The sequence below is a fragment of the Phycodurus eques genome, chromosome 8 (assembly GCF_024500275.1).
Source record: "Phycodurus eques isolate BA_2022a chromosome 8, UOR_Pequ_1.1, whole genome shotgun sequence".
In the NCBI taxonomy this organism is placed as follows: Eukaryota; Metazoa; Chordata; class Actinopteri; order Syngnathiformes; family Syngnathidae; genus Phycodurus; species Phycodurus eques.
The window spans coordinates 23,672,058-23,816,236 of record NC_084532.1 but is presented as its reverse complement, the minus strand read 5'-3'; the positions used below and the strand labels follow the sequence as shown (position 1 = coordinate 23,816,236).

The 144,179-nt window shown below is 40.2% G+C and overlaps 3 protein-coding genes across 7 annotated transcripts; 2 read left to right on the top strand and 1 right to left on the bottom strand.

Moving 5' to 3' along the window:
* Positions 1–13,391: 13,391 nt before the first annotated feature.
* LOC133405968 (guanine nucleotide-binding protein subunit alpha-11-like) lies at positions 13,392–28,701 on the bottom strand. 3 transcript variants are annotated; one of them, XM_061683086.1, is made up of 9 exons: positions 28,643–28,696; positions 28,487–28,561; positions 26,619–26,782; positions 20,940–21,124; positions 19,542–19,696; positions 18,696–18,824; positions 17,015–17,144; positions 16,332–16,485; positions 13,392–14,051 (listed from the first exon to the last, which is right to left on the bottom strand). In XM_061683086.1, exons 3-9 carry the CDS (start codon positions 26,767–26,769, stop codon positions 13,846–13,848), a joined length of 1,110 nt encoding a protein of 369 aa, XP_061539070.1. In that variant the 5' UTR covers positions 26,770–26,782; positions 28,487–28,561; positions 28,643–28,696; the 3' UTR covers positions 13,392–13,845. The 3 variants fall into 3 exon arrangements, with proteins under 3 accessions (XP_061539070.1, XP_061539071.1, XP_061539069.1); XM_061683087.1 differs by having other exon boundaries at positions 26,619–26,826; positions 28,487–28,701; XM_061683085.1 differs by having other exon boundaries at positions 28,487–28,701.
* A 9,773-nt stretch (positions 28,702–38,474) lies between these two features.
* On the top strand, positions 38,475–82,758 carry LOC133406857 (guanine nucleotide-binding protein subunit alpha-11). Of its 2 annotated transcripts, none has more exons than XM_061684877.1 (7): positions 38,475–39,574; positions 59,325–59,509; positions 62,408–62,562; positions 65,584–65,712; positions 70,524–70,653; positions 73,576–73,729; positions 76,388–82,758. In XM_061684877.1, exons 1-7 carry the CDS (start codon positions 39,439–39,441, stop codon positions 76,576–76,578), a joined length of 1,080 nt encoding a protein of 359 aa, XP_061540861.1. In that variant the 5' UTR covers positions 38,475–39,438; the 3' UTR covers positions 76,579–82,758. The 2 variants fall into 2 exon arrangements, with proteins under 2 accessions (XP_061540861.1, XP_061540862.1); XM_061684878.1 differs by lacking the exon at positions 65,584–65,712 and adding an exon at positions 65,001–65,129.
* A 2,076-nt stretch (positions 82,759–84,834) lies between these two features.
* On the top strand, positions 84,835–130,008 carry tle5 (TLE family member 5, transcriptional modulator). Of its 2 annotated transcripts, none has more exons than XM_061684215.1 (7): positions 84,835–85,534; positions 105,930–106,018; positions 111,344–111,407; positions 120,622–120,666; positions 125,183–125,245; positions 125,701–125,775; positions 127,300–130,008. In XM_061684215.1, the coding sequence occupies exons 1-7, from the start codon at positions 85,508–85,510 to the stop codon at positions 127,522–127,524; spliced, it is 588 nt and encodes a 195-aa protein (XP_061540199.1). In that variant the 5' UTR covers positions 84,835–85,507; the 3' UTR covers positions 127,525–130,008. The 2 variants fall into 2 exon arrangements, with proteins under 2 accessions (XP_061540199.1, XP_061540198.1); XM_061684214.1 differs by having other exon boundaries at positions 127,297–130,008.
* Positions 130,009–144,179: the final 14,171 nt, after the last annotated feature.

Here is a 144,179-nt window from a genome sequence, read left to right as displayed (position 1 = left end):
TCTCCAAGTCCACAAAACACATGTAGACTGGTTGGGCGAACTCCCACGTTACCCTTTCGGGCTGTGCCCGGCCGGGCCCCATGGGTGCAGGCCCGCCCACCAGGCGCTCTCCTTCGAGCCCCACCTCCAGGCCTGGCTCCAGAGGCCCCGCTGACGTGCGTCCGGGCAAGGGAAACCTAGATCCATTAATAGTTTTCATCATAGGGCTCTTTTAGCCGTGCTGTGTCTGGTCCCTCACCTAGGACCTGCTTGCGATGGGTGACCCTACCAGGGGCGTGAAACCCCAGACAACTTAGCTCCTAGGATCATTGGGACACACAAACCCCTCCACCACGATAAGGTGACGGCTTCCAGGAGGGGATATATATAAATAGAAAAAGGTCACACTCATCCGCCTCAGTGCAATCAAGCATCCATTATTTTGTCACCATATGCAAATAAGCCACTCGCACCCATGCACTCGGGTTACAGCCCCTCAGTCCGCCACACACACACGCACACGCACACACACACACACACACATGCATATTCGTGTAAAAGTTGCACTTACAGTCTGATATTCATCTATTTGCGTGATTATATCCTCAGCATTCTGTCTGTGATGTACCACCAAGTGGAGAACCACTGATTAGCTAATCACATGTTGTCACTTTCCCTTCGAACCAATAATCTGCTAATTTATATATATATATATATATATATATATATATAAATTTAAAAAAATAAAAAATATATATATATATCCATCCATCCATTTTCTGAGCCGCTTCTCCTCACTAGGGTCGCGGGCGTGCTGGAGCCTATCCCAGCTGTCATCGGGCAGGAGGCGGGATACACCCTGAACTGCAGTCACACCTACGGGCAATTTTAGAGTCTCCAATTCATGCAGGTTTTTGGGATGTGGGAGGAAACTGGAGTGCCCAGAGAAAACCCACGCAGGCACGGGGAGAACATGCAAACTCCACACAGGCGCGGCCGGGGATTGAATATATATATATATATATATATATATATATATATATATATATATATATATATTAACTAATTATCAGAAAACGTATAATAAAGCGTGTTGAAGAATCATACAAGTTGCAGTTTGTAAGTGGATAACGCTCTAAAAAAAAAAAAAATCGGTTCATAGTCCCTGTATAAATTCCTTCTTTACATTATCAGTGAAAAAATTAAAAAATCCGAATGTAACTAATTATTTTGTCATTTACTTTTTCATCTCACATTAAAAAATGAAATAAAGATGCCAGATTTTTTCATACTTAAATTTTAGGCTCGAATCAGAAATACAAAATGGGAAAATGGGCCAGAGGACTAAATTTGATTTCAATATTGAAGTGATTAGGTCTACATCTCCCGGTAAGGAGCATTAGATGTAAACTTTCCAGGGTAATCTTGATCCTTGAACGCTGAACTCGTGTAAAAGGGGGGCCTTTTGATTGTTGTTGATGGTGTACTGGGCCCAACACGTCCATGACAGCTGGAAGAAAGAAAATGCTGAGGGTGCCCTGATGAAAAACTGAGAAGATGGACAAGCAAGAAGAAACAAAACGTTGAAGAAAAGAAGTCCAGATAAAAGCGGAGAGCCAAGAAGAGAAATAATTGCAGTGAAAATGGTGCAGCTGTACCGCCGAGGCCCAATTAGAGCGCCATTATAAAATTGCCATAACGACTCATCATTTAACACGCCGTACCGCTGCTCACACCGGTGATTTCGCACGCGTCCGCCATGCCATTAATCCATAACGCCTTTCCCGCTTCTCTCTGCCGTCAGACAAAAGGGAAAAGAACAAAGACTGCGTGGGTGAAACCTATTTCGCAGGAAGCGGCGGCGAAGGTGAGGAACATTGGAAAGACCAAAAAAAACCCCCCAAAAAAAGACACTGATAAATGTCATTTATCTCATGAGATTAATTTAAGATTAACTGAGATAACATGAGACATTCTGAACTTCCTGATTGTGCATTATACAATACATCCATTGAAAAATAGAATCGAGAGCCATGTTGCTATTTGTAAAAATCTGCGAGGTAACTGTCGCACTACCAGAAAAGCAAAGAATTGGCTGTAACACAAGTTGTTGGCAAAGCACTACATGAAGCTCCGCAAGGCACTTCAACCTAGTTCCTTGGTGCCAAGATGTCACAACACTTTTATTACTTGGGCCTGAGCACAAAAAAGAAGATTCATCTTTCTTGAACTGAACACGTGCATGTACACGAAATTTTCCCTCTGCAATTGAACCCCTCACAGGTAAATACACAGGTAAATTGTAACTTCTGCAATCTAGTGGAAGAGCATTACATTGTTTTACCCGCCACTCTGCGTTGCTGGTGTAGATAGATGAACAAAGATATTATATTTGTAGTAAATAAATCCAAATGTTCTCGACCAGTTAGTGACATTGTAGAATTTGCCGCAGCATACTTTATAATCTCTCACACTACAGCGGTCGGGAATTACTGATTTGGGGTATTTAGGGTTTTAATTGTTGTTGTATGAAATTGTAAAAAAAAAAAAAAAAAAAAAAATTACAACTATTATTCGCTATTTTCTTATTATTTGCATCGGGTCTTGGTCCCTAACCCTCACTAACTGCAAGTGTTTACTCTAGGACCATATGCATATAAACAGGTTCCTTCTAATCAATTAGTAATGTACAACTTCATGTTAGTCCTCACGTAATCAATTAAAGCCATAAAAAGCAATATCAACTGACTAAAAAAGTGGTGGGACTCAATTAATACAATTACACAATAGGCCATGCCTTTCATTTGAAATAGATTTTAGATATCGATGCTGTCCCGCAGGTTTCGGTCGCGTGCTATCAGACTTGTCGACCGTCAAAACAAATCAAGAAGAAAAAGAAATTCCCTCCATCCGTGGGCGAGGGACGCTAAGGCTAAAAACAACCCTAACAACAAAGCGACGTGCTTCTCCAGCTGCGTATCCATCGTGAACGCCGGCGTCTGTGCCCGCTGTGACATGTTTTGCAATAAGCTCGAATGGTCTTTCATTCGCCATCAGTTTTGGGGCTCATCACCACAGCGTAATAATCAGAACGATTGAAGTTTGCACGTGGCTCTCTGCTCCTCGCAGGTGGTGAAATGTTTTGTGCTCGAAAACATAAGTGAGCGCACGGACGCCATCTGGGACGACCGTCATTGTCATAATGTCCTTCTGGAAGGAAACATTCAGACTGAGTCCTTCCAGCAAACATTGAGGCTGAATGAGCATGTGCACACTGGGGCTGGCTTCAATCATAGACTAAATTATAGATAAGGTCTTTTGCAATTGCCCTTCTATTTATTTATTCTCATCAAACGCTTTTCTGATAACTTGAGGGATTCTTTTGTAGGTGCAATTTCATACTTTGATTTATGTTGGCGTGCAAATAACTCTGTCCATGGATGAGCACTGGTGTACCGAAGGAAAAATGTCAAAATAACCTCATTCTCAAAAGGACCCAAAAGATAAAAACATTATCGACATATTTTTCAACATATGTTATTGCCATGGTGAAATTGTCTCGGATCATTTTATTTGGCTAATTCATTAGGAATTATGTTTGCGTACACAGCTCGTCATGGTTGTCTGCGGTGGTTTATGCGAGTTAAAGCGCAGGGGGGGGGGAAATGAGGGGAAAAAACAAACAAAAAGCTCAACAGTGTTTGAATAATGTCATTGTCATTTGCATTTTCTGTAGGATAAGAGGTGGACTGGGGGATGACTAAAATCGGACTAATTAGTGTAAATAGAAGCTAACCACTAATTTCATGTAAAGTTTCACTAAAACACTAACAAATGTCAATGTGTATAATACATAGTACATAGTAAAAAAAAGAAAAACCTACTCAATGGAGGTCAAGATATGCTTAGCAATATAATGTATGCATATGCTTCGTATGATGCTGCTCAAAAGAAAAAGCAAAACAAATGAATCCTACAATACTGGCAGCGCTCAGCTCTTGTGAGGTGTTTCGCATTATGGCGGACCCCCGCATATTCGTGGTTGAGCTCAAATCAAAGCAACTTTATTTATATAGAAGTGATCTCAGGCAGGCACTTTACACGCGGAGCAGGTCAAGAACTACACTCTTCATACACTCAAGAAAACTAACTAAACCGCACTTTAGCAAGCATTTGGCAAGGGAAGCAAGGAAAAACTCCCTCCAAGTGTGAAAACCTTGAACAGAACCCAGACTCTGTGGGGCAACAGTCTGTCTCAGCCGACTGGGTTGAGATGGAGAGACAGAGTCCAATGGACATGGGGTAGAGAAAAAGAAAAAACAAAGAACAATGGGCACAACAACAGCTGCATCAAAAACAGTATTAGTCCCATTATGACAGCAACAGTGAGATCATTTAGTCAGACCAGAGCCTTGGCTAATAGAAAAACTGTTCTTTTCCACCATCTGGTATCTGTAGGCATTTACAAACCATTTTGAGTGAGTGTCAATTACTTCTTCACTATTCACTGCACTAGTAATAGTCTACTACTGCAATTGTATGTCTTTCATCACACAGGGAGCAGCAGCCTGGCTCTTAAGAGTTGAAGTGCTTCTGATGGTGAAAATCAAGCAATTTCCAGCTTCATCAGCTAAAAGCAAAATGACAATGGCTTAATTGGGCTAATTACCTCTAATGAATATGATGGCATACAGTGTGTATGGAAGTGCCGCAATGAAAAGGCGGAGTAATGACGGTGAACATTACCCAGCTATTTAACGAGCGGAAATAACACTCGCACTGCCTGAACGTCTTTGGAGATAAAATGGCACCGCTATCCTACAGCGCCACAAGTGTTTATTTACATCGGAGCAGCTGACTTGGCGACGCGGTGACATTCGTCGCCACGTTGTAATTGTCAGCGACAGACGGGCAAAGCCGTCGCCGGAGGATAATTGTGTCAGAGAGGCAACGTTATCTGCGTTTCCTTCGTGCTTGGATGAATGCTGTAATTACTTTTACCACAAGCCCGTGCGCCACTCAGACGTGGAGAGCTTTCGCTTCTCAACAGCTTTGCCTTTTCAGTCACACGCACACTCAAAAGTCAAAGAAAAATTGTCTGTACAGTGGAAGCTCTGGAGTCAAGCGCAATATGCTCAGCTGCTGTCATTTCGAAACAAGTAGCAAAAAAAATGTAAAGAGAGATTAACCTCAACCGTGACTCATTGTGCAAACCATGCGATCACTTCACCGATTTGCGCCAACGCCACACCCGACCGAAGGTAGCCGGATTTAAAAACAAATAAATAAAACAAATCGCATAGCAATCATCACAAGGCCGACGCCTTTTTGTTTTTTCATCTGAAGTGTTGATTTGGATGTCGCGAGAGGATTGTTCTGTCAGCCTGCAGACAGCACGCACTTACGCTGCTGTGGTGTTGAATGAAAAAAGACGGATTCTACCTTATCTTTTTCTCTTTTAAGTGAGCTGCCAAGAGGGATTTAAAAAAAATAAATCCAAAGCTGATAGTCCAATCTAAGTTTCATATCTCCCCACCCGTCCAGAGCGCAGTTCCTCTGTGTGTTTGCTTGGATGTTTAATTTGGACTTCAGTGGTCACTGGGCGATAATTGCATACGCAACATGGAGCTCGCTGAGTGTCTGGCCAGATGGAAAAATAACTTCTTTCAACTTTGTGTTGGAGGACTTGAATGGCGAGTGTGTGTGTGTGTGTGTGTGTATCTTCAAGTGTGTATTTGTAGCTCTAAAGCAGCCATGCCAGCTCAAAGCCCGGGTCCACATGCTACCTGTCACGTTGAACTTTTTTTTTTTTAACTCGCTCCTCTGCCTTCTCTCTGCGACATGCAGGCACTCGCTCACGGTCGACAACGAGGCACTCTAAAAGGGCCACGCCAGCCCCAAACCCCCGCTAGCTGTCAAGCTGGAATTTTCCGGACTGTTCTGCAGTTCTCTGCGTAATGTGTGTGTACTTACCTCCTCCTTTCACATTTCTTGACTGATACTGACTATTCCAACTCCAAGTCTCACATTCCAACAATTCACTTAATTCCACAGCATTTCAGTTCAAACTTGGCTCGTCAGAATTCACGCACAATTCATACAGAAATGGTCATCTTGAGCTGGTTTGTTTTAAGAGATATGCTCTTTCAAAAAAACAATGTCTGACCCCAGTGTGAGGCTCATGGACCCCAGTTTGACAACCACTGCTTTAAAGAGAATGCAACACGAGTTGCATTATGCACGTCCGGCAGTAAGTGTACGTTGTTGCAAATGTTCTCTTCGCTCCTTTGTGCTTGTGGTAAACACGGTTGCTGGCAAGCTGAACTCTCACAAAAGAGGACGAGCGGCGCTGGCGTCGTTGCTTAATGACCTGTCTGCGAGGCCCCAATTTTTTAGAGACACGAGAAAGCGACACCGCCGCGACAGGGGACGCCGGCTCCCGCAATTCATCTTCATTTTAATTGGGAACATTTTGTGTTGCTCGCTCTCTCCCACGTTAATAAACCAAAGGCCCTGGAGCCATTTTTCAAAAACTCATTAATGCACAAGACGCAGTGTGAGGCTCACAGGTGTTAAGCCAGCAGGAAGAATACCACACCATATAGTTGAGATGAATGACTTCCGCTTTATCTTTTTATTCATCACCTGTAGGTTCTTGGCTTCCTATATCTGTATTTTTATTCATACCAGTCTTGTGTATTAATTACAAACTTAATTGGCCATCACACTTGGTGCACCTGCATAATCATGAAACATCTCAAAATAATAATTAAAATCCCTATGGGGAAGGGGATTTTAGTTGTATAATACAAAACAATATAATTTATAGATTTCATTTTTTTTCACCGTAACGAATATATTTGGTAGATATAATACTACAAAGCAAAACTTCTTTTGAATAATATCATTTTCTCTTGGTGTTTGCCAGTGTTTATTATAATAAATATAAAAAGAAAACAAAATTGCCACAGCAAATACATACTGGAATTTTGCACAAATTGGCTTGGCCCTATCAAAAAAGGCCACTATCTACTCTGGAAGAACATTAGAGGGATTGAAAAACTCTTATCAGCGACAGCCGTAGCAATGAAATGGGCAGCCCAATAGTCTGTTTTTTTTTTTAAAAGCGGTCCGGCTTACCTTCTTCCCGCACGTCAACTCGGCTTACTGCATGTGCCAGAGATCACGCAAGCTGGCCTTTAACAGAAGCCCGGCGTTTATCAGAGGAGCCGCAGCACGGGTATTCGACGGCCAAGTCGTCGAGAGAGTCCCTCAAACCATGCACCTCATTATCAGCAAAGGGGCAGACTCCCACCCACTGTCCACCCTTATCGTCTGGCCACAGTACACCTTATTTGCTGTCATTTTACATTACGTAATGTGTGATGCCCGGTCAGCTCTTTCTTTCCATAACTCACTGAACCGCTGAGGGATTACAATTTAAAACTTGAAGGCACCAATCCCAGGTGTATGCCACCCTGCGGTGGGAGGGAACAAAGTACAAATACGGTGGTGCCTTGAGATACGAGTTTAATTTGATCCGTGAACATGGCCATTACTCACACCACTCGTATCTCAAATCATCTTGGCCCACTGAAATGAATGGAAATGCAATTAATCCGTTCCAGCCTCCTTAAAAAACAACAACAAAAATATTTCGTGCCGGCCCCCAAAAATATATATATTTTTTTATATACTGGCAGTATCAGGTCACTTTCATTACTATAATTACATGTGCTAAATCTAGTTAAATGCTAGTTTACGACAGGACACCTTATGAAACACTGTTTGGAAATCTGCTTTTCAATTGATGGACATACACTATTTATAAAATAAAAAATAAAAAAAATAAAAAGCCAGCCAGCCAGGTGCAGTTGAGAGACTGTTAAAAAAAAAACATTGCCTGATAACGAGTTTGTCTTCATTTGTTTTTCGTGTAGTTGTTGTACTGCATATACTACATTTCCAACAGTGTTGTCGATCACTCAATTCAAAAGGTGACCTTATAATCAACTGAATTCTTCTTTAATAGAGTTGGAGACTAGCCAAAATGTTTTTAATATTCCTTTCCTCTGAGATAAAATACTCATATTATATTCATGCTTTTATAAAAGGTACGTGCTTTTCTGACAATAAACCAGACAAATGGTCCTTTTCAAGGTTGAAAATTTCACATTTCAGAAGGGTATACTTTCCAAAATTCAGTCATAGCCTCAGCCCACCCAAAGTAGTCAACTTCGACTCGCCCCTGAACTACAGTATATAAAAGTCTTCGTCGTCTTTATCTAGATTGTGGATTTTCACCTATCACAACCGAATCTGGAAGATGGCTATACAAGCAGGAATATTGTCATGTGTAACCACAACTAACGAACGTATGTTTTGTGGCGTTGTTGAACTGGTGAATTTGTGTGTCTCAAAACAACACGTCACACGGGTGTAAGAGATTGCGGTCAAAGCAGTTTTAACTGCATCTTGATATTCAGGTTTGTTTTAAAAACATTCACGGCGTTAAAGGTGATGATGGGTTGCAGGTCATGCACAATGGTAGACACATACCGTAAAAAGTGATACACAATGAACTGACCCTTGAGGGACACCATAGGTCATTGCCATTCGATGACACACACTTCCACCTATCACAGGCACTCCTTATAATTTTTTTAATGCACTTTGCAGATGTCTTTACAGCAAAACACTACTTACTAAGTGTAACATAACCAGAGAGGCCTCTGACAGTGAGGTCCTGTTTTCATCTGTGTGGTTTTCTATTCGTTTTTATTTTGTGTGTGGAACAAATCTAAAAAGGGAACGTAAAGATAACGCAGCATGCAGATCCAGTTTGTGCATTCAGCCAATCAGCAATTGAAATTGAACAAAGTAAATCACCCTCCAAATGTTCATTTATTTCTCTATGAAATCTCATCTGTCATTTTGTAATTTGGTTTTATGTGTGTCTGTTTTGGCACCGGTGAAAGCACACACAGTTAAGGGAAGCACATTGCTTTCTCGTTGTGGTGGAAAAGTCTTCTTGATTTGTTTTGACAGTATGCAAAATGTCCCTACCTACGTAACTGTCTTATAAACCTTGGCCTTCATCCTAGCAGAGACTTTTCTGTCACATAACACACCTGACACCTTCCTCCACCCGTTCAAACCTGCTTGAACCCATTTCTTCACTTCCTTACCACACTCACCATTGCGCTGGACTGTTGACCCCAAGTATTTATCCATCACCACTGCAAACAGGAAGGGGCTCAGGGCTGATCCCTGACGCAGTCCCACCTCCACCTTAAAATTCCTCTGTCACACCAACAGCACGCCTCACCACTGTTCTGCTGCCCCAATACATGCCCTATATTATACTAACATACTTCTCTGCCAATCCAGACTTCTGCATGCAGTACCAACACTATATCAAGGGTCGCGGGCGGGCTGGAGCCGATCCCAGCTATCTTCAGGCGAGAGGCGGGGTACACCCTGAACCGGTTTCTATAAGTCTTGAACTGACACTCTTAGAACACAGGAGTCAAACTCAAGGAGCGAGGTCCAGATTCAGCCCGCCACATCATTTTATGCGGCCCACAAAAGCAAGTTGTTTCAACTTCCATGATTCTTGCTAAAATCTCTACTAAAATTTCAAACTGCTATATGTAATAATGTTGAGATATTGCAATATTTTTTTTCTTACTGAACCCCCTTTATAGTAACTTGAACAATAGTTGAACAAACTATTATCTTTGACTTCTGATTTCAAAACGACTTATCCATTACGTTGTTGTGTATGTATAATACTATTATGAGGGGATTAAACATATTTATGATTTCACAGTCATAACGGCCCTCTGAGGGAAACCGTAACTACAATGTGGCCCGTGACAACAATGAATTTTGAAAATATTTTTTGTGGATCAAAATCTTTAAATTGAAAAACACAAAAAGTACTTAGTACAAAGCCTAAAGAGCGACTTACAGTGCAGCAAACATTAACTTCATGTGTTTGTGACTTTTTAATATTAAATCCCCACCTTCTTTCACCGAAGTCTGCCCACAAACAAGAGACTCCTCCCAATGCTCCACTGCACCATCACAGTTGATGTGCAAAAAAATATGGTTGGATAAAATGATAACATCATCAAAGAGCATAATACCTAAAAAGCAATTGTGAGGTGACTAAAACACTTATAAAACATACAATTAATAAACAATATAGACAGAATTGTGAAGCTAATGAGGAGCTCACACATTAAACATTCTCCTTCTCACAAATAATCTCATATATAGTACATACAATAATTCGGAGTGCACTCTTCATTCTTCTTTGAACTATACAGTGGAACCTCGATTTAACAGACCCCAATTTAACAGACTTCGCATTTAACAGACAGAAAATAGTCCAGTTGGAACTTAAAATCACCCCACCCATGCAAAGCCAGGTAGGTTTGGATGAATTTTAAAACTTTTCAAATATTTTAAAGCTTTTTTTCTATTGATTTACAATAATTTTACACTGTGCTGGGTGTTTTTAGGCCACAATAAAAAGTATAAAATGATCATTTTGTACCGTACTAGCGCTTTTGGGCCACAAAAAAAAAAGTGCTTCAATTTAACGGACAGTCGGATTTAACGGACAATCCCCCCCCCCCCCCCACCCCACCCCATTAGTCCATTAAATTGAGGTTCCTCTGTACTCACTTTAAAAATCATGCATCACCAGCATTGTCATTTTAGTGAAGACTGGACTTAGGGTTTTTATGTATTACCAATAATGGTAGTTAATTATTGTTTTCCTTTATGTGGCAGATTTTTTATATACAGCACCATAAAAAGTATTGGCCCCCTTCTTAAATTCTTATACATTTGCATATTTTCCCAATTTTATTGTTTAAGATCATCAAACTAATGTAAATATTAGACTAAAATAAACCCAAGTGAACTAAATGCTGTTTTTAAATGGTGATTTCATTTATTACGGACAAAAAAAAAAAATATTCAAAGTTGCCTGGCCCTGTGTGAAAAAGTAATTACCCCCCTAGTTATTAATTATTAATTAATTATGGCTAATCACAATTTTTGGTTCATTTCCAATGATCACACCCGAGCCTGATTATCTCCAGACCTGTTCAATCAAGAAATCACTTAAACAAAATATTTCCCGACAAAGTCAAGTAGGGAAAAAGATTTTAAAAAGCTGCAACAAAATGACACTATCCAAAGAAATTCCAGAACAGTCAAGAAATAAAGTAATTGACATCGATCAGTCTGGAAAGAGTTATAAAAAGCCATTTCTCAAGTTTTACGATTGCAGCGAGCCATAGGGAGAGCCATTATCCTCACATGGAGAAAACATGGAACAGTGGTGAACCTTCCCAGGAGTGACCGACCTACAACGATTACCCCAAGAAAACAGAACTGACTCATCCAGGGGGGCACAAAGGAACTCAGGATAACTTCTAAAGAACTGCAGGCCTCCCTTGCCTCAGTTAAGGTCAGTGTTCATGACACAACAATAAGGAAGAGACTGGGCAAAAATGGCATCCACGACAGAGTTCCAAGGCGTAAACATAAAGGCTTGTCTTTTGAAAACAAAAACAAAACCAAAAAAAACATCTAAATGATTCCCAAGACTTTTGGAGGAATATTATATGGACTGATGAGATGAGTGTTGAGTTTTTTGGTAGGTGTGAATTCACGTGACAGCTGGCGTAAATGTACAGCATTTCAGAAAAAGAACATCATACGAGCAGTCAAAAATGGTGGCGGTAGTGTGATTGTCTTGGGTTGCTCTGCTCCTTCAGGACCTGGACAACTTGCTGTGTTTGAAGGAACCATGAATTCTGTTTTAACAGAAAATCCTGAAAAAGAATGTTCAGCCATCAGTTTGTGACCTCGAGCTGAAGCACACTTGGTTTCTGCTGCAGGATGATGATCCAAAACACAACAGCAAGTCAACTTTTTTCCCCCAACCTATCCTGTTCAGCTGCATGGCCTTGCAGAATGGTGGATCTGTATGCCTTTTGTGCTGGAACAGTTTTGCTGTGCAACAGGGGAGTTTGAAATACTCCCTCTGCTCATTTTTAATTTCTTTATTATTCTGATGTTTATTGAAAATGCAGCCGGACAGAAAACGGTTTTAGTAGACAGACAGCGGGATAGAGTGGACAAGGGGTGAGAACCATAGCAGAACAATAGTTAGTCTAGATATTTGAGCACAAGTAACGTTACAACAGTCAAAGGGCAGAAAAGGTTCAGGACAGGATGTGGGAAATTAGCAAGGCAGTGCTACTGACGAGTTGTGCAGTGGGATGCTTTTATAGTGTCTAAACACCTGTAAGAACCCATGAGTTGATATGTTAGTATAACCTGTGTTGTTATTCGTGGTCACAGCACAAGCAATTCAACCCTCTTGTGTGTCTATTGAACTTATTCTTGAATGAACACCATGTCACGTGCATGTTAGAAAAACTCAGCAAAAATATAAGAATTTAAGAAGGGGGCCAATACTTTTTCACAGCACTGTATTTACCAGAGCAGGCTACGATATATAGTTAGAAAATAATGTCTTAGTGAACCAGCATGTGGCTCATTGCTTATGGATAGTTTTGAATGCCCTGTATGTTTGGTAAGCATAAGTGGGACAGAAGCCATTTCCTGCAATAAATAGGAGAGATTGTACTGAGCAAACGAGGTACAATGAACCCCCACCTTTTTAGGCTCACTATTAACAAATTCACTTTTTTATTTTTTATTTTTCAGAAGAAACTATCCTCCACTCTTTGCTGAAAAACTCAATTTATTCTTGTATTTTGGGGCTCTTTCGGTAATGCCCTAAGATGACACAAGATAGCGCCAAAGCCCTGGCTAATAGGAAAGTCGTAATTGATGTCAAGGACATGAAATGATACATCTCGACGGAGACTTGAATTTTTGTGTGTCGGGGAGGAGCTCACTTTAGCCTGGGTTATTAGTGGAAGTTACCCAAAGTCTTCACCACGTGCATGTACACGCACAGTTCCCGTGTATGTTTTCCAAAATCAAAACATCCGTAAGCAATTTATTTTTTAAGTGTAATGTCGTAAGAGGATTTTGAAATGATTAATGTCATGGGATCGTAGTTTGTGGTATATTTACAGTTTAAATTTTTCGCATTCCCCCCCCCACTATTTACGGCAGGGCTCGGTCCCTTTCCCCCGTCTTCATACTAACAAGGCAACTACTGACACACTCATACCTAAACATTGAACCGCTTCTTGATCACAAACACAATTTAGTGACTTGGAATCGAGTGTTAAAAAATAACCATGGGCAATGAGCCACATGCTGCTTCACCATAACCTCATTATCTGATCTCATGGAGCAGCCTTTTCTGGTCAGTTTCCACTTCTAAAAAAAAACTGTTGAGTCCATGACCGTTTATATGCCCGGAACTGATTCTTTATTTTCAATTATTTCCGATGGTACTGATTGTGTTGTTCGAATAACACGAATTTGCATCTGCTGCTTCGTAAACCTTTTAACACCGAAAAGCTCTGATTCCTGGGTGTGAACTTTCATAGCAAATGTTGATGTACAGTAGAAAAGGACAATGTCACCACGTATGCCAGAGCGATTTTGGTACTTAAATGGTACAGTATATCAATAAACAAGGAGTATAGTAGTTGTGCACCCTATTTAAAACGTTGTGCAAAGCGTTAAGCATCAAGTTAGTTTCGTAGGATTTCGTACAATAATTACAATTTGGGCTACCTGAAAGAACTTTCTAATGAAAACAACCCCAATCCTTCATGTGCTCAATGAAAAGCTGGCCTTCATTACCACCGTACATCTTCATCTTATGAACAATCGTCCATCGGGCTGTTTTCAAGTTCAGAAGATGCCATACTCCCGCAGAGACGAGAGCAGCACCGTGTCCTTAATGTCGCTGAACACCTTGCGGATGTTGTCCGTGTCTGTGGCGCAGGTGTGGTGCGGGTAGAGGCTCCTCCCCCCCTCCCTGTTTTCCGGGTTGTTGGTCTGCTCCTGGTACAGCTTTTGGATGTATTTTTTGGCATCCTCCGCGTCCTGTCTCCTACCTGGATGGAAGAGGACAGAGTGGGGAATGTTAGTCAGAAACACATGGAGATTGCTAAGCAGAAAAAAACAGGGAGGAAAAAAGGAAAATTGTATACATTTTGATGTAGGAGGAGGAGGAGATTAAATACTACATACATTACTTCATAAAATAATACAGGACTTTCAGGGGAAATTTCCAGATGAACCTAAAATTCAAAGGAAATCGAAAATCTGCGAGTACAGTGGTGCCTTCAGATACCAGCGACTTGACTTACGGGGTTGTTTTTGTTTTTTAGAACTGAGTCGTCGTTTGACCGATTTTGCGCTTTGTTTTCCGATACGATCGCTGTATGGTGCCGATGACTCAACTCACTTCACAACAAGCAGCCGATTGGCAGATACAATTAGTGACCAATTCTTCAAAAAAGAGGCTTCAATCTATTTATTGCCGATCCTAGTTGAAGCTCACTGTCAAACAAAAAGAATAACACCTTGTGTGCCTAAAACAACCACGTAGCGTACCCTTTCAGTCCGCTAGCTTAATGCTAATGCTAAATAGCATCTCTGTTGCAGCGCTTTAACCCTTTAAGCAACATATTTAACACAAATGGTGCAGCAACACATGTAGACAGATCATATAAAAGTACTCACTGTCATATATTTTTTATCCACTGCGAAGAATGACTAATATTAATGCCGGACTGATGAGCTGAGAGTGGAGTTGAGATGTCTCAATCAACAGTATATCCATCTGTCTTATACTGCCCCCAGGTGGCCAAGGCCGGCACACCAGAAAAAGTAGCACAATAGCTATTCAATTGATGCAGAGTGGCAAAAACGGTTTAATTATTTTAATGCTATTTAATTATGTCATTGCTTTATGTTTTCATAAAGTACAATATTACGGAGTGCTATTTTTCCTCAGTCATAATAATTAAAAAAAATACTAATAATAATACTAATCAATATTTTTTTTAGGAAAGTACATCAACAGTTTGTCTTCTTTTTAGGAAATGAACAATGAAGACAAGTGCAACAGCAACAGTGCGAACGTATGATGCTATGAAAACACTAATAATGGCATTTGTTTTTACTTTGGCTCCATCTCGCGATCCCTTGGATATTAAGCCACATCCTGCATCACTATCTCTAAAAACCAAATTATTATCTGCAGAGATGATTTCATCCCATCTAAAATCATATTTGTACAAAAATAACAAAGAATCGATCGTTGTGTGTGTTCATTGTACGGAGGACTGCCGCATCCCCAACCTGCACACACACGGGATTTGAGGGGAAGGCGATCTATCTGTCTGTGGTTGCCATGGGCTACAGGAGGACAGGGGGCATGTTGCTGGAGGTGGAAGATGGGGAGTGTCAAGGAGTGCTCTGCATGCAGCCTTTCACACCAGCAGCAAAGGCCAAATGTGAAAAAATATGTACTTATGTATGTAATACAAAAAAATTAATAAATAAAGTACCTGCCGGTAAGTGAGTCATTTGAAGGCGAACTTTAGAATGGACAAAATAGCCCTTAATTATGGTTCCTGTTGGTGATGAAGAAAAGGAATTTGGAGTGGGTGGGAACGGCAGAAGTCACTTTGCAAATGATTTTGTGACTGAGTGCATGAGTCGCACAAAGAGGAGAAAGAAAAGAAAACACTGGATGAGAGTGAATCAACATGACAACCAACTAACTACCATTCAGCTCACTCATACATCCTCTTATATGTACATTACACATATAATAGTATCTTAAAAAATCACTTGCAGACGCTCCTCTCTCATTTTTGGCCCAACAGTGCGTCCGTCTGCAATAAATGTCTGTGCGGCGGACAGTGGCCAAATGTTTCCAGGCGGCTCAAATATGCTTTTATTAATACTTTTTATTGACATTTTTGCGTCGACCAATTTTTGTGGTCGACTTAGCCGAGTTGGACGATTTTTTTCTTTCACAGTCTGCAGTAGCATTAGTCCGCGTGGAAAAATAATTATTGCTAATTGCAGAAATTAGGGGGGAAAAAAAACCCCACATTATAAAATGAGTTACGTACGATTTTAAAATCTGCGAGACCGCACAAAGTGAACCGCGATATGACGAGGGATGACTGTATGACTGTACTGCAATTTTTCTGACATTCTTGTTTGGTGGTGTGCTGTGAGCTTTTTCTAATTTAAAATAAAATATGTGTCTTGGCTCCAAAAAAAAAAAAAAAAAAAAAAAAAAAAGGTTAGGAAACACTGCAGAAGAAAGGGGAGGGTTTTCAAGCTCATTGCCAACCTGGGCAAACAACGCTTACCCATGAAACCGGGGAAGTATTTCTTCAGGTCCGAGGATAGGATTTTGTCGGCCAGGATGTCAGTTTTGTTGAGGAAGAGTATGATGGAGGTCCTGTGGAACCACGGCGAATGGATGGTGGTGTAGAACAAAGCCAGGCTCTCCTGCATGCGGTTCTGAGACACGCACAAACACGTTTTGACAACAATAAAACTACCCTAAATGTCATTCTTTCACCCTGAAATGTTATGACTTTTCCTGAAGTGAATACACAAAACATGGTATTTTCAAATTTGCCATTCTTCTGTAACTGTGCTTCGTTTGTGTACACTGAGACTGTACAAATTTGACCAGTGTCTACCACAATGGATTTTCGATTTACCAGTACATGAATGTGCAGTACATTTTAAACATAGAAAACAGAAGTGATACAATGAACTAAACAAGAACCTGCAATGGAGCAAATGCTTTCCCTTCATTCCTTAAGAATTAATCGATTTGGCTATTAATACATTTTGAAACGTTGTGTAGTAAATAATTTGATAAAGACAATTATTATGAGGATATTCTCGATGCGTGCATAGAAAATGAACAACAGTATGTAAAGGTTAAAATGGTGCAATAAACGCCTTGGTGTCAGGTATGGAGGGAGTTTTTCTTGTGTGAGAGTGCCACTTTGTGGCACATTGGCAAAGTGGCACTTACAATGGTGTCCCTCTCCTCCAGGACCAGGTCGTACTCGCTGAGGGAGGCCAGGAAGATGAGCGAGGTGACGTTCTCGAAGCAGTGGATCCATTTCCGACGCTCTGACTTCTGACCGCCCACGTCCACGATCCTGTTCGAGAAGCGCCGATGAACAAGAGGAAGAGGGGAAAAAGTGAGGAAAAGCTTACTCGATAACAATTGACAATCCAAACTGAATTGAAGAGCAAAGCAGATTACAGGGCACTTTTTAAAAAATACCATATTAACGACTGTTTGATTGATTTTCATTTGTCTCAAACAAGCACAAGCATAATAATTAAAAAAAACAAAACAAAAAAAAACCTGTGATAAAGTACAAGTTCGAGAAGGGGCTGAAGGAAGCAAAGCTTGTTAGGTTAAGTTTAACTTTAAGATTAAATTCAGCCACCCCTTACATTGTAATGATTTAAATATCCATAACAACATCCATAATCCATTAATCCATGTTTTCCATCCATCCATCCATCCATTTTACTTTAAAATAAAATGAAGCCACCGGCACGGTGGACGACTGGTTAGCACATCTGCCTCACAGTTCTGCGGACCGGGGTTCAAATCCCGGCCCCGCCTGTGTGGAGTTTGCATGTTCTCCCCGTGCCTGGGTGGGTTTTCTCCGGGTACTCCAGCTTCCTCCCACATCCCCAAAACATGCGTGGTAGGTTGATTGAAGACTCTAAATTGCCCAAAGGTGTGAATGTGAGTGCGAATGGTTGTTTGTTTCTATGTGCCCTGCGATTGGCTGGCGACCGGTTCAGGGTGTACCCCGCCTCTCGCCCGGTGATAGCTGGGATAGGCTCCAGCAGCCCTAGTGTGGATAAGCAGAGAAGAAAATGGATGGATGGATAAAATGAAGCCCTTATAAAAAGCATACTAACTAAAATAATTTCAAACTAGCTGTCCAATTTGTAGTTTTTGGTAGTTGTTATTAGTTTTTTGAAGCTGTTTGTTTGTAGTTTGTACATTTAAATTGTTTTAAGTTGCACATTTTTATGTTCTCATCTCGTTTTTTTCTCCACAATTTCACAGTACAAAAAGAGATGATGAGATGATATATTATCATCTTCTTATCGTATTATTATGATATATATATATATCATATTTTTCAGAGTTGAATAACTAGTCGGCTGTTTAAGAGTACAATTGATGAACAATGTCTATGCTGTCTTTCAGATTAATTCTGTGTTAATTCTGCTGTTATAACCCTCGAAGGAAAAGATATTTGCACACAAACGGTGGAGTAACATGTAGGCAGACAATATAGCAGTACTCACAGGCATATATTCTTTATTCTTTTAAAATGACTAATTTAAAATGACGCAGCCTACTGACTCAGTTGTGAAACTCTTCTTTGTGTGTGTCTCTATGTCTGTGCCTTTATGTACAAGGTGCGAATATTTGAAGGAGCACCACCATGTCCATTGAATTGTAGCAAGAGAAATGTGGCAAAAACTGCTTAATTCTTTACATTCCATTTAATTATGTCATGACTGTATGTTTTTATAAAATACAATATTATAGAGTGATATTTGTCTCTATTGAAAAACACATTTCCATTTATTTCAATGGGAAAAGATGAATTAAACCCTTAGGGTACCACTGTAATAGGATTGTTGGTAATGGGAGAATTGCGACTGTGAGTCACCTGAGCGTGATTTTATTGATGGTAAAGGAATAGTCATGGATGCCCGTGGTGGGGAATCGGACTCTCAGCACGTCCTGTTCTGTGGGGATGTAGTCTGGCTCTGCGATGCGATCCAGTTGGCTCATGTAGCTGAAAGCACACAGACACAGAAAATCTTTTTTCAAAATGTGTCAGTTAGAAGTCATGAAACTGCAGCTAGCGATATGGCCGCCCACCTGTGTGGAAAACAAACAAGCGATGGAAGATAGGTGATGAATTAGCCGTGATTAAAAAGACGAGACGGGAGATGAGCCACTATGTACAGATGAGGCCTTTATGGCCACTGTTGAGGCAAACACACACACACACACACTACTTGGCAAACAGAGGAACACGGGAGGCAAACAGTGACTTTGTGTTTGATTGACTTTTCCATTAGGAAAACCCCAAAGCCACTTCATCTTTCCGTGTTATATGATTTTATTTTCATTGAATGAAAAAAAATGTAAGCAGTGAAATGAGTCAGAAGGAACTACTTCCCTCGACTGGCTGGATTCCAAAAATATTGACTAACAGGAACTATGAAAATGCTTCAGTAAAAAAATTAATCAAGATTTTCAGGAATTTCTCCTCAAGTGTTTATTTTTTCCCAAATGGCATATAAGGAGAGAATATACAGGTGCATCCCCAGACAATTACAATATGGTCAATAATTTCATTTATTTCAGTAGGTCAATTGAAATAGTAACTCATATAGATCTAAAGCCTCTTTAAAACTACTTTTTATAAGGCAAGTTTTGATGTAAACATTACCTGTCCGGTAAAAAACGCCCAGATACAAAGTGGGATAGAAAACATTGCACCCACTACTCGGTGGAGTCCAGCAGCTGGTACTCGCGTCGTCGGCTGTAGCAGACCTGCATGCCGGAATCGGCCCAGAGGCGGCGGATGGCGTCCACGTGGTCTCGCTCCAACTTGGTGATGTGCGCCGTGTTGATGTTCTCGATCTTACTGGCGTAGAACTGCGGGACAGTGTGAATGAGAAGCGCGGTGGTGGGAAGTAACCAAGTACAAATGCGCGTACTTACATAAATTGATTATGATTCAGTTACTGGTTTGGTCCATAACATGTCAGAAAATAGCTATAAATGTTGATCATTGTTCTCCAATGTCTTATTTTGATTAAACACAAAGATAACGAATCTGATTTCATGGAGGACTATAGAAATCTGAGAATAATTACAGATGAGAGGCTGAAATTCTGAGGGTTTAAACAATTTTAAGTTAATGTCAAATCATTAATTGTACCTTCAAACTCAAAACACTCATATTTCAAATCATCTTTCCCCCATGGCATTAATTTGTTCAAGCCTCCCTCGAAAAAAAAGAAAAAAAAGAAAAAAATGTATCTTGGCTTTTAATAGGATAAATCTATAAAATAGAATATTGTACTTTATAAAAACATACAGCAATGACATATTTGAATAGAATGTGAATAAATTAAATGTTTTTTGCCTGCATTTTTTGCTTCAATTCAATAACATTGTGCTTGTCCTTCTGGTCAGCATGCCTTGGTCACATGGGGGCAGTATAACACAATACATGGTGACACCTAACAGCTCAGTAAGCCACAGTATTATTAGTCATGCTTCGCCGAGGATAAAGAATATATGCCTGTGAGGATTGTTATATATCCATCTGTATGTGTTGCTCCACTGTTTGTGTTCAAATAGCCGTTGCTTAGAGGGTTATAACACCGCAACGCCAACGCTATTTGTTAGCCCGTCTATGGCGTTTCCCATTATGCATTAGCATTAAGCTAGCGGACTTTAAGGCAAAGTTATGTGGTTGTTTTAAATACACAACGTGTGATTCTCCTTGTTTATTTAACAGCTAACGTCAACTGGGAGTTGGCAATACGCAGCTTGAAACCTAGATTTGCACAATTGCTCATCATCTGCCAAACCGCTGCTTGTTGTGAAGTGAAATTTCAATACATTTACGAGTGCTTTTTGACTTCTCTGCCAATGTGCAAGAGTTGAGTCCGAACTTCTGCTTTTACCAATCGTTTTTACGCAAGTATCTGTACTTAGAGTGTGAATACTTTTGCCACCGCTGCAGAAGTGCAACTGGTTGTGCTCATAATGGACCTTGTTTATGTCTATTTAGAGACCAGAGGGGGCCCGGGTGGGCGGTACTTGCTTGTGAGCGGTCCAACGAGCCCGCATGCATACAGCAAGTGTTTGTATATGTTTGCGAGCGCACCTCGTTCTCTGGGTTTGAGTAGGGAATCTTGAGCGTGGTCATGGCTCCTGTCATGGCCTTGATGGCCGTGAAGATGTTCTGGAAGATGCATTTAGTGAATTCTTTCCTGTCCTCCTCCGAGAAGCCCCGTCCGTGGATGATCCTCATCTGGCGGATGAAGGTTGTTTTTCCACTCTCGCCAGTTCCTGAGGAAGCAAGTGGCACAAATGATACCAATATGTACTAATATAGATTGTAGGCTACTCCACAAGCATGAAGGAACTCAGAAATACTTGAAGGCGGGAGTGTGTGCTTAATCTCATTTTAGGTCTTGGATGAAAAGAAGATGGATTCTACAAAGAGGTATTAGGGTCATAATGAAAAGAAAAAATAAATAATCAGATTGCAAGAATAATGGAGTAATTTTGATGGTACAATGTCATATTTTACAAAATAAATACAAAAAAATAAATGATATTTTCAAGAACAATTGTAGTATTCCTATAAGGGTATGACCTTTCTTTTAACCTTCTTACTTTATCAGGATAAACATTATACTATTTCTGTAATATTAAGACTATTTGGCTCAAAACTTTTTTGATCAGAAATACAAATGTATTATTACAATTTTGTAGGTCAGAAAACAGCACTTTTTTTCCTCGTAATATTAAAACTTTTTTATTTGAAAAAAAACAAAACAAACAAAAAAGGACGGCATTCTTGTAAGATTCCGACAATTTTTCTCTCCCCCTAATACTTCTTTGTTGGATTCTCTGTGTAACACCTCTTTGATTAATCTGAAAAAGATAACGATAGGATAATCAAAGAAACTTGAACTGAAGGCTGGAGCCAGCAGTCTCATAATCCCTGTGAATATTGAAACGTGATGTTCCATCATAACCGGGTTTGTCAAAGTTCCAGAAAACACCATGTAGTGTGAAATGACACTGAAGAGTTGTTTACAAAGAACTTTTAACAAAAAATTTTCTCTGGACATTTGAGCGGGAGATTGGAGACATATGCGGCATTCGCAACCAACACTGAGCCGAATTATCCCTTTTTTTTTTTTTTTTTTTTACCAATATCCAGAACAATCAGTGTTATGCCCGTAACCAGTCAACGTTTAGTAATTTCTGTAACAAAATACGGGTGTTCTTTAACATTTGACAGCTCTGCAAAAGAGAGGGAAAAAAGCAAAACTCGTTTTGAGTAATGTCATTGCCATCTGATTTTACTATGAGCAAAGTGAAAAAAAAATTGGTTAAAATTGGATTATTGATTATTGTAAAACAAGGGGGGGAAAAAGGCCAGCTCTCCCAGCCCAACTTAAAACATTGCCTGTACAGTTAATACAAGTTTTATGATGGTGACAGTTGGACCATGTAACAGAATAATTAAGTAGTCTGAAGTTGTTAAGTGGAGATGCCCACTTGTTTTGTGATTTGAACAGTAAAGCTAATTAATCATTAAAGGTTCTAATCAACTTGGCAGTTAATTCCATAATGGTGTTCAGGAGCAGGCCAGTCGAATGCACTGAAGGTGAGCTGGACTGTCAAGACAAAATACTGTGCACAACATAAACTGAGTAAAGAGAGAAATTTATGGCCAGGCAAAGATGCGGCTGGTAACATGAGCCTTATCTGCAGCCTCATTGCCTTGCTCTAAACCCATTAAACCAGCTGGAAAGGAAGGGTGTAAGTTTGGGGACTCTCCTCTCCGGTCAGGTGATTTTTGTTTCCCCAGCGATCACAATCGGAATCATTCTTGACATACTTGCATGTGGACACATGCTTGGCATACTTCCCTCTCCTGTTAGGCCACCAAACAGGCCAGGCTACACATCGTAACACATCCATCCGTCCATTTTCTGAGCCGCTTTTCCTCACTTGGGTCGCGGGCGTGCTGGAGCCTATCCCAGCTGTCATCAGGGAGGAGGCGGGGTACACCCTGAACTGGTTGCCAGCCAATCGCAGGGCACATAGAAACAAACAACCATTCGCACTCACAGTCATGCCTACGGGCAATTTAGAGTCTCCAATTCATGCATGTTTTTGGGATGTGGGAGGAAACCGGAGTGCCCCGAGAAAACCCACGCAGACACGGTGAGAACATGAAAACTCCACACAAGCGGGGCCGGGGATTGAACCCGGGTCCTCAGAACTGTGAGGCTGACGCTCTAACCAGTCGCCCACCGTGCCGCCACATCGTAACACATGGGTGTCAAACTTGTGTTCATCACAGGGCACATGGTAGATATTGTTACCCTAAGCAGGGCTAGTTAGAAATGGGGAAACCATAAATGTATGATTGCAGAGGGTGTAATGGTAGGCCAACAATCACTGTTCAGTCCCTACCTTGGTTTTAAGGTCACATTTCAGTTGACACTGGGGCACAAGGGACATTATGCAAAACAAACTGCTTTTATCTTGTGCAAACAGGAACATATTTAATTATATTTGAAATAGCTTCAATACTTTTAAGAAAGTGCAACATCATCACTTTGTCTTCTTTTTAGTAAATCAACGATGCAGACGAGCGCAACATAGCATAACAGTTGAATACTGCAAAGTCTTTGGCTATAAAAACACTAATATGGCTAATTGCGGAGGACATGGATTAACCTCTGCGGTTAATCGTAAAAAAATATGAGCAATGGCTGCTCCCGCTAAGAAGGTTTATAATTGCCTATGCGCAGGGGTGTCAAACCCATTTCTGTCACAGGCCACATTGTAGTTAGGACTTCCCTTGGAGCGCCGTTATGACTGTGAACCCTAACACAGTGGACCCTCACATACTCCCGGTTCGGCAGCCGCGGATTCACCTATTCACAGATTTTTTTTTTTTTTACCATTCCCCCCCCCCCCTTTTTTTTCCATTTCATTAAAAAAAAAATCTAATTTATTTTTCAATATTGTTTTTTTATTAATTTTTCATTTTGTTTTTTTCTTTTTTGTGGGGAACCAATTCCGATAACGACTGCTTGCGGTTAATCTCCGCTTACTCGACAGTTTTTTTGTGTTAAAAAAGGTTTTTTTTTTCCTCTCAGTGCACTTCTAATGGGTGTCAATTCTACACAGATTTTCGCTATTCATGGCCTGGCACGATCCTCCGTGAATAGCGGGGGTCCACTACAAATGAATTATCACCTCATATAATTATACATACACAACAAATTGAGGGATAACTACTCTTGAAACCAGAAGCCTCTAAAAACATGTTTTTTAACGATTATAAAATTTATTTTAAAATGCAGATTGGTAAGAAAAAATACTCTACTACTATATTTCTATGTCATTAAAAGTATAGAAAATTTGTAATTTTTATATTTTCACAGGAAACATGAAGTTGACGCACATGATTTGCTTTCGCGGGCCACATAAAATCATGTGGTGGGACGGATCTGGCCCCCGGGCCACGGGTTTGACACCTGTTGGCTATAGGAATAGTTTAAACCGTAAATATTCCACAAACTATTATCCCAAACACATTAAACTCTATTAGGGCAACTAGCGCTGTCACTCTTAAATATTTTTAGAATAGTATAATTCCACAATTATTGCAAAATATTTTTTTTCCATCATCCATCCATTCATTTTCTGTACCACTTATCCTCACTCGGGTCGCGGGCATGCTGGAGCCTATTCCAGCTATCTTCGGGGGCGAGAGGCGGGGTACACCCTGAACTGGTCGCCAGCCAATCGCAAGGCACATATAAACAAACAACAGTTCACACTCACATTCACCAATGACTGTTTATTACCCAATTATTATTATGTATTGTTTTGTATTGTTTAATAATTAAGCCAGGCCAAATAAACAATTAATGTCACACAAGAGGGAGTGTTGTACTCACTGGTTTTTGAAACTGAGAGCTACTGTACTTCTACTAATTCATGCAAAGTGCTACTCGTACGATATACACTTCCAAGGCTACTTTAAGTTCAACTACATGCCAAAGGTCATTCATACTACGGCTGCAAATAACAATTATTTTCATAATAGATTAAACAGATTTTTTCCCATAAATTGATGATGATTCATTTACTGTTTTGAATTTTTTTGTTTTGTTTTCCAAAGTAAAAGCAGATTCTTGCAAATCATGGAGGACTACAGATATCTGAGAATATTTACTTTTGAGAGGCCGAAATCAGAGGATCAGCTCCTCCCTGACATACAACAATCGTCTCTCAGTTGAGCTACAGTGGTGTTTTGAGATACGAGTGCCCCGACTTACTTGCTTGACTTTGAGATATGAGTCGTCGTTTGGATCGAATATTTTGACTTAAGATAGAAGCAAAAATCTGAGATATAAGCGCGCTCCAGACCCCCACCACAGCGGCCGGAATGGAATTTCTATTCATTTCAATGGGGAAAGATGATTTCAGATATGAAGTGCGTTGAAATACGAGCATGGACACGGAACATTAAACTCATACCACCAAAGGGCACCACGTAAAAAGGCGAATAGTTTTCCAGGTTCCACAGCAAAAAAACTAAACAAAAAACTGAACCGATACGTGTACGATTATTCTAATGTTATTTCTATTTGCTTTGGCTCCAAGTGACGAGTCCAGGAGAGGCTGTTTAAATTGTAATGGAGGTGGCATGTGTACTGTGCTCAGGGTTTACCCCGCATCTCCCCTAAAGCGGGGATAGCCTCCAACTCACCTGCAACCTTAATAACGACAAGCGCTGTAGAAAATGGATGGATGACAGGATAGATGTATTCTTAGTTTTTGTTTTTTAATATAGATTGCTAGCCATGACCTCTGCTAACCAGAAGCTGAGGTGCACTGTATTTGATTACTTACTAGGCAATTTTACTTCTTGTCCCTTACCCAATATATTCCACGTGAGAACCCTTATAATAAAATAATATTAAGAGTTTAAACTAAAAATACCACAAACTATAATCCCACAACACTTTAATATAATTTGAAACTCATATTAAGGCATTACCCTGAAAAGTAAATGGCTTACAGACGATTTGATTTTGAAATAAATGCATGGTGGGTTGAAGACTCACTGGAAGTGTGCGTATACATGCACATGCAGGGAAGACGCTGTAATTTACACTAACAACCCAGGCTAAACCTAGCTGCTACCCAACATAAAATGCTTTTTCTCTCAGTCAAGATGTATTTTGCAAAGGTTGAATATAGGCAACTGAAACTGTTCTTGTTTGCTGAAGACGTTTCACCTTTAATCTAAAAGGCCTCTTCAGTAATCAAATTTAAATTGAGAAGTCTCCCTATTTATGCCTCGGTGGGTGTGTTCCTTCGCGGTGGTCAACAATAGCTGTAAGATGCCAGCTGTATTACTACAACATATTTCCTTTGCACCAATGTACTACTTTCCTCGAAGACAGGGCTTTGGCGCCATTTTGTGGAATCTTGCGGCATTTCGGAAAGCACGACAAATGTGAATAAGTGGGTTTTTCAGTTAATAGCTGGGAATAGGTTCCACAGGGGGAAAACAAACATGAATAGGGGAATTTATGAATATTGAAGTGCAAATATGCAGGGCATTACTGTACATAATCAACCCTGTATTTGGTTATTATAATTTCCATGCCTAGTTTTGAACAGAAGTCACGGACCAATAAAGACCAATAAGGTTTTTGTGGGCCGCATAAACTGATGTGGAACGCCATAGTTTCACACCTGTGACCTAACAGAAAAGGTGGTTGGCATCACTCACCCAACAAGAGGATTTTGACCTGCCGCTGCTCCTTCCGCTTCTGAACCTTGAGTTGGCGCTTGATCTCCTTGTCCACGGTGATGGACCTCTGCTCCTCCTCTGAGAGGCAGCACATGCAGGTGCGCCGCCAAAGGTCCCAGTAGCCCGCCATGGCCCAAACACACCTGACGTCAAACCACCCACATCTCAGCGTTAGCCACGCAATTCTCTGCAGTGAAACACCATTAACTTCTCATTTGTAAACATTTTCCCACATAGGAATGAATGTAAATTCTATAAAACCTTTATCGACTGTACAGTAATTCCCCCATAATTCCACTAAAGCCCTGTCTAAATAGAAATTGGTGTCAAGGTAGTATGTCGAAGTCATACAGCTAGACTGAATATGTTTTTATGTCAGGGAAGAGCTAAGATTAGCTTGTGTTGTTAGTGGAAGTGTACATGTAGACAAAATCAAATCATCTGTAAGCCATTTATTTTGAAGGTAACGTAATTATGAATTATATTTTAGTGTTTTGGGATCATAGTTGTTGGTATACTTATGGTTTCAACTATTAACATAAGAAATTTTAAAACATGTTTGGGGGGGGGGGGCGTCTACTACACGTGGCTGGGCTTCGCCCCTATTTATCCTTTTGCAATTACTGTACAGGCAATATGTTAAGTCATGTTCCTAACTGTAATGTAAGCGAAAAGAGTCATTGACCATTGTATAATAAAACTCAAATGAAGTCAAACCCTTCACCCTCGGAAGACATCTGACTTTTTTTTTTTTTTTTGAATTATTTGGTCATTTTACATACTACTGAGCCATGATGCTTTCAATTACAAGAGTCTGTTCTCAGTTGAAATGTCACTTCCGCTCCAAGATCGAATGAGTGTGATAAGAGTGACTTTATTTTAGACACGCTACACTATCACTGTGATCTTTGAATGAAGGTTAATATAACTGCATCAAGACTACTAGATCACCCCAAAATAATTGACCGCACTGTTAAAGGAGCATGGACGTAAACAACATTGTACATTGCAGTACATTCAATATAAACAAGAACATTGTATGTTACTTGATAACTGGTTATAATATATAAGATATTTTAAATGGTATTTTTTCACTGGGGCGTTTTGTGAAGACCAGTATTTGTTTGGGGGGGGCTGGCAATCGGTTTTAGGAGTGTAGGACAATAAATGTTCGCTATTAACACATACTACCCAATATTTGGAGGGGGCGTGTTTGACAATTTTTTTAGGGGTGCTGAATCATTCCAAACTGAACAGGATAAGTGTTGGAGAAAATGGATGCATTGATAGATGAAGGCACTTTTGAAATTTTTTTACTCAAGGAGTTGAATCACTACTTCTACTTTTATTAGTCTATTTTTCACCGTATCTGTACTTCTACTCAAGTTCCTAGTGTGAGTACTTTTGCTACCTCTTGTACTGTACTTTACTGACAGTAAAAATTCTTTTTTACCTTTTACATTCAGAATATGGACTTTTATACTCTTACTGACTTAAAGAAGTGAATCAGTACTTCTACTTTTACCACTTTTTTTGCACAAATATCTGTACTTCTACTTACTTACACAGTGTGAGTACTTTTGCCACTTCTGGTATTGCATATAATTGACAATTTAAAAAAAATAATAATCATTTTTAATTTTTGCACTTGAGTACATTTTTTCCCCCCCCCTTTTATACATTGACTTACGTAAGTGAGTCGAAGCGGTGCTTTTATTTGACCAGTCTTTTTATTTTATCTGTACCTGCATATCTTCGTTATTCGGGTAAACGGAGTAACTTTGTTGTGAGTTGAAGTTAGAGTTCAAGCGTCATCAGAATGACCGAAATAAAAAACACTCCAGTACCTTAAAGTGAGCTCAGTCCGTCACAGCGTCTCGTTCACGTAGTCCATGTCCCGTCAGATGCCCGGTCCGGTGCACCTGCGGCCAAAGTGCAGCTGGAGCGGCCTAACTGTATCATTCACATTAACAAGTCCGACCTTTATTTTGTCACGAACCAACCTGCTGCTCGGGTAAGTCCCCGTCGCACCTCGCCTACGCAGGAATGTTCCGTGTCCACGCTCCGCGGTTGGAATGCGCTCTGGGCGACCGCGGCGTTCTTGCGCCGCGACCGCAGCGGCGCCGGAAGAAGCCTTCAAAATAGTATCAGTATCAGCCTTCAAAATAGTATCAGTATCTTTGAAAGTCCACCGAGAAAGCAAAAGTATTGACACACTTGGAAGAAAATGGAATCATGTAAAGGTAGAAGTACTGATTCGACCCCTGTATTGAAGTAAAAAAAAAAAAAAAAAAAGTAACAATCTTCTTACAAATTTCACACATCCTGAAATTCCCATTTAAAGATTTCACACTGAATAACTCACAGTTTGTGAGTAAATTATAAAGGGATTATCATTCTTTTGGTATATGTACTTTTCTGAGTGGTGTGCTGTAAGATTTTTATCATGTAAAAATATTACTGTAATGTGCCAAGGCCAGAGGTGGCAAAAGTACTCACATTCTGTACCGAAGAAGTACAGGTAATTGTGTTTAAAAGAAAAAAAAAAAAGAAACTGATAAAAAAAAAAGTACAGACTGAAATGTTTAAGTACCAAAGTAAAACGTGAAAATGAATTTTTACTGTCAAGACTCGTTTTGATATCTGGGGCATAACTGACAAAACCTACAGATTTTTTTAAAATGAAGAGAGTAAAACTTAAAAGTTGTCAGAAAAAAAAAATCATGTAAAATGACCTGAAAACAATACTTAGAAGTACAGTAATGATTTGTACTTTTTTTTTTTTTTTTTTTTTTTTTTTTTCCCTGGTTGACAGTATGTAAACAAAGAATGATTTAAGGGGCCCTTTTTGTTACCACGTCAATGTTTTCCTGTTGACGTACGACATGGTTGAAAGTAATTAATTTTTTGGTAGTTTCCATGGATGGCCAAGATTTTCAACACTACTGCGCCAAGACATATGCATGGCACCAATCTAAAATGTCACAGAAAATTTATATACTGAGATAAATCTTTGATCTGGCATACCTGTGTGAAGTTTGAGCGTTCTCCCCGTGCTCGCGTGGGTTTTCTCCAGGTGCTCCTGCTTCCTCCCATATTCCACATCCCGCATGCATATTAGATGACCCGAACGAGGACAAGGGCTAAAGAAAGCAAATGGATATTATATTTGAGGTTGACACTTTGAATAAAAATGAGCGGATCCTCCAGCATCATCAAATGCTTTAATAGTGACTCTTTCAATTTCAGTGATCTCGCAACAGTTTACAATTTTGCACAGGAAGGTTTCTTTTTTTTTGTAAAACAGTAAAATGGAAAATCCTAGTCTTTATCAAGTCTGCTTCACAGTGGAGAGGTACTGGGTTTGAATCTCTGTAGCGATGTCATGTTCTCCCCATGCTTGAGTACATGAGTCGACTTCCTTCCACAGTCCATAAACATGGATGTTAGGGTCATTGAAGACTAAATTGTCCATGGGTGTGAATGTGAGTGTCAATGTTTGTTTGTCTCTCTGCAATTGGCTGGCAAACAGTCCAGAATGTACACCGCCCAAAATCAGTTGGGATAGGCTCACTTGCAACTCCTTTGCACTATAGGAAATGGATGGATGCGCTGCATAGTCATTAGCCAGTGGTGACAGTAACTCTATAGAACAGCTTTGAAGACAAAATGTTCATTTCTAAATTGACATTAAACCCAATGATGAAATAAAGATAACACACAAGCTAGTTCTGTTTAATTTAAGCAACTATTACATAATCCTATCCTTATTAGCTTATCATTAGGGCGGCAGGGGAGCTGGAGTCTACTCCATCTGACTTTCGCCAGCCAATCATATGTATCACATACTGTATAGACAAGCAAGCATTCACACTCACACTTATCGTATGCCTATGAAAAATGTCGTCTTCAGTTAAACTGACATGCATGTTTTTAGAATGTGAGAGGAAGTGGTTTTTTTCTTCTTCTTTTTTTAAGCACATACACAACAAAATATATTATTTTGAAAGTCATAAACCCGAAATGTGTCACCTGTCTTTCTGTCATCATTTTGGATATAGTTTCGGCTGACAGGAACTCTAGAATCTTCTCTGTCTCCAATTACGAAGTAAAGTATGAGGAAAAACTAAATGTGAACAGTTAACATGTTTATTACAAATAAAATCATTTTATGCTCTAAACCTTGCTTGAATCAGCATTATTTTGGGACAAGAATATAATAAGAGCAATGACTGACTGACTGACTAAAACTGAGGGTTGGGGCCCCAAATGGCCCGCCAGAAGTGAGAGTAGAATGTAATTGACCATTAAGCAGGCACGGAGATTCGTGACCAAAGCTTTTCCATTCTTTGTAATATAGTAATATATTACTCTCTGACTACTGCATATTGGAATTCATCTATCATGGTCCTGCTTTATCGTGGAATTTTTGTGTGTGCAAATGCATTTACAATGTATTAAGGAAGTGTATTTTAAAAAGTTTCAAAGTGATTACAGTGTGTGGGAGGAGTATTTTAAGGTTTCAACTATAAAACCATTTTTAAAATTTCATTACGGTCATATTTTCTCTTTTATACATGTTATGCTTTTGGTGCATGTTCAAATATCTTTACAGTATGAAAAGTAAAACTAAATTAGTTTGTTTTTAATAAGTTTAAATGTGATTTTAAAAACTATGCCGTCACTCTATGTGACTGTTCGTTCATATTATATTGTAACATACAGTAGACTGCAATGTTTTGGTAATATATGATTATTTTAGCAATTTGGTTCTTGAGCTGAAACACCTTGGGAAATCCTCTGAACTCAAGTAAACGCCCTTGTAGAAATCATGATGAAATCTGTGAGTCTGCATATATCGTGAGTCATCTGGCGCAGTTTATTGAGAGCAATCCAGAGCAGGCATTTTGTCACTCCTCCCTCCTCGCAATGCTGGTCTGCTTATTTAGATGTCAATCTTTTGTCTTCTTTGTGCCTGCAGGACCGGTCTGTCCGGGCCTTTGTAGCCTCACTTATACGGAGAACAACTGAGCTCCCGGTTACCATGGAAATCAAGTGAGGTAAACGTGTAAGTTTGGGGATCAAGCGTGTCCAACTAACACACAATGAATTGAATTTCATCTCGAAATTGTGACAGAATTATCAAGATCTATGGAATCCGTTCTGCCACACAACTCTTCTTTGCAATAATACAACAGATGATTATATTCCTTAATATAAATACCATTAATGTATAATACAAAGTACAGATTACTGAATACGAGGGTGCGGCTCCCGTGGAACAGAGAAAATAAAGTAATGAGCAAAAAAAGAAAGGAAAATGAAGTAGGGAATTACAACACAGAGAGAGGGCGTGGGCTCCACCATAAGAGGAAATGATCTGCATCATTCTCCCAGCATGCTTTGGGGTGGAAGGTGTCTTGTGTTCCACCTGCAATGCGAATGACTCGACAGTGATCCAGGAGGCTTTCCTTCCTTATCGTTTTCCGATGAATCTTTACCGCCGTCCCACAGCGGCCGGAAGTAGTAAGCGTGTTTAAAAGAAGAGACTTTGTCCCCTTATTGGCTGGCTGCTGTGGGAAACAGGCCAAGATTAATGATTAAACTGAATGAGCTCATAAAATAAAACATCAGAATATCTGCTCAAACTCGTTCATTTCAAGAGCTCAACCATTCAACTTGACATAGCTGAAGTTTAGTTTAGTTTAGTCGGGTTCAGAAATATTTGGGGAGTGAGAACGGATTTTAATGGATTTTTGCCTTTATACATCACCACATTGGAGTTAAAAGAAAAATATGATGGAAACTATTTTATTTGTACACAAAGAGATCAGTCTCTGGAGTGCCTACCCACCTATCAAGAGTAAAATTATTCAACCAAGTAGATCATATGTTGTCTCCTTATTTCTGAAAATCCGCCCCTAAAACCAGCCAATACATCATGGCGAGAAATGTGATGTAGAAATACACTAATCGCAAAAGGTTTGCAATATTGGGCTTTTGTTTCCTTCCAAGATGAACATTGTATGTACTGTAACGTTTACAGGTGAACTTATTTTTACTCTCTCTCAACATGAATGCACATGCCCAGGTTCCATCTGTTCAATTATTTAGTACTTTATGCCCAACTTGCTGTTCTCGAACTCGAGGTTGAATGGCTAAATTCACAACAGGTGTTTGATCCATGAAGATTTCTAAGGATGTCCATTTTATACCTTTCCGTGACTCTTCCAGTCTTTCTGTATCTGCCATCAGACAACGTCTGAAGCCTTGCAATGGTGAGTGTTGATTAATTAAATACAGTGGGTACAAAAATTATTCAGACCCCCTTAAATGTTTCACTCTTTGTTATATTGGAGCCATTTGCTAAAATCGTTTAAGCTAATTTTTTATTACATTAATGTACACACAGCACCCTATATTGATAGGAAAAAAAACGTAATTGTTGAAATCTATGCAGGTTTATTAAAAAAGAAAAACTGAAATATCACACAGCCAAAAGTATTCAGACCCTTTGCTCAGTATTTAGTCGAAGCACACTTTTGAGCTAATACAGCCATGAGTATTTTGGGGAATGATGCAACAAGTTTTTCACACCTGGATTTGGCGATCATCTGCCATTCCTCTCCAGTTCGGTCAGGATGGATGATGAACGTTGGTGGGCAGCCATTTTCAGGTCTTTCCAGAGATGCTCAATCCGGTTTATGTCAGGGCTCTGGCTGGGCCATTCAAAAACAGTCACAGAGTTGTTCTGAAGCCACTCCTTCGGTATTTTAGCTGTGTGCTTAGGGTCATTATCTTTTTTTTAATGTGAACCTTCGGCCCAGTCTGCGGTTCTGACCACTCTGGAGAAGATTTTCGTCCAGGATATCACTGTACCTGTCCGCATTCATCTTTCCTTCGATTGAAAACAGTCGTCCTGTCCCTGCAGCTAAAAAACACCCCCACAACACGATGCTGCCACCACCGTGCTTCACTGTTAGGACTGTATTGGACAGGTGATGACCAGTGCCCGGTTTTCTCCACACATGCCACTTAGAATTAAGGCCAACATTTTCTATCTTGGTCTCATCTGACCAGAGAATCTTATTTCTCACCATCTTGGAGTCCTTCAGTTGTTGTTGTTTTTTTTTTAGCAAACTCCATGGGGGTTTCATGTGTCTTGCACTGAGGAGAGGCTTCCGTCGGGCCACTCTGCCATAAAGCCCCGACTGGTGGAGGGCTGCAGTGATGCTTGACTTTCTACAACTTTCTCCCAGCTCAGCCATAGTGATCTTTGGGCTCTTCTTTGCCTGTCTCACCAAGGCTCTTTTCCCCCCAATTGCTCAGTTTGGCCGGACGGCCAGCTCTAGGAAGGGTTCTGGTCAAGCAATATCACATGTCAGACGCGGCTTATAGGCACTGCAATGCAAAAATTGGTCTTAAAAGTGAAAGGAAAAATGTCACGAAAGGAGGAATTTTAGGCCCTGTCGCGTTTAAATTCTATATTTATCTTTGCAGTGTCCTCAGGAGGCAAGAAGGGAACTGCCACAGTTAAGCTGATGACACGCAGCTGTACATCTCTATGTAGGGCAGTATGTCCAACGGATGCTCCTTTTTACTGTATTTTGGACGTCCAATCCTGGATGGGAGAGAACTTTCTCCAGTTTAACCAGGACAAAAATAAAGTTTTAGTCATCAGTCTTAGGCCCAATGGGAGAACGTAAATTGCATGTGCTGTCTTTAAATCATTTTTCCCAGGTGAAAAACCTGGGCGGCAGTTAATACTCTGAGCTCACTTTTATTCCACACATTAGAAATAAACGAAAATGGGTTTTTAATCAATAATCAATAATCAAGGCTACTGCCCCCGCGACACGACCTCAGATAAGCGGAAGAAAATGGATGGATGGATGGTTTTTAATCACTTAAAGGTGAAGTATGTGGTTTTCAAACTGCTGGCCAGAGTTGAATGTACTCATACTAATGCCACACAAAAACAAATTTCATGTTTCTATTGAATATAACATTAACAGTCCCAGGGTAGGGAGAAAGAAAATAAGCAAACCCTGGATTTAATAACTGGTTGACCCTCGTTTGGCAGCAATAACCTCAACCAATCATTTCCTGTTGCCGCAGATCAGACGTGCACAATGATCAGGGAGAATTCTGGACCATTACTCTTTACAAAACTGTTGCAGTTCAGCAAGATTCCTGGGATGTCTGGTGTGAATAGCTCTCTTGAGGTCATGCCACACCATCTCAATTGGGTTGAGGTCAGGGCTTTATATAGAAATGTGTATAAAGCCGGAAAGGGTTACAAAAGTATCTCAAAGTCTTGGTGTTCAAGAGCCCACGGTTAGACAAATTATCTATAAATGGAGAAAGTTCAGCACGGTTGCTTGGAGTGGCCGTCCTGTAAAGGTGACTGCACAAGCACAGTGCAGAAAGCTCAATGAAGTTAAAAAATAAATTAATTAATTAAAAAGGCTGAAGACTTACAGAAATGACTGCCACATGCCAACATCTCTGCTGACCAATCCACCATACGTAAAACATTAACCAAAAATGGGGTTCATGGAAGACCACCAAAGAGAAATCCTTTGCTGTCTAAAAAAAGATTGCTGTGCATTTGATGTTTGCTAAAGGGCACTTGGAAGACCACCAAAGAGAAAGCCTTTGTTGTCTAAAAAAACATTGCTGCGCATTTGATGTTTGCTAAAGGGCACTTGGATGTTCCACAGCACTACTGGCAAAATATCCTGTTGACAAATTCAACCAAATTGTAATTATTGGTAGGAGCACACAACATCGTGTGGAGAAAAAATGGTATTGGACGCCAACATCAAAACCTATCCCAACTCTGAAACATCTGGAAGGAGCATCATGGTATGGGTGTGCTTGTTACCTCAGGGCCTGGACAGCCTGCTATCTCCAATGGAATTCACAAGTTTATCCAAATATTTTGCAAAAGAACTTGAGGCTATCTGTCCAACAGTTGAAGCTCAAAGGAGGATGGGTGTTGCAGCAGGACAATGATCCGCAACACAGAAGCAAATTAATAACCGAATGGCTTCAGAAGAACAAAATACACGTTCTGGAGTGGCCCAGTCAAACTCCTGACCTCAACCCAATTAAGATGCTGTGGTATAACCTCTAAAGGGATAGTTTATTTATTTATTTATGTTGGTATTAGTATTCTTTTTCGTCCCACTGTATCTATGCAAGTGACACATAGTTACAGGCAGAAACAATTACATACTTTTCCAGTAGATGGCAGAACATAGAGTTAACCTGTGTATATACCTGTTGTCACAGAATAATATCTTTCTGGTCAACTAAGCAGGGCCAAGAGTAAGTACATGTTTTAAGTTAAATAAATTGAAAGGAAATCTTCATTATTTAAGTCTATGTACTTATTGTGCCATTTTTCTTTGGTGGTATAGCGTGAGATTTTTCCAATGTAAAATATGTGCCTTGGTTCAATAAAGATTGGGAAGCACATGAGTACACATTCAGTATGTGTTTCTCCCTCTATATCATATTCAATACTGCTGACTTGAAGCTAAGTGATGTTAAATTGATATCATGACTTATTTAGTGTACGGTACTTAGGAGTGACTGGGGGAAGAAAATGCCTTGAAGGCGAAACCAGTGTGCCATATCATGGTGGGTGTGTCTGATCGTCCCAATTGCAATTAGATCTAATGTCCACAAGGTGTCACTTGACTCAACGATAGAATTTGTCTATCTGTCTTTCTGCCTGTCCAAATCACAGCTTCCTTCACAGGATTATAATTGTTGCAAATCTCCAGAGTTTTGGTCAAAGTCCGCCTGTCTGTCTGTCTGTCTCTCTCTCTCTTCTCTCTCTCTCACACTGTATTAACATGTCAATATTTATGCATCCTAAACAAGCGCCAGAAATGACTTTTACTAACTATACATTGCTTTTTTAAAAAAATATATATTTTGACCGGTTCAGTGTATTTTTGAGGTTGTCGTTAAAGCTTAACCCAAAACCTGTTCCACTGTACTAAACTTGCATGACTGTCAGTTTATTCAGTATTCGTGTCATCTGTTCTCTAACCTTCTACATTAGAATAGCAAACATGACACATTTTTGTATTTATTTATTGTAATGTCACATTTACTGGAAAGGTGAGACACTTTTCCACAGTCTTGTCATTTGTCACTAAAATAAAGAAAAGTTTCTTCAAATATTGACAGTAGCTGTCATGTTACCTGTGGAACCAGGTGTTCTTTTTGGGTTGCAGAAGCTCGAGCCACTGACACACATCTAAAGTTGAACACAACCAAAACTCGTTCCGAGTTGTTCTAATGTCTATCCCCCCCAACCCCACCCCCTGGAAGAAAAATGTAAAATTATTAATTTTATTTCAGAATCACACTGTCAGCATCATCATTATCTCTGCTGGCCTAACCACCATCATAAACACTGACCTACATTTACAGCCTAAATTCCTGTATTTGGGGAGTTCAAACACAAAAGCAGACAAACGACATTTAGACCAAAATAGCGCTACGCTTATTAGCAGACAGTCGAACACAGCATTGTTTGGTGGTGTATTTCCTAACCCTGCAAAAGCAAACAACTTCTTTGTAATACTCATCAAAAGTAAATATTTATTTCAAAAACCGACAAGTGCCATACTTTTACTGCGGGTCGCGTCATCTCCTCTAAAGCCAATCAGGGGCCCATACGTATTTACGCCATCAGCAGGGGCGTCGAACAGGGGGGAAATACGGTACAACTGTCCTGGGGCCCTGAGCATTTTAGGGGCTGACCTTTTTATTCACAAAACATTTCACATTTCTCTTAACTGAAGCAAGTAAAAGCAAAGTTAACCACTCTATAATACAATTACATGAAACCAAAATAAAGTAAAACTACTCCCCCTTTGAAGACACATTCTATACGGTGATAGATTTAACCCAGCATAATGTATGTACATCATGGCAGCTGCTTGGTAAAACTAATTTACAGCAACATATGTGGAAAAAAAAAAAAAAAAAAAAAAACTTTGGAGGACTTTGGAGTTTCCACTGCATTTCTGCACTAATTCTACTAGCAATTCTCCATATGTCTTTTAAGATGACAGATAATGCATCCATTAATCTATTGGGTGTGAGCCTATTCCATCTGACTTGGGGCAAGAGGCCGGGTACAACCTGGACTGGACGTCAGCCATTTGCAGGGCACATACAACTATAGAGAACCATTGAAGGTCAATTTAGAGTCTTCAATTAACCTTTAATGCATAACTGCACAACTGTGAGGCAGGTGTGCTAACCACTGGGTTCGCCATGCCATTTTCACAATTTAAAGCAGTTGCAAGGTGTTTTAACAACATCTGTGGCATGTTTCGTCAAAATATCTCATGGATCAAGACTTACAGATTTTTTTTTTTTACAGCATTTTTGTAGCCATGGTGAAATTGGAATGTGGGAGGAAGCCAGAATACCCGGAGAAACCCCAATTAAGTACGTGAGGACAAGCAAACTCCACAGTGGAACCCTAACCTCACAACTGTGAGGCAGATGTGCTAACTCTGTGCTATAGCAATTTCAATTAGTACAATGTTGTCAGGCTCAAGTGTAATCATCCAGACGAGGTAGCTAAATGTGAGCACAGTGTAGCCGGGAGGCAGACACGCCTCCAACGAGGAAGGAAGTAAGGAAAGGCAGGAAGGACGGGAGGAAGGCGTCCTCTCACACAACCTTGCAACGTCGTGAATCTCCAAGCCCCGCCTTTCCACGCCCGCATACACTCGGCTCCATTCGCGCGGCGGCCTGTCAATCAATTAAATGGCTCGTGACATCACGGGCAGCGGAGTGGATGACGAGGAGGGGCGCTATTCCAACCAGGAAAAAAAAAAAAAGAAAAAACACCACCAGGAACGATGAATTGCCCAATTTGAGTGTCAGTATTCAACACTTTGAGGGATCTTTGCCCCCACCCTGGAGAAAACGTTTGGACAAAGTGCGCTTCCTAGTGATGAAGTTCCTCCCGTCATTTCGTGCTTTTTTTTCCGCTGCAATTCCAGGGATGGCTAGTCAAGCTAACGTAGCTCGCTAACTGGTTAGCTCGTCCATTTAGCCATTCCCACTCCCCCATAACTTAACCCGTTGTATTATTATTATTATTATTATTTTTAAAGCGGTGATGTTATCTTCTTCAATGTGCAAGTCGAATGTTTGACGCTGGGAGCTCGTCGACGTGTGCTTGCGGTAGATGGACGGGCTGACGGGAGGCGTTTGCTACCACTGCGCGGGCGTAAAGTGTCGGCGTCGGGGCGGCTAGGCTCGCGGGTGGGCTTCGACAAATGTGGCAGGGTCAGCCAGCAGTGTCCCGCTGTCTCCGGGACACGAGTGATTAATAAAAAAAAAAGGCTTTTGTGTGTGTGTGTGTGTGTGTGTGTGTGTGTAGTTAAGCTTTCACGACTGAGCAACGGCGCGGGGAATGATTAAAAAGGTGTTGGCACACTGGGAATCAGATTTTTTTTAACCCCTCCACGTTAGCTAGCCTGTTGTATTTTCTTTTTCTTCTACCAAAGAAAATGGTCTTTTCCATCTTCTAAAACGTCGCCTTTTTACCACTTATCTTCGGGCAAGTCTTTTTTTCGTGTAAACCGCTAATTTGCATACGAGTTTTAAGCTGTCAAATATTTGTCACCGGCAACGAGCAAAGAAAGTAGCGTGATCCCATTCGGCTGAACGGGATTCCATTGACTTGAGCTCGGAAAACCTTTTCCGAGTCCCCCTTCGTCCGTCAGACAGGGTTTTTCTGGCTCATGCGGTGATGACTCTTGACTCCATGATGGCCTGTTGCCTGAGTGAAGAGGCGAAGGAGTCAAAACGGATTAACTCTGAGATCGAGAAGCAACTGCGGCGGGACAAACGGGACGCCAGGAGGGAGCTAAAGCTGCTTCTGCTGGGTAAGCATATTAATCATCCTACACCGAGTAGACCGAGGTTCCAATATGGTAATTTTTCATGCCGTGTTATTTCAGTGCAACTTGTGGTATGCAAAACATTGCACCCACTTTTCGCATTCACATGCTTTTGACTGACTTGTTAATATGCAAATTCGTGGTACGTTGTGGTGACACTCCTAACTGGAACTCTTAACAGCTGCTTGACCCCACTATTATAGTCAACTTGTTGATACAGTTTAATAAGAAGACATTTTATGTTCTCTCCCGGGTTTTCTAGTCATGCCAATTTGAGTGAACTGTTTTCCAGAGTGCTACGTGTACAGTAATGTGTCCTCTTTGTAAGCAGCTTCACAATTCTTGCAACCATTAGGCTTTTTTTGGGTGGGTTTCTGCCTGAATTTCTTTGAGATGGTGCATTGTCATGCTTAAAGCTGATTTTGCTCATGAAGGCATGGTTCTTCTTTTGGTACCATGGAAGAAAGTGGTCAGTCATGAAGAGAGCTTGTTGGGCCCTTAAGGGTCCCCGAAGGTGTGAAAATGACCTGAAAAGTATGTGGAATGACTGACTGACCACTTTTTGGAAATTGTTTTGCTAATGTGTTTCTGTTCCTAATATTTTCAAAGCTTTTATGCTGTATTATTACTAATAGACAAACTGACTCTCTGTAGTCTCCTTGGTATTTAAAAGTCCCATATTTCACCAAACCGACTTTCTAGTGTTTCGAATGTAATATTGTCTCTATGGTGCCTCAGTAAACACGTTAAATATCAATTATGCATTGCTGAGTTCCAGATGTTTTTCTGTCGAGAGGCCTGAAATCAGGTGATTCGAATTTCTCGAGTTTATCTACGTCACTAGCAAAGATCTCCTCCTTCCCTTTCCACTCGAGCCAGCACTGTCAACATAACAAACACGTGTGCTCTCACAAGTCATTCTTATACACTGAGGCAACCAGGAAAGTTCTGGCGTTAAACTTCGCACGTATGTCCCAGTATTGCTTAATTCCCTTACATACTGGCCAAATATGGAAAAGCGGGTACGAAAGTGGGTCAAACAGAAGTAGCTGTCAGAGGGGCCTTTTCTGGACACTCGTATTTTTTAAATGAAATTTCTTTTAATTTCGAAAAATAAATCCCTTTTAATTTAGTCTTGAAAAGGCTGGATGGGATTTTCTCGTTGGCTGCAATAGAAAGGTCCTCAATAAGGTGACCCCCAGTAAATGTGACATGCACACATTCTGTTTTTATGTTCTAAATGTGTTGACAAATCTGGCAAATTGAGGGAAGCACAAGTAGCCCTCTGACTCTTGAGCCTCTTAATCCAGTTATCATCGTGGATTAAAACTCCAGCGCTGGTGACACTTTGTTCACAATGAAAACTTGGCATTCTACTATTCATGTGTAATACCAATAAGCATTTGAATTGCCTGTAGCTATACTCATTAAAACATTCAATCCAAAATCCATTTATAGCGGTAAAATCTGCATGGGCTGGCGAGATAGGAAAAAGTATAAAACTATCCGTCAAGTGTCATCCTGTTTTCTTTGAAATGTAAACGCATCAATATGGTGCAGGCACTAATAAAACGAGGCACACTTTATAGACCTCAATTATCTGTCATGGTGTCTCGTAAAAGTTGCAGGAACAAAAGAGAGGTTTGCAAATTGCAAACGTGGTCATGCAGAGGATGCAACAAGCCTCTTACACAGAGAGCCTGCAAAATTGCCACATCAGCGATTAGAAGATTTGACATTTTCCTTATAATCCAGCAAAATGGGATATTGCCACAATCAGATCATTTGGTCTGCGCCAGTGTCTGGTGTGATGTAAAATTATTTACAATTTTACAAATGACAATTTTCCACCGAATAACAGAGGCAAATGTCCAGAAATTACAGGCTTAGTAGGACCCCAGCGTGACTATACGGTTTGTCAATTGGTGATCATCAAAGTTGTCTTTCTTTGTGTCCAACATTGGTTACCTTCTTTTTACATTTGTATGAAAAGTAAGAATGTTGAAAAAAAAAAAAAATTTGCACAACCCAATATGCTGCAAATTAGGTCTTCACCATTCTTCATTTAATTAATGTTGTTTTTTTGCCACTAACTGAAGTGGTTAACTGTATGAGTGTCAATAATGTTGAGAGGAATTGGCTCTGTGTGGGAAGGGATTTACTTTCAAATAATGAATATTTACACACAAACGCTGTAGGAACACAGACAGGTAGTATAACTATGCTCACAGGCATATATTCTTAATCTACGGCAAACGAGTCATATTCATAACATTTTATTCCAACTTTCTTCTACTTTTTATCTTCCTGTGTATCTCCATGCATGCACCAAGGCCAAGGCGTGCACAGCAGGATCAGCACGTAATTATTTGTTGTTTTTTTTACTGCTATTTTAATAGATTATTTTACTTGTTACTAATTTATTTTTTGGTTGTTCTTTAAAGTCGTATTTAAAGTTGAGTTTTAGTAGTTGAATAAATATGTTTATTTATGAGCAATGCAGTCAATACAACAATGATCTGACTAAACCTGTGTATGTAAATGGTAATTAATCTGCAGCGCTTACCTCCATATGGCTCGCGGCTTCCTTCCTTCTGCAACAAAGCATCGCAGTGATCGATTTTAACCAAACAAGATTACTCAAATGTGTCTAAACACAGTTTTCATTCGTTATTGTCTAAAAAAACAAACACACAAAAAACCATCCAGACTTTCAGTATAGGCGACAATTACACCACACGGCTTTCAAGACATTCTGAGCGTTCAAGAGCGTTTATAAATATGTTCTCAAGCTGTTGTTACCATTTTGAATTGGTTAATATTGAAAGCGGACGCCTTGCTCATTTTGGATTTTACAACGTCATTGGAAAGCAAGAACTTGACAAGACATGGTGTGTGTGTAAGGTATGTGACTCAAAAATCAAGTACCTTGGAAATCACACCAATCTGAAAAGCCACGTTAGCTGTTTCCACCCAGAAAAGATAACTCTACTGTTACTGCAACAGCGGACCTGGTCCCAAAAAACAACAGTTGAAACGCTTTCAACTTTCAAAACCTGTGTATGTAAATGGTAAATTGAAACGCTTTTCAACTTTCAAACCTGTGTATGTAAATGGTAATTAATCTGCAGCGCTTAATTTTGCTACCTAGTTCAGAGAAGGTGAAGAGAATTACCCAATCTGTGGCCGCTTTCATAGCAAACGATTTCCAACCCCAATTCCAATGAAGTTAGGATGTTGTGTTAATCTCAAATAAAAACAGAATACAATGATTTGCAAATCATGTTCAACCTATATTTAATTGAATGCACTACAAAGACAAGATATTTAATGTTCACACTGATAAACTTGATTGTTTTTAACAAATAATCATTAACTTAGAATTTTATGGCTGCAACACGTTCCAAAAACGTTGGGACAGGTGGCAAAAAAGACTGAGAAAGTTGAGGAATGCTCATCAAACACGTTTGGAACATCCCACAGGTGAACAGGCCAATTGGGAACAGGTGTGTGCCATGATTGGGTATAAAAGGAGCTTCCCTGAATTGCTCAGTAATTCACAAGCAAAGATTGGGCGAGGTTCACCTCTTTGTGAACAAGTGCGTGAGAAAATAGTCGAACAGTTTAAGGACAATGTTCCTCAACGTACAATTGCAAGAAATTTAGGGATTTCATAATCTACGGTCCATAATATCATCAAAAGGTTCAGAGAATCTAAAGAAATCACTGCATATAAGCGGCAAGGCCGAAAACCAACATTGAAGGCCCGTGACCTTTGATCCCACTGCATCAAAAACCGACATCAATGTGTAAAGGATATCACCACATGGGCTCAGGAACACTTCAGAAAACCAATGTCAGTAAATACAGTTCGGCGCTACATCCGTAAGTGCAACTTGAAACTCTACTATGCAAAGCCAAAGCCATTTATCAACAACACCCAGAAACGCCGCCGGCTTCTCTGGGCCCTGAGACATTTTTGTATTTGTTGTTATAAATACTACTGTTATATTTCAGACTCAATTCATTTTGCCACATCCAAAAAGTGTTTTTTCTTCGAGCAGAAGAAAGTTGCTAGAGAGAGTTGTTTATTTCTTTTTGACAGGAGAGAACATTTTCATAAATACAGGGATGCTAGAGCTATTTTTTTTTGGTTTACAGTGTAAAGGTGTTAATGTTGGAATTGATTTCGAAAGCATTTCTGAATAATCAAGGGAGTTGAAATTTATTTGACTGCTTGCCTTGCCTTTGTTGATGCAAAAGTAGATTTTCCAATTACAGAAGAATTCAGGAATTCGAATCGGTTCAAATCAGAGACAGGATAATCATCGAATTGTGAGACCAGTTAAGATGCACAGCTCTATTGCCCTCGTCAATTAAAAGGCAAAGTGTCAATTTTAACATTTAAATATTACATGGTATACTCGTACACACACTGAGCATATGCATCATTCATCAGTCATGCACATCATGTGGCTCAAACAGGTTGGTATATCTAGGTTAATGAGTGTTTGTTTTTTGGCAACACCCAAGGATGTTGCATGAATGGAGCCAACCTATGCCCTTTATGGTCTGAAGTCTTCCATTAAGCCTAGGCGATATGCTATATTTATTTGTTGACCTGCTATATTAGCAGTTGCTGACGTCAATTTAAGACTTAGTTGAGCAGTGCACTTGTTTCAGAGGGTAAAATGACACGCAAAATAGGTGTGTCCCGAGCCGATATTTGAATTTGGTCTGATATCAGCAAAAAGATTAGTATTGGATTATATCAGACTGGATCTAAAATCTCCAATATAAGCACGCTTATACAAGCAGTCCATTCCAGGCACACCAGTTCTTTTATCCAGCAACGCCCGGACCATGTCCATGGCATGCAGAGCCCACGTGATAACAACAGCAGGTTGCTAAGGTGCTTACAAAGTAGCAAGAGGAGTGAATGTTGGTTGCTTAATGTCATTTATTGATGCTCCAGTTGAAGTTCACTGTAAAACTAAACACCCGTAACAAAAGAATGAACCTATGTTCAAATACATCAAAAACTTTGTTTCTGTTTCTTCACAAAAATCGCCAGCTCAAAGCCAACACCAGCTCAAAGCTAGCAAGCAATGAAAAATACAATTGATGAGCGAATGAAAATTAGCATCGAACTTGTGGTACATATATCGCTTGTCTCAAACTAATGCCTATTGGTTAAAAACAAACACTTTATAAATGTACAAACAGGCAATACTCCCAGGCATATATTCCTCAAACTCTGTGAAAAATGTTATTTTAACAATATTCGATTGTGACTTTCTTCTACTTTCTTTGTTACTAATGGTGTGTATCTAATTGCGTGCACCACACTGCCCCTCACAGGTGAAGACGCACATAGCAGGAACCGCGCCGTAGCCCAACAAGGCACACACAAAAGGGGGCAGTACACCTCACTACCTTATTTCTATCTGCCACAATAAAACTATACCACAGATGCATAAAGAAGTTCTAGTGTATTGCCACACGCGGAGAAAGCAAATGCTGTTCCCACCATTGACTGAGGGTAAAAAATAAAATAAAATAACTGAAGTGAACTTGAATTATTTTGCACTTTAAAAGTATCATTTGGATTTGTTGGATTCATTAATCTATTCAATAGTAAAATATGCTTTAAGTTAAACAGTGGTTATGTTGCAATTAAAATTTGTTTTAGGTTTTATTGAAGTTATTTTTCAGGATTTTCTAATTAAATATTTCATCAAATTGTAGTGTATTCTTATGTTTAATGTTAAACTTTATGTAACCCATTGATTAATAATAAATGGGTTAGTTTTTCCTCATACCTATTCTCTGTATCAGCCTATACTCAAGGGTGCAATATCGGGATGTTGTATCGAGACATTCCTACCGAACGCATTTGTGAGGGTTTGGTTTCATGTTTGGGTTAGTCAGTGGCGGTGCCACCTGCACTATTTGCATTCCCAAAGGTTTGAGCCTAGTTGGTGAAAAATGTCCTTTCGCAGCATGGTAATAAGGTATGTGTTCGTAGTTGTGCACTATTTGTCTGCCAGTTCTGTTGGTTGAGCAAACTCATATTGACACACCCTGACTTTCAGCAGATATGTGCCAGACTGAGACCGCTAGCCTTTCTGGATATTGCTTTTTACTGTGTATATCCAGTGGATATAAAAAGTATACAAAATCATGTTCAAATGTAGTTACACAAGTGTGCACATCCTTTTTTAACTAGGATGTGGCGGTGTTCAGAATTCACCAATCACATTAATCACCATGTTTTAATGGTTTTGGTCAACTCCATACTTGTCAATATTTAAAGGGCCTCTGATCAACTCCAAATAAATTCCAGCTGTTCAAGTGGGCATTTCCAGACTTAATTTTTTTTGTAGCAGAAGCCCGACTGATATGACAACACTGACTGATATTTTGAACTGTTCATAATTCCTTCCATCATGTCTAAGTCCCCAGTACCAGCTAATGGAAAAACAGGCCCAAATTCGTTGTTCTTTTGCTGATGTGCCAAACATACCTTTTGGAATTGTTGCCAAAAAGTTCAACCTTGGTTTTATCGGATCATAACAAATCTCCCAAACCAACTTAAGTTTTTGGTCCATAATTCAGGCCCACAACACTCGCTCTGTAGTGTTGTGGGCCAACATTATGTTCAGGGGAGAATCTACGCATGTTCAGACAAGTTAGTTTTATCATGAATCCTCCCACCCAAAAAGAAAAAAAAACAAGGACCAATGCCCGAAAAGACAAAATGTCTGCCATTTTGGTTTTAAGCTGCCATTGTAGGGCCATTTGTATGTGATCAAGTTCTCATCCTGTAGTGATTCATAGATGACTGCTAAGGCCGAACTGTATAGCTGCAACAATCCCACTTCTAAAGCTTCAATTTCATTAAAACAATTCCTCTGCTTTTTTTTTAACATCATCAGCTACATATCTACAAAAACATTGTTTAAAAAGAAAATGCATAAATAAATAAACCCTCCTTGGAGCAATCTGCAGATGTAACTTCTGACAATGGAAATGATAAAAAAAATGTCAGTATCAAACTCAGTTAACTAAATATGTGGCTTCACCCTTGCTTAGAAAGAGGGTGTGAGTGAACAAATTAATTTCCCATGTTACTGTTACAAAGAACAAGAGAGAAGCTTTTCCACCCCCCCAAATCTCTTCCCACCATGTAAGCCAGTTAAGACAGCAGAGAAAAAAATCTTAAGGGACAAATACAATAAGAAAAAAATGAAGAGTAACTACACAACAACAGTGGCCATCATAAATTAGAGTGGAACAAGAAAGAGAGATTAAGGACTGTGAGAATATACCAACAAAAAATGCACAACTACTTGACTGCAATCTTTGCATAACTCGTCATGTCATAAGAGGGAGTGTATATTGTTTTTGGGGATATCCACGTGGCACACCCCTCCTTATTTTTTGTCCATCAATGTGAGGTCATGCTGGCTTGCTCATACATGGGTTGGAAGTCCAGAATTGTCCTTTAGGGAGTAAAAAGCAGCCATTCCCATTAGGCACAGATCAACTGATCTATGTACTTTATGTGGAACTCATGGGCAGCATTGACTTTTACTACCAACCGTGGAAAAGTATAAATAGAGCTGTACTGAGCAGTGTATGTACCTACACAAGCCCCTCTTACACTGGCTGTAAAAGAGGTGGGACATTGCTAGTGTGTAAGTGAATTCCGGAACTGGGGTGTTCCATTTAACACCCCACATTCACTTCTCCCATACTGTTGTGTTGAACGCAGTCAGACACACACGTCACACCAGACTCTGATGTTTTTATGTATACAATTATCGGATTGCGGGATGCTGAATCTCTGTTAGAAAGTGCACAGAGCTGCAGCAAGATCCCGCTTGGCTGGTGTCTGTGTAAAAGACGATGTCAGTTAAAAGCCCTCCGTTACGGCTCTGACGTGGCAATTTTGGCCGATCTCTGTGTAAAAGAGGCTACAGAGCGTGAGAAATGCGAGAGCACAGCACAGGATGCAGTTTTCACAAAAATTCCCTGCATACTTTGTCTTCTTGAAAACTTACAATTAAATTATCCCATTTTGGCAGCAGTTTAATCCAAATGCCAGTCATATTTTCAAACGGACAGTTTCTCCATCTCTCAAACAAGTGCTCAACTTCAATGATGTGTAGCTTATAAGGTAACAAGTACAAGGTACAGTTGTAACATGAATTCCAACATGTCATTAGCCATGTCCCGAGCTATAACTTTAGGTTTGGATGAACGACACATACATACAGTGGATATAAAAAAATAAATAAAAATAGTCCACACACCCCTGTTCAAATGCCAGGTTTTTGTTATGAAAAAAAAAAAAAAAAAAATGACATCAGGATTTTTGGGGCCCATCACCGATCAGATCACAAGATGGAGCAATGTATCTATTTAAATGACTTGTTCATTTACTTAAATGCTCAAAAATATTATATTTCCAATCAATATCTTTGTTCATCTATTTATACCAGTGAGGCATAGTGAGAGACAGAACAAATAAATGCTCTTGTATTAATTACTGTATGTACTTCCTGCCATTTAATAGATCAACTTTTTGTGTCATTTTTGTTTGTCGGTATGCCGTGAGATTTTTCAATTGTAAAATATGTGCCTTGGCTCCATAAAAGTTGGAAATCACTGCTCTCGTCAGGTCATGTATGTATGTATTACAACATGACAGAAATAATGGGTGCTAACTTACTGTAATTAAATTTCTTGTAATTAAATTACTTCACCCACGCCGTATCTTTAGAGCATGATTCGACAGAACGGCAGCATGTTTACGCACAATCGTTAGTGCTAGTACTAGCTTGCTAGGCTACATAACGTTTTGTTATGTAGCCTAGCAAATGCTCGGCGAATTATGACAAAATCTATCAGCCGATCAGCATAAAATGCTAATTATCGGCCGATAACGATCAGGCCGATAAGATCGGTGTAAAGTCTACTGTAAATGACAACAACAAAAAATGCGGTAGTACAAGTATGCACTCCTTATCAGTGGGATGTGGCCATGTTAAGAAGTAACCAATTTTAAATGGAAGTCATCACACACCTGCCACCATTTTAAGTGCCTCTAATTAACCCTGAATAAATTACAGCTGTTCTAAGGAGGGTTTTCCTGACCTTTTTGAACCCGGGTCCTCAGAACTGTCCTCAGAACTGTGAGGAAGATGTGCTAACCAGTCCCCACTGTGCCGCCTTAGAGGTTACATAGTAAGTATAAAATGTACGATGGATAGACACCATCCTGCAGAATTGAATTCACTATTGAAATGATTATGTCTACGACTGGTCATAATTTATAATAATAATAATACTGTAGTAGTAATAATAATCATACATTTAATTTGAAGTAGTGATGCACCGAAAATAAAATTCTTGGCCGAAACCGAAAACAAAATGCGGAAGCCAGCGCTGAAAACCGAAACACTGAAAGAAAGTACTATGCCATTTATTAGTAAAATTGCATTTATGGCTATGACTGCAGAGCTCCCAACTTACTGTATACTGTAGAAATTCACTTCCAGAACTATTTGTATAAATTTTAAAAATATTTTTTAATTAATCTCAAGGACATTATCGTGGAACAGTTATTGCAGTATATTATGTAAACGGTTAGAAAAGTATGCATACTGTTCAATCGCACAACATAATCATAACTCTATAATCCATCCATCCATCCATTTTCTACCGCTTATCCGAGGTCGGGTTGCGGGGGCAATAGCTTTAGCAGGGACGCCCAGGCTTCCTTCTCACCAGCCACTCCATCCAGCTCTTCCGGGGGGATCCCGAGGCGTTCCCAGGCCAGCCGAAGGATTTAGTCTCTCCAGCGTGTCCTGGGTCGTCCCCGGGGTCTCCTCCCGTTGGGACGTGCCCGGAACACCTCACCAGGGAGACGTCCGGGTGGCATCCATATCAGATGCCCCAACCACCTCATCTGGCTCCTCTCGATGTGAAGGAGCAGCGGCTCTACTCTGAGATCCTCCCGGATGACCGAGCTTCTCACCCTATCTCTAAGGGACAGCCCGGACACCCTGCGGAGGAAACTCATTTCGGCCGCTTGTATCCGGGATTTTGTTCTTTCGGTCACGACCCACAGCTCGTGACCACAGGGGAGGGTAGGAACGTAGAACGACCGGTAAATCCTGTTTCATTCTTCCCTCACTCGTGAACAAGACCCCAAGATACTTGAACTCCTCCACTTGGGGCAGGATCTCGTCCCCGACCTGGAGAAGGCACGCCACCCTTTTCCGACTGAGGACCATGGTCTCAGATTTGGACTCTATAATCATAATCATTAATAAATGATGGCTTCAAATTCTTATTCGCTGCCATGGAGGCGATGATTAGTAATTTAACTGCTTTGAAACGTACAAAGCGAATGTTCTCATTGTGCATTGTGTTTAACCACACTAGCTGGAGCTCGGAGGTAGCTGGTGCAATGCAACAAGCATTCCCTATTACAAACAGCGGAAAACAATGTGGATGCACCTATTTTTGAAAACCTTTTTTTTTTTGATAATATAGTGAACACGACCGTGTGCTGGCTGTTTTTTGTTCGCGTCAATGCACATTTGGGCCATTTTTGGCTGAAAATTTTCAGTGGTCGAAAATTCAGTGCGTCACTAATTTATATGCGCCTTTCTGAGCATTCAACGTCACCTTAAAAAGCAAATAAAAACAAGGAAGCAGCAACACCAGAACAAATCGATCCATTAATTTTCTTCCGCTTATCCGGGGTTTCCGAGCAAAATGAAACCTACACTAAGAATAAATGATGGATAACAAAAATAAAATGTACGCATGAATTTCAAATTTACCAATTACTGAATAAATATGCTATTACAACATGCAATCACAAAGTGCAGCTCAGTGGAAGCAAATACAGGTTATACAGAAAAGACAAAAACATTAGGCTCCATCCACCCACTTTTCATTTGAAAATCCCTGTCAATATAGTGAATTGTCAAGAATGGGTATGACACCATTGTTCTGCGTGACTATAGGTCATTTCTGGTTGCAAAGAACTCGACAGTTGTGATTTCCCTCTCTATTTCGCCCTAACATTTTTCATTCAGTGTAGGTAATACCACTTTGGAGAAATAATTGCGTAAGGGGTTCACATATTTCTTGTCCAGTGTTTGACCTTTTTTCTGCTGTGTTTTTTGATGGTTAAACAGATTAATTGTTACCCTGAGGGGCAGACACAACTCTGGTGCACTCTTTACATACGACTCCTTGGACAAGGGAGGACAAGGGACGCTTACCTTGTCCTGAATCGAAACAGCTCCAGACAACCGTTCATGATCCCTTTCAAAGCACTAGCTCATCACCACGATGCTTCTCATCTCCAATTTTTCCTGTACTGTTTTCTAGACCTTACACCGATTTTATCGGCCTGATCGGTCTCTGCCGATAATTAGCATTTTATGCTGATCGGCTTTGTCATAATTCGCAGATCTGACCAATGATGTCATTCATCGGTTCCGCAAAAGACATTGCAACGTGCACAGTATATTTGAATCCAAAAGCTAGTTTAATTTTAGCCTTGTCGCGTGTCTTTTGACGTAGTACTGTAAATATCTGACGGCCAATAGTTATTAAAAAATTTTTTTTTTTAAAACGTGTCTGTGGTGTGCGACAGACAACACAATATGCCCGATCAGACTACAAGACAAATTTGCTCTTTCACGATTGCACTATTTCAGACCACTGCAATAAAATCTTATCTTCCGATGCCACCACATCCCGTTTTTTGCGATCATTGGGCTCTTGTCAACTCAAATGCTACCAGATATGCTTGTTACCCTGGCTATGACAACAAGAGTGGATTGCGCCGACTGTATGAGAAGGACAAAATGGGGAAAAACATGTGTTGGTGGTCACCGGTGGTCAGGACAGGAGAGAACGTTCATTGAAGGCTTGCTTGAGGTATGTTCACGTACTTTTAATACGATACGGCTCGTCAGCAGGCAACAAAAACGTTATGTAGCCTAGCAAGCTAGTGCTAGCGCTAACGGTTGTATGTAAACATGCCGCCGTTCTGTCGAATCATGCTCTAAAGTTTCAGTGTGGGTGAAGTAATTACAGTAAGTTAGCACGCATTATTTCTGTCATGTTGTAATGTTGGTTTGACCTGACTGATTAGAATACACGATCTGACTAGAGCAGTGATTTCCAACCTTTATGGAGCCAAGGAACATATTTTACAATTGAAAAATCTCACTGCACATCAACAAACAAAAATGTCACAAAAATTGGATACATCAATTACTGTATGTACTTCCTGCCATCTAATAGAAGACAATTTATTTGTTCTGTCTTTCACCATGCCTCACTGGCATAAATAGATGAAGTAAGATACATTATTTATTGAAGATATATTTTTTGGAGCAATTAAGTACACAAGTATATACAGTAAATGAACAGGTCATTTAAATAGGCACATTGCTCCATCTTGTGATCGGATAGGTGATCAGTTATCGTTTTTTTAAACTTGGTGATCGGCCCCAAAAATCCTGATCGTGTAAAGCCTACTTTTTTCTCTTGATCTGACTCCCTATCAAAAGTTCGAGTGACTTGAGGCTCCCACTGCAGGGTTTGCATCTTATTATTATTTTAAAGCAGCTTAATCAAGCCTTCACCATACGTTCGACCCCTGGTGGTTGGCTGGCTACTGGTTGAGAGAGTGCTTCATTCTGTAGCACAGCCTGCATTTTAAATGTAAAATTTGCCAGCGATCTGGTTGACCTAATCGTGGTAGCCAAAATTGTAATTAGGATAAAAATTCGATTAATTGTGCACTCCTAGAAAATATGCATGCTTTATGGAAACTTTGAATGAAGAGAGACAACTTTTGTTACAGCAAAGTTAATGAGTTGCTGGATGATCCTTGCATACATGGAACTGGTCTACAGGCTGTAGATAAACCCGCCTAAAAGTACTTTTTTAGTCTAAAACGTTACTTTTCTATGGTGGCCAGGCCTGGATTCCTTCAGGCAGAAAGCAGGTTCACTTCCGAAAAGTGTCATTGGAAAAGTTCCTGCGGGCGAAAAGGACCACTTGAGAGCCATTTGGTTCTTGTGCAGTGAGAAAAGCCCCCAGCCCGCCTTGCTAGTGCTGAGTTGGAGTGGATATCGCTTCCTGTTAGATGTGCTTGGGGGGGGGATCATTTGGGAATCATTAACTCAGGGCACCATTTTTGTCACACTTTGCACCTCCTCCCTTGCCACTCTCTTTACTTTTCAACATGGATCTGTTATGCTGTGCTTCTGGTTTTTGATCTTCATGTAAATCATAACTAAAATGTCGGTTTTGCCCTTCAGCTATCCCTGCCCAATAAATGGGATCTGTTTCTAGGTTTTCTTTCCTGCGAGTTAATGCTGATTTCATTGGCTGAATGAAAAACACAATAGTTAGTGGGAATTTTAAGCTGCTCAATGTGGATTTGCTCTGCTGGATATTTTAAATTTGATTTCATTGCTTCTTTTTCACATTATCGACAGTAGTTTTGTGTTGAATTTACACACTCTCATACCCTCATTTTAGTTTTATTTAATTTCAACATTGCCACAGATTGCCTAATTTTTGCATCTTGATCTTATATAATTGCCTTTTTAAAAATATACTTTTGTTTTTTTTGTACAGTCCAACCTTTTTATACTTTGTTCATCTTTCAAAACACATTTTCCACTAAAACTGTTACAATCATAAAACCTTTACAGTATTTGAGTAACCGTTTAACAGTCTTAACGGTCATACAAGTGCAGAAATAAGCTAACTGCTGTATAATACAAATTAAACTAAAATTACTCAACCTTCCATGTGACGTTACAAGACTGTCACAATCATAAAACCTTTACAGTATTTGAATAGCAGTTTTAACGGTCATACAAGTGCAGAAATAAACTAACTGCTGTTTCATATAAATTAAACTAAAATTACTCAACCTTCCATGTGACGTTACAAGACTTTCGTCCGCAACAAGCAATGGAAGACAAAACAGGTCAATTACATTGAAAAGAAACAAAACAACAAACAAAAAAAGAAAAACAAAGGCTTTACTTTTGTTTGATCATTCGACTCAGAGGGGCCAGTTCTTACAGTGAGGGCTCCAAACGATTCTCGATTCCGATTCTTTTAGGGGGCTGGTTCAAAAACGTTTGCATGGTTTAAATAAAGGGTGTCCAAATTATGAAAATCCATTTTCTTAGCAGGCTGCAGCATAGACTAAAATGAACATTTGACTCGAGGTTCTTTATAACTAGTATCAATATCAAACCTATGAACTAAAAGGCAATGTGTGTGGAACTAACCCAAATGACTTAATATTAATTAATTAATGTTTCAGGTAAACGTTAAATATAGCATTGTTAAATAGTTATTTGGGACTATTTCATCACGTCAAATGGTTTGTATGTGCAAGTTTTAACTTGACTTCCTGTTTTAAGCTTGTAACATTTTTTTTATTTAAAAATGTTTTTTTTTGAAGGGTAATCACTGGAACTCAGCATTCTGGCACGAAAAGGAACTTCACACGGCACCGGTGATTTATTTTGTTTATTTTTTAAATGGATGGAACCAAATGCTATAAACCACTGATTCCTTTCCTTACCTGCCCATGAGGCACAAGATTAGTATTTGTTATACTGTCAGACAATTATGTGAATTTTGTCCCAATTCATTGCGATGTAAAGATACTACGGTGAGGTTTTAGCCCAATGTTAAGCTTTTTTAAAAATATATTTTTATTTTTATGGCATCGGAGTTTACGTTGGTTTGAAGACTAAAATACCATTAGTGCAAAAGTGCAAGGAACCGTTTACCTTGTTAGCTGTCTCAGTGTTGGCATTTATTGTTTCACCCACCCAATTGACTGAGAATTGACTTCACTGAAGCGCCTCACGGTGGAGGCTGAGGCTCTGAGCGTGCCAGACGGTACACATCGTGAAAGCCTCCTTTGGACAATATAAACTTATTCAAAGTGTTGCACTGAGGCGACTGGTCATTCATTTGAACAAAGTTAAGACACTCTTGTTCGCCGCCGCCGTTGGGCACAAGCACATCTTCATATGCATTCTTCTTCGTTGGATTTCGCCACTTTGTGGTGGGAGGACTGTAGGCATCGAAACTGGGAAATTACATTTTTAAAATTTGAACGGTTCTGGGAGAACCAGAACGTTAATCCCGGTTCCAATCAGTTCTCGATGCCCAACCCTAGCACTCTGCTCTGTGCGCCGTCTTTTCCTGCACTGCGCCATTCGCATCTCCCATGAATGTTGTGTAATTGATATATTCTTTATAGCATTCATTTTATGTAATTGTAATGTGGGGGCATGGTGGCTGACTGGTTAGCACATCTGCCACACAGTTGTGAGAACCTAGGTTAAAATCTGGCCTCGCCTGTGGAGTTTGCATATTCTCCCCGTGCCTGCGTGGGTTTTCTCCGGGTACTCCGGTTTTCTCCCACATCTTCAAAACATGCATGATAGGTGAATTGAAGACTCCAAATTGCCCGGAGGTGTGAATGTGAGCGCGACAGGTTGTTTGTTTATATGTGCCCTGCGATTGGCTGGCAACTAGTTCAGGGTGTACACCGCCCTCTCGCCCAAAGATAGCTGGGATAGGCTCCGGCAATCCCGCGACCCTAGTGAGGCTAAGCGGTATGCAAAATGGATGGATGGTAATTGTAATGCCTTGCTTTTACTGAGGTTAGTGTCCAGCCATAAATGTAATTTTACTAATAATCGTCACAATATTTTCTTTTCGGCCTTTGTTTCCTCATTTTCACTTCTTGGTCTCGGCCAAGAATTTTCATTTCAGTGCATCACTACTTTTAGATGCCCTTTGAACTGAACTCTCACCTGATTTGCTGCGATCATGCTAGAAGCTGACGTCTCGTGATTTCATGTACTTATATTAACATCTTATTGAATCGGATTTCACAAATGGTATTTATTCAAGAGGGGGCCGGATATTTTTTTGGTTTATTTTCTGAGAAGGTCTCGGGATGTACTCAGTTATGCTAAATACTGTACAAATGTACAGATGGCATACAGTACAACACATTGTATATGTAGTGACATAATGCTCTTCATGAATGAGTCTATCATGTTCGTTACACTTTTTGACCTCCGTGAAGAGGAAAGCGAGAGAGGAAAAAAAAAACCTTGCGTGTTTGCCTTGGCTCCATGGAGACATGACGAAGCCTATCATCCAGTGTTGTCTGCCATGTATTTATGAGTCCAGAGCTGGGGTTGCCATGGGAACTACCATGAACCCTAAGGAGTAGCTCCAGTGAATGTACAGTAGCTTGACTGTGAGAAAAGATTCTGCTGGCTTTTCCACTCATCCACAGGAACAATGGGATCTGTTGAATGGAGCTTGTCATGCCTGCAGGAGATTCCACTTTTATGTGTTTGGGAAAAGTCGAACGCACATGACCGTGCAATCGGACACACTCCGAAAGCAAAGATGATGTCCAGATACAGGGTTCCTCGGTTTACGAAGGAGTTCTGTCCCTATGCCAACAACGTAACCCATATTTGTAGCCAGCATTTTCCCACCTTTTTCCCAGGGCGCAGACACAGAATCGGGGGCGTAGTCGTCTATTACGGTGGTGGTCCACCATGTGCTCATTAAATGCTAACATTAGCCAAAAATGTCCACCCTGTCAGCAAGCTTGCATATTTTGATGTTTGCATGTACATTGTCTGCTTCCAGTTAATTAAAACAAAATTGGGGGAGCTTGACCAATTTGCTTTTCTAACAGCTTAACATCTACTTTATCAGGGTTGGCACAGGGTCATGAAACTACTTAGCCAATTTGTCTTAACAGTCTAAAAATCTCAGAGCCACACTTGTAGTTAGCCATAACATCATGTATGTTTCTATGACTAAGCCTTTCGCCACACTTAGCCAGTCCTCGACACTGGGAAGCCAATAAGCTTTTAACGATGTGTGCCCAATTCAAACTACCTAGTCATCACTCAGCACTGGGACTGAACGATTTGGTAAAATACTGTAATTGTTTTTTGGGAGCGAAGTTTACCCCATTATTCACTTGAACGCAAGAAATGTGAAATAAAGTGTCCCAATACCTTTGTCCAATATGACCATGCACATCGTCACTTGTTGACAAAGGCTTGATCACCTGGTGTTTGCTGTGTTTTTATAAGAGACAACAATGTTACATTTAGGTTCCCCTATAGTACTATGGATTTATTTTCTTGTCTGTCATACGCTCTCCTTCATAATAAATAATCCCAAAAAGAAGCAACAATTACACAATTCCGTCAATCATATTCAGTGCTGGATTAAAAAAAAATAATAATAATTAAATGGATAATTTGTTATATGCGAATCTATCCAGGAATTGGACTGCTGCTTTGCTGTGCACTCATCTGTTCTCTCCATTCAACATAAGATACACTTGACTCTTTTTGATGGGCATTTTCTGTAACTTTATGCCTCCCAGTGTCCTCTTATAGCATGACTGCAGATTGTCAGCGAAAACCTGAAGGCTATACTGTAGCGTGTAGATACTAGATAGATGATGGTGTACGTGTTACTCTTCTCCCGCCTACTGATTTGGTTCAGCGGGGTCAAAAGTAGTCTTAAAATAGAAACGCGTATGTACACATAGCTGCAAACACAGGTGATATCACTTTTGTTTTAGGCCATGTGAGAGTCCAAACAAATATTGATTATTACTGTCACATCTACATCATCTCATCTACACGGATGCTCTTCCAGGCAAACACACTTTGGCTGGCCTATTTATCTGAACTTTTCAGTGGCAAATTGGACTCTAACCTTTTATAATACACTGTATGTGTGGAACCTTTGTTTGAAAGCTATTTACACACACACGCACACACACACACACGTATAGAAGATATAACAGTATGAGTCATGTTATATTCAAGGTCAACAAATCGTTAAATATGAATCCCTTTTACAGTTTGTAAAAGCTGAAATTATTCTGCCTTTTCTGTTCTGCTGTCATGTATAAACTGCACATATGGGGAATTGGGTGAGGAAGACCACAGGGCAGTTTGCCACGTTCTCGGGTCGTATCAGAGCCTTAACAGAGGCTGGTCAATGTGTGGCAGGGAATGCCAGGAAGACTGGGGATAAGTGTTGACTTCACACTCACTTTCTTTGTTGTGTTGAAAGCAGTTGTGGCTGTCAACATTTTGACAACTCTTTTCTGTCATACACTCTTATCAGATAATTACCCGATTGTGGGATACTGTGTCTATGCCATGTCTTTGCGTTAGTAGATTAGTTAGTAGTAGTAGTCGCTCTTATGTTGCGCCTCTGCAATTTTCACGGGATCTTTGTGTGACAGAAGCTTTTGTTACAACTGAACTCCATTTTATGTGTACACGGTACACTATATATGGTTTATGATCCACTATATTAGAAACATAAATTGATTTCGGTTTATGTCCAATCCCTACAAACCACGAGTGAATCTACCTTTCTCTTCCCCGTCCAACCTAAAAAGCATTTTTGATTCATGACCATTGTTTACACTTTTTCCACTAAACTGCTTAAGAAAGCATGTTCTTGGTATGTTGTGTTTGACGTCATTGTAGAAAATTCTGCTTAACAAAGAAATGACGTTGGACTTCAAGCAAGGATTTTAATTTGACATTTTTGGCAATCTCAAGATATTCAGCCTTGGTTTTTATCCAGAAAATAACTCCAAGTGCAAAAGCAGCATATCACGTGACCAGAGATAAGCGGTTTGACGTGCATAGAGGCACAGATGGCCGCACCTAAATTTCAAAGTAAAACTTATTTCAATTATCAATTAATCATTTTTTTCTCAGTCTCTTTTGTGACTTTGCACCATATGCCCACGTGGTGGTATTTTTCTCCGGTCCCATGGTTGGGGACCACTGCATTAGATCACACCTCCCCCATCCACGACATACAACAATAATAATAATTGCTGTTGGTTTTTTATTTTTTATTTTTTTCAAATTCGAGGCTGGACAGATCAAGTGTCGACAGCCTTGATGTTTTGAGCTGATGTCTGACAATAAAGGTGGCTAAATTCACTATTCCAGTGTATTTCACCATTAAATTACAAATACAATGCTTTTACGGACGTGTCTTTTTAACTTGCTACATACTGTTACAAACAGAGACGTCTGTATCGAAAACAGCTGTAATGTTTTATGGACACCTTGATTCAGTAGCTCTCCACCCACAAACTAACAGGGTAAACACTTTATTTATTTTTTATTTATTTTTTATTGATTGATTGATTTATTTTTTTAAAAAGACTGTTACACAGAAAGTTTGCCATGGAGGGGAGGACTTGGACCACTGCCTGAGGGCGTGATGGTTCAAATTCCTTCACAGTCATTTGCACCAGCGCCAGGATGGAGGTGGGCCGCTGAGATTGGCCTGTCGCTAAGTATGCCGGCGTTCTACTCCACAAATTAACATGGCATCAAGAGAAAAGTAGCTGTCTGACTCGCTGGATCAGCTTACTTCTCACACCTCTTTACTGACTCGTTTTATACTTTAGTTTGCTCGCCGTTGCACAAATATTATAGATTGTCCTGTGTTAGTATGTTATTTTCTTCCCCAAACTTAATAGCAGGAACAGCATTGTCAAACAGTTTCACGCAGCACCCTCTATGGGCCTTGTTTCAGTAGCTGTCGTCTTCTTCCTCAGGTACTGGCGAGAGTGGCAAGAGCACTTTTATCAAGCAGATGCGAATCATCCACGGGTCAGGCTACACAGATGAGGACAAGAAGGGGTTCACCAAACTGGTCTATCAGAACATCTTCACGTCCATGCAGTCCATGATCCGTGCCACTGAGACCCTCAAGATCCCATACAAGTTCGAACAGAACAAAGTAAGCCCTTTTGAAAATAATCACTCTAGCTCTTTTGAAATTGATGCTATTCATTAACAACCTTAAAAAATGGGTATTAGAGCTGCATTGAAAATAAAAAATAAAAATAAACCATAACATAACTACGAGAAAAAAGTCAGAATGAGGTTTTTTTTTATTTTTGTTATTTTTTTAATGCATCCATCCATCCATTTTCTTTACCGCTTCTCCTCACTAGGGTCGCGGGCTGCAGGAGCCTATCCTAGCCATCTTTGGGCGGGAGGCAGGGTACACCTTGAACTGGTCGCCAGCCAATGGCAGGGCACATAGAAACAAACAACCATTCGCACTCACATTCACACCTATGGGCAATTCAGAGTCTTCAATTACCCTGCATGTTTTTGGGATGCGGCAGGAAACCGTAGTGCCCGGAGAAAACCCACCCAGGCACAGGGAGAACATGCAAACTCCACACAGGTGGGGCGGGGATTTGAACCCTGTTCCCCAGAACTGTGAGGCAGATGTGCTAACCAGTCGTCCACCGTGGCAGTTTTTTTAATGCATATTTTGAAGATTTTTTTTTTTTTTTTATGTATAAGAACTCTCATTGTCTCAAGGTAAAAATGGCGTAACGAGAATAATAAAGTTGGATTTTTTTTTAGGTAAAAAATGCCTAATATTACAAGATTAGTCAAAATCTTACCAGAATAATAATTTGGTACAAAGTATATCAAGTGAAAAAGGGTGTACAAGAAAAGTCTTGTTTTTTTCGAGATAGTTGTAATATTACGAGTGTTCTTTTGTAGTCCTCCATGAAAGCAGACTTATCTTTGGGTTTTTTATCAAAATAAGACATTTGCAAACATCTGCTTTTACTTTGTAAAGCAATAATCAACATTCTACCCTATTTTCTGACATGTTACGGATCAAACAAGAACTTATTCGTAATCAGTTTGTTTGTGCCTTTTCTGCACTGTCAGTTTGAAATAATGTCCTGTTTCTGAATAAAGGGATGGGAATTAAAAAAAAAATTTTTTTATCCGATTCATCGATTAATCGAAAAATAATTGACAGATTAATCAATTAAAATAGTCACTCGTGGCGGCCCTAGTAATATTACAAGAATAAAGTTGAGGGTTTTTTAAAGTCATATTTCATGATTAAAAAATGGTAGTGTGAGAATTAATTCATATTTGTTCGAGAAAAATGTGATATTACCCCAAAAAAGTGTTTTAATGAGGCAAGTGAAGGAAGGATTTCAGAGAAGCACTTTGGCTGCTGAGAGATTAGGAATGGAGACAATGTAGTCAAATTATATGTAGGTATATGTTTTAAAAAAAATAATGGCATTATCCCGTCAACATCAAATAATAACTGAAGTGATTTTGTAAACGTTTGTACAAGAGAAAAAAAAATCATTGAGACTACAACGATTAAGGTTACTTTGTTTTGATAAACTATGTGTCAACAACCTTGGGTATTTAATGTACAACCCCAATTCCAATGAAGTTGGGACGTTGTGTTAAATGTAAATAAAAACAGAATACAATGATTTGCAAATCATGTTCAACCTATATTTAATTGAATACACTACAAAGACAAGATATTTAATGTTCAAACTGATAAACTTTGTTTTTAGCAAATAATCATTAACTTAGAATTTTATGGCTGCATCACGTTCCAAAAAATTTAGGGATTTCATCATCTATGGTCCATATCATCAAAAGGTTCAAAGAATCTGGATAAACCACTGCATGTAAGCGGCAAGGCCAAAAACCAACATTGAATGTCCGTGAACTTCGATCCCTCAGGCGGCACGGCATCAAAAACCGACATCAATGTGTAAAGGATATCACCACATGGGCTCAGGAACACTTCAGAAAACCAATGTCAGTAAATACAGTTCGGTGCTACATCCGTAAGTGCAACTTGAAACTCTATTATGCAAAGCAAAAGCCATTTATCAACAACACCCAGAAACGTCGCCAGCTTCTCTGGGCCCGAACTCTTCTAAGATGGATTGATGCAAAGTGGAAAAGTGTTCTGTGGTCCGACAAGTCCACATTTCAAATTGTTTTTTGGAAATTGTGTACATCGTGTCCTCCGGGCCAAAGAGGAAAAGAACCATCCGGACTGTTATGGACGCAAAGTTCAAAAGCCAGCATCTGTGATAGTATGTGGCTGTGTTAGTGCCAATGGCATGGGTAACTTACACATCTGTGAAGGCACCATTAATGCTGAAAGGTACATACAGGTTTTGGAGAAACATATGCTGCCATCCAAGCAACGTCTTTTTCATGGATACCCCTGGTTATTTCAGCAAGACAACGTCAAACCACATTCTGCACATGTTACAACACCGTGGCTTCATAGTGAAAGAGTGCAGGTACTAGACTGGCCTGCCTGCAGTCCAGACCTGTCTCCCAGTGAAAATGCGTGGCACATTATGAAGCGTAACATACGACAACGGAGACAGCTGCTGAAGCTGTACATCAAGCAAGAATGGTAAAGAATTCCACCTACAAAGCTTCAACAATTAGTGTCCTGAGTTCCCAAATGTTTAATGAATGTTGTTAAAAGAAAAGGTGATGTAACACAGTGGTAAACGTGACCCTGCCCAGTTTTTTGGAACGTGTTGCAGCCATAAAATTCTAAGTTAATGATTATTTGCTAAAAACAATAGTTTATCAGTTTGAACATGAAATATCTTGTCTTTGTAGTGTATTCAATTAAATATAGGTTGAAAATGATTTGCAAATCATTGTATTCTGTTTTTATTTATGTTTAACACAATGTCCCAACTTCATTGGAATTGGGGTTGTAGTATTGATGATGGACCAAAACCAAAGGTCCTGTAGTCTAGTCGAGTGTTGTCTTACAATTACCCGCATGAATAGGTTTCCCGTTTTGTCCTTTCAGAACAACGCACAGCTGGTGCGCGAGGTGGATGTGGAGATGGTGACATCGTTCGATCAGCCGTACATCGGCGCCATCAAGATGCTGTGGGCTGACCCTGGCATCCAGGAGGCCTACGACCGCAGGAGAGAGTACCAGCTCTCAGACTCCACCAAATAGTAAGTCTGGCTTTTATAAAACTGTAATTGAGATGCACGTGCACGCAAAGGTTAAGATATAAATGATTAGTCTCCAAAGTAATTTTGTATCTATTTGTACTGTTCAAGTCCCGTATTTTCCACACTTAAAAGCCTTTAATTTTCTCAAAAATCGACTGCGCCTTTTAACCCAGTCCGGCTTATGTGTGCACTGAGTTTCAAAATCTGTAAAAATGTTGTGGGATTTTGGTAAGCGGTCCGCTTGATTGACTGTCGGACCATTTCCCGCCGACATTGGGACGTAATACGTACACTATGTACGCTGGCAGCGATAAACCAATTAGAGAACATTACGTAAAGCTACGTACAGTACATACGCTTACCTCCGCCACGCCTCCGGTAGGTATACTGTACTACCGGTATGCTCCAAAACAACATTTGTTTGGATAAGGACCCCCGAAAATGGCATCAGCGAAGAGACATGCTTACGAGGCACAATTCAAACTACAGGCTATCAGTTACGCAGTTGTAAATGGGAAAAGCCGCCATCTCTCCATCCGCGCAAAGACTACCGTGGCGCAGCAACTGCCAGCGAACTCCAACCGCTGGACATTGGTGTAAACAGGGTGTTCAAAGTGAAGTTGCGAGCGGCGTGGTAGCAATGGATGAGAGACGGGAAACACACCTTTACTAAGACTGGGAGGCATCGTGTGTGAATGGATTGTGGATGCCTGGGCTAAGGTATCTGCTTTGACTGTTGTCTGAGCTTTCGTGAAAGCCTGCATCATTGCTCAACAGCCACATGGCAACGAGACTGACTCAGACAATGACGAGGGGGAACCCGGCATGTTTTAAGGCGAAATTGCCCAGCTGTTCAATTCCGATACAGATGATGTAGACTTCGATGGATTTGTTACAAAAGATTGATCACAAAATAATGTGAGTGTATTTTTTAATGCGTAGTAAAATAAAGTTCAACCAAACTCACCATTTTGCTTCTGTTACCTTGTTTTAGCATGCGCAGAATAATACCGTGCGCCTTATGTATGGCTTAAGTATAGAAATAGACCCCGTATTTGAGACTGCGCCTGACGATCCAGTGCGTATTATGGTGTGGAGAATACGGTACTAGCTAATATTGAGTTGCTTAAATTGGTTCTGGATCAAGTGTGGGCAAAGAATATTGCAAAATGAAAGATTAAATGCACTTACACCCCTTTTTTTAAATCCGGCACACTAAGCATTTATGTTATCAACTGGGCCTTATTTGTTGCACTCATTTAGCTGTATTTTCCTAAAATTTATTAATTTCTATAAATATATTTTATTAATTTATTACCTAATGCATTGATTCATTGGAAATACAAAATAAAGACAAATTAAATATAAATTCAGATTGCAATTATTTTAATTAATAATTGGTTAAATGTAATTAGTTAAAAAGAAAAAATGAGAAATATTTCAAATTCGTTTTTTACAATTTTTTTTAAAATTTTCCTCAGCAACGAAAGATCTCTCCTATGTGACGTTTTAAAAATCAAATGGCCCTTCAGCAGGAACGTTTGCCCACCCCTGTTCTGGATCGTTGCATGACACTCACCAGCCAAACCGTTAGGTACACCTGTACAGTCGATAAATTATGTAATATTTGTAATAAATGTGAGGGACATGATATTAGAAACATCTCTGTGTGATGCAGTACAAAGTGCAACCACAAGAATTAGCATACAGGCTGTCTTTAAAGTCCCCAAGTTTCATTCAGACAGACGTGAGACCATCAACATTTGACATGGTAAGCTTTGCGGTTTTTCTCTGCATATCATTCCCTTGCCCATGACTCGCCAATTTACATTGGAGCAGCGTTGCAAAATCGCCACTTCCCAAAAAGTTTTTAACTTTAAAGTGGTTAACACCAGTTTTAGACACTTATTGGCCTTCACAATGCTCTGTCATCCAATTTATTCCTGGAAAGTTTCTCGAAAACATCATCTGTCCTTGACAAACCACGCAGCGGAAGGCATGTGACTACCACCACTGATAAGAACACTGAACCTCAAAAGAAGGCTTTCACACAAAGCCTAAAGTCTATCCTTAGGGCTGCACTGGAACTCAGCATCAACAAAGGGTTGATCTAGCTGATGGCATAATGTGACACCCATAGAGCTTCTAAAACTGGTGAACTGCAGTCAGGGACAGAAAAACCTCTGGCCAGGCAGCAGTTTTTCAGTGCTGTGCCAATGTCAATGGAAGCAATGGGCAAGGGAATGATATGCTTCCAAAAATTGTAAAGCCGATGCTGTAAAAAAAAAATTCTGATTACCTCACATCTGTCTGAATGATACTTGAAACAGCAACAAAAAAAAAAATCTTGTGCTACTGAAGGTGTACCTGATGACGTGTGATGAGTCCATATCAATGTGTGCTTCCCTGTCATACAGTATGTTCCTCCCAATCCACAGTTACCTTAGCGATTTAGAACGAATAGCGACGTCGGGGTACGTGCCCACTCAGCAGGATGTGCTGCGGGTTCGAGTGCCCACCACCGGCATCATTGAGTACCCGTTTGACCTGGAGAATATAATTTTCAGGTACTGGTGGGCTGAGCACTGCCCGTGACGTCTCTGGTTGGCCTGGTTGTGAACCGTCTACGCCGCTGTCGCCATGAGCTAGCTTTGGGCTGCACGTGAACCCATCCCTGATGGTGGGCTCCCAAAAGACTACAATCCAGATCTACAGTACATGTTAGAAAGCTAGCATGTTGTGTTGCAAATTGCTCATTTTAGAGTCAAACGATAGCTTTGTTGAATCCGTAAGAGTGAAATTCTGTCTTTGGGAGCTGCCATCTCGGATGAAGCTGAAATTCCTTTGGGGGTTCTGGCACGACATTTCATCTAATACCCTCGTGGTGCTCGGGAATGTTTCCTTTGGTTACATCTGTACTGAACCACTTGCTTTTTGGAGGGTTTGTGTGCTGTATCTACTCTTATGCTTCACTTTCTCTTTCCTCTCTCTCTCGTCTTTCGCTCTCCATCCTGTCTCCAGCTATCTTAGCGATCTGGATCGTATCGCTGAATCTTCCTATCTACCCACCCAACAGGATGTGCTTAGGGTTCGAATCCCAACCACTGGGATCATAGAATACCCTTTCGACTTGCAAAGCATCATTTTCAGGTAGACAAAAGAATTGCACCGCTTTGACTAACTGCAGCCTGCCCATGTTTCCATTTAATGTTCAAAAGGCGTCAATTACATGTACAGCATGCTTAGCGTATGTCCTATGAACCCATGAAACTTCTCAATGTACAGTGTTACCTTGAATATGTTATGTGACCAAGCTCCCAACTCGTGTATTTCAAATGAATATTACCCATTGGTGCCATAATCTGTTCCAGCCCCCCACCTTTTTTTTTTTTTTTCTTAAAGAAGAAATATAAAAACACAACAAAACATTATTTTGAGAATGTTAAAATAAAGAGGTTTTATGGAGTGTTTGGATATGATGAGTCAACAACAGCAAAAAGAACATCGTGACTGTATTGTACAGATTCTACAAGAGTCGCTACTACTTTATTACCGTTCCTGTTTAGTTTAATCTCATTGTAAAAAAAATAAAAAATAAATAAAAATAAAGGTTCTGCAATTTTTGTTGACGAACCACAGACATTCAGGGTATCAAAATCAAGCACAAGAACAGAAGCGTCTCTACAGTCATCATACGTTAGACTCCAGCTCAGTGGCAATTTACTGGATTAACTCCACAACCATAGAACCAAGAATGAAACTCATTGTGGTGTAGGAAAGTGGGACATGTGTGTCTGTCCTGGCTGCACGGCACACTTTGGTATTTTATTTTAACACATCCTCCCCAGGAAAGACCACCGTAATTTCTCGTGTGTAATGCGCACCCATGTATAATAATGCGCACCCATGTATAATAATGCGAATACATGTATAATACGCACCCCCAAAGTTGACCTCAAAATTCTGGAAAACCCTTCTCCCTATGTATAATGTATTTTTACAAGGCATTATTTTGCTTCTACCCATATGATCAAAACATGAAGTATTATCTGTATTTTGTTAATTTTTTCAAACAATTATTCTGAAGTTATTTGAACACGTAATAATTTTTATTTACTTACTCTTATTTTGAAATTCACAGCCCTACTTTTATTTAGTAAATGAGAAAACACACAGTTGTGCTCATATGTTTGATTACCCAGGCAGAATTTGCAAGATTCAAATTAAACTGTCAAACATTTCAGAAAATAATTATCATTAAACAAAACATAAGCATAAAGAAATTGAGGATGGTTGTTGTTCAGTCATCAGTAGTCAGTATTTAAAAAATAAATAATAAATAAATAAATTCACATTCTGCCAGAATATGTAAATTTATGAGCAGAACTGTATATATGCAGTCAAATGTACCCCTGTCATATTTGAATGAAAGTGTAGGCTCCACCGTTTTCTTAACCTCTAGGTGGCGATGCCTTATTAGAATGAAAGTGTACACCTCTCTCATAACCTCTAGCTGGTGGTGGCATATTGGATTGAAAATGTATGAAATTAAAACAAAATTTTTTTAAATTTCCCCCTATACCTATGTATAATAAGGACTATTGACTTTTGACTATTTTCTTTGGGGGGGGGGGGGTGCGCATTATACATGAGAAATTACGGTGATTCAAAGTGTATTATTTCCTATGATATAATTTTTTTATAATCCAAACAAATCAATATACATAAACCAGTGTCCCATAACGCATTCCAATGGACAAGGTGTTGATATACTCAGTATTTGCACATAGACGGGAACGTGTCGATATATATAGGTCAATTTTCAAACCTGATAATGTGATCACTAAATAAATCAGATATCATTTATTTCAGTAGTTGAATTAAAAAACTAGTATACAAATTCAGTAAACACATAGGAAAATACTTTTCAGAAGGCCCATTCCTAGCTGATTTCTTTCCTGTTTCTTTGGCCTGTGGGCCGACGCACAGCAAGCGATGCATCCGAATGCCACTGAACTGTCATGCAGTGTGCGTTGCTCTACAACTAGTTTTCATGAGTGACTGACCATCAACAACTAGTTTGTTGTGATTTGGAAATTGAGTTGCAGGTCAGCGGCATCACAGTGTCGCAGATGTAACCACCAATCAATAAAGCCATGTTAAGTCACATGACCCTTCAGAACAAAAATTACTTTTACGTATTCCCAGCGAGATATAGCCGCCCGCTATATATTGTGTTTTAGGCGTTTTTTGTGAGTCGTAAGCTAATTTGTCTTAATTATTGGGGGGGGGGGGGGGTGATATTTCACTTTGTTGTGAATCTGAGTTTCACTTTTTGAATGAAGCCACCGTAATTAAGTTTTCCATGGTATTCTAAATTATTGAGATGCACCTGTATTTATGTTTCCTAAAACATTCCCAAGCTGCACAAAATGTAGTATTCTACATCTTTTCAAGATTTGGCCCACAAACAGCCCAGGCACCAAGCCATAGAACAGCTTCCATTCCTTCTCCTGCAAAAAAAGGGGAAGGAATGAACATAGTGAACAAGCGAGAGTGATTACAGTAGAGTGCAGATCGATCGGAAGCCATCATGTCAGCCTCCTCCTACGCTTGGCAAGCCTGGAAATAACTGCAATGTGGTTGTACTCAAGAGCTTCCCGGCTGTTCCGCTGCAGCAAATCTGAGAAGCTCCACTCGGCCCGGCTGCTGATGACGGTGACTCACTACATGCTCTCTATGGCTTCGCTTATTTTGGGGAGGAACTGCTAAGGTGTCCGGCTGTATTCACTGAAGCGCATGATTGTTTAGTTGCCTTAATGTGGAGCGTGTCAACCGCAATGCTAGATGGTAACAAACAAACACATGTTGTATATTCCAAGGACAACCCCCAACGCTAACAAGGCAGCCTTTCATAAACACTCGTACTTGCTCTTTTAATTGGCTTTGAAGATGTAATTTCTTTTGGCTCATCCTGCATAGGAGCAGAGTCTATCTTGTAAGTGGGTCACTCATTCTTGCAAGAGGATGAAAAGGAGAGTATGTGTTTGTGGGTTCTTATACCAATTTGTGATGTCATCAAGGTTTTTACCTGTTCAGTGAAAAATGATGACGGGAATCAAGTGAAATTCCCATCCATTTTCTATAGCAAGTGTGCTGATTAGAGTAGCAAGTGAGCTGGAGTCTATCCCAGCAGACTTTTGGCGAGAGACCGGGCACACCCTGGACTGGTCAGCCAATCGCTGGGCACGTGTAGACAAACAACCATTCTCTCTCACTCTCACATAGACTGATACCTGTGGATAGCTTGGATTGCTAGATAGATGGAAGCCCTTTCCTTACAAATACCGTAATTTCACGTGTATAATGTGCCCCCATGTATAATACGCACCCCCAAAGTTGACCTCAAAATTCTGGAAAACCCTTCTACCTATGTATAATGCATTTTTACAATGCATGATTTTGCTTCTACCCATATAATCAAAACATGAAGTATTATCTTTATTTTGTTCATTTTTTAAAGTAATTATTCTGAAGCTAATCACTTTATTTGAACACAGAACACTTCCTTTTTATTTACTTGCTCTTATTTAGAATTTTGAAGATGGGTACAATTCTTTAAAAACATCATGAAGGGCCAGGCGAAACGCATTGTTTTATTTTAATGAGATTCAAATTAAACTGTCAAGCATTTCAGAAAAACATTATCATCAAACTAAACATAACCATAAAGAAATTAATGATGGTTGTTGTTCAGTCATCAGTAGTATTTATTTAAAAAAAAAAAAAATTTAAATTAACAAATTCTGCCAGGGTATGTAAACTTATGAGCATAACTGTATATATTATGCAGTCATACATAGCCCTGTCATATTGGAATGAAAGTGTAGGCTACACCTTTTTCAAGGCATCTCGGTGGCGGTGGCATATTGAAATGAACGTGTACCGCTTTTTTATAACCTCCATAAGATGGCTGCATACATTTATAAAATGGGAAAGTTGTATTCATTTTCCCCTATACCCATGTATAATGCGCACCATTAATTGTTGACACTCTTTTTTTTGGGGGGGGGGGGGGGGGGGAATGTGCATTATACATGAAAAATTATGGTAGTCTGTTTTGGCACCCTACCCTGTAGCTTACACTTAAAGAATACAGGGGAGATTGTTGTTGCACATAGGACACAGCCAGTACATAGACTTTGGGCAAGAAGTGGGACACACCCTGGACTGGTTGCCAGTCACGACTAGGGCACATATAGACAAATGACCATTCAAACTGACTTGCTTAGGCAGATGGACAGCCACCTTTTGATAGCTTGATTGAAGTAATTTCTTGAGTTGAACCAGAATTATTGTTGCTTTGTTTCTAAATAAATGTTTGAAAATAAGTGATGAAAATGTGCAAAGACTGAGAACATAGTACTCAATTGTTGAGGTATAGCTTAAAACTCTTTGGCAGGGTTAACTCTTGGTGTTGGTGTATCAAATTTAGACTTTTTTTTTTTTTTGGGTCTATTTGGTGTAGCTTTAAAAGTACAGTAGTCTGTTGTGCCCCTATTCTTCATAGCCCAGACGTAAAGCAGGATGAATGGATGTATTTTTATTTAATTTGTTTTGTTCTTGTGTCATATGACATTAACGTGATAGTCGTCTCCCACTTGATGCAAATCTTTGTTAAGCTGCACGTACCTTTGCACCCTTTAAATTCCTGCATGAAAAGTCCATTCCTGTCTTGAATAGACTCATCTTTTCCTGGTGGCTTTTTTCCTCAACATTTTCAGTTGAGGAATATACAATTGATCCACTACATGTCAGATCAAGTTTCCCTAGATTGATTACCCCCCCCAAATAGTTTCATCAATGCAGGCGCCTCTGTATGTCGTCACTAAATATGTTACCTATATGGATGCGTTCTCAATGTTGTTATCTGCTATGTTTGTTTGGTGCGTCCTGTTCAGGATGGTGGATGTGGGCGGCCAGCGGTCGGAGAGAAGGAAGTGGATCCACTGTTTTGAGAATGTCACCTCTATCATGTTTCTGGTGGCACTCAGCGAGTACGACCAGGTGCTGGTGGAGTCGGACAACGAGGTGAGAGATGTCATATAGACATTATGAATGTGTGTGTGTGTGTGTGTGCCATGCAGCTGAACAGGACAGTTAAAAAAAAAAAATAATAATAAATAAAAAACTGTGTGTAATGTCCAATGCCCCAAAAGTTGTATGATTTTGAGTTTCAGCAAAATGTTCTAGTTGATCGCTTCCATGGCAAATCCAGTCAGACTTGTGCTTAGTTAGCGCCTAAAGCAGGGATTTCCAACCAAAACAGTGTACAGTGAGAGATCATTGTGCTGCGAGAAATGATTCAGTTTCACTTAATTGGTCCAAAAATTAGTTTAAAAAAATAAAACATATTGTGAGTTTTTTTTTTTTTTTTTTTATGCCAGCGACATAGTGAAAGGCAGAACAATTAAACACCCTTCTACTAAAGCAAGAAAGTACAATTAACCAGGGTCCTGTTGCCATTCATGCAAAAGAATACCGTATTTTTACGACCATAAGGCACACCGTATTAAAAGGCGCAGTCTTAGTTACGGGGTCTATTTCTGTATTTAACACATATATAAGGTGCACCGTATTATTGGGCGGAGGCATGGTAAAACATACGCTATCTTAAAACATACAGGTAGCATACATGCTAGCGTATATTTTTAAAAAGGCAGCAGGTGCAAAACTGAGTTTGCTTGTACTTTATTGAAGTATTTAACAATGTAAACAGTGAGTTCGGTTGTACTTTATTGAAGTATTTAACAATGTACTCGCGTTATTTTTTGATCAATCCTCATCCACAAATTCATTAAAGTCCTCATCTGTATCCAAAATGAACAGCTGGGCAATTTCGCCATCAAACATGCCGGGTTCCCTCTCGTCATTGTCTGAGTCAGTCTCGTTGCCGGGGGGCTGTTCAGCAATGATCAGAATCATCTTTATTTGCCAAATATGTCCAAAAAACACACAAGGAATTTGTCTCCGGTAGTTGGAGCCGCTCTATTACGACATCAGACAGTCAATTGACAGAGAACAGTTTTGAGACATAAAGACATTGAGAAAAACAGTCACTGAGCAATAAAGGGTTGCTAGTTATCTGGTAATGCCTGTACAATTTTTTGGTTCGCTTCCGGTAGTAGTCTTTTTCAACATAATCCTAAAGTCAGATCCTGACGACTGTACATAGGCTTTTCCCAACATGTGGTGGTGTTTTCAAGCAAAAACACACACAAATACAGCAAAAAGAGTGCAAAAAGTGTGCTGTGACTAGACGGCCATTACGCCTGCTAGAGTGGAGTGGGGTTTGACACAATCTGAAATGTCGATGCCTCTGATACCAGAAGATCGATTCTCAAAGGTACATATCGATACTCTTGATACTTCAGTCATTTGAGGTACTGTATTTGCAGTATCGTATCAAAAAGGGAAGTGGTGGTATCGATTAGCAGACTTCGACAAGTAGCACAGCGGCGCAATCTCGGCGCAGCAAAAGCCAAAATCTGTGGTGGCGAAAATTCATTTGTGGTGGCCCGTCACAGATACATTTATGTGGAAACAGTGTCAGGACTTAATTCTCACAACTTTATTCATATAACATTTCAACATATTTGTCTACTACTGTATTCTGACTTGATTCATGTATCATTATGGCTTTCCCCCCCCCTTTTGATTTTGATTCTTTTTTAGCACTTTGTCATATTACCATTTTATTCCCGTCACATTACAACTTTATTCTTGTCATATTACGGTGACTTTATTTCATTGATATTCCAAATTTCTATCAAATACTTACTTTTTTCCCTTGTCTTTTTCTTTTAACTTTATCCTTGATTTTTTTTTCATGCCCTCATTGAATGTTGCCATTGATGGCAAAGAGTGATCATAGAAACATAGAGCTGAAAATTATATATATATATATATATATATTATATATATATATATATATATATATATATATATATATATATATATATATTATATATATATATATATATATATATATATATATATATAGCACATTGGCAGTGACACAAGACAATTTTGATGGTGTCATTAAGGTGTTTCTAAATGGCTGGACAGTGTTTAGTCATCAAACTGTGCAGAGATGAGCTGGCTGTGTTGACAGGCCCGAGACAAAAGCCTCGACCTTGCACACTCTAAAGCCCGGACACGTTGTTTTTAAATCTCTCTGATTTCAGCACGTCATTTTGCAGTTGATATTAGCTTTAGCCACAAGTATATGTATACATTTCCCAAATATTTTTGGTCAAATTGAAAGTGGGATATACACACGAGGATTTTTAACATCTTGGCAGGTGTGTTCTGGCTTCTAATTATAATGTGTGGTGTACTTTAGATGACCAACACAGCACTCCACATACACACGATTGTGGCCCGACCGATATGGATTCTTTTACACCGATGCCGAATCCATTATTTACAAGAGTAAGAATCTAATAACCGATTAATCGGCCAATTAATTAAAAAAAAAAAACAGTGGACCCCCGCATATTTGCGGTTCATCACCCAGGGATTCACCTATTAGCAATGTAATTATAATGGGTGTCAATTTTTCGCAGATTTTCGCTATTCAGGGTTGGTTCCTACCCCCTTGAATTATGAATGTGTGTCCCCTCCACTTTAAGACACATCTAAGGATTTGCTATCGTAAATATTGAACACGCTTCACAATTACGATTGTCAACCTGGAATCCCTCTTCACACACCCCACACCACAGGATAATTACTCAGGATAATCTTTTAGAGAATTCTGATAAGCGGGCCTTGGAAGACAAACTGAAAATACTCTATAATTTGGGCTATTTATTGTTATGCGGTGCCTCCCACTTTAGTTTTGGTCAGAGTAAAGCAAGTGTACATTTGTAAAATATGTGTTGCAATTTTGGGTTCCAGTTGAATGTTTTTGTTGTCCTCTCACTCTCCTAACCTTCTGTGGATGATCAGAACCGCATGGAGGAGAGTAAAGCCCTGTTCAGGACCATCATCACATATCCTTGGTTTCAAAACTCCTCTGTCATCCTCTTCCTCAACAAGAGAGACCTGCTGGAGGAGAAGATCATGTACTCTCACTTGGTGGACTACTTCCCGGAGTTTGACGGTACTGCTTGCTTCATATTAATGATAGGTTTGGCTGTTGAGTTGGAGGGGCGTGCCGTTAGCTGTTATTTGCTATTTTGACGTCTGTATGCATTAATTAAGATTTTTTTTTAAATTTTATCTAAAAGAATAGTTTTCTGATGACACGTGCAAAGATTCATTTTTGATCATAAAGAGCCCCCTTCTGGCTAGAAGGGTGAACTACAACAAATTGGCCTCATCTCCATTACTTTTAGAATAGCAAAGTACAAAAGTATTATTAGGGTTACAGTGAAATGTAAATATATATTTCAAGAATTAAGTCATGGAATATTGAGAGTAAAGTCATATTCAGAGTAAAAAATACATGGCAACTTTGACATTCACTCATTAAAATCATGACTTTATCTTCACATAAACTTTATCCTTGTAGAATTTCAACTTTTTTTCCTCTTAAAACTTCCATCCATCCATTTTCTTTACTGCTTATCCTCTCTAGGGTTGCGGGCTGCTGGAGCCTATCCCAGCTATCTTCGGGCGGGACGCGGGGTACACCCTGAACCGGTCGCCAGCCAATCGCAGGGCACATAGAAACAACCAACCATCCGCACTCGCATTCACACCTACGGGCAATTTAGAGTCTTCAATCAACCTACCACGCATTTTATTTTTTGGGTTGTGGGAGGACACCGGAGTGCCCGGAGAAAACCCACCCAGGCACGGGGAGAACATGCAAACTCCACACACGCGGCGCCGGGATTTGAACCCCGGTCCATAGAACTGTGAGGCAAATGTGCTAACCAGTCGATTACCGTGCCGGGCTCTTAAAACTTTTTCTCATAATTTATGCCATTACCCTCTTATCTTACGCTATTTTCTTAATTTTTGCAACTTTAGTCTTCCAAAGTTGAGGACTTTATTCTCCTAACATTACAATTTATTTCGACAAAAAAACACTTTATCCTCGTAAAAGTCACAATATGTTACTAAAGTAACTTTATAATAATATAAATAAATATATATATATATATATATATATATATATATATAATAATGCAACATTCTTGTAACATTATGACTTTTAAGACTTCGTCATGATACTTTGACTTCATCATAGTATTAGGGCCTCAGTTTTGTTTACAACTTCGTTCTTTTCACATCAAATTGTATTCTCGGAACATTGTTATTGTCATAACTTTACAACTTAAATCTTGTAACATGATTTTCTTCTTTTTTGTAACATTCATAGAATTTTTTTAAAATAATACTTTGTTCACATAACACTACAGCGCTTTCCTTGCATTACATCGTTATTCTGTTAATTTGTAAAAAAAAAAAAAGAACTTTTTCCCCATATTACTTCTTTTTTTCTTGCGATATTCAAAACTTTTCTTTTAACTTGAACCTTATTCTTGTAACATTACATTTACATTGTCACAATAACAAAACTATATTTTTTTTCTTACAACAATAAGACTGGTAACATGATTTTCTTCTTTTTTGTAACATTCATAGAATTTTTTTAAAATAATACTTTGTTCACATAACACTACAGCGCTTTCCTTGCATTACATCGTTATTCTGTTAATTTGTAAAAAAAAAAAAAGAACTTTTTCCCCATATTACTTCTTTTTTTCTTGCGATATTCAAAACTTTTCTTTTAACTTGAACCTTATTCTTGTAACATTACATTTACATTGTCACAATAACAAAACTATATTTTTTTTCTTACAACAATAAGACTGGTAACATGATTTTGGTCTTGTAATATTAGGATTAAGTTTATATTTATCACTTTATGACAGTATGATAATATTACCGTGAAGAGCAAAATAGCAGACAAACTAATAAGTGTCTGGAGATTTTTTTTAAATCAGCAATTGTGGATACAGGAAATGTAAAACTCATCTGGCATTAGAAAGTTGATGCAATAAAAACATGAAAATAACACCTATGGAACTATAATTTGATTACAACAATGCTTACGTTTTGTACTTAAACAGTATGCAGAATCATCCTTTATCCTATGACATAATGCACTGCAATAACTATCCTGCGGTAAAGTTCTTGACTTATTTTATTTTTATTTTTTAAAAAGAAATGACTGTTCCGATAGCAATAAATGCAATTTTACTACTAATTGGCATGGTAATTTCTTTCGGTTTTTCGGTTCCCGGCCTTGGGTTTCCCGTTTCGGCCAAGAATTTTCATTTGGGTGCATCACTAAAAAATATGTATCAACTTATTAATGACTTTTTTATTTTATTCTATAACGTAAAAAAATCTGACAAAAAATACAACCTAGTCTTTGTAATATTACAACTTATTTCTTGCAATACTACATTTAAATTCTTGAACATTACAAACTTATTCTTATAGAATCCAAGTTTTTATCGCACCATTATCACTTAAAAAACAAGCTCCATCTTCGTAATATTACGGTGATATTCTCTTAATATTACAGCTTTGTTCTTGTTACATTACACTTTGTTCTTGTGAGATGACAACTTTACTATTGTGACATTACCTGTGTTTCCACATTTTATTTAATTTTTTCACTCAGCCCTTGGTAGTAAGTTTTACAAATTAAGTAACAAAATGAACAGAAAGGACTACGAGTTAACACGATGTGCCGTGCTTGTGTGTTTATTTATTTATTTATTTTTATTTTTTTTGCCAGGCCCTCAGCGTGACCCGCTGGCAGGCCGCGAGTTCATCCTGAAGATGTTTGTGGACTTGAACCCAGACAGCGACAAGATCATCTACTCGCACTTCACGTGCGCCACCGACACGGAGAACATCCGCTTCGTCTTTGCCGCCGTCAAAGACACCATCCTGCAGCTCAACCTCAAAGAGTACAACCTGGTGTGAAGCATTATGTGACACGAAGAGAAAGAGAGGGCGAGAGCAAGCCCCCCCACACCCACAAACACACACACACACATTGTATTATTTACTTCTAGAAACACACATTTGCATGGAACACAGTCATCAGCTTCGCTCCACGCTTGCTATCTCTTTTTTCGAGGCTCTTGTTGCCCATCACAGTATACACTCATCACGTGAGCCTCTTTATGGGGGAATTCGTGGTTGAACCTACTATACTATCAACAGTGCTTGTGTGTCGCAGGGTGGCCCATGTCGAAAACTTTACGGTTTGAAGGGCTCTCTCCCCTCCTGTGTACGCCATGCATGCTGTACACGACAACAGTGTGCTCACCTTAAGGAATATAATATCTTCTGTTGTTAAAAGAACACTCTCCCAATTCAGAGTCCACATGCTCTGTTGAATGTAAATAGTTTTGCTTCCACACAGATAGACGACTTATCTACTTTTTACCTACTTTGGAGTAACGGTGGCTACACTCAAAGGATTGTAACCTACCATACACACTGTCCCCGTTGTTTTAAAGTGAGCTCCGATTGAAATAACAAATACATTTCATTTTACAACTACTGACCCCTCCTTCTGAAATAGAGTGGTATATATTTATAATTTACTCCTATAAGTTTAAAAAATACATTTTCAGACCATAATTTGATACACTGTCGCTGCCGTGTTTTTGCGTGTGCAAAGCATTCTGGGAATGATGACGTAGAATGGCTGTTGTAAAATTGTTACGTTGCTGCTCTCTGCGGAGCTAAGCTAGTCACATGCAAACAACTTATCGTCAGCGAAAAGAGTTAAAAATACCATGCTGTGCCACGTTTGGATGCAATTTCCAATCAGGACGCAATGCAAAAAAGGAGGTAAGGATTATTAGCTTTCCCAAAGAGAGAAAGTTGAGGAAACGGTGGGAGGATGCGGTCGGAAGAGTTGAGCTGCCGAAAGAGCCGCGGCTGTGTTCTCGTCACTTGAACCCAGATTCTTTTTTTTTTTTTTTTTTAATTCTTTCTTCACGAGGAGCCTAAACGGCCACGTGTGACAAGCGAAAGCCGAGCAAAACGATGCGAAAAACAGGAGGTGCCAGCCACGTACCTTGATCAGCCCACTTTCGCTGTAGCTACAAATACACCAGTGAATATGACCAACTCGAGTTTCTTCATTTCCCTGATCACACTCTGGCTTGACCTGAAATGGCTGACCAGCGTTCATCGCTGCCAGGGGCTGCTACTGCGGCTACTGCTAAAAACTCCGGCCGTCGAGCACATCCCCATTTGACGTCACTACCCAGAATGCACTGCGACGAAAAGACAATGGTGGCCTCTGTTGAAATTACAATTTGTAAAAATATATAAATCTGGAAACGATTATCAAAAGTTTGATTTTATTGTTATGTTACTCAAGTCGAAAGAGATCATATATACCAAACATGTCATTGCAACCGGAGTTCACTTTAATACCCCTTTAAGAAGACAGCACTACCACTACATTTACTGCAAATCACTCCACTCTTGCATTGCCAATTTGACACCACATTTCCATTTTATTGTTATTTTTTTTTTGTAAATAGAAATATGTTGCCAGTATTCCTTTAGTACAGGAGTGGGATCCGGTCTGCCATGCAATTCTCTGGCCCTCAAGGCGTGTGGAATTATTGATTGTATACATTTCTGTAAGTAGGAGTTTCCTATTACTCAAGTGTGAGGGTTTCGGAGGTTTAGTTAAATTCTGATCTTGTGGAGTTGAATTATTACCTTTTATGCCAAGTCCTCCACCCGCACACAAACTCAAATTCAATTTATCCTCGTCCATCCATCTTGCGCTCTCTGCAAAGCAAATCTCACGGAAAACTACCAAACAAAAATGTCACAAAAAGTGTATGTACCGAAATTATCTTGTCTCAATTTGCTTACAAAGTACTTGATGTGATATATGGGCGTTTAGTGAAACACAAAAGACAATATTCAGCTGTATAAGTGCAAAATGTTCTGCCATCTAGTGGTAAATCATTAAATTATTCTGCCTGTCACTATATGTCGCTGGCATAAACAGAACGATACATTATTTGTAGAATATAAATACTGTCATCATTTTTGTGCAATTGGATAATTTTCCAGTGGCACAGTGGTTGGGAATCACTGGTCTAGTCCGTGGTTAAAATATGAGTAATCGGATAAACTCTAGGAGGAGTTAGTTGAAGTACCCCCTGGAAATGTGCAAAATAACCTTAAAATGGCCGCTTTAAAGCAAACTTACTATTTTTTTGTGGCTCACAACCTCTACCCAACTGCTTAGGTATTAGGTTGTTTATTATATATATATTTTTTTTAAAGACTCGTCATGATAAACATGCCTACCAAATATGCATTTTCACCAGGACGAAAACTAAATTGGGTGAATTTTTAAGATGGACAACCCCTAATTTGGCAATTTGTTTGAACTGTTGGTGAAGAAACCAAGAAACTTCAAGTTGAGCTTTTCCCCCCTCATCCTCATAAAACCTCAGCGGAACTGTAATGAAATCAATTGTTTTATTTATTAATGTATCAAATTGTACTTTAATGATTAAATATACAATGGCCAATTGAGGACTTTGTAACAACTGACAGGGAAGGGCTTCCCCTTTAGTGGTTGCGATCCAAAACTACAGTGAACCCCCTTATATTTGCGTTAGTTGCTGAAAAACTCGCCTTGTCGCTGTCACCTATTCCCTCTTTTTGTGCTCAGACCATAACCATGTCTAATCTACAAATCTAATAGTTGGTGGCATCTTGGGGCCGTAGAACTCTGAGGTGAGGGGAGGAGCTTCATTTAGTATGGCTATAGTCTATTCTAATTGGGAAAACAGCACTTTGATGCCATCTTTTGGCGTCTTATGCAGTTACAAACCTTTTTGGATAGACGTCACCGACTCGTTTTGTCTCTATCCTCCACAAATAGTTGGGGGGTTCACTGTACTGCCGAATGGTTTATGGCGTGACAATCCACTCTAACTTGTGATTGGCTTTCTGTTTCTTCTGAAGGTGGAAGCTATATCCCTGTGTACACCATTTCATTACAGTCATTAGTAGTAGTACTAGTAGTAGCAGTAATAGTCGTGCTGCCAGTTCGCTTCTCATTGAACTGCATTGCTTCAGTTTTTGTTTTTCTGTGATCAACTGGCACATTTGATTAACTACTCTGAAGTAGTTCATTTATTTAGTTGTGTTTTTCCTCTGTAAGATCAGTGAGATCTCCTTGAGCTCAAATGAGGAGACTGGCTTTTATACTGCTGTAAAATATACAAGCTATTTTAACGCAGACGTGTTTTATCTTTCGACGTTTATCCGTCTGTTTTTGAAAATGCTTGACGGTGGAATGGCAGCATTGTCAACATTTTCGGGTTCCCGCTTTATGCTAAAATCTGAAAATGACACAAAAAAATGAAAATCAAAAACATCTAGTCATTTAATATTTACTGTTGGAGCATTCTTGAATTTTTGTAATTTGAACGCAGGATATGTTGACAGTTGGTACCAATCCCATAGCGTGTCTCTTGATGTTATACCCTTTCTCTAGAGCAAATATTTTTATGCTCAAGCAGGCGCATCATTTATCGGTAAAGGGCTTTTGAATCTTTGTAGTGTGTTCCTGCTCTGGTTCTGTGTACAGTATATGGCAGTGACGTATTTTAATGGGAGGGGGTCGGGAGGAAGCACCTTTCAAATTTGGCTTTTGAGTTGATCCGGTTGAGGAAGCCCTGCTCTTATAGCGCTTCATTTCACAATGTAATTCAGGTCAGTTGTCATCACAAGGGCTACTACAAGCAACTTTGGTTGGTAACAGTGCTATGTGGTTGATGTGGGGTGTGGGGGGGGGGGCATCTAAACCACAGATGCCTATATGTGACATTCCCTGGTGGCTTTTTGTTTTCTTCACATTTTGCCTTTTTACAAGACAAAAAGGAGCATATCTCCTCTTTTCCCTCTCAATCTTCACTTGTCCGCTTCTCTGACATTTCCACACAGTCATGGTTGTTGCTGCTAAAGGCTTCTCCCACTATTGAAGGTCCCAGTTTGTCTTAATAATGTAGGCGTCCTCATATTAAAGTCAGAAGCAAGCCGAGGTGTCCGTCTTTTTGTATAGTGTTTCCACCACCTTTAGTGTTTCCACCACCTTTATTAAGCCAAGGCGCATACGTATTTTACATTAGGTAAAATTCCACCCAAGCAAAATTTCACAAAATGTATAAACTGGAATAATTATTGTGTGATGATAGAAGAGCATTTAATTGTTCTGCCTGTCACTATACTTTGCTGGCATTGATACGTAATCGGCGATGCATTATTTCTAGTAAATAATTTTTCCACTGTTCAAGTAAAATTGGATAATTTCCTGGGGTGCATGTTATAAGCTTTCACAAAATGCTTATGTGCAAAGGTATTGGGAATCATAATTCTAGAGTACGTCAAAATCTCCCCCAAATGAAAATGGTAAATACAGTATTTGCTGTTGTCCTAGACAAATAAATGTCTCGCTCAAATGTGAAAAGAGTAATAGTTGTGAAAAGTGTCATTTATTAGGGGTGTAACGGTATGCCCAAAAATCATGTTTTGTTACAATAAATGGACAAAATGCAAAAAAATAAAATAATTAAAATTTTAATAACTGAAACCGATTTAATATGAAACAAAAAAATCCATAACATACTTTAGTATGTTAAATATAAATAAAATGTCCATTCCATCCATGCATCCATTTTCTACACTGCTTAACTTCACTAGGGTTGCAGGTATGCTGGCGCCTATCCCAGCTACACCCTAACTGGTCGCCAGCCAATCGCAGGGCACACATAAACAACCATTCGCACTCACATTCATACCTACGGACAATTTAGAGTTTTCAATTAACCTACCATGCATGTTTTGGGGATCCGGAGTAGCCGGAAAAAACCCATGCAGACACGGGGAGAACATGCAAACTCCACACAGCCGATGCCCGATTTGAACCTGGGTCCTCAGAACTGTGAGGTCGATGTGCTAACCAGTCGGCCACCGTGCCGCCTCCAATAAAATGTAAACAATAAAATAATTTCCCCCACAGGGATAAAGTTTTCTGAATCTAAACAACAGCTTAAATATATTCTTTGTAGGAAATGTCCACATAAATAGAATGAAACAACATCAATGCGAAATGATAGCACTAAATTCTCCATTGAAAGGTTCTTAGGATAATACAATAAAGTGTCTTTTTAGGAAATACACAATGCCAAAAAGTGACACAGTAGCAGTGATTTATTACATTTGTCATGGCATTTGTTCTTGCTTTGGTTCCATCTCAAGAGCCTGTGGGAGACCGTTTAAAAGAAGCGGAAAGTTGTTTGTACCGCGTTAGGTTTTCTTTTTCATGCCAATATTCATGCTCCTGTGATGCTGTTCCAAATAAGTTAACAAATTGGACGCACTGCCAACAGCATCTTGTTAGCCAGAGGCTGAGCTGCGCTGTGTTTGTTTACAGAGGAGACTATACACTCCCTGTCCCTTAGATAATATGTTCCGTACGGGTGTACTTCTGTACCATACACAATGTACTTGTAAATAGGAATACACCGTACTGTTACACCCCTAGTAGTTATTCCAGTTCATAGACACTTTTGCTCACACATTCAACAAATCCAGCTGTTACTAACCAAAACAGCAACACCCTCCAAGTCACTCAACCTCATAGATGAATTGAAAGTGGGGAGTTGGAGAGATTTCAGGGACAGTGCCAAGCAAAAATAAAGCAATGTACATTACTAGTATTTTCAATTCAACTTTGATTTGTCCCATTGAAGCATGTTTATTATGCCTTTGTAAAAAAAATTCAATAAATCAAATTCATTGAGATGTGAAGGTGTTGAAATGGCCATCAAATTCTTGAAATGAATGAGACTTCTGCCCCCCACCATCCCATCCGCTCTTCATCGGACTGTGTCGTCTCCATGGATTAGAGCACTTAAGGACTTGATACTGTCCTGCCGCCCCAAAAAGGCTTTTGCTTTCGCTGCCTTCTGATTATTAACAGTCACATCCAGCTCCGATCGTTTTTGTAAGGCGGACAAGCTTTTCCACGTGTATATTTTACGACCACTTAAGATTTTTTTGTTTTTCAATAACTTTGTGTAGTGGTGTACAAATTGAAAGTAATGTATTCTTTTTTTTTTTTTTTTTTTTTTTTTTTTTTTTTTTTTTTTTTTTTTAAAAGTACAGTATGCCAAATGTAAATTTTGTACAATGTGTGCCAATCCCCTTTCTTTGTAAAGCCAGACTCTTGATTTAATACTTAAGTGCCAATGTTGTGAGAGAGAGGGGAGGGGGAATCAGGGCCCGTGAATTTTCATGGTCCACTTTTTGAAAAGAAACAAACACTAAATATGTGATTAATTAACAAACGTATTCTTTATTTAAGATGATTGATCTGCTGTTTTTAACTGCATGCGTTTGTCGGGCGGGGAGGGTGACGTCATGCCAGCCATGACCTCACGGAAAGGGTTGTGCTTATGATTGACTTTGATTTACAGTATTTTAGCCATATTTCTCTTTTTTTGTATGTTTCATTTCAACCACTGTTGCCTGAACCTCATTTTAACATGAAAACAACTTTCATAGCCTTCTCCTTTTCAATGTTTTCAATTGGAATAAAAAATATTCCTATACTCTCCTACATGATTCCTTCTGTGCTTCTTTCAGTCACCTTACAAATGCTTCAATTACATTGATCTGACGCTTTAATACTTACACCAGACAATAGTTGTATATAGTTTACCTCTCATACTGTAGGTGGTTATTTTACATTAGTTAACATTGTGAGACGTGATTGAAAGTTTTGTTTAAATCTTTCTCAATTTCATTTTTCTATTTTAGTTGAATGAAGGTAAATTTAAAAAAAAAAAGATTTCTATTTTAATTGTTTAACTTAGCAATATGTCCGGATAAAAGCACCCACCCCCCTGTCCCCGGTTTAAAAAATAAAACAAAAAAACTAACTACTTGCTATTGCAAAATATCAATATTTTAATGATTATTTAGTGTCTCACAATTAATGTCCTGTAACTTTCTACTGTCGATTGGCTCTGTTGGACACAGGCACTTTTATGGTTTTGTTAATCATAAACTAGCGCAAGGCCTAGAACCCTTGTATCTTGCTGACTTAGTGGTACCATATATGTTCCGTCCCGAAGTCTACGATCGCAACATGCTGGTCTTTAGGCGATTGCAAGAGCCCAAAAGGAGTCCGTATGTTCAAGAGCATTTTCTGTTCCGAGTCCAGTACTCTGGAGTGCCCCACCAGTAGATATTTGAGCTGCTTACATAAAAAAGTTTAAATCTTATCTTAATACTTATTTTTACATTTTGGTGTGTAGTTAAACTACACATAGGCCTGTTTTGCTCCCACTTGTCCTGTCCTCCCCCCTCCTCTCTTGCTTAAAGAGGGGGCTTGATGGCCATCCTGGAAGGGGGATTCCTCAATCTGTGGTCCCTTCTCAAGGTTCCTTCTTTTCTCCCCAAGATCACGGGGTGTCATTGGTCTTTGTCAACTGTGGGCCTGTGAAGCCCTTTGAGTCTCTTTTTGTGATTAAGAATGTTAAAAAAAAAAATAAAAAAAAACGTAATATGACTTGATCTCTTATTTAGAGATAGTTTCTCGTTATCATGACCAGAGGCAATACGAGGATAAGAGGTTTAGATCTGCTGGGATTCATTTTAGGGGTGCCCCCCCCCCCCTCCTTTAATTATCACATGTACATGAAACAACAACTAAATTATATCATTCCAATCTAAACAGAGGACAGTGATTGTCTGGCCACCTGAATCGTGTCCTCGCTATAAAAATGTCGGCTAACTCCTACCTAACAAACATAACCAGTGAGCTATGATTAAATGCACTAAAAAATGAGGACTGGTAATGATAGTGTTTTGTTTTTGTTTTTAATTATTGATGATTTGTTTTCCTACTTTTCCTAGTTTTTTCTTTTTTTTTTTGGAAACGGGGTTCCTTAGGCAGCTAAGAGAGAGATTTTTATTTATCGTTTCATAATATAATTTTTTTAAAATTACATTATTACATGTAATAGCCACATGGTGACGCTATCTGCTCATACATGTGCAAAAGCGTCTGGCTGCTGTAGAGCTTCATCACATAGATCTGTCCTTAGTGTAGCTGTGCGCTTGTCTTCCGGGCTTATCTAGCCAGTGTATTTCTATGTCGGGCGTAAAGGCAGGCATCCGGGCTTGTCGTCGTTCAGAGAAGACAGACGCACAAGACTTGACTTCACATCCACGACAAGGAGAGACAATACGACTTTTTAAACGCTTTTTCCTCTGTCTTTAATCCAGAAAGTTGTCGGCTGGTTTTAACGACACGTATACGAATCGCTGCTGTGTTTGTGTGTGTGTGTTTTTTGGCTTTTTTTCCTCTCGCGAGTTGGGACGTAAAAAACGGGAATGAACTAACGAGCAGACATTTTGTCTTTTTTTCCCTACATTTTTCACCGAGCAAACTTAGTCGACTTGCTTTGTTTTTTCATAGCGTTTTTTTTTTTAAGGTGACACCGAGTGAGTGTAAAGCGTAATTCCAAATGCCCTCCCGAGCGATGAATAATTTTTGAGTGACATCTTTTGCGGGGGAAGAATTACGGCTAGCTTAGCTTAGATGCTCGCTGGCTAGCTCCAACCACGACGTCAAGACCAAACCAAAGTCAAATTTGAGATTTTTATTGGGGTTAAGGTGTGTGTTTCTGTGTTTTGGGGGTGTCTCTCGCGAGCTAGCTGTGAGCTAGACGCTGGACAGCTCCACTTGAAAGCTTTTTTGGGGGGTGGGACAAAGGAAAAACATCAACACAAGGCTTTTTGGTTTTAGGGGGGGGGGGGGGAAAGACAGCAACAAGGGACTGACATGATGTTTCCACAATCAAGACACTCAGTAAGTAATTTTTTATTTGGCATTTCTCCTTTTTGAATATGGAGGGCTCCTGCTATTCTGCTTTCTAAACAATGCTCGTTAGTGTGTTTATGCTAATCACAAAATAGCCAAACATTGTATTCAGCAAGTCTGGTTGTTAAATTGCATGGCATATAAATTTTTTTTTTAATGCATGTTAGTATTGGAAGCCCGAACTCTTGCGTTGCCATGGTAACAGAGACTGAGTCCATAGCACGCACTCTACCACTGGCCAAACATAAGTGGGCTTGTACTGTATTACATTGATGGAGTTGAATATAAAATGTTCTAATTCAGAGTATATATATTTAAGATTGGTTGGCACAGAGGAGTAATGGGTAGGAGATTTTGCTTCAGAGGTCCCTTGTTCAAATCTCGGCTGAGAATTGGTATGCGCTTTGTGGGTTTTCTCTGGATACTCCTGCTTCCTCCCACATCACATGCATGTTAGGCTTATTGGGGACTTTAAATTGTCCATAGATGTGAATGTGCGTGTGAATTGTTTTTCATATGTACCCTGCAATTCAAATGGCTGGTGACCTGTCCAAGGTGTATCCCGCATCTCATCCCAAATACAGCTGGTATAGGTTCCAGCTCAAATGATGACAAGCACCAGAGAAAATGGATGGACAGCAAATCGAGTCAGCAGTTTGTCCTCGTGGTTAGTTTATGTGCCTCACAGTCTTAAGGTCCCATGTTCAAATCTCTGCTCACTCTTCCTGTGTGGAGTTTGCATGTTACGACTGGTTTGAGGACAAGTGCTATAGAATATGGATGGATGGATGAATATCTGTACAAGCATGTGGCTTCATAGCCAGGTAGCTAGCAAGCTGTCTTGATCGTTACTCGGCATAAAGATGCATTTGACATCGTCACTTACTGAGACACGTCTTCTTTGTTGTTATGCTTACAGTTAGCTTTGGTTTGCCTACTAGGTATGGGAAACCAGAAGAAATTACTACTATCAGAGATGTTAAATACGGTAGTATCAATAAATAACATTTGCGCTGTTGCCCTAGTCTTTTTTGTGGATGAATAAATGTGACTGTCACGGTTTCGTTGTGCAGCAACATGCACTGAGATGCTAAATATGGTAGTAATGACAAAATCCTCTCTTCTGCCCTAGTCATCATTGTGGGTGAGAAATGTGAAAATCATCTTGGCTATACATATGTAGGCTACTTAGATATATGTATATCTAGGCCTTAGTAGCACCCTAATACATGTACCGAGACGGTAACGCGGAAATTTTGATTGGTGATTCGTTTTTTTCATTAGGATTCGCAAGTGAATCTGCATCACCACTGATTCGTTCGTTTGTAGCTCTATTATTAACAATAATCAAAATCTTAACTTATGTCCCATTCTTCTTTGTGGGAGAAAAATATCGTGTTTAGTAGCACGATAACATATGCACTGAGACGCTAAATAAGGTACTAACGATAATCAAAATCCCCACTCAGCCCTAGTCTTCTCTGTGAGTGAAAAAATACAGTACTGATGTCATCTTGGCTGCCTATTTTAATAGCACTGTAACGGTAAGCATGGCAGTAATGCTAATGAAAATTTGAAGTTGTAATACTAAGAATCTAAAATTGCATCATGTTTTATCGGTAAACCATTTCATCTCTACGTTAGAGGGGGAAAATGGTGTATTCACTAAGAGTCAAGCTGAAGGTCTCCCACATGTCTGTGGAATATTTGAGTCACAGGATTGCAAACGAGAGTCAGGAATGAAGCGTATCTGTAAAGATGGTCTCGTTTATTATAATCTGCCATTGGAACTCAAAGCACCTGTTAGCGCCACTGTCACCCTGTGTATGTCGTGCTGCTACCTCTTCTGTCACAGGCTTGTGGATGAGCTGCATCTGTGACATTGACATAAATAAGTGTGTCAAGATAAATTAGCCTCTCTCATGGAAGCATGCTCACTTGCTCAAGTATCATCACATCACCTTTTTATGAAAATCTGTTTTTGGGTGAAGAAATCCCTCAAAAGTCACTTGGAGGTCAAATTGGGTGAAACGGCACTATACCACACTTGACCTCGCTTATGCCTTGATCAGACTACAGGATTTTAGCCCCGTTATTGGACGAGAACCCTTGGACTTGTCACCTGACGTCAACCAATGGGATTGCGTCTTGAAACGGCTCATTGCCCCCCTTGATCGCCATTATCAACAGCACGCACAAACCAATGTTTATTGAAACTTTAGAGCATGACTAGACAGAATGCCGGCATAATGTTTACAAACAAACATTAGTGCTAGCACTGGCTAGCTACATAATGTTCTGTTGCCTGCTTGTTAGTGGTATAAAAAGTACTTGAACATTACCTTAAGACAGGGCTCCATGAAGAATTGACAGCCCAAAACATCCTCTCCGCAGCACCCAGGGACAACACCACACGTTTTTTTTTCTCTTTTTTTCTTTCTTTGTAACGACTGTATCCGGTAGTGTTGACACGTTTTCCGGTCCCCCTTACCTCAAAACAGTGCTTGATTTGACAAGATTCGCTCAATGATCATAAAACACAGGACACTGGTGATATCATAATGTACTGTAATGTCTTAAAGTCTTGCCGAAGTCTGACCACGACACAGCAAGATTTTATGGCAGTAGTCTGACATAGTGCTATCGTGCGAGACCAAATGTGTCTTGTACTCCAAGCATTAAGTTAAGGAGGATCAAAGGGTGAATTAATTATCTTTTCTTTTTGGGTTTTACAAGTTATTCCTCAGTTGAGCTCGTATTAGACAATTAAATTCGAGACATGGGTTTTTGCTTTTTCTTTATCCCCCACCCCAATGAATTTAGTTTAGTAATCTGCTCTAGTCGCAGGTTACGGGCACAGTTCATTGGATTAATAGTGGTGCAGATGGAAAAAGCCTCTTTTGATGCCTGACCCACTTGACAGCATTTGGCATATTGTTGCTTTTTTGTAATTATTTATTTAAAAAAATGTTTTTTTACTTAATTAATTCTAATGCAGCTTCAACAAAGCCGCTTGTATGTAAAAAAAGTGGCAAAGATAAATGATAGCAAGGCAGAATCCCCACACACTAGGGGTTGAACGACTAAAGACTATTGTGGTGAAAGTCGAGTCGAAGTCAATTAATCGATGGCGATATATATTATTTTTTTACACAGTACAGCAGTACAGTGGCCCCTAATCTTATTTTGCGCCGCAGACTGGTTTCACGTTAAGATGTATTTCGACAAACCGGCATAGAACCAAATTAAAACTAGATTTTTACACCGATTTTATCGGGTTGATCGATATAAGATGATATTTAGCATTTTATGCTGATCGGCTTTAATGTCAAAATTCGCTGATTCGATCAGTGATGTCATTGATCGGCTCCGCAAAAGACATTTACTCCGCGTCGCCGTCGTGCACAGTATTTTTAGCCTTGTCGTGCGTCTTTTGACGTAGTATTGGAAATATCTGACAGCCAATAAAGAGTTTTTTTTTTTTTCTTTTTTTTTTTTTTTTTTTTTTTAAATAAGTCAGCATTGTGGAACAGACAACACGTAATGCCCGGATCAGACTACAAGACAAATTTGCTCTTTCACGATTACACTATGTCAGACCACTGCAATCAAATCTTGTATTCCGATTCCACCGCATCCTGTTTTTTACGATCATTGGGCTTTATCTTGTTCAATTCAAATGTGACCGGATACACTCGTTACCGTGGCGACGACAACAAGAGTGGAGCGCGCCGACTTTGTATTACAAGGACAAAATGGGGAAAAACGTGTGTTGGTGAACGGTTGGACGTAAACATGCCGCCATTCTGTCGAATCATTGCACTAAAGGTTTGGTGCGGGTGAAGTAATTTAATTAAAAATAAAGTAATTTAATTACAGTAAGTTATTACAGTAATATCGTGTTTATTAGCACGATAACATATGCACTGAAATGCTAAATAAGCTCTATAACCTTTATGGAGCCAAAGAACATATTTTACAATTGAAAAATCTCACGGCACACCAACAAGCAAAAATGTCACAAAAAGTGGATACATTAATTACTGTATGTACTTCCTCCCATCTAATAGAAGACCATTTATCATTTGTTCTGTCTGTCACTATGCCTCACTGGCATAAATAAATGAACAAAGATACATTATTTATTGTAAATATATATATTTTTAACAATTAAGTACACAAGTATATACAGTAAATGAACAGGTAATTTAAATAGACACATTCCTCCATCTTGTGATCGGTTATTGTTTTTTTTTCAACTCGCTGATTGGCCCCAAAAATCCTGATCATGTAAAGCCTAATTAAAACAACTTAGGGCTGCAACAACGACTCAATAAAATCGGTAAGCGATAATTAAAGGTGTTGCCAATGAATTTCACTCTCTGTTTATTGTGTCGCGCAATTATTACGTCAGTCACTTGCTGGTTTGTGTTATTACTCCGTCAGACACTCTCTCCTTTGCTGCGTTGGACATAGGGCAGTGGACCCAGAGGCTGCTCTCATGGGCATTAAATATTTGCATCTCTAAACCAATAAATAAGATGAATTCGAATGATGTCAACACTGCTGGTTAGTGATTGGAAGTCCTGATGCTTTCCAGCGCACAGTGACTGCAGAGGCGCTGATAGACTGAACAAACAACATGGTAAAAGGCAAATGTAAGTGCTAATTTTTCGATCAAAAATAAAACATTTTGCTCATACCAACCAAATTAATTTACTTTAAATATAATTTTACGTGTTAAAAGTGACGATATTCAGTTATTTTGAAAATATATCACGTATTTAACTGGTTTTTTTTCGTTTTTTTCAAAGTCCCGTGTGCCACTCAATGGACATTCATGGTCAGTATAGCGCGGCACTAAGCTGTTCGTTGTTAGTACAGTAAGGGTGCAGCTATTGTATATTTTAGTATTCGGGTATCCTATTAAAAAATTTATTGAATGATCGAGTATTCGGATATATTATGTTTTTGCTTGGTTAAAGACCAATTATTAATACACAAGAAAAAGTTAGCCATTTCACATCAAAATTAATAACCAATTGTTTTACTTTTTTAAAATAATCAATTTCATTTCTTAAATGTACATGAAGCAGCAAACTATTTAATTGTCTTGAAATATTTTCAGTGGGTCAAGAAAACAAATACATTTCAGTTTAAACTTAGCATTTTTTCTTCTTAATATTCTTAGCATTTATTGTAAGTTTAAAAACCGCAAGGCATTAATTAAAAAAAGCGCCTGTTGTGCAACTTCACTTGAGCAGCTATAATTGTAGGATGTGACGTAATAATACAATAGGTTCGTAGCTGAGCGTTTATTAGCTTAAACCAGACTAACTAAACTGATGATGAAAATGAAGACACCTCGAATGGAAACACAAATATTACCTTAATACATTTCTTCACAAACTTTGACACTCGCAACCCCCCCCCCCCCTCTCTTTCCCACCTACAGTACTTTACTCAAAATATAGCCAATTGTTCATTAAGCACTGTGAGATGTCTCAGCTTGACAATTAACTCTTTCCTACCATTAACGGGCAGCTACTTTAGTATATGGGTCATTCCACGGATGTGGTGAAATGTTACGAGCAATTATTAACGGCAAAATACATTAAAAGGCATCAAATATTAACACACAACAGTATCATCAGTAATCAGGTATCAACGTAGATATAAAATAATATTGTATCAAGAATTTTCCACCTCCAATTATTTTGCAATAAACCATGTAAAACACATTTTTGTAGTTTTTGACCAGCGCCGAAGTGTGACATTTTAGCAGTCATCAACGGAAATAGGCACAGTATGAAAAATATCGGCAAAATCATGCAACCACTTTGCCAATATCTGCTAAAGGGTGCGCCTACCACTCAACAGAAGTTAATGACATTCCACGGCGAGATTTCTTAGAGGCACTTATTAGAAATGGGCATCGTGCTTGTAACTTTGTCGGTCAAAACACGTTACGAGCAAGCGGCCTCTCAATTTCATAACTGTAAACAAACGACCATTTTACGACGCCTATTTGGAATTGATGCAATAATCTCCAAAAATAATCATAGAAGGATCAATCAATTGCTTCAGAAGGAGTAGGAGACAATATTGACTTATATTTTTAAGTGTCGGTGATACTTTCGTTCGAGCGACTTGAACAAAATAACAAAAACGGTCGACTATTTTGCGACACCCAGAACCATTTTCGGCTTACATACGACCAGCATACGGCAGCATTTGAGCTTGATGGGAACATGGAGCGGCCGGTAGAACCTGGTAAGTGTTTTCAAGAAAATTATGTCAAAATGTTACAAGCTTCAATCTCAAACGGTCAATTTATTAGCAATGATGAAAAGCGAGTTTGTATAGAATTAGATGGTTTCTTGTTTGATTCGTCGAAGGAGAAATGATTGGTGAATTTCGACCGTTTTCTATCGCTAGTGCACAGGCTGTTTTCTGTGTCTCCTGACTGCGCTGCTGACTCGCTGGTAATTTTGACGAGTCACAGCAGTGTTGAGGATGTGGTCATGATTACGCGCATACTTTAATCCTTATTTATAAACTTTGATTCGGTTCCGCTTATAAAGGCCTCCTGTCAAACGTTTTTAACTATCTTTGATCAAAAGATATGATTCACTTTGTTGATAAAAATGTCGATGTTGTGTGGTGCACTGTGGATTGTTACTGGTGCTTGTAACATGACATGGGCACTGGCAAAGACCGCTGGTGTGTGAAAATTACGCACAGGTCTAAATGGCTGTATTATCGTTTACTAACGTAACACTAGTATTTGTGTGAAAAATTCCCAAGGTTTTCATACAATAAACAGCTTTCCATGTTCATATCTAGAGTCATTGTTACAAGCGACCACTGGTCAAATAATGGTCATATGAAGGAAACTATGTATGTTTTTATCCCATGAACCCCTAAATGTAACTGGTATACATCAAAGAAATTTTACTAACATTTTCAACAAAATGATTCAAGTTCTTAAATTTTTCTTACATGTCACCAATTGTGTACCACCTCAGTGGAATGACCCATATACCAATAGTAACAAGTAACGTTTTAAAATCAAGTGTTCTTACTTCTTAGTATGCTTTCATCAGTTTAATGTCGTGTATTTAAGATCTAAATGGAATGCTTAAAAGGTCAAGAGTGAGAATGTGTTTGTTTAGATACACAGAGAGATGGTGGTGAAAATCTTGATGTGGCAGTTGAGACAGGAGACAATAATTTTAGCAGATATTGTATAGCCTACATTTGTATGTTTTTGTGGGTTGGTCCATGGCTTATTGTAAAGCTATTTGACCTCAATAAGGTAAAAAAAAAAATTTTTACTTTAAAGGCCCCCTTCCATAATATAATATAATCTTTAATGTCCTTTATCAGGATTGCAAGATAATTTGGGTTGAAAATGCCCAGAAAGTCCTTTTTCAAGCTATTGTTGAAGCCTGGCTATTGAGACGGCTAGATTTCTTATTAATATGTGTCATGTAAATAAGATTTGCTCAGAATGGATGGCTCATTTTCTCAATGTAAATATGGAAAACAGCTTTACTATGATTCACCATTGGCGAATGGCGATATTTCGGCAGCTGGGTCAAGCATTCATAGTGACCTCACGTTCATTTAATTTGGTGTGGGCGGGGGTCTTACTGTCATCATGGAGCAAAATTCACCAAGCGTTGGATTGTTCACCCACTACTCGGTACCCAAAAAAGGAGGGGACGTGTCACGGAGGTGAAGTAAAACAGAGGAGATTATTTTGAATGCAGTCACTATAACGTAACTGGCCCGTGGCATTCATCTCACTCACATTTTGACGACAGTGACCACAGTTACATTCAACATTAAAAATATAGTTAAGTATTGTTGTAAAATACAACCCACTTATGCTTTTATATACTATATTTGCATGGCTTGGTGGCGGCTAACCAGCCAGCTGGCTAGCTCGCTCCAAACCTGGAAATGCACTTCCAGCCGTGTGGGAAAGCTTATTTTACGAAGCCATTCTCTACAAAATGGGCCAAAACCGCACAGTCCTGGTCCCCAAATGCTTAGGAATTTCCCCCAAAGTAAATTGAAGCCATTTGTTCCTCAACTCTGAGTTTGGCAGGTGACGCAAATCGGTTTAACCCTTACCACGCACGCACTCACACACATGCACGCACGCACGCACACACATACACACACAGAGGTCTGCTGTAGTGGTGGGAGGGTCAGGGACATTATGAAGCCCACTTGAATTAACAGAGGAGCCCCCAGCCTTTCCTCTAAAACCTCCGGCTGTGTATGGAGGGGGTCTTAATCCCGGTGGTCTCCTGTCTCGCCCATTAAATAACGTCCCCATATCCTCCCCTCCGCATTTGTGTGTAGTGTGTGAGTGCGCAACCCTAGCTGTGTTTATTTGCAGCCAGTGGAAATAGACTCGTTGATCATTCTTGCAAGGACACACACACAGATTCTTCGCAGCCTCCAGGGGCTTATCTTCTTTTTGTATGTGTGTGTGGGTGGGGGGGGGAATTTGAATGCGGGGAGTGGGAGTGGCATGACACACGCGGGCCAGCAGATGTCTGGGTCATTAAGGTTAGGCCAGCTGATTAGCATGACAAACGTGCACCTCCCCACCCACCGCAGGGGCTTGCTTTTGACTAGCCAAGTTGACGACATGGGTCACAGGTGATGTTGATTTTTGTCAAGGATGGCTTGAATGGGAGGGGCGTCGCCGCCTCAGACTCAATTAGAGCAACAAGATACACATGACTGCACTTGGAAACACTGTGACTTGTGCTCCCTTCATACAGATAGTATCACAATGTCATAAAACGTGATTTTCAAAGATGACATTGTGCATCTAGTGTTAGGAAATACAAACTGGTTTTACTTCTCGAGGCTTGGAGGGGAAGAATATGTTTTATGTGACCCCAGTAGTCTAAACAGAGTATTCTGATTAATATTGGGTTCATGGAATAAGAATTGAACAGATAAATTCATACATTTTCACTGATCTCAGGGGGCTGCCATTGTGGGCAATGTCGCCCTCTGCTGTTGACTGAAATTAACATCACGTATCCTCCCACTTGCATTGCGAGCGTATTGTGAGCAAACCCGGTAATCAGGAAAACGGGCTCACCTTGTATGCTGCAATAACTAGCAGAACTACGGGTTGATTTACGTGATGGTTTCGAACCCAAACTTGCCAGAATATCGTTCAAACCGTAGAACCATACAATTAAACTGGTAACTCAAGGCACCACTGTACTTACTGCTCTTAGTGTGTAATGTTTTACAGATGACACACACACGACGATATCTCCGTCAACAATTGCAAGTCTCCTCCCACAAACCAGATATCTGTAGTAGTACCAAGACGGACCTATGGGAGACAGCATAGTGCCACATGCCATCCCAGAGTGATGGAAAATAAAAAGAATGAAAAAAAGTAGTATTTTTTTTCCCCCCAGCAGATCGGTCAAGACGTGACAAACGGCCCTTTACTGAATTTGATCGGAAGTGGGGGGAATGCTAAAATTCAGCCCGATTAGCAGTATGTGTGAACCCCATTTAAAGCCAAGCTCCACGCACCAGGTTATTTGCGCCTCAAATAACAGAGCATAGCTTGAGCACTCGCACGATTCAGTCCATATGAAAAGAAAAGCAAAAATAACACTGAGGGACGATGGCTGTTGAGTGTAGTACGATGCATTTTCATTGGTGGATGCAGCACTTCAACACCAAACTACCAAATTATGCTTATTAATTAGTGTTTAGGTGAGGCCCACCAAACACAAATCCCAGACCTTCACATTGACAAATTAGCCAAACATTTGAGTATGTACAACTAAGCTAACATTAATCTGTGCTAACACTTCTGATTTTATTACCTTTTAGCCTTGACGTCTTGCCGGTGTCTAGCAGTATGAATGTGTACGTCGCGTGCATCTGCATTTTTTTATTTTTATTTTTTTTTTGTGGAAGAAGAGTCAAGGTACAAATTCATAAGCAATTGGCAGACTTTCTATTCGCAGAGTGGCCTTTTGTTGTTTATTGCATGGCAGAATGTCCTGAATTTAAAAGATTAACCATTTGCGTTTTCATTCGAGTGCTCATCGAGTGTGTGTTTGTGTGGACCTGCTGCATCAGTATTCAGCAGCTTGTTCCCTGTGTGTGTGTGGGTGGGGGGGGTAGATTGGCTGTGGTGGTGCGTCGAGCTAACCCTTCACCGGTGCAGAACGGTGCGCTGGGCAGGAACAAAGCTCTCCACGGGGGTTGCTTGATTGGCCCAGCTGGCCTCAACCCCGCCGGAGCCCCCCTTAGACCTCTGCTTCGCCACAAAATACCAGGCCGCACCGCATCGCAGCAGACAAGAGAATTAGCTGGTCTGTTTGTCCGCCTAAGAGCGCCAAGGCCCCAACTGGAACAATGTATTGCTTCATCCTCGTGATCCCATTCAGACTCCGCCAGGATTCACAGCAAGGCGACGACAACCTTGCTTGTTTGTTTGTCTACTTCCTGTCTCCGTGTAATTCAGAGTACACAATGATGTGTGTAATTTAATGTAATGGAGGCTGCGACATCAGATGATAATGTCTATGGTGGTGAAGCAGTATGTGGCTCATTATCCAAAGTTATTTTTGCACAATCTGTTCCAAGTAACTGTCAATAATTGGACATGGCTATAAGGCTGCTAAGTGTCAGCTGCCATGTTTGTCAGAAGACCTTGCATACTGTGTTTGCTCTGTACAATCTTGCCGCATTCTTGCCTGTACTCATCTTTAATACAGTAATATAGCACAGTCAATGTCACAGCACACCACCCAACAAAATGTCACGCAAGTACTGAAATAATGTTAATCTCATCTCAATTTACACACAAATATACTTACTCTTTGTAAAATCTGGGTCTGTTTAGCTGAACACAAAGCTATTATTCTATTGTATGAATGGCAACAGGTGGATACACAGAATATTTGTAGATTCTGCCACCTAGTGGAAGAGCAATTAATTGGTCTGCCTGTCACTATATGTTGCTACCATAGATGGATGAGGAAAAATAGAATATAATTTTGGACCAATTGTATTAAATTTGACAATGTATTTGGATTAACTGGTTGGTTAGTCAGGATATGGAAAGTATTTGCCACAACAAAAGGTATTAGGTAGTTTATTGACAGACATAGAGAAAGCTTAAAAACACTTGCAAACTTGTATCTGGAGTAGATATAAAGGTTTACACACACTTGTTAAAAGTTAAAGTTTGGTCACGGCCAGGATACCCCTTGCAAAAAAGATCCTGAATCTCAATGGGGACTATCCTTGGTTAAATAAATGTAAATAAAGAAGAAAGAACAATTTAATGATATGACAAAGGCAAATCATTTCAGAACTTTTTCCAGCCTCACAGTTCTGGTGTTGGGGGTTCCTGTGTGAAGTTCGCTTTGTTATCCGCATGCTTGATTAGATTCTCTTCCAGGTACTACGGCTTCCTCCCACATTCCAATAACATGCATGTTAGATTCATTGAAAATGCAAAATTGTCCATAGGTGCAAATGTGGGCATATTGTTGTTTGTCTGTATGTGGCCTGCGATACCACGGTGACCAGTCCTAGTTGCACACCCCTTTCTCTCAAAGGTAAACTGGGATAGGCTGCAGCTCATCCATGATGGTGATGAGGAAAAGTGGCATAGAAAATAAAATATAACCTATACAACGAAAAATGTAGGCTTTACAAGAACAGGAATTTTTGGAGCCGATCACAGATCAGTGAGTTTAAAAAAAAAAAAAAAAACGATCACAAGATGGAGCAGTGTGTCTATTTAAATGACTTGTTCATTTACTGTATCTGCTTGTGTACTGTATACTGTATACTTCAACAAAAGTATTCTCTATCCAGGTCATGTATTCTATGTATTAAAGTACTTCACACACACCGAAACTTTAGCGCATGATTCGACAGAACGGCAGCTACAACCGTTAGTGCTACCACTAGGTTGCTAGGCTACATAACGTTTTGTTGCCTGCTTGCGAGCCGCATCGTATGAAAAGTACGTGAACATACCTCAAGCAATCCTTGAATTAATGTCCTCTCCCGAGCCCCGGTGACTACCAGCACACGTTTTCCCCCACTTTGTTCTTATAATACACACGACGCGATCCATTGTTGTTGTCGTTGCCATGGTAACGAATGTATCCGGTCGCTTTTGTGTTGACAAGATAAAGCCCAGTGATCATAAAAGATGGGTTGCGGATTTTATTACAGTAGTCTGACATAGTGCAATTGTGAAAGACCAAATTTGTCTTGTAGTCTGATCCACGCATTATGTGTTGTCTGTCCCACACCACTGACATGTTTAAAAAAATAAAATAAACTTTATTGGCGGTCAGATATTTACAGTACTACGTCAAAAGACACGACAAGGCTAAAAATAAACTAGCTTTTGGATTCAAATATACTGTACACGATGGCGACGTGGAGGAAATGTCTTTCGCGGAGCCGATCAATGACGTCTTTGATCGGATCGGCAAATTATGACATTAAAGCCAATCAGCATAAAATGCTAATTATCGTTCGATACCGATCAAGCCTATCAGATCGGTGTAAAGTCTAGGAAAAAAGTAAAAAAAAAAAAAAAAAACTGACCAATAATCATGGTCATAATCATCTAATCATCATGATTAGTTGTTGACAACAAATTGTTCAGGGACACTATCAAGTATGTCACAGCCAATATAAACGTTAAGGGAGCTGCAGGAGTTAGTGGAAAGTACTGGCTGTCTATCCATCTACAGTTCTGTATCCATCCATCCATCCATCCATCGTCATCTCATTGGCCACTTTGCAGCAAACTTTGAGACTAATCTTTCGTTCCCGCTTGCCTTTCCTCCCCTGTGGGTTGTTGTGAGTAATAACCTTGCTTTTTACAAGCAGACATCAATCATCTGCACAACCATACGGGGTGTAATCTTAACCCCCACCCCTCCACACGTCTGGCTTTAATCTCAGACATGCTCTCCAAACCGTCAGCCGGGTCCTGCCTCACCATTTCCCCCCCCTCGCTCTTGACAAATTGCCCATTTCCCTCGGTTTTGCAATCTCTGCGCTCTTTTCCTGTGTGTGCGTGTGTGTGTGGTAGTGGTGGTTGTGTGTGTGTGTGTGGGGAGTGGGGGTCTTGTACTATTAAATGCCTCCCCACAGCCACCTTGTCACATCTATGTGTGTGTGTGTGTGTGTGCGCATTTTTTTGTGCATCAGTGTCTCCAGGGCAGCATGCCATGAGTGTCATGTTTGTGTGTGTTTTTACCGCATGCTTGGCTGGCCTTGCACACAGGGTCAAGATAGTTGCGGCGAGCAGGGAGGCGAGCCGAGCCGTGCCAAGTCTGTGTTTGCAAGGGCACCTCACTCCAAGTGATAAAAGTAGAATAATCCTCTTTAAAGCATCTTAACGAGGTCAACTCTGGCGGGCTGAAAGGGGAGGTGTGTGTGAGTGTGGGGAAGGCGGGGGGGGGGGGCTAAGCCTTGGTTTGGTTCGTGAGAGATAATAATCAAAATCAAATTCCTAGCCCAAACAGGATTAGGCTCTCTCTGCGCTGCAAAGCCCCTGTCCAGAGCGGCTGAAGACACAATCCTTTACCTCAACACAGACACACACAGACATTTTCACACAAACACACGCATACTAGAAGCAGCTGAGTTGACCCGGGCTCTTGGACATAGCCGTTGATATTTCTTTCTAGTGATAAGGCTGGAGCTATTCTTTGGCTGGATTTACACTGGAGGGCTAAGTGCCCAATTTCGATTTAGTGCGATTTTGACCTGTCAATTTGTCAGCTTCTGACGTAGCACCAGAGGCAGAACAGTGTGTCATGAGACACCCGACGCTTATTAACCATTAGGGCTACAGAAATTGGATATTTTCCGAATCAAGTGTTCTACCAATTATGCCATCGATTAAAGGAGTAATTGCATTACTAAACAAAATAACGTGCATGATGAGGTCAAGGTATCATTATGTTTGTTCACTTGGGGTGACCATCCACACATTCTACAATAGTATTTGTGACTTTGAGTGTGTTTGGCTTTAAAAGGCGAGCCGAGGCCTGGCCTGGTGAGTGACGAGGGTATCAGGGAATGAGAGTTACGAGTTGGCTGACTGTTAACTGACTAACCTGTTAAATGCCCATCTACGAGTTGAGTGCCTTGCCGTGAGTTCTGGCAGCTGGTAGCTTACAGAATCTTTCCTCATGGCTAGCCACCATCGCCCCAACTTATTTCTACTGGAGGGTTGCCTGTGACTCCAGTAACATTAGACCGTGTGGAAAAATTATCCCTGTGAAGCTTCGAGGCAGAGATTTTGCTGCAATGTATTTTTTGTAATCAAATTATTAGTTATTTGATTTATCATTTCAGCCCTTAGCTCTGTTTGTGTGTGTGTGTGTGTGTGTTAAAATATCACTTGTTTGAAGTTTTATAATTACTGTAACAGCTATCGATCATCTGCTATTTCTTGACAGCAAGAGAGTGAAAACTGGCGCTAATGAATACTTAAAAAAGGGGGTTTTGATAAGTACTGTTTAAAGCATGTGAGAGGGGTAAAACTATAACAAAATAACTTTTACAGGATCTATCGATTTTCCCTTATCGTAGGTGGTTTGAAACGTATACCCCTTGATAAACGTGTGCAGTAATTAAGGTTTTCTGACGAATGCCTGGCTCAGACTACAAGACAAATTTGGTCTTTCCCAATTGCACTATGTCAGACTATTGCCATCAAATCTGGCCGTTTCTCGAGCAGACAGAGGCAACACTGCACGACATTTATTCCGAGAGCACTGTATCCCGTCTTTTATGATCACTGGCCTTTATCTTGTCAAATCAAACACTGTCGCAGAGGTGAAAGCAGAAAAAGTGTCACCGGTCAACTGTGGCCGGATATACTCGTTACCATGGCGATGACAACAACAATGCGCGGCGCTAATGTATTGTTTCTGTGTGTGAGTAAGTGTAGGCGGACAAAATGTAGAAAAATGTGGTGTTCGTCACTGGTCCTCGGGAGAGAACGTTCTTTCAAGGATTGCTTGAGGTATGTTCACATACTTTTAATACGATACGGCTCACAAGCAGGCAACAAAACGTTAGGTAGCCTAGCAAGCTAGTGCTAGCACTAACAGTTGTACGTAAACATGTCGGCTTTCCATCGAATCATGCTCTAAAGCTTCGGAAAATATTGGTTTGTGCGTGTGAATAAATGCTGACAATGGCATGCAAGTATGTTGACAATGGCAAGCACGGGATGTACCGATCACTATACACGCAAAAAGAGTTGTCGTTGATATGTCACACTACACGGAAGATATAAAAAAAAAAAAGAATCAAACTTGCTAGACTTGATTTTGGCGTCGTAGGGCTATTGTAGGTCCAAACCATTGGTCGTGAATTATGTCACACGAGAGAGATATGTCAGGCCTGATCTGGGAAATCGGCTGCGATAGCTAATCGGGCCAATATCGGGACTAAAATCCTGTGGTCTGATCTAGGCATAACATGGAAGCTCCTATACCATTTCCAATAAAAATTAGCCACCTCCAGACTGCATTTACCATTAAAAGAACTCATGAGTTAAAGGACAATCTCATATAAGGTATCCTGGGTAATGAACCACTTGCTGCTTCACCAAGTCTAAAGACATTTATTTTTAGAACACATGTTGTGGTAAATTTCCATGACAAAAGTTACAGTTTAACCCTGGCAGAGGTGTGGATTCACAATAAAGCACAGTTATTGCTATCTATTACCTTGTTCTTGTCAAAGCGCACACTGCCAATTGCAAAAACTATACTCGTGACTTTCACCAGAGTGGTCTGAGAAACTAAAGCAAATATTCCATGCTCAACGCAAATAAAGTTGTCTGACTAATACAAAACTAAATAAAAAGCTGTTTCGTGATCACAAACATACAGTTGTTTTATTGGAACAGATCGCTCAAACAAACCACCTTGGATATGGAGCCACATGCTCTGTTAAATTTCCATTGGATTGGTATTTATATATATTCCGGCTTCATTTTAACAACCGCACGTTTGCCTCCATCTTCCACGTTCAGGCTTTTTGACGGGTGCAGAAAGTGGATGCAGTCACGCTGTCCTTGACTGCACTGTTGCTATGGTGCACAACAAAACAGCCTTGTAGCCCACAAACACAACACAGCCAACTATTAGTCACTCTGCGTAAATCTTCTGCAGTCCTTTTAAAGAGTGGGTGTGAGATAATATCTAGTCATTAGCCAGGGCTTACAATTCCAACGCTACGTCCCTGCCCCCCCCCCCCCCCACACACACACACACACACACACAAAGTGAGAAGTAAACAGCCAGGCAGAGCTCCAGGAAATATGATCCCCACACTCCCACTACCCTTAGGCGGGATTTATATGGAGGAGGATGTTTTCCAATGTATCCTGCTGGTACTCTGTTTGTATGTGTGCCCTAATCTTCTTCCATTCTCTTTAACTCTTCAGTGGTGTAAAAAAACGCTTTGCAGTAGATTTCACACAGATGAGGCAGGGTGAAGAGGCAAGGAGAAGGGATGTGTGTGTGTGTGTGTGTGTGTGTGTGTGTGTGTGTGTGTGTGTGCGCGCACGAGCGCCTTGCATGGGGGTTCAGGTGGCACGGGAAGGAAGGCGGGGCAGTAATTTCCTGAAACGACGAATCCCATTTATTCGCTGAAGACGGTCTCAATTGCCTTGCCAGCGCACAAAGCTTTTTAATGCTTTAATTACGTCTCAAAGGAGCGGGGCAGAATCGAATTAGAGGTTGTCCTACATTTAAAGTGCTATGTGTGCGCGCGTGTGCGTGGACTATGCAAATTGTGAGGAAGAGGCTGTGTGGGTTGTATGACTCACGGCAGTGAATATTTGCTCCTCATACGCACAAGCTCATCACGCCTCCCCCTCACACACAGTACACAACATATATCCTTGTTTCACACACACACGCACACACTACTGGATGTTGGCATCCATGATGCTCACCATGCAGGCCAGTCACTCTTTTTCTTGCTCAAACATAATTTTGGGTCCCTCTGTCCACATGCAGCCACCTTTTCTGCCGTCACAACAGATGGCACATGTCGCTGTATTACGGCAATATTTCGTTCACATTATGGGCATCCATCTGTTGTTGGGTGCCTGTAGAGCACCTTGTTTTAGCCAGTTGCCTAGTGTTACACAGACAGCTCCCAGTGTTTTCTAAGACAGAAAGATGATATACAGTGGGTACGGAAAGTATTCAGACCCCCTTAAATCTTTTATTCTTTGTTATAAGTAGGGCGGCACGGTGGACGACCGGTTAGCACAGCTGTCTCACAGTTCTGAGGACCGGGGTTCAAATCCCGGCCCCGCCTGTGTGGAGTTTGCATGTTCTCCCCGTGCCTGCGTGGGTTTTCTCCGGGTACTCCGGTTTCCTCCCACAGCCCAAAAACATGCAGGGCATCGAAGACTCTAAATTGTCCGTAGGTGTGAATGTGAGTGTGAATGGTTGTTTGTTTGTATGTGCCCTGCGATTGGCTGGTGACCATTTCAGGGTGTAAAAAAAATAAAAATAAAATATCACATAGCATAAGTATTCAGACCCCTTGCTCTGTATTTAGTAGAAGCAACCTTTTGAGCTTACAGCCATGAGTATTTTTGGGAATGATTTTTCACACTTGGATTTGGGGATCCTCTGCCATTCTTCCTTGCAGATCCTTCTGTCAGGTTGGATGGTGAATGTTGGTGAACAACCATTTGCAGGTCTCTCCAGAGATGCTCAATTGGGTTTAAGTCAGGGCTCTGGCTGGGCCATTCAAGAACAGCACACCTGGATTTGGGGACCCTCTGCCATTCCTCCTTGTAGATCCTCTCCAGTTCTGTTAGGTTGGATGGTGAATGAGTTGTTCTGAAGCCACTCCTTTGTTATTTTAGCTGTGTGCTTAGGGTCATTGTCTTGTTGGAAGGTGAACCTTCGGCCCAGTCTGAGGTCCTGAGCACTCTGGAGAAGGTTTTCGTCCAGGATATCCCTGTACTCGGCCGCATTCATCTTTCCTTCGATTGCAACCAGTCGTCCTGTCCCTGCAGCAGACGGACGGCCAGCTCTAGGAAGGTTTCTGGTCGTCCCAAACGTCTTCCATGGAAGGATTATGGAGGCCACGTTTTTTTTCTGTCAATATGGGGTGCTGTGTGTATATTAATGAAGAAAAAAAATACTTCAATGATTTTAGCAAATGGCTGCAATATAACAAAGAGTGAAATATTTAAGGGGGTCTGAATACTTTCCGTACCCACTGTACATATTTAGACCAACCCATGCACCGACTGACAAGTTGGTCCCACTGACTGATTTTGAATGTTTAAATGGTTGTAAAAGTGCTCTTGAAATTGCTGTTTCTTGTCATTATTCTTAATCCAAATAAATCTCCTTTTTGAGAGCTTTGAAAATTCGTTCCCCGAAACTACGTCCAGCCACCATCCATTTTCAATAACATTTGTCCCAATTAGAGTCACGGATAAATGGAGTCTATCCCATCTGATTTTAAAGGCGGTACACATCTTGGTTTTGTTGCCAGCCAATTACAAGGCACATATATGTGCAGTAGGCGAACAAGCACTCACATTTCCATGTACGGACAATTTTGAGCATGGCAGCAAAGTTTGGTGACTTGGCATAAAACGCTTTGCAAACTTGACCAAATGTTTCATTTGGCATACTTAAAATTCGTAGGCATATTTATCATGAGTTGACTTAAAAAAAAAATAAATAAATAAAAACGTCAAAAGAAGCCATTCTGGGAAAGAGACAGGAAGTCTGCCATTTTGGTTTGAAGCGATGTTTTTAGGGACAATTTAGCCATGTGTGGGGGTATTTTCAAAGCAAACCTGTCGTAGAGATTTTTGTATTAGACGTTTGACCACATTTGAACCACTCGACAGATGGCCCTAAATTGCAAGGAAGCGCTTTCTTATAGCGTGTGGGTAGAGCCTGGCGATGAAGTTTTAAGACGTAAAACACGATACTATAAACTCAATTCTATGTTGTGTGTGCGTGCGTGTGTGCGTGCGTGTGTGTGTGTGTGTGTGTGTGTGTGTGTGTGTGCGTGCGTGCGTGTGTGTTTGCGTGTGAGAGTGAGTGTGTGTGTGTGTGAGATGAAGGTCCTGAAATGTCTACATGCCTTTCCTGACGCTCTGATTTCCTTCAAACTCTGTATACTCTCCATCTCAGTCTGGTGTACCTCCCAACTTTTGCGTGCAACTACAAGGTCTACCCGGGGCTGTTGACTGCAAACACACACAGGAAAAAAATGTGGTATTTAAAATGGTTGCACACACTGTGCTTCACTCGGAGGAAACAAGATCTGGGGCAGCAACTCTAGCCTTGGGCTCCGGGGCCAACCTGTGTGCAAAAACGCACGCACGCACGCACATACACACACACACACACACACACACACACACACACACACACACACACTGTATGCAAAAGCCAAGCGGTGCAGGGAGCAGTTATCACAGCGTGATGTGCGAGGCTGCCTGCAGCTAAGTGCCTTGTGTTGACACATGCTCAGCATGGCAGAGCACCAAATAGCCACGGTGCTGTTTGATGAGTTTGTTCCTCGCCAGTACGGTCCAGAGAGATAATGGAAAAGCTTATTTGGCTTTAAAGTTGGCGTCTCTCAGTAACAGCTTGATTTTATTTTTTTATTTTTTTGTTTCCCCGTGTTGTGTGTGTCGACGGTTGTTTCTGTATAATGGCAGTCCCTCCTTTGACAGCAAAATGGCTTGTATTACAGTTGTGGTGTAGTAGCATTTTGAATTTAATACATGTGATCGGATAGTGATGTAGTGTAGATCCCCGCATATTTGTGGTTTTACAATCGCAACTTCACCCATTTGCCAATTTTTGGGAGGAACCTGTCTCCCCACAACTGCAGAATCTCCCCGCCTAGTCGCGTTTTTCTTTGTTGTTAACACACACTCTGCCATCCCAAGCAGCTGTGCAGGTATCTGAATGGCTTGAGTCTAGCGTGTTGTTAGCGGTCCAAGGTTGCATTAAAAATAGAGCTCTGTATTTACGGTTTTCTTCGGAAAAAGTAACATTGTTTTGGAAAAAATTATTATTATTATTTTGGGCAGTGTTTTTGTCATTTTATCATTACAGGGTATGGGGGTGCGTCGTCTGTGGGGGTGTAATTGGATGTGATCCACATTACGCTAGCGATTTCTTTTGGTGATCATTGGAATGAAACCTTCAATTGAAAAAGTGTTCTATCTCCCGCTCGTGTTTTTAATTATTTTTCCTCTCAGCCCGTCAGTCCAGGATGCTTTTTCACACTGTTCTTCCTCCCTTGGCAGGCTTCATCACAGCAGCTGAAATTCACAACATCCGACTCCTGTGACAGGATCAAGGACGAGTTCCAGTTCCTCCAAGCACAATACCACAGGTGAGAACACATGCAAACAAGATTTAAAAGCAGTTTCAAATGACGTGGCCTTGATTGTTTCTAATTTAATCTCGTGTCTGCGTGGGACCAAAGTGGAATGTTATGGCCTATTTCCACAACATGGCATCATTTAAATCGTTATGGTTGATTACTTTTCTTCTGCAAGAAATGGAGAAGAAAAACATAGAATGTGATGTGTAATTGCAGCTGTCCAATGAAAATAGTTGCATATTTTTTTCCTTTGTCAGCTCTAAATATCTCAGAAATGCCTTAAACCTATTAATTTTCTCGACCCTTTTAAAATCCAATCAAAAAATTACTTTTTTTAAAGTGAATCGGGTATATAAAAAGCAACAGGTAGCTACTTTTTTTTTTTTTTTTTTGTAAGGGTGGAGCTTGACCTGCTTCCATTTACTGATTGGTCCACAGAGAATTTTTACTTCTATGCTACAGTGGGAATGGAACGCCAGTGATAATGTCCTGGTGACGCAGTATGTGTCTCATTATCAGGTTAAAAGGTTATTTGTGTACGCTCTGTTACAAGTTACTGTTAAAAATTGAATGTTTGTGATCACAAGCCATTAGACAGGTGAAGCCGCATGTGGCTAATTTGGCATTCTTGTACACTATGTTCTAAGCAACTGGTATCAATTGTATGTTTGTGATCACGAGACCAGACATGGTGAAGAAGCATGTGGCTCATTAGCCAAGGTTATTTTTATTTGGTCTGTTCCAAGTAACTATTAACAATTATATGTTTACGATTACAAGGCTTTCGGTATGGGGAAGAAGCATGCGGCTCATTATCCAACGTTATCCTTGTTATGTTCCGAATAACTGATAAAAAAGTATCATCACGGGGCTTTCTCTTTGTGCGGGTTAACTTTCTTCAACGTTTTTGTTCCTGTGTGCATTTGAGTCTACCATAGCAAAGACAGATGAAAGCCCGGTGTATTTTTAGTACGATGATGATCACTTTTCTTTGTTGTATTTGTGGAGCATTGCGACATAGCAATAACATACTGCTTTTATTTTTTTTTCGTTACTTGGGTCTTTGTTTTTTTGTGATTCCCTCAACGGGGAGCAGCGACGTTTAACCCCTATTAGAGAGCCAAAGCACAGTTGAAAGAGAGCTTTTTTTTTGTGCCTGTTGACTTGGGAGAGGGGTTTAAAATGGGGGAGTCACAGTGAAAGCTTTGTAGTGATATGCTGTATGTTGTGGAAGCCTTTAAAAGGCAAATGTACAACAGGCATTCCCCTGGGGATAGTAGCAGCCATTATATCTGTCGCTGTCTTCCTCCCACCCCCTCCTCCTCTTCCTCCTAATTCCCCTTTCCCTCAGTCCCATGCATAAATAGATCAGGGAATACATCAATCAAAATATAGATGACAGCGCAAGCGATTTAGAGACGGAAGAATCGGCAATAAAACTCCATCAAAGTGTCTTTGGAGAGCAGTGGTGCATGCCCGCTGGCTGATGAGCGCCAATCACAAGAGTCGCACAGCCAATCCCAGGTGAACTGGCGGTGGGGAGACAAGGGGGGAGGCTTGTTGTCATGACAACACACCACACAGCCTACAAATGCAGATATGGAAAGCAGGAAGTCGATGTGGTACTTTTCAGCAGGAACATGACGTTGACATTTGTTTCAACTGTTTGTAATGCAAATTTACCAAAGCAGGCAGTGTCTTATGAGCAGAGTATTTAAGACTAGGCGAAGAATCATGTGTTTCATTGCCGGAGGTCCTCATACGCTTTGTTCCAAGACGCTGTCAACAATTGTTTGTGATCACAAGGCGACTCCGCGTTTTGGATAAGTGTGACAGCAGCTACCGTGTCAGTCAAAAAATTCTGTGCGTGTTCCATGCAGTTTCTCCTCTTGCAAGAAATGAACTGGAAAGACAACAGCTATTTTGTCCGGCTTTAGAGGCATATCCATCCATCCATTTTCTTGAGCGCTTATTCTCATTAGGGTTGCAGGTAGGGTTGGGCATCGTTTGAATTTAAGCAATTCCGGTTCCACATTTAGATTCTGATTCCAAATGATTCTCGATTCCGATGCTTTTAGGGGGCTGGTTCATAACGTTTGCATGGTTTAAATAGTGGGTGTCCAAATTATGAACATCCTTTTTCTTAGAAGCCCGCAGCATCAACTAAAATGAATATTTGACTCGGGGTTCTTTATAACCAGTATCAATATCAAACCTATGAACTAAAAGGCAGTGTAGAACACAATTGGAACCCAATGGACTTAATATTAATTTATTACTCTTTCAGCTAAAAGTTAAATATAGCATTGTTAAAATAGTTATTTGCATCAAATGGTTTATATGTGCAAGGTTTAACTTCACTTCCTGTTTTAAGCGTGTAGCCTTTTATTTTGAAGGATATGCACCCGAACTCAGCATTTTGACACAAAAAGTAGCTTCACACCACACAGGTGAATTTTGAAAACAAAAGTAAACGTAGATGGCAAGAAAAAGAGTAATAAATGGAACCAAATACGATAAAACGTTGATTCCGTTACCTGCCCACCAGTGAGGCACAAGGCTAGTGTTTGTGATACTTTGAGACGTTTATATGAATTTTGTCCCAATTCATTGTGATGTAAAGTTGCGAGTTTGACCTTTGACGTTTTAGCTCAATATTAAGCTTCTTTTTTTTCTGTCATCGGCTCTTACGTTGATTTGAAGACTAAAATAAATGCTAAAAACCATCAGTGCAAATGTGCAACCCACCGTTTAACTTGTTAGCTGCCTCAATGTTGGCATAGACATATTTGATTGTTTCACTCACCCAATTGACTTGACTGAAGTTCCGTGCGATACAGGCTGAGGCTCGGAGCGGGAGGGAGCGGATCAGACTTCTACACATCGTGAAAGCCCCCTTCGCACAATATAATCTTATTCCAAGTGTTGCACTGAGGCGACTGGTCATGTATTTTACCAATGTTGGTTTTTGCCACTTTATTTTTCGGGGTCGGTGGACTGTAAGCATCGAAACTAGAAACTGAAATTTTTAAATTTGAATGATTCCAGAAGAACCGGAATGTTAGTCCCGGTTCCAATCGATTCTCGATGCCAAACCCTAGTGGCAGGTGAGCTGGAGGCGAGAGACGGTGTACAGCGTGGATTGGTCGTGAGCCAATCACAGGGCAAACAAACTAGACAAATTACCATTCACTCTCACATTCACACCGATGGACAAAATGTGCGAATAGTACATAATCTTAGACTGGGTTGTTAACGGAAGAAATAAAGAGAGAGTCTTCGCTGCATGTGTATGTTTTTGCACTGATGAGTGGTATAAAAAAAGCTCAAGCTAACAAACAACAGAGGTCGTGTTATGTGACCATTGGTGTTTTTATAGGGTGCAAAGGTGACAATTACAGGGCATTTTTTCAGAATCAAGTCATCTGTAAGCCATTTATTTTCAAGGGTAATGTTGTTTGACTACTTTAAAATGATGGTGTTTTGGGATCAAAGTTTGTGCTATAGTAACGACTTATGGTAAAAAAAAATTTAAATTTTAGATTCTATACAATGTACAGTGAGTATGGAAAGTATTCAGACCTCCTTACATTTTTCACTCTTTGTTATATTGCAGCCATTTGATAAAAAATTTTTTTTTGTTTTTGTTTTTTGTTTTTCCTCCCCATCAATGTACACACAGCACCCTTGTCTTGTTGGAAGGTGAACCTTTGGCCCATTCTGAGGTCCTGAGCACTCTGGAGAAGGTTTTCGTCCAGGATATCCCTGTACTTGGCCGCATTCATCTTTCCTTTGATTGCAACCAGTCATCCTGTCCCTGCAGCTGAAAAATACCCTCCCACAGCATGATGCTGCCACCAGCATGCATCACTGTTGGGACTGTATTGGACAGGTGATGAGCAGTGCCTGGTTTTCTCCATACATACCCCTTAGAATTCAGGCTAAAAAGTTCTATCTTGGTCTCATCAGACCAGTGAATCTTATTTATCACCATCTTGGAGTCATTCAGGGTTTTTTTTGTTTTTTGTTTTTGTTTTTTTTGTTTTTAAACTTTTTCTTACGCAAACTCCATTCGGGCTTTCATGTGTCTTGCACTGAGGAGAGGCCACTCTGCCATTAAGGCCCGACTGGTGGAGGGCTGCAGTGATGCTTGACTTTCTACAACTTTCTCCCATCTTCCGACTGCATCTCTGGAGCTCAGCCACAGTGATCTTTGGGTTCTTCTTTACCTCTCTCACCAAGGTTCTTCTCCCCGGACTGGCTCAGTTTGGCCGAACGGCCAGCTCTAGGAAGGGTTCTGGTCGTCCCAAACGTCTTCCATTTAAGGATTATGGCAGCCACAGTGCTCTTACTAACCTTAATGTTTCTTGAGCTCTTCAGGCAGTTCTTTTGACTTATATAGACAAGTGTGTGGCTTTCCTCATCAAATCCAATCAGTATAGTCAAACACAACTGGACTCCAATAAAGGTGTAGAACCATCTCAAGGATGATAAGAAATGGACAGCACCAGAGTTAAGTAATAGTGGTTGTGTGGAAATAAAAAGGTTTTCTTCATATTTTGGGTATTCGCAGATAGGCACGAATAGGTGCTTTTATCAAGTAATAGTTTGTTCTACAGAAAAGTTCATGAGAAGGTGAGTTTTAAGGTTGACTGAAAGATCAAAGTTAAGACAAGAGTTGAGTGTGAAGCAAATGTAACTTTGCAGCTGGTGTCGTAATTGTAAAAAGTGAACCTGTACACCTGAGTAATGTTACAGCATTAGCTACGTGTGACATTGTGACACAGCCCGTGTTAACTGTCACACAGCTTTCATTCCCGTGGACAGCATCAATGTTCACAGAGCATCAAGCAGGTTTTAGATCTATCTGCCATGTGCCGGTGCATATCTTTACACCATCCCAGCCTTATCCGTCCTCGCGTGGGATCACGCCTTGTCAGACTGGCGTGTCGGCACCGGCTCTTCAATCAAACGCACATGGGGTGATTTTTCGTCCGCCCCCCAGGTCTTCCTGTCGTGTTCATTTTACCATCTGGCTGACTTGTTGACGTGTCCTCCTTTTTGTCCCGTCGCCTCACGTGTCATCAGCGCTGACGTGATTTGAACTAATGGCCTGAGCTATATTTAGATTTGCCTGCTTTCTGGTTTAGAAAACAGACATTTTACCAACTGCTTATGATCGGGAAGGTCAGGACAGTAATGATGTTTAAGATGCCCGACAAAGGAGGAGGTCCTGAGGAAAATGAAGGTGACGAGGGGTGAAGTGGCCAGTGCTGAAGTGACCACTGCTGAAGTGACCACTGCTGACTCTTGCTCGTCTTGTTTCCTCTGCAGCCTCAAGCTCGAGTGTGACAAGCTGGCCAGTGAGAAGTCGGAGATGCAGCGTCATTACATCATGGTGAGTGAAGCCGACAATTTATTTTTTTGTCTTGAGACGCAGCACGTGGTTTGTTATGCAAGGTAGGTGTAAACAATTGTATGTTTTTGGTCCTGATGGGGCTCGTTTTGTATAAGTTTGACAAACTTTAGCCATCGTAGAACCTTTATTGGCAAAGTTTTAAGTAACATTTGAAAAATCCTTAGTGTCACAAAGAGACCTTACCCATGATGTAATAAAACTCAAATAAAGTGAAACTGCAGTAATCCCTTCCACACATTTGCGGTTCACTATTTATAAATTCACCTATTTGAGTTTTTTGTGCTCTTTCTGAAATGTCCTAAAATGCCATAAGGTACCACCAAACCCCTGTCTTGGTAGGAAAGTGGTACCAAATTTGTGTCAAGAAAGTACAGTGGTGCTTTGAGAAGTTTAATTCGTTGACCAGGCTCATAATGCAAAACACTCATTTCTCAAATAATCTTTCTCCATTGTAATGAATAGAAATGACATTAATCTGTTCCACCCTCCCCAAAAATCCGAGCAAAAATGTTTGTAGAGTTTTTTTCATCAGGAAAATAGCACTCTATAATATTCCATCCATCCATTTTCTGAGCCGCTTCTCCTTACTTGGGTCGTGGGCGTGCTGGAGCCTATCCTAGCTATCATCGGGCAGGAGGCGGGGTACACCCTGAACTGGTTGCCAGCCAATCGCAGAGCACATACAAACAAACAACCATTCGCACTCACATTCACACCTACGGGCAATTTAGAGTTGTCAATTAACCTACCATGCATGTTTTTGGGATGTGGGAGGAAACCGGAGTGCCCGGAGAAAACCCACGCAGGCACGGGGAGAACATTTAGTTCTTATAATACACACTATGTGATCGATTGTTGTTGTCGTGCCCGTGGTAACAAGTGTATCCGGTCGCGTTTGAGTTGACAAGACAAAGCCCAGTGATCGTAAAACACGGGACGCGGTGGTATTGGAATACAAGATTTTATTGCAGTAGTCTGACATAGTGCAATCGTGAAAGACCAAATTTGTCTTGTCGTCTGATCCACGCAATATGTGTTGTTGTATGTCTCAGATGTGCTGACCACCAATAAATAACTTTATTGGTGGTCAGATATTTACATTACTACGTCAAAAGACACGCGACAAGACTAAAAATAAACTATAGATTTTGGATTCAAATATACCGTACACGATGGCGGCGCGGAGTAAATGTCTTTTGCGGAGCCATTGATCGGATCTGCGAATTATGACATTAAAGCCGATCAGCTGATCATCATAAAATGCTAATTATCGGCAGATAAGATCAGTGTAAAGTCTACCTAATACCATAAATAAATAGAGTGTAGAGAATCTAAAGGTTTGTGCATAATTCATTGTGGCTCCTTTTGATGTGTGAGACTTGGCCATGGAAGAGAAGTATAATCCAGTCATGCAGACTTAAACGAAGAAGAGTTTCACAACTACTGTAAGTGACTCAGGAAGCTGAAGTAATATTACCGGTAGTTGTTTTTCGAAGAGGTTAAAGAATATTTGCCCGTGAGTATTGTTATATTGTATTTACCTTTTTGTTTTGTTTTATGTTTCGTTTGATAGTAAACTTCAACTGGGAGTAGCATTAAACAGCTTGAAGCCTCTTTGGAAGTGTTGTTCACTATGCCAAACCGCTGCTTGTTTTCAAGTGAGTTGAGTTCACTGCCACGATACAGAGCACATCACAAATTTTGGCTTGCAATTAAAAGCAAAAAATTGACAAAATGATGCCTCCCATCTCAAAAAACTTAGTAAGGTTACTCATCTAATCTGAGAGACAAGCTTTGTATGTCGGGGAGGAGCTAAATTTAGTCTGGGTTGTTAGTGGACATTTTGGAGAATCTTTGCGGCGTGTATATTACACACGTACAAGTATACGTGCACTTCTGGTGCATTACTTTGAAGTCAATGTTGTTAGATGAATTTCAATTATAGATTGTGCTATGTTTTAAACTATTTACAGTATATAGACAATTGTGATACTCTCACCTTGTGGCATTTTATAGGCAATGCTTGAATTAATAAAGCCTCGTCAGCAACTGATGCAAGCCTTGAGACAATAAAACAATTATCTTAGTATATTTCCTCATATATTAGGCCGGGAGTCTTTATTTAGTCAGCTGGAGAAAGGACCAGGTGTAACGTAAAATAAACATTGTGGCACGAGACATTGTGGAGCGACCACGTCAGAGCAACGCTGTCCACGTAACGTAAAACTCATCGTGAGACAAATTGCATACTGCTCTTGTCCAATCTTTCCTCAGAATGACAAATGTAGATATTCACCAGTTTTTATCACAGTCATGTTGAAAATATTGTCATTTATAGTCATAGCATGGACATATACTGTAGAAAAACTAATAATCAAGGACACAGAATATATACATTTATTGCAACAAACATAATTTAAAAAACCTCTTGCCAAGAAATTGTGTGCATGATTGATGATCAATAAAATAGAAAATGATGATAGGTCACCCAATAAAAGGAGTTTTACAATCTTAAATTATTGCCCATGCTGCCAAGGGCATAGCATGAACCAGGATTAATGGTAAGATAGTTAATGTGTGAGCAGGACTGTGTAAAAACAACCTATTTGAGCCAGGGAACAAGGTTTTAGGTTTGCGCTTGGCATAAATGCAACAGTGGTTAGCACATCTGCCTCACAGTCAGCAGATGGCCCGTGCTGGTGCGTGGATTTTCTCTGGGTGCGCCAGCTTCCTCCTACATTTCAAAAACATAAATAGTAGGTTCATTGAAGACTAAATTGCCCATAAGTGTGAATGTGAATGTGGATTGTCTTTGTGCAAATCACAGGATAATGACAATAATGTTGATAAAGCTGTTATTGGGGGGAAATGTGTATTATAATGAACACACACACACACATTTGTGCAATACAATGACTATCAGTTTGTCCTGTTTTAAAATAAACCAAATTTTTTGGGTTTTACATTGAATGCTGCTGTGTTAGAGCATTTTGAATGATCTTTCAACACCCCCAAAATATTGTTCTGTGACAATGTAAGCACTGTACCTACCAACAGAAGAAGTAGACTTTCTTCTTTCACCAGAAAAAATAAGTTGGTTTCAATCTGTTTCTATTCTTTAGTAATCAGCAGTGGTTTGTTTCTGACCCAAAAGCAGGGAAAACAAGCTTTTTGTGAAAAGAACAGTGACTTAAGGATTCTTCATACTCCCGCGCGGCCGACAGCGCCCGCATTGCATCATGTGACCGACGCATTGGGCCGCGCAGCCCCTATGAGGCCTCTTTGCGCCACTTGACGCGCACACGGCAAAAATTGCTGCTGCGCGCAGAATTCTCCGGAGATCATCTCTCGCGATTGGTCCGTTTTAGTCACATGCTGTGATGACGTACTCAGTGTTCCCCTTGGTGCTACATACCATCTACACCGCCACCTTCTTGATCGATTTTGCAGCATAATTAAACGTATCATCTGGTCATCTCGGTCCATTTGTTCGAGCAGTCCGAGGCGTTCCCAGGCAAGCCGAGAGACGTAATCTCTCCAGCGTGTTCTGGGGCGCGTCCCCGGGGTCTCCTCCCGGTGGCACGTGCCCGGAACACCTCACAAGGGAGGCATTTGGGAGACATCCTAAACAGATGCCCGAGGGACCTCATCTGGCTCCTCTCAATGTGGAGGAGCAGTGGCTCTACTCTGAGCCTCTCCCGGATGACCGAGCTTCTCACCCTATCTCTAAGGGAGAGCCCGGAAACCCTGCGGAGGAAACTCATTTCGGCCGCTTGTATCCGGGATCTTGTTCTTTCGGTCACGACCCACAGCTCGTGACCATAGGTGAGGGTAGGAACGTAGATCGACCGGTAAATCGAGCGCTTTGCCTTTTGGCTTAGCTCCTTCTTCACCACAACGGACCGATACAAAGTCCGCATCACTGCAGACGCTGCACCGATCCGCCTGTCGATCTCGCGTTCCATTCTTCCCTCACTCGTGATCAAGACCCCAAGATATTTGAACTCCTCCACTTGGGGAAGGATCTATTCCCCGAACCGGAGAAGGCACGCCACCATTTTCCGACTGAGGACCATGGTCTCAGATTTAGAGGTGCTGATTCTCATCCCAGCTGCTTCACACTCTGCTGCAAACTGCTCCTGTAAGAGTTGGAGATCACGGCTTGATGAAGCCAACAGAACCACATAATCTGCAAAAAGCTAAGATGCAATACTGAGGCCACCAAACCGGATACAGTCTACACCTCGGCTGCGCTTAGAAATTCTGTCCATAAAAGTTATGAACAGAATCGGTGACAAGGGGCATCCTTGGCGGAGTCCAAACCTCACTGGAAACGAGTACGACTTACTGCCGGCAATGCGGACCAAACTTTGACACCGGCCGTACAGGGACCGAACAGCCCGTATCAGGGGGTTCGGTACCCCATACTCCCGAAGCACCCCACACAGGACTCCACGAGGGACACGGTCAAACGCCTTCTCCAAGTCCACAAAACACATGTCGACTGGTTGGGCGAACTCCCATGCACCCTCAAGGACCCTGCCGAGGGTGTAGAGCTGTTCCACGGCCAGGACAAAAACCACACTGCTCCTGCTGAATCTGAGATTCGACTTCCCGACAGACCCTCCTCTCCAGCACCCCTGAATAGACCTTACCAGGGAGGCTCACCAACGGGTTCGGGGGTTGCCGCCACGACAGGCACCGACCACCTTACGGCCACGGCTTCGGTCGGCCGCCTCGGCAATAGAGGCGCGGAACATGGTCCACTCGGACTCTATGTCCCCCGCCTTCCCCCGAGACGTGGGTGAAGTTCTGCCGGAGGTGTGAGTTGAAACTACTTCTGACACGGGATTTTGCCAGACGTTCTCAGCAGACCCTCGCAATATGTTTGATACGTTTGGGCCTGCCAGGTCGGACCAGCATTTTCTCCCACTATCGGAGCCAACTCACCACCAGGTGATGATCAGTTGACAGCTCTGCGCCTCTCTTCACCTGACTGTCCAAGACATGCGGCCGCAAGTCCGATTGCACGACCACAAAGTCAATCATCGGCGGACTGTAGGCATCACAACTGGGAATAATTGTTTTTTAATTTGAACGATCCCGGAAGAACCGGAACGTTAGTCCCGGTTCCAATTGGTTCTCGGTTCTCGATGTCCCAACCCTAATGGCATCTGAAACAAAACAAAAAACTACAAAAACAAGACTAAGAAAGCCATAAAATTAGTTATTTACAGTTATACAACTAAAAGAATGAGCCTTGAGCGAGGATGACTCACCGCATGGCTCAAGTTGAATGTCAGTTGCTTTTTTTTTAAATGCTGTTTGTCATTGACTCCATGAACAGCATTATCTTATCTCAACCACCAGTATCATGAGCAGTAAGCTATGTTGTATCTCAATATGGATAATGTGTCCCACCCAAGTGTCTTTGAGCATTTACTCGTACAGTGTGAGTTGAACAAGAACCCCACTAAAATGGCGCAGTGTTTGTCCAGTTTGAGTGTCTGTTTTGCCAGTCTAATAATCAGTTTATCCAGCGAGCTAATCGCCAAATCTCCCAAAAAACAAGACCTCAGTTGAAATGGAGCACACGATAATCCTTTAAATGCCCTTTGTCTCCTCTGTGCTACCTGAACAACCCCCAAACAACCCCCACCATCCTTTTTGTCTCCCCACATATATGTTCACTCACAAACACACATACAACACACACACATCTGCTCCATCTTGGAGCTAATCTCATTGTTGCTGGCAATGTAGCCCTGTGATGTTTTGCCTCTAATTGATCCTCTGACTGGCTTTAATCTAATCTAATCTGCGCCGCCACACCGCTCCCTCCACCATGAGACACGCACAAACACATTTAGAGGACTCCCCTCTGTCTGCAAGCACTGAGCTGTACACACAGATACGCAGTCAAATGCAAAATTATGAAAACACGTTTTGTTTCGTAAAAGGTCACGTTCTTTTCGCCCAAAGGCAATGTGATACTTTAATATCACGTCTACCCAAATTAAACGTGACCCAATGTGCAACTTGCACTGCAATCGCTCACCAAGCGCTAACATGCTCTTCTTACAATATAGTTGCTTGATAAAAGTCTATTTTCACCACAAAAGTGGCATTCATTAACCAATAGTTTATAAATTACCGTAATAACACAATGGGGAAACACCAAAATGTGTCATTCTAGTTCACTCCTTGTACTGAAGAAGGGAAATTGCATAAAGCAGGTGTGCAGAATGAAGTACAGTGGACCCACAGTGGAAAATCTGCAAATAATTGATGGTCATTACTTTTGTAAGGGGGGGGGGGGGAATTTCCGTAAAATTTTCCCTGAAAATATCATAAGCGGGGGATCTGATCAAACAAATGCGAATAAGCGAGGGATGGGGGAAAACTACTGCGAATAAGCAGAGTATACAGTAGGTTCACAAAAAAAATCTGCGACTAGTTGAATCTGCGAATGTCGAACCGTGAATATGCAGCGGTCCACTGTACAATCCGATGATGAAGGTTTGGTTTCCAGTCTGTCCCTTAAGAAGTGGCTACTCTGCCTCCAGGCAGTCTTGCTATCTTCTCTGTACAACTATTTGCAGGCTTTGTTGGATTAATTTAGTTTTTTTGTTTTTTTTAAGGAAATCCTAAAACCAACAACGGGGTATATCTGGTGGTGCAACCGCAAATCCAACTAATTTCAGGCATTGTTTCAGTTTAGGTCAGCAGTAGTCATTTCCTTTTATGTCACCTAGAAGTATCCTCACCCCTGTTGTTTACAAACATTATGAAATGGTCAATATGATAATTGTCGGACAACAACAGTTGTTTAAGTCAGTGCCGCGACAAACACTTCACTGCCATTAGAATTTTTATCAATTAAAGCAGTGTAAAATGGGCCTTAAATATCCACTTCGCCATTTATCACCTATTTGGTAAAGGAATGCGTATTGTCTACATTATATTCAGCGGAATTAAACAATATAACACTGAAAGCCTCCCTTTCAATCCCTTTTCCTCGCCATGGTGCTCTCTCTCCCCCCCTCTCCCTCCCCCCCTCTCCCTCCCCCTCCCACTCACTCTCTCACTCTCCCCCCCCCCCCGTCTCGCTCGTACACAAACGCGCGCACACACACAACCATCTCTAATAGCATATCAGGTTGCCCCTGCTCCCCCGGTCGGCAGCACCTCCATTTCCCAAGCGCTGTAATTACTTTAGGGAGCTTCTACATGGGCTCGTGCGCTACACAGAAAAGCACACAGAAAACGTGTGTGCGTGCAAGGTTGTGTATGTGCGTAAGATTGAACACAACTCAACTGAGTGTGTGTGTCTGTGCATGCGTGAGCGTGTGCACGTGTGTGTGTGTGTTTGTTTTCCAGTCACAGAGCCCAGGCTCTCCCGCAGACTGAGTGGGTGATTAACTGGGTTTACGCTGAGAGGGTGCCCCTCTCATTAACACTCAACACACACACACACACACACACACACACACACACACACACACAATCACAACAGAAGCCTATTGTCATTACTTTTCTTGTTCACTTCCTTTTTCATGTTAGGATCCACTCATCTTACCAAATTGTTACCTGAATATCAGCTGCCTAAACTAGAGTACTGCGGGGGGCCATTTTGGACATCTGTTTGTGTAACAACGCCTTAAAAAATGACAGTTTTACATCGCGTCCTACAAAAAAATGTCCTGTCTTCGACTTTGTCTCCTCATATATAGTGGGATACCTCAACTTAAGAGTGACCCAACTCAAGAGTTTTTAAGAAGCGAGCTGTCAGATGGCATTTTTTTTTACCTTGGGTTGTGAGCAATGATTTGAGATATGACCAAAAGATGGCGGCAGCGAAGTTCTCAACAAGTAGCAATTTGGCAGATAAAAAAATAAGGTTAAAAGAAATCTTCAAAAAAGAGGCCGAGTGCTTGCCTTCTTGAAATGTACTATTAACGTAAAACATGAAACAACATAAAACAACAATTACATTTTGTGTATTTAACCAAACCGTAAAACACCAGTGAGTGGCTCACCAAACTAGCATAATTGTTGTGATAGTTATAATCCTTTAAACAACAGATATTTGAACACAACCGGTGCTGCAACACATTCAGACTGTTCAAACCCTCCATTTTTGCTGAATTCAAACAATTCTGCAAGGAAGAGTGGGCCAAAATATCTCACAGGGATGTGAAAGATTCATTGGCAGTTATATTGTAGAAAAAAAACACAATTTCAGTGGCTGCTGTTGAGGGCGGCCCAACCAGTTATTAGGTTTAGGGGGCCATTACTTTTTCCACACACGGCCAGCTAACTTTGAATAGTTTTTTTGACTTGATAAATGAATTCACCATTTAGAAACACCATTTTAAGTTCACTTGGGTTATATTTGTCTGATATTTAAATTTGTTTGATGATCTTAAACATTAAAGTGGGAAAACTGATTATTTGAGAAGGGGACCAATACTTTTTCACGGCACTGTGTACTGCGCCCCGGTAGCCAAGGTGCGCGCACACCAGAAGGAGCAGCACAATGTCCATTGGATTAACATAAAAAAAAATATTTCAAGCTATTTATTTCTGTACTTCTTATTTATTTATGTTACTACAGTGGATTCCAGTTATTTTCGGGGGTTAGAGACCAAGCCGGACTGTGAATAGCAAAACTCAGTGGATAATTTATGCCCTTTGTAATTGCAATAGAAGGAAAAAAATCTTTTTTTATTTATTTATTTATTTTTTTATAAACTCCCCAAAGTATTTTGAATAATTTGAAGACAAACTGCCAATAAATGTTTTCGGGGTTGGTTCCCATGAAGAAATGAAAAACATTGGAGAAAAAAAAAGAAATTGTGGGGAAAAAAACTGTAAATAAGTGCATATACGCGTGGCGAACCGTGATTATGCGGAGGTCCACTCTACTATATCTTTTTACACAGTAAAATACTCTTTAGTGCTGTTTTCTTTCATTAAAAAATACATTAAAAAATTTTTTCTTGGTGTTTTTTGCAGGGCTGGAACAGATTAATGGCCTTTCCATTAATTTCAAAGAGAAACGATGACTTTAGATACGTGTGTTTTGAGTTTTGACCATGGTCAGAAAATGAATTAAACTCATACATCTATCAAAATCTGTTTGACACCATGCTAATAGAAATGTCTTTCTGTCTTCTTATTTCCATACCAGTACTACGAGATGTCCTACGGGCTCAACATTGAGATGCACAAACAGGTGAGTCAATGGCCAACATTATATTGTACGTTAGTACAGCATGTTGCTTTTGCAGAATAGTGCATTCTCGCTGAGTGACCACTAACAAAGGAAAGACTACCTTGCGCCAAACCTGAGATGGTCATTTCGGCATCCTCCCTCGCTTGTATCCAATTACAAACATTGTACTACTTTACGCTTATTTGTAATATATTTTTGAGACTTCTGACGAAAAAAGTTGGACATGGAGAAAAAAAAAAAAAAAAAACTCCCACTCTTTTTTTTTCTTTTTTTACATACCTTTATCAACAGCACTTGTGACACCCTCAGTAGTGATGCACCCTTTCAGAAAACAGGAAAATGTCTGACATTTAATTGCATGCTTTAAATTGGGCAAAATGTAGTCCAAATGCTAGTAATCATCCATCAAAACTCAAAGAATTTTTATTTTTATTATTATTATTTTTTTTTTTAGTTAGATGTAAGGCACTGGTGGAATAGTGTTACCTACAGTTTCCTTTCATGCTGACTACGTGGGTTTAATTCCTGGCCAACGCCCCATATAATAAAAAATGAATAAATAAAAAATTGGTGGGTTCCGTCAGGAAAGCCATTTGGTATAAAAACTGTGCCAAACAAATCATGCGAGTGACTCACTGTGGTGACCCCTGAGTAGAAAAGCGAAAGTCGCAACAATTTGACATTTTGCTGCATGCTTTGGATGGACAAATGTCAGTCGTCCAAATTTAAATCTTAGCATAAAGAATTGTATTAGTTTATTTTAAGATATATGTGGGATCCAAAATTGCATTTTTATTGGTTTTCAATGGGATTTCTCATCTGTTTGGAAATTTAAAAAAACTGAATGCCACAATATGTTTCTAAAGTTAAACGAGCACTTTTAAAACTGCTAGCAAGAATTTAATACAGCCTCACTTCATCGTGTTGCTGATTTCTACAAGCTTTACAGAATTGAAAGGTAAAGGAAAGCCTTGGTTGTAACAGGGAACGAAGAGTTGGCGTGCTGAGATGAGAAACCCCAGGGCTCATACATCAGCTGCTTTGACTGAAGCTAGGGGAGTAATTTATGCTTTGGCTGCAGGAGCGAGAAGAGCGATCATGGGCTTCATCCACTCCCTCAAAACACACACACGCATGGTATTATCATTGACGCATACACTGGCAGGCATATGAGGAGAACCATGTAAGCTTTGACTAATGGACATCCGTGAAGATCGGCGGCCCCCATGATTTAAACCCCTTCACATGTATGCACTCAGGTTGGATGTACAGGACTGTCATGCACACACACACATGCACACACAGACACACAAACACAGTGGGTCATCTATCTCCTTTATCTTGTAGGGATGAATCCTTCAGGGAAGCGTGTGCTGCTGCATACGTGTGTTCACTTGGTGTCTGCTCGTGATTTCTTTTGTTCTCTTTTTTTGGGTTATGTTGTGTTAGTGTGCATGAGTATATTGTAGATATTGGTGTTTCAGTGTGTGTAATTTGTTTGTGTGAGTGGATGCGGAGAAGCGCTAGCCCCATTAGAGAGTTGAAATGGAAGGGGATGTGTGGAAACGAGCGTGGAGGAGCGTTCATGTTGAGGCCCATTGTGCGCCGCCACTTTCTCCCTCCCTCCTCGCCACCTCTGACTCTATTTCCCTCCTCTCGTTCATTCCCTCCATCACTCCCTCCCTCTTCATTGTCCTCTATTCAGGGAAGGCTTCTCTCCTCGATGGCAGTACGCTCTTGTCCTCCTTTCACGCCTCTTCTCTTTCTCTTTCTGCTCGTCACAAGGCTGAGTCGGCGGTAGAGCTGGAGTGCTTTTACTTTTCTATTCTGTTTCTAGAAAACCTTGGAAATGGGATTTGTGTCATGAAATGGAATGAAAAGCACATACAGCGGAACTTTCAAGGGCCAACACAATCCCTTCATATTTTAAAACAAACAATTTTACCTTAGGGTCACTTGCTGGACAAGTGGTTAGTATGTCTGCCTCACAATTCTAAGGGTCCTGCCTCAGGCAGCCTTCCTGTGTGGGCTTTGCATGTTCTCCCCATGCTTGTGTGGGTTTTCTCCATGTACTCGGGCTCTTACAAGACATGCTTTGCCCACCCCTATAAAGAGTTTTACTAAATTTAACATCTGAAATAAATTGTTTTCCACTATATCTGAATTTATTGAGCTGCACCATCAGTCAGTCATTGCTAGTGCATGTTGTAGGTAACAGGAATATACTCAAACATGTTCCTCTTTGATCCCCCGTGTGAACGGCTGCCTACATTTTTACTGTCAAGGCTTATTTAAATTGGCATCAAAAAAGCTGCAAAAGTATCTCCAAGTGGAATTAACGATCCTTGAAGCGACGTCTGTCCAGCATTCGATGACCACTTTTCTACCTTCCTGATGCGTACGATATCCTGCTGTGTCACCAGGCGAGGTGCAGAAACAACACTTGAAGAAGTCTGCCAGAGAACAATGAGCAGAGAAAGAAGGAACGTGAGAACAAAGCTCAGGAAGATGACAGGGAGCGCAGATAAAAGCAGCGTAAAGGCGGCGGGAAAAGTGGAATATTTGTTAGCGTTCGCCGGGTCCCACAGAGACATTTTCAAGATGTCTGTCTCTGCGTGTGTGCAAGTGCGTGCGTGTGTGTGTGTGTCTGTTTAGTGTATGTCGTAGCCAAGCGGAGCGCTTGATTGGAGGAGGAAACCGCGCTCTGCATGCCTAATGACTGCTACTCTCACCTCATCTCGCCACCAATTACGCTCTAACGCCATTACCGCTCATTTGCATATCTCGCTCGGATTGGGTGATTAGCAGCCAAATGTGATAATAGACCTGCATGTGAGGACGATAGCAGGGATTGTGCACAATTAGTGTGTGTGTGTGTGTGTGTCTCTGTGTGTGTGTGTGTGTGATAGAGAGTTTGAGAAGGTCATACCTGCTGTTGCTCATACAAATGAGTGTGTGCTTGGAATCACAAAATGGCTGTTTTCATGTACTGTATCGAGGGTTTAAAGGGTAAGTCCTGGGATATCTTTATATGTATATATATAAAAAAAAAATAATTCCCTCCCCCTTTCAACACATCATACAGTAGTTAAAAACCAACAACAACATTATAGGGCTGCTTATCCCACTGGACTGTTTTAGCTTCAAAATGTATTGAATGTTTTGGCTATTTTGACCTCCATAGAGTGACTCTCTCAGGATAAAAGTGTAAATTTCATTTAAAAAAAAAAAAAACACCTTGGTTTTGTCATGTCCAGAAAAGGCCCCTCTGACAGCTACTTACTTCTGTTTGACCCAGTTTTGTAGCCGCTTTGCCCATATTTGTCTAGAACTGCCCCCTTTCCACTGATTGGTTACCTCCGTGTAGAAGACCCACATGTGAGAGCACACATGATTATGTTGACAGCGCTGGATCGGGAGCGGAAAGGAAAGCCGGAGATCTTCGGTGGTGACGTAGATAAGCTCGAGAAAATCGAATGACCTGATATCAGACCTCTGCAGAAATATGTCTGGAATTTCGGAATACGTGGATGATTTTAATTAATATTTCACATCTTTACAATGAAAACAATATTACATCCCAAACACTAGAATAAGTTGGTTTGGCAAAATACAACCTTTAAAAACCGAGGCTTTGGCCGGGCAGCACGTTGTTTTCGTGGTTCGTCACAGTTCTGAGGTTCTGGGTTCAAATCTCAGTTTGCATGTTCTCCATGTGCTCCCGTGGGTTTTCTTCAGGTACGGCTTCCTCCCACTTTCTGAAAACATGCGTTCGGGTCATTGAAGACTCTAAATTGTCCATAGGTGTGAGTAAGAATGCTTGTTTATCTGTGATCTATATGTGATCCTGTGATTGACTGGCCCACCATTTTATCTGGAAAAAGTATGACTTTTTATCTTGGAAAATATTGGTTTATATCTTGAGAAAATATATGTTTGTCTTGAAAAAACAGTTTTATCTGGAAAAAAATATGACTAGCTATTTCAAATGACTCTCTATATAATGTGACTAAAAAATAAGAGTCTGTGCTCTAACAAGACTTGAATGCACGACTCCACAGAAGAGCCAAATCACATTTCACAGAATTGGTCACTACCGGCTCAAACTGAGACTAGCAGGCATACGGGAATGGGAACAAAAACAGGAAGTAGTAACTGCAAGTGGCTACAACATGTAATCAGATAAAAATGTCTTGGTGAAGCAACATCTTTGTTGCCATGCAGGAGTATGTTGTTTTTTTACTCTGTTCCAAGTAACCCTTAAACAATTGTATGTTTGTGATCACCTGATGGCTCCTGATTTTGTTGTAAGAGTGACAGCAGCTTTTGTGTGAGCAGTCAGAGCTTGAAGACCGCATTCTAAGTGTTTGCTCTATACAATTTTTCCTCTTTCTTGCCTGTACAATTGTATCGCTTTCTTGCAAGAAAGACAACTCCACTGGTGTTTACTAGTGTTTATTACTGTATGATATAGTGCTTGTCTTTTAACAATAACATCTCCCCTTTTCCTCCACAGGCTGAGATCGTAAAGAGATTAAACGGGATCTGTGCACAAGTCCTCCCATACCTGTCTCAGGAGGTACACACACACACACACACACACACACACACACACACACACGACCCTCTGGCAGAGACCCCCTAGCATTTGGAGTGAGATCACTTTCACTCGTTACCCCTACACAGCACTGACCCCTTCCCTCATCGTTCCCACCCCCAACTACCATACGTGTTTGTCTTCGTGTGTAATAATAAATGGCTGTGAGATTCAGATAAGCCGTCGTGTTCTTATCTATCTGGCCACCAGGGGGTTGACCATCACCCATTACTTGACACCATCCATTCACTGATGTCACACAAGGCTTTTCCGAGCGTGTGTGTGTGTGCGTGTGTGCGTGCGCGCGCGCGTGCGTGTGAATAGCTGAAAGGTTTGTCGGGATCTCTGTCTGGATGATTTATATTGATCTAACCCGTCCTCCCCTCTTTTCTTTCATTGTGTCTCTCGCTTTCCTGCCACCCCCAACCCGTGTGCAGCACCAGCAGCAGGTCCTGGCGGCCATCGAGAGGGCCAAGCAGGTCACCCCTCCAGAGATGAACTCCATCATAAGGGTATGATGATCTGGCCCTCCCTTTGGATTGGCGATTTCTTGTTAATTTCTGTAATAGTGCATGTCATTTTTATTCTTGTTTTTCCTGACATTTATTGTTAGTCAAATGTTTAAGAGTGCATTACCTACTTGTCTCAAAACAGCTTTCCTCGCTATAGACCAAATGGGCTCTGATTAAGAATTTTTTCAGCTGAAAAAAATTACTTAATCCTTTTAGGGTAGGGGCTTTTTTTTTCTTTGAATTCTATTCTCCTGATATTACCACTAACCCTAACCCTTCTCCTAATATTAAGACTATTTTTCTTTTAAAAAATACTTTGTTTGATATCATTTCATCAGCTTGCAGCATATTTTTATAATATATATAATATAATAGAACAAAAATATCCTCTTAATACTAAGGACCCACACACACACACAAAATACGACTTTTTCTCTTTAATTTTTTAAAATAAATTATGATAATATTAAGACTTTCTTTGAGAGGAATACAACTTATTCCTCATTAAAAAATCTGACCCTATTCTATTATTTTGACTTTTTATCTTGGAAAAAATAAAACTTTATTGTAATTTTAAAAACTAGGAAAATCATAATATTAAGACTTTCTTTGCCAAATCCAACATTTTAGCTTGAAAAAATTATATTCTTGTAATATTACAACATTTTCTTGAAAACATGATTTTATTCTTGTGTTATTAAGACCTTTTTTGGTGGGGGAAAATGAAACTTTATTCTTGTAAAGTTCTGGCTTTTACTTCTTTCTCTAAAAATTTTTATTCAGTCCGAGTTTTTCTCCAAAAACTTTATTTTTATAGTTTTCTCATAGTGTTCTGGATTTTTCTTCTCGGAAAATGATGAATTCATTCACATAATATTCATCGTTTTTTCCTCTGTGGAAAATAAAAAAAATCAGAATTTATTGTGGTGACGCAACGTCACTTGTGAGCCCAAAGATTTAACATGTTGAAGTCACTTGAGTGTATGCAGCCATTAGACTTCTGTGGCTTTTGGTGTCTGCTGCACTTTGATGCATTATTTACAAACACAATGTGTGTGAGAATCAGCATGCAAACACAAGTTGTCACTCAGTATGTATTGCCACTCTATTAAGATATATATTTTTTAATGTCAATTGATTTTATTTGAAGATTGCCTTTTGTTGTGGACAATTACCTTGTGATGTAATTTTGGTTGTAAATAAGGAATGTGTGAGTGTAAGGCTTTTTTTTTCCCCCCACAGAAAAAAACTTATCGTCAGTTTGTAAAAAGTAAACCGCGTATAGGAGAATCGAAAATCAGATTTTTGTTTTAAAAAATATATATGTATATTTTGCATTTAAAACTCATTCACTGACGGCCAGCCCTCCCAGTTAACATGGATATTTGACTTCTAAAGCCGTCAATGGCAGTGAATGTATGAATGCGTGATCCATTAGCGCTTTGGCGTCAGGGGAGATACCGTTCTATTCCGTTTGTGGGCGTGTCGAGTCTAAGTGGCGTGCGCTTGTGTTCCGTGTAGCAGCAGCTCCAAGCCCACCAGCTGTCTCAGCTCCAGGGCCTGGCGCTGCCCATGACCCCCCTGCCGCTGGGCCTGACCCAGCCCAGCCTGCCCGCCGTCACCACCTCCTCCGGCCTCTTCTCCCTCTCCTCCCTGCTGGCCACCCAGGCGCAGCTGGCCAAGGAGGAGAAGGCCTCGCGTGACGCCGCCGACAGCCACCGCGAGGAGGACGGCGACAAGTCTGACTAAGCGGTGACCCCCTCATCTGTATCTATAGCTCTATTCTCGCTCTCTCGCTCTATCTCTCTCTCGCTCTCTCTCTGTCTCTCTCTCATCTGTATCTATAGCTCTATTCTTTCTCTCTCTCGCTCAATTTTAACGCGGAGACCCCCTGACTTCCGCTCTCCACGGAGACAAAATGGCCTCCGAGCTTCTCACCGGACTCTGACTTTCTTCATATTTTCATCTATCTCTTTTTTATTGAATGTTTAATTGATGAAGCTTCATGCTCTTTATTCCTCCTTCCTCCCTCCTCCTCTTCTACCCACGTTTAACATGACTGACGCTGCGTTCTAGACTGCTGGGAAGTAGGAAATGGCACCTTTTGGAAATGAGACAGGCATGATAAACAGTGAATCCATTCTCAAATTGATTGTTGATTAATCAGGAATAATAATAATTGAGTCAATATGGAATGCATTACGCATTCCAAAAACTAAAATGTGCCCTTCGATTGGTTGCCGACCAGTCCAGGGTGTACCACGTCTCCAGCTCCCCTGCGACCCTTATGAAGACTTTCTATATAGTGATAAACGCTGATATCCATTACAGCCAATACGTCTAGTTCATATCATCTTGACATTTTAATATTCAAATTTATTCTCTGAGTGAAGTGTATGTACTTAGATTTGCAGTAGGACCTGGCTTTGAGCGGCGTTCCAATGCACTTTTACGCTAACCTGAGGTCGGAAATTTCCGTTGTTCAGTTTTCATGAACGCAGCGGTCATGGTAAACACTAGAATTGTTTGTCAGGCCTCTCATACAAACTTAATTATGCTGTAAACCTTTTTTTTGTTTTTTTTTTTGTTTGTTTTTTTTTTTAATAAGATTGCATGCGTCTGAACATTTGAACTCCATTGCTAACCAAAACAGCAGCACCTAAAGAAGCATGTAAACAACCCTGGAGTTGAAATGGGTTGTAAGTGTAATAGTCTGTTCATCGATGCTATTGTCCACCCAGACAGACATTAAACTGCTGATCCTGTTTGAAATCGGTTGCTACCCTAAACAGCAGCACCTACAGAGGAATGTGTCCCGCCTTCGTGTAAAAGGCAAAGGCAGATAAATAATGCGTCTTTTGTATTAAATGTATGGAGTATCACACTGAGGAAAGGGGCAATGCACGAGAATATTGTATTTTGTTGACTTGAACCTTGTAAAATCATGACTTTTTTTCTTGTTTTCGTGATATTGCAACCTTTTCGCTGTCTCTACAATAACATATTTTTTCTCTGAATACCATGACTTTTTTTTTCTCAAAAGAATAGCCAAAGTATTTCCTAAAAAAAAGAGAGAAAAATAAATCACTTTTTTTCCTCCAAATAACACAACCGCAATATTACAGCTTTTCTCCGGAAAAATATCTCCATCTTGAAAAAATACCACTTTCTTCATAATATAATGTTTTTACCGTGAAAGATCTGACTTCTTTATTAGAAATCTTTATTCTTGTCACCTTTTTTCATCAAAAATCAAATTTTATTTTCCTATTACAGTTTTTTTCAACCCCAAGACACGACTTTATTCTCATATTATGCCCCCCCGCCCCACACACAAACGTTTCATCTCAGAAATAAATTGACTTGTCTTTTTTTTTTTATATATAAATTCTCTTATGCCTTGCTTGGGTGATACAACCATTCTCATATGATTTTTCTCTCAAAAAATGACATTTAACCTGGAAAAAAATTACTTTACTCTCTCGAATAATATGTCTTAATTCTTTTAGTGTCACCTCTTATTGTCTGTTATTAAAAAAAACTTCTCATTTTGTGTATTATTTTAATACCTTTCTCAGAATTACAAAATGACTTTTAACTTTTTCTTGAAAATTATGACTTAACAGGGGAAAAAATGGCATTATTCTGATATACACACACAAAAAAAAACAACACACGCACACAAAGCTTCCAGTGTGTCCTTAATACTCCTGGGTGGCAAATAAAAGCGCCTCATTAAAGCAGCATGTATGTTTTGTGTGCGTGTCTGTGTGTGTGTGTGTGTGTGTGTGTGTGTGTTAGACAGCAGGGGCCAGCGTGTGTATTTGCTGTCCAAACAAAAGGAGGACAAAATCCATACATTCCCCTCGTGTACGCGTGCGTGTGTTTATGTGTGCACAATTATAGCTTGTTGAAATAATATGTTTCTCTGCTTGTGAATGCAGCGCATCATCCTCCTGCTTCTCTTTCATGCTGTTGCTCATTGTAGTGATGCCACAGACACACGCACATCAATGCATGGTCCACAGGGGAAGCAAATTGTATTAATTTTCTTAAAAAGAAGCTTTTTTTTTTTGTGATCACTGCACTTGGTATTGCTATGTTGAATTGTAGTATATTTTATTGGTGGGAATCCGAGACCACATGACATGAACCTGCCATACTAAAATCCAAATCTCATCATTGGAACTGTTTAAAGAAAAAAAAAACACACACACACACACACTTGCTGATCATATAATAATAATTTGTTTTTATTTCATTTAGTGATAAGAAAAAGGTTCCCCAACCCGGATGTATTAGTTCACATACTTGGAGGTCATCCCCACCTCGTACATTTACTTCTTTACATACATAGAAAGCTTTATGTGTATATTCTGGATCATTCTTGCTATTGGGAGGTGTTGACAATTGCAGTACCTTTGCCCCTTTTCCTTGCCCTTCTCGCGACCCCCGACTTTCTAGCTCATAGCGTGAAGCATTGTAAGCTTTGTAAGGTCTTTTTTTCTTTTTCTTTTTTTTTTTAAAATACTTTTTGTGTATAATGTAAAACCTGAAAGTGAAAATGTTTTGTGTCCTACATCATACCTACATTTAAACAACAATGGAAAAAAAAAATGGAAAAAAACAAGGAAACTATTAAAAGTACAGCAGACATTTATGTGAAATAATATGAAATGTTGTGCATTAAGGAAGGACTTCTGGTGCCTTACAAATAAAGTCAATCAAATCATAACTGCGCTCCCTTGTGCTTTTTTTTTTTTTTAAATATAAAAACCTCACCTTGACTGACCTTGAATTTCCTCAAAGAAAAGCCTCCATCTACTCTAGTGGAACAAATAAAGGTTATTTTTTAGTCAACTATAATGTAATGAAAGTCAATTAATCGGTGACATCATTGAGGTCAAAGTGCAAATATGTCAGTTCGTAGACACTATTTGACATGAAAGAGTTAACTGCCAAGGAAATTGGAACAATACTGAGCAAGCAATGCTTTTGGCTTTGCTCCAGTTTTCATGAGCTGGACTATTTATTTTCTTTCTATGTACAACCCCAAATCCAATGACGTTGTGTTAAACATGAGTAAAAACCGAATACAATGATTTGCAAATCATTTTCAACCTATATTTAATTGAATACAATACAAAGACAAGATATTTAATGTTGAAACGTTTCTACCCAATCATGGCACCCAAGCTGTTCCCAATTAGCCTGTTCACCTGTGGGATGTTCCAAACAGGTGTTTGATGAGCATTCCTCAACTTTCTCAGTCTTTTTTGCCACCTGTCCCAGTTGTTTTTGGAACATGTTGCAGCCATACAATTCTATGTTAATGATTATTTGGTAAAAATAAAGTTTCTCAGATTGAACATTCAATATTTTGTCTTTGTAGTGTATTCATTTCACGTAGGTTGAACGTGATTTGCAAATCATTGCATTCGTTTTTTATTTATGTTTAACACAACGTCCCAACTTCATTGGAATTGGGGTTGTACACAAAAGGCCTTTTTTTTCTCTCAAATTTGCACAAATCTGTCTATGTGAGCACATCTCCTTTGCCAAGATAATCCAGCCACCTCACGGATGTGACATATTGCACAACTGTGCTATTTGTGTTCAGTATCCGTATGTTACTGACCAAAACGGCAGCTCAAAGTATAAATATCTCACTTCATCGAGGATGACGTTCACATATACGCGTTAAAGATTTAACTGCTGGGCCCACTGGAACTCTGTTGCTAACCAAAACAGCAACCTCTACCCAAACACAGTCTGAAAGTTCCCTGAGCAGTGTTAAAGCTGATAAAGATATGTGCTAGGTGACAGTATTGCTCTGCAGACTGCTTCCTGTTTTCTCACCGTTATCAGGCATCCTGAAAGGGTGAGTAGTTTTACTTTATTGTACTTTTTTTTAATACAGTGGATAATGTCTCCTGTGTGGTAAAAAATTTTTTATCTCAAAATATGACTTGCCCATAAGATAAAGGTTTTATGATGAGAGGTTGCATTCAGCAGATGCACACAAGGTCATCTGACTAACATGGCTTGGAATCACAAACATTTATTTAAATCTAAATGACCTTTTATTTTATTTTTTTTAAATAAAAAGTGACTCATCTAAAAACTATATATAGACCCTGAGAAGATCTGAAGTTTTTATCTAAATAAAGAAAATTCCTTTCAGAAAACTGGGCTTTTCTTTGAAAAAACAACTATTATTATTACTAAATTATTATTTTTTCTTTATAAAATAAAAAGATTTTTAAGCCATTCTCGAATCACAAGCATACAATTTATTCTTTTAAAATATCAAATTATGACTTTATATTTTAAAAAGGAGACAAACCACATCTTGAAAGGAAGTCTTTACCTTGAAAAATCGTCTTTAAAAAATATGATTTATCTAAAAACAATGTGGACTTATGATTACAAACATATATATGTTGATACTTGCTTGCGTTTGGAAAAAAAAAAACTGAAGTCACATGTTGCTTCATCAAGCATTCCGGGATTAAAATCCTATTTTCTGGGTGTTTTATTTATCTAATATGATTTTAGTCGTGTCCTCGTGGCTTGTCGTTTCCTGTACGTCCACTAGGGGGAGATGTTGGTTCATCGCCAGTATCCTCAAAAGTAACGCTTTCTCACGCGCACTTCAACACGCGCACACAAAATCACTTCCTGTCCTTTTGGCCTGGCACTGATGAATTCTCAGCCGCTTGTGACCGCACCAACATGGCCGATTGACCTGTTTACAGCCGCTTGTGATTTTACAATACAGTCTCGCCCTCTGTCTGGCTCCACCATTTTGCATCCACAACACAGAGGGGTGCTCCCCCCCCCCCTCCTCAAAAAAAAATAATTTATCTTTACATTATTAACTGTCATACAAGTGTAAGAAGAATCTAATATTGAACTAATACACGTAATGCAAATATGATGAATGTGTGAATTACATTGTTTTCACAAGTGTTAAAAAGAAGTTCACTGCTGTAGTATTAATCCATTGAAACATGACTTGAAAAATATATAAACAATGAAAATGTTTATCTTTAAAAAGACTTTATATCTAAAAAACTAAAGACGTTTTGTCCCCCTTGGAAGAAAACTTTTTATCCTGAAAATATATGACTTTTTAAACAAAGAATGCGACTTTCTATTTGTAAAAATGCCACTTTTTATGTACAAAATAGTTCCCTTTTTGTCTCGACCATCGTCTTGAAAAAAAAATAACATTCTCATAATATTACGATATTTTTTTTTAAATAGGAATTTCTTTTATTTGGAAATATAAGATTTTATCTCTAAAATATGACTAAAAAAATACCACTTTTTCATTCAAACTAATAGTTGACTATATCGACTATTGTCTTGGGGAAAAACATCTTCATATTTTATTTATTATTTTATTTTTATCATTATTTTCATATATTTGTTCTCAAGTGATTTTTTTCTTGCATGAAAAAATAAAATATGATTTTATTTTTGAAATGTATGACCTTATATCTTGGGGGGGGAAATCCAACTTTTTATCTAAAACGTATCTCTGAAATTTCTTTATTTTGACTTTTTATCCTGAAACAAAAAATTTTCATAATATTGCAACTTTTTCTTGAAATTATTATTTTTTTAATTTGGAAAAATAAGGGGTTTGTCTCTAAAATATGACTTTTTATCTCAGAAATATATAAGTAACTTTGAAAAAATACCACTTTAAAAGAAGTTGATTTCGACTATTGTCCTGAAAAAATAAAATATTACCAAATTATTACTACTTTTTTTCTCAAAAGGAAATAGACTCATCATGACTATTTTTTTTTATAATATCATAAATTCCTGTGCTACTACAACTTCTTTTAACACAACAACCGCTGTCACACTTACACTAGACATTAGCACGAACATCTTATTATTGACAGTTACTTGGAACTGAGTATCCAATATGAACCTTGTGTAATGAGCCACTTGCTGCTTCACCTCATCTGATCAACCCCTTCGGTATCAGTTGTGTGCATTATTTAAAAAATAAAAAGGAATGTACGTGATTGATGTTGCATGATGTAGAAGCAGCGCGAGAGAGAGAAACGTTGATTAATCATGATTGACTCATTCAGCGCGCCCTCTTCTTCATCCCTCCATCACCGCGCTTTCCTTGATTACGACACTCACTCCATCTCTCCATCCGTCTCTCCATCCTCACCCTCTCTCTGTCTCTTTCATATCGCCACGCTGCATGACTTTCCTCCCCCTTTGTCTCCCCCGATGGGAGCATGTCACTCTCATCCCCTTCATCCATCCATCCATACTATGTCTCGTACCATCCTTCCTTCCATCTTTCTTTCCTGACACCGTGTCACTCCCTTGCTCCTTCACTCGTACATGATTCATCTTTGTCACCTCTGTTTTTTTTACTTTTCTTTTTTATTAAACCTTAAAATGTTCCCTCCAATGCATTCAATGCCATCTGTCATCATCCCTCAGTATGTGTGTGTGTGTGTGTGTGTGTGTGTGTACTCTTGTCTTTCTGTTTTTGGCACAATCCTTTTGTTATTTACGCTTTTGCTGTGTGGACATTTGTCTGGTCCACACCAAACGATAGTGAGGATGGGCTCCTAATTTGAGCGTGTGCGTTTGTGCGTGTCTTTATGCCTTTTGTGTTGCACAAACCTTGACATCTACATCACTGCATGGGCTTTAATTTTTTTTTATCTTGTCCACACCACAAAAATGCTAAGATGACCTCCTTATTAGACTGCGTGTGCAGGTTTGTGTGTGTGTGTGTCAGCCTCAGCTGGAGCAGCAGTCGGTGTTGACACAGCTCGTCTAATGCTGATGCTCCCGCAAATGCATCATGGGAAAGCATCCTTTTGGCCTGCTTTTCTAATCTCCCAGTCTGCTCTCTGTACATATCCCCATAGCACCCGGCGTGTGTGCGTGTGTGTGTGTGTGTGTGTGTGTGTGGCAGCTGTTTCTCTGCAGTGGCAGGAAGCAGTGAGAGCTCACGCACACGCACGCACGCATACTCTGCATGTCCTTTCTCCTCTCCTCAACTGACCTTCTCTTCTTCTTCTCACTCTCACCCTCCTCCTGTTCTCACATTTTCATCTCTCCTGCTAATAACCATCTGCCTCCCTTTCTCTGGATCTCCCTCTTTCTCCGCATCCCTCGTTCCTTCGCATACCTTCTAAATGTCTCCATATGCAAAGCACGTGTACAGTAGCTCTAGTTGTGGAGACAAAGTACATTCATGCATGTTCTGCAGCGCTGGTCCTCGTTATATATTCTTTATCCCCAGCGAAGAACAACTAATATTACTGCTGCGGAGTTGTGACATCCCCTCTGTTTCCATGCATATCCTTATGTCTGTATAGTGCTGCTCCCATCTGGGCAAGGTGCACACACCAGAACGAGCAGTACGATGCGCATTGAACTGAGTGAGGAAGTGTGACATAAAGTTAAATAGTCTACTGATAATGAAGTGAAGACATGAAAATAATAATTATTCAAATGTGCTCTTTTTGCGTATTGTACGTTCCCATTTTAACTTCCAACGTCTTCCCTCCATACCCTCACTCGGAACAACCTTTCCGGATAATATTCAAATTGAGTGCAAACGTATGCCCGCCCCCGATTTAGCACCTTCAATGGCCCCGAACTTTTTGGAATGTGGGACAAAGAATCCAGAATCTCTCGACTGTGAGGCAGATGTGTTAAACACTACTCCACCCTGCTGTACGACAAAGGGCGTACTGTATAACAGCCAAAAATGCTGCTTTCCCTCTTCTTCTGTTTCTAGTTAGTGTAGCGGTTGTCTGTGTGTGTGTGTGTGTGTGTGTGTGTGTGTGTGTGTGTGTGTGTGTGTGCTTTGTAATGCTAACCAACAGCCTCTGATACTTCCTCCCTGTCACTTGCAATCCTCGTGACACAACCACACACACACACACACACACACACACACACACACAGCAACAACTCCCTTGCTGAAGTTTTTCACACATGAGCATGCTATTCAAATTGGTGTTACACGGCCGGCACACACAAACACGCTGACTTCTTCATGGCTGCATGCATTTCTTGAAAAGTGAAAATGTTTTTTTTTTTTTTTTTTTTTTTTTTTTTTTTTATAAATGTCAGACATCAAGTCGCTGTCAGCCATTTTGAGTGTTATTACATGCAAATCGCTACACTGTTCAGTTTAGCGTTTTGCAGAGAACAGAAAAATGCCGCCATCACTCTACGCCTTGTTGCTGGCCTTGTTCATTGAATCTGAAATCTGATGGCTTAAAAAAAATAAAATAAAAGAGACATTTCTTTCACTGCCATTGACAGCTTTAGAAGTCAAATATCCATGTTAACTGGGAAGGCTGGCAATGAATGAATGAATGTGTATGTGGCATGGGCCAGCATTTACGGCACTGAAGGCCCTGGGCAAGGTGAAATTGAAATGGCGACACGCAGAAGCTGAAATCTGATTGGACAAAAAATAAATCTAACGTAATAAACGCCACTGAAAGCTGTGCAGCCAAGACACACACTATGAAATGAAGATAAACAACACTTGGAAATAAATTAACATCATTTCATGGAATTGTAAATGTAGGTCAGTGCTTCTAATAGTGTTTAGGCCAGCAGAGAAGGCCTGACTGTACGCCACTGGGGAGAACACGCAAAGTCCATACAGGAAGGCCACTGTGAGGCAGACGTGCTAACCGCGATACACTATGCGTTACACCAAGAGCCATTATGTCCCGTAGGTATCGGTAGCACGCTTGCCGACTGTCAAAACAAATCAAGAAGGCAAATCGAGGCATTTCCGACGTCTGTCGACTTAGAAGAACGAGTCTCGCGCACGCACATTGACAGCAGTTGAGAGTTGACAAGTTCACGAAAAGGTCATGCCGGTCCTGTCCGTCAGGCGGGCCTCCGTTGGGCTGGACCCACCTGATTTGTGATAGTATGGCTACTTTTGGGCTGTGCTGTTTCTGTTCCATCATCATGATCCTCATCACTAATGCGTACACACGCTGTTGCGACCTTCATCCATCAATGCCAGGCCAAGTGTGAAAACGCCTCCGGCTAACTGGACACAAAAGCTGTAACCAGGCCTCCTCCTTGTTCTTTTTTTCCCCTCGTTGCTTCCGCTTTTTACCCCCCAGTGCTTTCTTTTTGACCCACCTGCTTTAATTAGCCCTAAAAGACAGAATTGAAACACTTGTCTTTTTGCCGTTCCCATGCAGTGTTTCCCAACCTTAATTTTATTTTTTTTCCCAGTGGAAAAACAAATCTCACAGTGGGCAACTTGTTAGCACATCTGCCTCGCAGTTCCTGGGTTCAAATCCAGCCTCGCCTGCATACAGCACTCACACACCTTCGAAAGCAAGGACGCTTACAGATGTGTTCGAATTCTGTTTATTGACTCCAGCTCAGCATGCAACACAGTCATCGCAAGCAGGCTGGCTTAGAAACTGCTAACCCTCAGACTAACATCCAACCTCTATACAATTGGGTGCTGGATTTCCTGACAGAGAGACCCCAGGAAGTCAAGAGTTGGCACCTGGACATCAGGCACAAGGACAGTGAGCAAGGGCGCCCCCCAAGGCTGCGTGCTTAGCCCTCTCCTCTTCACCCTTTTCACCCATGACTGTCTTCTCCCAGGATGACACCATCATCATCAAGTTTGCTGATGACACTACCGTCATTAGCTGATCACTGGTGGAGAAGAGACACAGAAAAGAGGTGGCTCAGATGGTGCTGTGAAAATAATGCTGTTAATACTAAATAATTGATTATTGATCCGAGGCGGAGGAAACGGCATCTTACACCGTTTGTCGTCCGTGGGACTCAGGTGGAGAGGATGTAAACCTTCAAACACCTCGGTACCCACCTTAGCGATGACCTCATGTGGACCCACAACGCACAGCACACTTTCAGGAAGACTCAATTGAGACTCTCCTTGTTGAGGAAGCTGAGGAAATTTGGAATCCCCCCCCCCAAACTGCTCGGCAACGTCACGCCACTACACGCACATTTATGACAGCCTTGTGTTTTTACTGCGCGTATGACAATAAACATCTTGAATCGAATGCTCCTTGCTAGCAGCGAGGTGCAGCCCGACACGTATCCCCTCTTGCAGGCGTCCATGTGCAACGGTGTATGGCTTTCATGCAGGCAGCATTGCAGTCAGGTTGCTTGTGTGTCTGCCGTGTAATTGAGTCGCTCCCCGCTGTCTTAATACTGCGATGCGGCACCGAGCGTCATTTATCTTCCCGTAATTGCGAGGCGGCGAAAAGCTGGTCAGTCATCAAGGCCCCAAAATGATGAACGTAATGACCCATGGGAGACTATTAGCATAGGTGATGGGGAAAAATAATATGTGCACGTGTTGTTAATACGAGGACGGAGTTTTACTGTAACTGTACTGTAGTTTAATATGCGATACACACATTCATCCTTTGGATGACACATCGCCCACAGTGACGCCAACGCAAACGTGACATTGAGCGAGCATCGTCATCAAGTCGTCTGCACGTATATGTGTGTGTGTGTGTGTGTGTGTTGTGTGCGCATCCCCCGGGATAACACTCGCCACCTGACTGTTCCAAGGATGTCATCAGACATTGAGTCGCCGCGCTTTACACTCAGCGCTACAGACTGACTCGCCCGCCTCCATCTGTCCGTCCATCTTCCATCCATCCAGTTTTCATGATCTCCCTGTGTTTGTGTGGTCAGCTTCCTCCCAAATTCCCCCCAAAGAAACCATGCAAGTTAGGTCCATATCTCGCTCTAAATTGGCCATCGCTGTGAATCCATCTTTCCAAACTTCCATCCGTCATTCCCTTTGTCAGTGGCACCGTCTCGGACCACCTGAAACGTTTCCTAGCTAGAAAAGCTCTCTTCAACCTAACATAAATAGTCATTTACAATTAAATGCAGCCAAAAATTAGCAATGGTAATGGTAATGATAATAATGCGCTGGTATTGAGTGCTAGAAGTGAAGAAATGTACCACATATCCTGGTTTACCTACTTACACCGCGATTGTATGTCACTGGTAGATAGCCCGCTTAGCGTCCAGTTGGGTAGAGGTGGGAGGGAGGCGCGGGGGTTGCTGTATTTATTTATTTTTGTCGTTAAATATTACATTTCAACCAAGAACTGTATTGTTATGCTCTAGCTTGTTTAAAAAGGACATGCAGAAAAAAAAAATCTCTATTTTAGGGGTGCTGTGATTCAATTTAGGGGTCCTTATTTACTTTTTTTTTCTTTTTGGGGGGGGGGGGGTGACAGAAAAAAACAATAGTCCGTTCTGTAGGTAATAAAAGCGTAAATTAATGTTCAGTATTGTTTTGGAGAAAAATGGCTGCACGTGTGCAATGTTTTGCAATGTTCTCCCAGTGCTAGCGTGGATAGGCTCCAGCTCACCCACAACCCCAGTAAGGACCTCCATATTGTCCATCAGTGTTTTTTTGTCCACATTTGCCCTGCGATTGACTGATGGACTAAACCTTAGAGTGGTTCACACCATCACTGTGTGGGAACCTAAATTCATTGGAAGTAAAAATATTTTTTTTTTAAATCAAAGAAACACAAGCAAAGTAAATTTCTCTGCCTTTTGCATTTGTGCTTTCTCTGCAGCATCCCGTATAATCAACACACACCTTAGATGTAATTGCGTGTGTGTGTGCGTGCGTCTGTGTGTGAGTGTGTGTGTGTGTATGTGCGCGCCTTCGCGAAGGCCAGCAGTTGAACATCAACATATCCCCCGAGGAGTTTGGCATCATGCATTTTTCAACAGTGACATCAGCCATCTGCACCGAGGCCAACACACGCACACACACATAAGCCACGCATGTTCTGGGCATTATTCCTCACACGCACACACGCATCTGCTCTGTTTCCGGCGTGCTCACCTCTCTCTCATCCTCTCTCTGTGCACCTGCTTGTAAGAAGGCATGCTGCGACAGTATTACACTTACATAATGCATTCACTGTGTGCCTTCAAATGGGCAATAAGACAGATAGAGAGAGGTCGGAATGATGGGGAAAACCTGGCCCAAGTCTTCCACAAACTAAAACGTTAACTTATCCTGCAACCAAGTCCATATGCATTCTAATCAACCTAAGAGACAGATCCAGGCGTCCCGGTTCACCAAGGACCTGGCCCTTGGCTTCCAAATAGGCTCCATGCAAAGCCGAGGCTTTGAGGTCAACCTAGAACCAAAAACTAGGCGTACCAATCAACCTAGAACCTAGCACCGAGTTCTCGCCCTCAATTATGTTCAACCCCAGAGGTTCCACGGTAGTATTTTCTCGGTGTGAGGAAAAACTATTGATTAAAGAGAAAAGGCTAATGTATTTTTCATTATAAATGTGTGTGTGGGAGTGGACGTGGGTTTGTGCTTGTGTGTGTGTGTGTGTGTGTGTGTGTGTGTGTGGCTCACTCCAGAGCAGTCAGTGAGTGCATTCTCCGCAGCCTGCCTCGCTTCCAATTAGTCGCACAACTGCCTTGTGCCAAGTTGGCTGATAACCACTTTGCGTACTCCAGCCTGGGTGCCCTGCCATGCACACACGCACACACACGTAATTCACACTACACCAGTGCTGCATGTACACATGACGTGATCTCGCCGGTATGTACGCCGTGTTCTCACACTCTTATTTGCATACTGTACACACATAGATACAAATGTACACTTCCAGATCTATCTTTCTGCGCAGTCGCATTATGTGCGGCTTACAAAAATGGCTTTGTAAACGAAACATAACATGCAAAGGAAACCACAGAGAGGCTCGGCAAAGCTTTAGGGCCCGATCCATTCATTAATCCGGCCCACTGACATGGACATTATCAAGAGTTCTATCGTATTTACTGCAGTAATGTAGCCTAATTTAGTTTTTCCTAGAATTGGTTGATTAAAATGTATGTATTCATTTTTAATTCTCTTACCTCATGAAAATAATTGGTTAATATGGCTTAACTTAGTAGAAATTACATGTATGTGTGTACGTGTGTATATATATATATATATATATATATATATATATATGTAATTTTACATATAAATTTACTATTTTGAATAGATTAAATTGGTTAATTTATTGTAAATAATTTAAAAAAATACTTTACATATACAGATCATGTTTTTATTAATTTTACTAAACTGTTGTTTAATTTATCATAATAATAAAATACAGATATTCATAAAATGTTTTTATACACTATATAGTGAACACTTGTGTATTTATTTTTATTAAAGAACTGGTTAAGAATATTTTTTTTAAATAAAAGCTATTGGAAAAAAACAATCACATGCTTTGCTGTACTTTTTTAAAGTAATTAAATAATGATTCTAAATAAAATTTTTAAAAAGGAGAATTTGTTAGAATGTTATTCTTAAAGTAAACTATTTTTAAACTATTCTTAAATATGACATACACATTGCATTATTTTTTTTTTTTTTTGCCTCATTTGTGAATGACCTCATATCAAACGTGACCCAGGAGAACAAAAGTTTGCCCACCCCTCACGTGTTTATCCTTCATCCATGATACGGGGAGGACGTGAAAAGGCCGGAGCAGGGATTCCAACCCCCAACCTCAGAGCTGCGAGGCAGCGGGGATAACCACTTGCTACCATGCTTATTATTCATAGTGGGCTGATTTGATGAAGTGCAGTGGGCTACTCGGCGCGTCCCCGCTGCTCATCTTTCTTTACATTCACACGCGTCAGGCCAGGACAGTGACTGATGTGGACGCCATCGTGCCGGCTCGCCTCATTTCCCCGACTGTCGGATCTTGTTAAAGCTTGTTAATAGCGCGACAAGTTGCTGTCACTTCTTTTGAATCACATGACGACGCCAGACAAAACTGTCATTCTGTTACCTTTTTATGTTGTGTTAGCACTAGCCTTGGTTCTCATTTTATTTAAGAGAGTTCTGTAAAAAAAAAAAAACACTGGAAAACAAAAAAAAAGAGAGGACAACCAAAACGTTCAACCAAATAATCGAATTTTGTTTACCGAAAGACCCACTAGCTTAATGCTAACATCAATTGAAAAATGGTGGCCGACTGGTTCGCACATCTGCCTCACAATTGTGAAGTTGTGACGTTGTGTTAAACATAAGTAAAAACCGAATACAATGATTTGCAAATCATGTTCGACCTATATTTAATTGAATACAATACAAAGACAAGATATTTAATGTTCAAACTGATCAACTTGATTGCTTTTAGCAAATAATGATTAACTTAGAATTTTATGGCTGTAACACATTCCAAAAAAGCTGGGACAGGTGGCTAAAAAAAACAACTGTTTGGAACATCCCACAGGTGAACAGGTGGGTGCCATGATTGGGTAGAAAAGGAGCTTCCCTGAATTGCTCAGTCATTCACAAGCAAAGATGGGGCGAGGTTCACCTCTTTGTGAACAAGTGCGTGAGAAAATAGTCAAACAGTTTAAGGACAATGTTCCTCAACGTACAATTGCAAGGAATTTAGGGATTTCCTCATCTCCGGTCCATAATATCATCAAAAGGTTCAGAGAATCTGGAGAAATCACCGCATGTAAGCGGCAAGGCCGAAAACCAACATTGAATGCCCGTGACCTTCGATCCCTCAGGCGGCACTGCATCAAAAACCGACATCAACACTTCAGAAAACCAATGTCAGTAAATACAGTTCGGTACTACATCCGTAAGTGAAACTCTACTATGCAAAGCAAAAGCCATTTCTCAACAACACCCAGAAACACCGCCGGCTTCTCTGGGCCCGAGCTCATCCAAGATGGACTGATGCAAAGTGGAAAAGTGTTCTGTGGTCCGACGAGTCCACATTTCAAATTGTTTTTGGAAATTGTGGACGTCGTGTCCTCCGGGCCAAAGAGGAGAAGAACCATCCGGACTGTTATGGACGCAAAGTTCAAAAGCCAGCATCTGTGATGGTATGGGGCTGTGTTAGTGCCAATGGCATGGCTAACTTACACATCTGTGAAGGCACCATTAATGCTGAAAGGTACATACAGGTTTTGGAGAAACATATGCTGCCATCCAAGCAACGTCTTGCTTATTATAATTACTGCGCATCATGAAGCGTAAAATACGACAACGGAGACCCCGGACTGTTGAACAGCTGAAGCTGTACCTCAAGCAAGAATGGGAAAGAATTCCACCTACAAAGCTTCAACAATTAGTGTCCTCAGTTCCCTAACGTTTATTGAATGTTGTTAAAAGAAAAGGTGATGTAACACAGTGGTAAACATGACCCTGTCCCAGCTTTTTTACAACGTGTTGCAGCCATAAAATTCTAAGTTAATCATTATTTGCTAAAAACAATCAAGTTGATCAGTTTGAACATTAAATATCTTGTTTTTGTAGTGTATTCAATTAAATATTAGTTGAAGATGATTTGCAAATCATTGTATTCTGTTTATATTTATGTTTAACACAACGTCCCAACTTCATTGGAATTGGGGTTGTATATACATTCCAGATGATGCCTCGTATCAAAGCTCCAATAGCATTAATAATAAATCCAGTAAATACATCCGCACATAAATATCATAGGAGTCAAACAATGTGAAAATATGTCAACGTCAAACTTGGTGTGCACACACAGACACACACACACACACACACACACAAGTGGCACAGTTCTTTCCTGCTGCTGGGGGGCAGGAAAGAAGTTGGATGGAGCTAATTCTGGCACGCTGTTCCTGCACATGTCCCACATATACAGTGTTCGTCTCAAAACATCACACAAACACACACACAAAGAAAAAAAAACACGCAAAGCAAACACACACTCAAGCACACATCGTTTAACATTTGCACTGCAAGGTTACGAGATCAAATTTGTTTGCTGGCACAAAGGAAAAAGCAACACTCCTCTCCCACCTCCCTTCAGGACTTACACATGGAATTGTGTGTTGAGTTTGAATTTATATTAAACCCTTTTGGGATCATAGTTTGTGATCCAGTAATTACTTCATTTTGAATGACTGCATCAACAGGACCCTGGGATGTTTCCGCTAAGAAAAAATCAGATTAAAACCATAGATCATTACTTTGTAAATAACCACATATTGTTTTTTTGTTTTACACATATAATAAACTGATCACGAAACATGATGAAATGTAAATACATCATTTATTTAAAAAAATGTCTTTGTTGCATTATATGTAAATATTTTTTTAACAACCTTTCAAACAACTTTGCCTTAGGAATGCTCGCGCTAGCTGAATGCTAACAGAATGGAATCGATTTGCATCGATAGTTGCAGGTTGCAGTGTTATAGCCGATATTTGAACACAAACAGTGGCGCAACACGTGTAGGCAGACAATAGGACGATAATCATAGGCATATATTCTTTATCCTCTGCGAAAAAAATATTAATATCTATCTATCTA

What these genes read in the sequence shown, in the direction of transcription:
- LOC133405968 (XM_061683087.1), bottom strand. Translation starts at nt 26,769, where the DNA reads ATGGCGGGCTACTGGGACCTTTGGCGGCGCACCTGCATGTGCTGCCTC. An exon ending in GGTCAAAATCCTCTTGTTGG is followed by an intron (nt 21,125 to 26,618) that starts GTGAGTGATGCC and finishes TTGCTTCCTCAG; the next exon opens with GAACTGGCGAGAGTGGAAAA. An exon ending in CTGCTGGACTCCACCGAGTA is followed by an intron (nt 18,825 to 19,541) that starts GTGGGTGCAATG and finishes GTGTGCTTTCAG; the next exon opens with CTACATGAGCCAACTGGATC.
- LOC133406857 (XM_061684877.1), top strand. Translation starts at nt 39,439, where the DNA reads ATGACTCTTGACTCCATGATGGCCTGTTGCCTGAGTGAAGAGGCGAAG. An exon ending in TTGCAAAGCATCATTTTCAG is followed by an intron (nt 65,713 to 70,523) that starts GTAGACAAAAGA and finishes CGTCCTGTTCAG; the next exon opens with GATGGTGGATGTGGGCGGCC. An exon ending in CTACTTCCCGGAGTTTGACG is followed by an intron (nt 73,730 to 76,387) that starts GTACTGCTTGCT and finishes TTTTTTTGCCAG; the next exon opens with GCCCTCAGCGTGACCCGCTG.
- tle5 (XM_061684214.1), top strand. Translation starts at nt 85,508, where the DNA reads ATGATGTTTCCACAATCAAGACACTCA. An exon ending in TGCAGCGTCATTACATCATG is followed by an intron (nt 111,408 to 120,621) that starts GTGAGTGAAGCC and finishes TTTCCATACCAG; the next exon opens with TACTACGAGATGTCCTACGG. An exon ending in ACATTGAGATGCACAAACAG is followed by an intron (nt 120,667 to 125,182) that starts GTGAGTCAATGG and finishes TTTCCTCCACAG; the next exon opens with GCTGAGATCGTAAAGAGATT.